The 137,479-nt window shown below is 52.1% G+C and overlaps 7 protein-coding genes across 14 annotated transcripts in view; 5 read left to right on the top strand and 2 right to left on the bottom strand.

The window, feature by feature from the left end:
- The first annotated feature begins 5,148 nt into the window (after positions 1-5,148).
- LOC113983048 (solute carrier family 2, facilitated glucose transporter member 1) lies at positions 5,149-19,858 on the top strand. Of its 2 annotated transcripts, XM_027711805.2 has the most exons (11): positions 5,149-5,183; positions 10,148-10,240; positions 14,108-14,268; positions 14,811-15,051; positions 15,520-15,682; positions 15,763-15,950; positions 16,158-16,262; positions 16,354-16,455; positions 16,664-16,867; positions 17,916-18,107; positions 19,013-19,858. In XM_027711805.2, the coding sequence occupies exons 1-11, from the start codon at positions 5,166-5,168 to the stop codon at positions 19,013-19,015; spliced, it is 1,470 nt and encodes a 489-aa protein (XP_027567606.1). In that variant the 5' UTR covers positions 5,149-5,165; the 3' UTR covers positions 19,016-19,858. The 2 variants fall into 2 exon arrangements, with proteins under 2 accessions (XP_027567606.1, XP_027567605.1); XM_027711804.2 differs by having other exon boundaries at positions 17,916-19,858.
- Positions 19,859-22,713: 2,855 nt separating this feature from the next.
- ZMYND12 (zinc finger MYND-type containing 12) lies at positions 22,714-39,349 on the bottom strand. 2 transcript variants are annotated; one of them, XM_027711802.2, is made up of 8 exons: positions 39,244-39,349; positions 37,250-37,382; positions 31,157-31,328; positions 29,599-29,768; positions 26,924-27,046; positions 25,974-26,103; positions 24,312-24,451; positions 22,714-23,000 (listed from the first exon to the last, which is right to left on the bottom strand). In XM_027711802.2, the coding sequence occupies exons 1-8, from the start codon at positions 39,324-39,326 to the stop codon at positions 22,881-22,883; spliced, it is 1,071 nt and encodes a 356-aa protein (XP_027567603.1). In that variant the 5' UTR covers positions 39,327-39,349; the 3' UTR covers positions 22,714-22,880. The 2 variants fall into 2 exon arrangements, with proteins under 2 accessions (XP_027567603.1, XP_039242298.1); XM_039386364.1 differs by lacking the exon at positions 22,714-23,000 and adding an exon at positions 23,313-23,471.
- A 963-nt stretch (positions 39,350-40,312) lies between these two features.
- Positions 40,313-44,721, top strand: PPCS (phosphopantothenoylcysteine synthetase). Of its 2 annotated transcripts, none has more exons than XM_027711803.2 (3): positions 40,313-40,856; positions 42,412-42,515; positions 44,101-44,721. In XM_027711803.2, exons 1-3 carry the CDS (start codon positions 40,343-40,345, stop codon positions 44,422-44,424), a joined length of 942 nt encoding a protein of 313 aa, XP_027567604.1. In that variant the 5' UTR covers positions 40,313-40,342; the 3' UTR covers positions 44,425-44,721. The 2 variants fall into 2 exon arrangements, with proteins under 2 accessions (XP_027567604.1, XP_039242299.1); XM_039386365.1 differs by having other exon boundaries at positions 40,378-40,417.
- Positions 44,722-47,669: 2,948 nt separating this feature from the next.
- Positions 47,670-88,693, top strand: CCDC30 (coiled-coil domain containing 30). 4 transcript variants are annotated; one of them, XM_027711797.2, is made up of 24 exons: positions 47,670-47,696; positions 48,142-48,309; positions 49,523-49,643; positions 55,225-55,382; positions 58,750-58,894; positions 63,833-63,948; positions 66,129-66,221; positions 66,912-67,018; positions 67,762-67,954; positions 72,451-72,549; positions 73,189-73,329; positions 74,708-74,842; positions 75,591-75,739; positions 77,172-77,412; positions 78,737-78,910; positions 79,521-79,730; positions 80,286-80,443; positions 81,804-81,951; positions 83,310-83,431; positions 84,459-84,600; positions 85,436-85,572; positions 86,869-86,965; positions 87,678-87,745; positions 87,902-88,693. In XM_027711797.2, exons 1-24 carry the CDS (start codon positions 47,676-47,678, stop codon positions 88,113-88,115), a joined length of 3,357 nt encoding a protein of 1,118 aa, XP_027567598.2. In that variant the 5' UTR covers positions 47,670-47,675; the 3' UTR covers positions 88,116-88,693. The 4 variants fall into 4 exon arrangements, with proteins under 4 accessions (XP_027567598.2, XP_027567601.2, XP_027567599.2 ...); XM_027711800.2 differs by having other exon boundaries at positions 87,659-87,745; positions 87,902-87,989; XM_027711799.2 differs by lacking the exon at positions 47,670-47,696 and adding an exon at positions 47,767-47,854.
- Positions 88,694-91,150: 2,457 nt separating this feature from the next.
- On the top strand, positions 91,151-98,828 carry LOC113983043 (coiled-coil domain-containing protein 81-like). Its single transcript, XM_027711794.2, has 11 exons — positions 91,151-91,323; positions 92,552-92,613; positions 93,062-93,218; positions 93,450-93,706; positions 94,418-94,503; positions 95,100-95,194; positions 95,435-95,537; positions 96,424-96,520; positions 97,193-97,371; positions 98,271-98,389; positions 98,716-98,828. Exons 1-11 carry the CDS (start codon positions 91,212-91,214, stop codon positions 98,721-98,723), a joined length of 1,275 nt encoding a protein of 424 aa, XP_027567595.2. The 5' UTR covers positions 91,151-91,211; the 3' UTR covers positions 98,724-98,828.
- A 2,364-nt stretch (positions 98,829-101,192) lies between these two features.
- On the top strand, positions 101,193-106,541 carry LOC113983050 (guanylin-like). The gene is made up of 3 exons (XM_027711810.2): positions 101,193-101,352; positions 104,645-104,834; positions 105,667-106,541. The coding sequence occupies exons 1-3, from the start codon at positions 101,278-101,280 to the stop codon at positions 105,729-105,731; spliced, it is 330 nt and encodes a 109-aa protein (XP_027567611.1). The 5' UTR covers positions 101,193-101,277; the 3' UTR covers positions 105,732-106,541.
- A 25,010-nt stretch (positions 106,542-131,551) lies between these two features.
- The window catches only part of LACTBL1 (lactamase beta like 1), a 21,568-nt gene continuing 15,640 nt past the window's right edge, over positions 131,552-137,479 (bottom strand). For both annotated transcript variants that reach the window (XM_027711808.2, XM_027711806.2), the window contains 2 exons: positions 136,252-136,357; positions 131,552-133,617 (listed from right to left, as the gene is read on the bottom strand). In XM_027711808.2, the coding sequence (XP_027567609.1) occupies positions 132,639-133,617; positions 136,252-136,357 (1,085 nt within the window). In that variant the 3' untranslated portion in view covers positions 131,552-132,638. The remainder of the gene's footprint in view (positions 133,618-136,251; positions 136,358-137,479) is intronic.

Genomic DNA, 137,479 nt, shown 5'->3' with positions numbered 1-137,479 from the left:
ACCAGGAAAAACACCCTGGATTGACCCAATTCATGGAATCACTGGGAGTGTGTCTGGGCAGCTCTTGGGGGCTGGAGTTGTAGGATGTGGAATTACACACTCCTGCAATATTTTTCCATGATTTTTTAGGAACTGGGAGGAACTGGGGTAGTAGAACTCTGGAAATCCCATTTTTTTTTTTTTTTAGGATTTTTGGTTGGACTTTGAAAGGGGAAAACCTCAACTTCTGGCCCAGGGAATTATTTTAAAGTTCCTTGAGGCTCAAACACATCACGGGACACTGAGAATGTTAAAACAAATTCCCTCCTGGAGTGGATTAATTCCATCCCAAGGATGCTCAGCACTGGAATTCAACTCCTTAGGTTTTCCCTAAATTTACAGGGATCATCCGGGATTTTCGGTTCATGAGTCCCAGTAAAGCCAAATTCCCTCCCTTGTTCCGTCCGGCAATGCCGATTTTATCATCCCTGGAAGCATTAAACAGCCCTGGAAAGGTGATTCCAGCCTGGCCTTCGCCTGAAAAAAATGGGAGCTGTGCCCAGATGGCCCTCCCCAAATCCTGGGAGCCGGATGTCCCCGTCCCTGGTGTTCCCGGGGTTCCTGGGGGTGGGACCTGGGCTGGCACGGGAGGGGCCGGGAGATAAGGAGCTCGTCAGCGCGGGGTGATGTGACAAAGGGCTCGTCCTGACAGCGACAGTCACGGGGTGGCTGATGTGGGGCAGTGATCAGGGAGCCCGGATTTCCTTGTCTGCCGGGAATGACGTCGGGAGAGATCCTGACGGCCACGTGCTGGGGGTGGGGTGTGTGTCCCAGGAGTCCGGGATGGAATCTGTGCAGGGAAGAGGGTGAGGATGGAGAGGCTGAGCCCATCCCTGGGTCCTGTGTCCTGGACACACTTGGATCCCTGAGCCCATCCCTGTGCCCTCAGTCCTCAGCACAAGGAATTCCATGGAGAAGCCGAGCCCATCCCTGTGGTCTCTGTCCTCTGAGCCCATTCCCATGGCCCTGGGTCTCCATCACAACCCAAATCCCATGGAGTGAGTGAGCCCAGCCCTGAATCCTTTGTCCTCCCCCAACTCTCAGATCCTCAAGCCCATCCCTGTGCCCTGTGTCCTGGACACAACCTGAATCCCTGAGCCCATCCCTGTGCCCTGTGTCCTGGACACACTTGGATCCCTGAGCTCATCCCTGTACCTTCAGTCCTCAGCACGACCTGAATCCCACAGAAGAGCTGAGCCCATCCCTGTGTTCTCTGTCTTGGACACAGCTCATATCCCTGAGCCCATCCCTGTGGTCCCTTGTCCTCCAGCACCACTCAGCTCCCTGAGCCCATTCCCATGGCCTCAGGTCTCCACCACAACTCAGATCCCATGGAGAGGCTGAGCCCATCCCTGTGCCCTGTGTCCTGGACACAACCTGAATCCCTGAGCCCATCCCTGTGCCCTGTGTCCTGGACACAACCTGAATCTCTGAGCCCATCCCTGTGATCCTTTGTCCTTCCCCACCACTCAAACCCTGTGTCCTGTCCCTGAGCTCATCCCTGTTTCCCTGGGCCCACGCCTGTGTCCTCTGTCTTGGACACAATTCCCATTCCTGAGCCCATTCCCATGGTCCTTGTCCTCTCTCACCCCTTGACTTCCCGAGCCCATTCCCACGGCCTCTGGTTGTGCCACAACTTGAATCCCACAAGAGTTCGAGTCCATCCCTGTGGTCCCTGTCCTCCCCCACCACTCATATCCCTGAGCCCTTTCCTGTGTCCTGGACACAACTCATATCCCTGAGCCCATTCCCGTGGCCCTGGGTCTCCACCACAACTCAAATCCCATGGAAATGCTGAGCCCATCCTTGTGGTCCTTTGTCCTCCCCCACCACTCGAATCCCTGAGCCCATTCCTGTTTCCCTGGGCTCATCCCTGTTTCCCTGAGCCCATTCCTGTTTCCCCGAGCCCATTCCTGTTTCCCTGGGCTCATCCCTGTTTCCCTGGGCTCATCCCTGTTTCCCTGAGCCCATTCCTGTTTCCCTGAGCCCATTCCTGTTTCCCTGGGCTCATCCCTGTTTCCCTGAGCCCATTCCTGTTTCCCCAAGCCCATTCCTGTTTCCCTGGGCTCATCCCTGTTTCCCTGAGCCCATTCCTGTTTCCCTGGGCTCATCCCTGTTTCCCTGAGCCCATTCCTGTTTCCCTGGGCTCATCCCTGTTTCCCTGAGCCCATTCCTGTTTCCCTGAGCCCATTCCTGTTTCCCTGAGCCCATTCCTGTTTCCCTGAGCCCATTCCTGTTTCCCTGAGCCCATTCCTGTTTCCCTGGGCTCATCCCTGTTTCCCCGAGCCCATCCCCGTGGCCTCCGCCCTCCCCCCTTCCCCCCCGTGTTATTTTAACCCTTTTCCCTGGAGCAAATCCCCCTAAATCCCCTCGAGCCCCTCGGCCCCGCCGGGATTATCCCACTCCGGCCGTTTTCCTCCATCAGCATTCCCGCGGCGCCGGGAGGGTCCCGCCGGGAATGCCAAGTCGGCAAAACCCAACCCGGCTCCCTCGGGATGGGCAAAAACCAGGGGGAAAAGGAGCTGGGATTGATCCCAGGGATATTTAATGGAATTTACAGGTGAGGAATTGCCTGGAATGGCCAAATTATGGGCAAACTCCGGCAGCTTTAGGAAAGAAAATTAATTTTTTAATTTTTTTTTTTATTATTGGCCCAATTTTTGCTTTTGTTTTTTAGTGCTTTCGAGTTTTGCCCTTTTTTTGTGCATTTTTTTGCCTTTTTTTGCATTTTCTTAATTTTTTGTGCATTTTTGCTTTCCCCCCCCAATTCTTCTACATTTTCGTGCAAAATTTTTGCTCCTTTTCCCTTCTCGCATTTTTCAAAATAATTTTTTGAGTAATATTTTGCATTTTTTTTCTTTCTTTCCCCCTTTTAAAACTCCCGTACATTTTTGTGCTTTATTCTTCCATTTTTTCCCTTTTTTATTTCCCCCCTTTTCTCCTCAATTTTTTTGCAGCTTTTATTCAAGTTTTTTTTTTTTTTTTAAATTTTCTCTCCCGTTTTTTACATTTTTTTGGTGCAATTTCCTTCCGTTTTTGTGTATTTTTTTTGTGCTTTTTCCCCAATATTTGTGCTTTTTTTGGGTGCCTTTTGTGCACACACACATGAAAGGGTGAACAAACCCTTGCACACACATGTAGAGTCCCTTGCACACTCCCACTGGTGCAAATGCCAGCACGTGTGCTTGCACACTCACACGTGTACACACACATGTACAGGCATGTGCCCCTTGCACACTCACATGTGCACACCCAGAGTCACACGTGTGTGAGCACGGGCACGGCTGGGCTGGCACGATCACATGTGCAGACACACACATATGTGCACACATGCACACACACACATGTGCACACACACACAGCACACACACACATGTGCACACACACACATGTGCAGACACACATGTGCAGACACACACAGCACACACACACATGTGCACACACACACATGTGCAGACACACACACATGTGCACACACACACAGCACACACACACATGTGCACACACACACATGTGCAGACACACACACATGTGCACACACACACAGCACACACACACATGTGCACACACACACACGTGCAGGCACACACGTGCAGGCACATACATGTGCACACATACACGTGCAGACACACGTGCACACAGACACACACACGTGCAGACACACACATGCGCACACACACACGTGCAGACACACACGTCTCCCTGATGTGCTCACACGTGCGCGCGCACACACACACACACACACACACATGCGCACACGTGTGTCCACACAGGCACACACACACACACACACACACACATGCGCACACGTGTGTCCACACAGGCACACACACACACACACACACATGCGCACACGTGTGTCCACACAGGCACACACACACGTGCGCACCCCCCCACCCCTGTGGTCACACACATGTGCACACGCACAGTCCCCCCCCCCCGCATATCCACCTGCCCCCTTGCACACTCACATGTGCACACACAGACACACGTGCACACACAGACACACATGTGCACACACACACACGTGCACACACACACACACACGTGCACACACACACACGTGCACACACAGACACACACTGCACACACACACACACGTGCACACACAGACACACACGTGCACACAGACACACACGTGCACACACACACATGTGCACACACACACACGTGCACACACAGACACACACTGCACACACACACACACACGTGCACACACACTCGCAGGCACTCTCATTCATGCTTATGTGCACTCATGCTCATTCACACGCTCACACACTCATTCACACAGACACACTCACTCATTCTCACACTCATTCACACTCACACGTTCACACTCACACTCATTCTCGCACTCATTCGCACTCCCACACTCATTCATTCACACACTCTCACACTCACCACTCCCACACTCATCCACTCTCACACTCCCCACTCTGACACTCCCCCCTCTCACACTCACCCCTCTCACACTCCCCACTCCCACACTCCCCACTCTCACACTCCCCACTCCCACACTCACCCCTCTCACTCACTCCTCTCACACTCCCCACTCCCACACTCCCCACTCTCACACTCCCCCCTCTCACACTCACACTCACCCACTCACACTCACCCACTCTCACACTCCCCCCTCTCACACTCACCCCTCTCACACTCACCCCTCTCACTCTCCCACGCCCCCCACTCGTGTAAACACTCCCCCCCCACCCCGCACGTGCACACCCGCACGTGCCCCCTCTCCCACCTCTCCACCTCCTCCCCCCCGGCGCCCCCTCCCCCCCTTCCCCCGGCGCTCCCCCTCCCCCCGCCCACGTGCGGCCCCGCACGCGCCGCCGCCCCCCGCGCGCCCCCTTCCCACGCCCCCCATTCACCTCCCGCTCCGAGCCCCGCCCACGCCCCCCGTAACCCCGCCCCTCGCCCCGCCCCCCTCCCAACACCGCCCAATGGGCGCCGCCGCGGCCCCGGCCCCGCCCCCCCGGGCTCTTAAGCCGCTCCAATGCCCGGGCGGCGGCCGCGCCTCCCCCCGCTCCGCTCCGCGCCCCGCGCCCCGCACGGCCCCGGCCCCGGCCCCGGCCCCGCCGCAGCGCCCGCCCGCCCGCCCCGGCCCCGGCCCCGGCCCCGCCATGGACACCGGCAGCAAGGTGAGCCCCGCGCCGCTCCCCCCGCCCCGCCGCCCGCGTTACACAACGCGCCGCCCGCCCGCCGCCCCCGCGCGGCCCCGCCGCCCCCCGCACCGCGGGCACCGCGGGCACCGCTCGGGCTTTGTGCGGCACCCCCCGAAAACGCTGCGGACCCCCCTCCGGAGAAACGGCCTCGGGCTCGCGGCGCCCTCGGCGGACACTTTTGGGATCCCCTTCCGCCCCCCCCCCCCCCGCTCGGTTCGGGATGCGGAACTGAGAAGGAGCGACCCAAAAAGGGCCCTTTTGGCCCCATTCCCGGCGCGGGGAAGGGACGCAAAGGCTGGGAAGGGCCGAGGTGGTTTGGGGGCGTCGAGATTGGGGGATCCCCCGGATACCCCCGAACTCCCGCAGTGTTGGGGTCCGGCCGTGGCACATCCCGCCGGCAGCTCCTGACCCAGTTCCCATGAATTTATCCCAAAATTGGATTTATGAAATGATCCGAACTCCCCCGGCCGCTCGGCGGCTGCCGGGACCCCCCATCAGCCCTTCCCCCCAAATTAATTAATTCATAATTAATTTGGGGGGGGGGGGGGTAAAGCCCGAAACGATCCCGGTGATTAATTCCAGCAGCTCATTGACATCAACTTGCCTCATCCCAACCCCCAAAACATTCCCGTCCCCCAAAATATTCCCATCTGGGAATGGTTGGGATAAATCTAACTATTTTTTGGGGGGGGCAGAGGGTGCGTAAGGAAACTAAAAATTGGCTCCGTGGCGGCACAAAGTGTAATTAAACCCCCAAATCGCGATCTGATCCTAATTAAAAATGCGACGGGAACGATCCCTCTTCTTTTTTTCTTCTTCTTTTTTTTTTTTTTTTTCCTGCTGGAAAACAACTCCGTGATTTCCCCCCCGCCTCCCATATTTGGAGCGTTAAACCCACCATTTTTTAAAAGAACTTAATGGATATTTTAACATCTCTTTTAATTTTTAATGATTTCATTCCGGGCCGGCTCTCTCCCAGCGCCTGTTTTTCGGGAGGAGTGGTGGGATTGGGGTGGGAGCCGGAACGTGCCGGCCGGCAGCGCTCTGATGGGGGCAGGAATTAAACACAAATTTGGTCTCAGATCCAAGAAATCCGACGCACTTAACTCCCGACTTCCCAAATGGAGCCGGAGCCGCGTTCCCGCTGCTTTTCCAGTTCCGTAACCTCCCCGCTCGGCTGGATTTGGGTTAGAAATTATTAATTTGGGCAAAGGTAATTAATTGCTGGGATGATTTACCGAGCGCTGATGGGCGACGCTTCCAGCCAGACGGTGTTTTGCATGGAAAAAAAAAAAAAAAGGGATTTTTCATGGAAGCAGCCGGCGCTTGGGATGCTGGAGGGGGCTGGAAAGTGGGGAACAAACCCCCCCTTCCGCCTTTATATTTAATAATGGATATTATTAATCAAGGATGGGCTTTTTCTTTTTTTTTTTTTTTTTTTTTTTTTTTTTTTGGCACATTCCGGGCGGTTTTGTTCCCGCTCATGCATTGCAAAAACAAAACATCTCCCGAGCTTGTCGCAGTTGCAAAACTCGCCGGGATCGTGTGGCCGTCCCTGGATGACCTTTAAGCAGGGAACTAAATAAATAAAAAATAAGATTCCGCCGCTCCGCCGCCGCTTCCCATCCCCCCCGGGGCTCTCCAGCATCCCAAATTCCCCCTAAATCGCCCCCAAATTCCCCCTAAATCGCCCCCAAATTCCCCCTAAATCGCCCACAAATTGCCCCTAAATCCCCCCGGGGCCTCTGCCCTCCCCCCAAATTCTCCCTCCCGTGAGTTTGCAGTGGGTTTTTCCGGGTTTTTTGGGGGGGTAGGAGTTTTTCCCGAGCTGGGAGGCCGCTCCAGCTGTGTTATCCCTGTGCCCTCATTCCCAGCTGTGTTATCCCTGTGCCCTCGTTCCCAGCAGTGTGGGAATGGGGGTGTGAGGGGCTGTTTCCCATCCCTGGATTCCCCCCTCCATCCCAGAATGACACCTTGCAGGAGCAGCCTCTGGGATGCTCCTTAAATCCTCGTGGAATGTTTTCATGGGGTCTTTGTAAGGTGGATTTTCCCGAAATTCCCTCGTAGGAACCCTTTTTTTTTAATGTTATTTTGATTTTTTATGTAATTATTAATTTTTATGGTTCCACAAGGCAGCAGCATCCCAAAACCCTCCATGGCTGAGTGAAAAAACATTGGAATTCCCTCCTGGGACACTTTTTTTCAATATTATTTTAAGGGAGTTAATAGTTTCCTTGTTCCATAAGGCAGCAGCATCCCAAAATCTTCCATGCTGGAGTAAAAAAACACTGAGATGTCTTCCTGGGACCTTTTTTTTCCATAATATGACTAATTTGCTTTTAAAGGAATTAATTCCCTCGATCCCTGAGACAACTGGCATCCCAAAAACCCCCCGAAATCCTTCTGCACTGGAGTAAAAAAAGGTGAAATTCCCTTCTGGGACACCTTTAATATTATTATAAAGGAATTATGAATTGTTCCACGAGGCAGCAGCATCCCCCAAAATCCTCCATTCTGGAGTAAAAAAAACCCCAACACTGGAATTCCCTCCTGAGCCATTTCAGAATATCATTATATTAACATTTTAACATTATTATTATTATTTTGCTTTTAAAGAGATTATTCATTCCCTTGATCCGTGAGGTGAGTTGTATCCTAAAAGTCCTTCCAGGCCAGAGGATAAAATAAATGGGTTAAAAATAGAGTTGTAAAGCCCAAGGCAGCAGATTTGGGGGGCCCCCTGTGACCCCCCCCTGGAGCCTCCTCGGAGCTTCCGCCCTGGAGCCTGGGGAGGAAGCAGGAAGCAGCAAAAGGGAAAACAAACCAGACAAATTTCATCAAATTCCAGCTTTCCTATAAAACAGAGGAGATATCAGGGATAAACCCGGGAGTTTTGGGTCTACCCAGCCCTAAACAAGTTGATTTTATGGAAATAAGAGGAGAAATTTGTCCCAAAATTCCCCCTAAAGCCTCTTTTTTTTTTCTGCAAGGACTTAAAACCTCCTGCCCTCGGCCCCACGTGGGGTTTGGCAGGAGCTGCCCGGGCAAAGCTGCCCTTAAAAATCGACTTTTCCATTTATTTAATTATTTTTTCTCCCCCCCCAAACTTGCCTTTAATGGCAAAGTTCAAACCGAAAGGCTCCGGGATAGGAGCGTGTTTGGAATGGGAAGGGAGCGGGAGGAGCTGACTCACCGTGACCCTACTCAGGAAGAGCCTCCAAAAAAGCAATTTTCCTGCCAGTTTTACCCTTTCACCTCTTCCAACTGCTGGAATTTCAGCCCAACACAGGGTTTTTGGGCTGAGATTTTACCCAAAAATCCAATTTTTTTTTGGGGGGGGGGCCATATAAAAATCCTCTTTTTTCCTGAGTTAAAACGGAATAATTGGTTTAATTTGGGTTTTGGTTTTTTTTGTTTTTGAGTAGTGGCTGCCGTGGGAGCTCCGAGGGGTTGTTACCTCTCACCTTCCTGGAGCAAAGTTCATCCCAGCCGTGCATCCCCATCCCTGGAGCTCCGTGACTCCCCCGGGGGCTCACCTACCTGTGCTCACCTCTCCAGAGCCTTCCTTTAGCCGGGAAAAGGCCAAAATCAGCCCCCCAGAAAGCTCGGGGTGATCCCTAAAAAGCAAAGGAGGATCACCCAAACGCCCCTCACCACAAAAATTCCCCCCAAATCCCCCATTTTTAACAAGGTTTATCCGAGCACAAGGTCGGCGTTCCCGGTGTTGCCCATCCTGGGTTTTCGGGGGATGGATGAGCTCGGAATTGGAATTTTGGGTTTTTTGGGGGGCTTTTTCCCGTGTTTTTTTTTTTTTTTTTTTTTTTTTTTTTGGGAATGCCACCAACTTCCCAGCCCGTTTCTGGCCTCCCAAACGCAGCGTTTTCTGCTCGGGGGTGGATTTATTCCAGAGCACTGACCAAATCCAAGTGCCAAAACCTCCCTGATTAGTTGTGTTGGGGCCAAGCCTAATTAATGAGCTTCATTAACGGGCCTGGCTCCATTCCCTCTGCTTTTTCCCTGGGAACTTTCCCGTGGAGGGCGGCGGTGGCCGGAGCGGCGAGGTCAGGGAGCAGCGTTAATTCCATTATTTACTTAAAAAAAAAAAAAAAGGGGAGGAAAACGGGTCTTAAATATTAAAAAATGTCCTTTTTCTTGGGGGGTTAGAGTCGCCCCTCCTGGTTCAGGTGGGACCTGAGGCATGAATCCCTTGGGAATATTAATCCAAGAGGCCGCAGGAGCATCCTCGGGGCGATGCGTTGGTCCCCCGAGGAAAACCTCCCTCCCCCCTCCCCGACCCCTCAAATTAAGGGGCTTATAAATTTCACGTGGCTCATCCCAAAGCTGATTAAGTGGGAATGTCGGATCCTGGTTCTAGCGCTGGGAAAATCTCCTGCCCGGGATAATTGGGCCGTTAACAAAGGTGGCCCAAGTGCTGCCCTGCCCTGACCCCACTCCCCAACAAGGCTCCGATTGTTGCTGGGGCAGGAGCAAGAGGAGGCTCGGGAAGGCTTTGCCAACTAACCGGGATTTCGCTCGGCGTCTCCTAATTAGGATCCCGTGGAAAAACCTTCGTTAGCAGCACCCGGAGCATCCCCAGAGTGGGAGAATGTGGAGGCCCCAAAAAGCAGCCGGAGCTGGAGCGGTGCCAAGGGTCACGTGGGGGCTCCGAGGGGACCCTGCGAGCCCAGATAACGCCTCCCGCCCGCTCCGGAGCTGAAATTCCCGGAAGCCCCAAAACTGGGTCCTTTCCAACCTCCCCAAAATGATATTTTTTGAAATTATTCTATTCCCCCTCCCCCCCCAAGCGCCTTGAAAAAAAGTGAGTTTTGTCTTTTCTCCGGGATATTTTGTGCTCGTCGCCTTCCCGGCTTCCCTGGGAACGCTCTGGTGGGGGGGGGGAAGGATCCCGGATTTACCCCCTGTTCCCTGTTTTCCCGCAGATGACGGCCCGCCTGATGCTGGCCGTGGGAGGAGCAGTGCTGGGCTCCCTCCAGTTCGGCTACAACACCGGCGTCATCAACGCCCCGCAGAAGGTGAGCGCTCCCAGATTTTCTCCAGCGGGAAATTCCAACCCTTCCATCTCAAAATTCCACCCCCCCCCCCCCGCCATGTCCGAGAACAAACCGGGATCTGCTGCCAGCCCGGCTAAAATAGTACATCTCGCTAGGCAGCTTATGGCTCTGATGGGATTTGTGAGGGAGCTGCTCTGCTCCGGCCTTTCCCGCCAGAATCGGTTTCCTCCCTGCCCGGCGTTTTTGTTGGGAAGAATCCCCGGAGCGCCGCAGGATGCGCTCCGGGTGCAGCCGGTGGAACTTTTCACCTCGGCCCTCAGCGAAGGTCTGGGAGTTAATTAGGGTTTGGGTGCCTGCTCTGATGGGATCCCGGAGTTCTGCGTCCCAGGAGGAGTGAGGGTTGGCTGGGAAGCGCTGGGAGGGTGTTGGCTCCTCCCCTGATGTGGCCCCCCCAGCCACTGGTAGATCCACGGAACACATGGGCTTTTCCCAGATTTAGTGGCTCTCTGAGGTGTTAAAGGCTTGGGAAAGTTAGCTCGGAATTCCCGTGTGGCGCTCGTGGCGTTCCCTGGCGTGGCCCCTGTGCTGGGATGAGCTGGGGAGGGACAACCCGGTGGGAGCGGAGCTGTCCCCAGGCAACACCATCCCAAAGCACTGAGCCCCCGGAGGCAGAGTTTGATCCCATCCCAGGAATGTGGCCTCAAACGCTGAAAAAACTCCCGGTGGGAGAGAAGACCCTGTGGAAAAACTGCCCAGACCCCACCGGTGGGGGAAGAGGAAAAAAGCTGGGAATTTATTCAAGGTGTTGCGTTACATCATATGGGATCCTGGGATTCCACGTGGCTGTGGAGCCCATCCAGCACCCACAGCTTGGAGGCATCAGCCTGCGGAGATATCCCGATCCCTGCTCTCCTTCCTCCGGATCCATCCGACCTTGTAACGTCCCTCCTGGGATGGTGTCGACCACCCTCCTCCAGAGTCGGGCAGCGGGAGCGGAGCTGGAGCCCTCAGAGCTGGGAAATCCCTGGAATTGTGTTGAGCAGCTGCTCCCTGGCATGTGCCCTGGTTTTCCCGAGCTCTGGCCCCACGGGAAGCGGGAATGCTGTGTGCTCACCGCCCTGCTCGGAGCCACATCCCAGGAGAAGCGTCGTCTCCCTGGGCTGAAGGATTTCTCTCCGTCCTTTCCCAGCCTGCAGCTCCGGGGGACATGGGCAGGGATCATGGAAAGTGGGAGCTTCCCTTGGGACCGAGCTCTGGAGCCTGCAGCCCCCAGCCAAGCCAGACCCCCCCCCGATGGGGGTTGCTTCAGTTTTCCTCCTGATTTTTGGGATGAATCCCTTGGTTTTGGGCCAGGATTCAACCTGTGTTAGGGAAGGATTCGGGATGCTCTGTGTGGGGGCACAAGGAGAGGCAGGATGAGGGTTTTCCTGGAAGCAGGATGTGCTGGATGTGGGGCCATCCCACATTAAGGATCCCCATGAAGGATAGGGATGCAGTGGGATACAGGATTGGGATGGAAACACATCAGGATGCAGGATTGGGATGCATTGGATAAACTGGGGCACAGGATTGGGGTTGGGATGCAGGATGGGGATGCATTGGGGATAAATTGGGATACAGGTTTGGGGTTGGGATGCAGGTTAGGGATGCATTGAAGTGCAGGATTGGGATGCATTGGGATAAACTGGGACAGAAGATTGGGGATGGGATGTAGGATGGGGATGCATTAGGATAAATTGGGACACAGGATTGAGGTTGGGATGCAGGATGGGGATGCATGGGGAGGTGTAGGATTGGAATGGGAATGCATCAGGATGCATAGAGAGGCATTGGGGCACGGGATTGGGATGCACTGGGATGAACTGGGGTGCAGGACTGGGGTTGGGATGTAGGATGGGGTTGCACTGGGATCAGCTGGGGTGAAGGATTGGTGTTGGGATGCATCAGGGCTGGCATGGGAATGAACAGGGATGCAGCCTTGGGATGCTCTGGGATACGTTGGGGCACAGGACTGCGATTCCCAGGATTGGGATTCCTTGAGGAGCAGGCTGGGGATGCATCCAGTGCTCCGCAGAGAGGAGGGAGAAGCGAAAAACCCTCCCAGTTTTGGGGAAGCCAAATTATTTTTTTTACCCTTCTCCCTTTAAACTCATTTTTCTTCTGCTCTCCCCCAGAAAAGTCGAGCTCTTCCGTGCATCTCATTTTTCAGGAGGAAGAGACAGGAGGGGGTGTCCAGGTGTTATTTTCAGAGACCCCCCCGGCCCCCACCAAGAGCCTGAGCCAGCCCAGGCTTCTCCAATAATCCTCTCAATTACTTATTTTGGGAATGTTGGGAAAAGGGAAAGAAGCATCCAAACCTCCAGCTGAAGCTGGAGGGAAAGAAATCTCGTAATCACGGGAATTCTCCTGCTTTGGGTGCTTTGGAAAAGGAACAGCTTCAAAAAATAGTGATATTATTGTAATTTTTAGCCCACCTGATGTCCAGCAGAGCAGGGAATCTCCGCTCCTTCCAGCTGGGCTTGGTGGGGTGTGTTATGGAGCCCTTTGATGAGGTGATTTGGGATCTGGGTGACCCTTAAATCCTGGAATTCCCGAAGGATTTGGGTTGGAAGGGCCCTTGAAAGGGTCATTTAGGCCAAGCCTTCACCACGGGCAGGAATTTATGGAAGCTGTTAGTGGTGGGGCAGCTTTAAAAAGAGATTAAAAAAGGTACAAAGTATATATGAAAATATGCAAAGTAGGTTTAAAAGATACAAAGTGTATATATATATGAAATAACCAAGCATATATAAAAATAGCAAAGTATATCTAAAATAGCAATATATATATATAAAATATACAGAGTATATACGAAGTAGCAAAGTATATATAAAATATACAAACCGTGTATAAAATAACAGTATAAAAATAACAAAGCATCTAAAATAACAAAGTGTGTATGAAATTTACAAAAAACGCATGATATATACAAAAATATATTATATATAAAAGATGCAAAACAGATATAAAATGTACAACAGATGCGAAATATACAATAGATATGAAATAGCCAAAATAGATATAAAATAGCCAAAATAGATATAAAATAGCCAAAATAGATATAAAATAGCCAAAATAGATATAAAATAGCCAAAATAGATATAAAATAGCCAAAATAGATATAAAATAGCCAAAATAGATATAAAATAGCTAAAATAGATATAAAATAGCCAAAATAGATATAAAATAGCTAAAATAAATATAAAATAGCTAAAATGTATGAAGTAGACAAAACGTGTATAAAATACACAAGATATATATAAAATACACAAGATATATATAAAATACACAAGATATATATAAAATACACAAGATATATATAAAATCTATATAAAAAGATGTAAGAAATACAAGCAGGGTATTCTGTGAAGGTGGTATTTCAAACCAAACGTGTTTGGTCTCAGCGTTGCAGTGCTCCAGAATCACGGCATGTTATGGGATTACTGTGGGGGGAAAAAAAACCCCCTGGAACCCCAATTCCAGGAGTGTCCAAGGGGCTGGGAACTTCTCAGGACCTGCTGCTGTGTTCCTGCCCTTCCTCCTGCTCTCCCAGTGCCGGCTCATCCTCCTGGTGCCCCGGGGAGCGGCGTGACCTGCCCGTGCCCGGCGAGGCGGCAGCGGGGTTTTGGCAGCGCCGAGCGTGTCCCTCCCCGGGCAGGGCGAGCCCAGAACCCGTCCGGCTGCATTTCCCCCACGCATCCCAGCAGGTCCCTCCCTGGGGCTGGAGCCGGGCCCCGGCGGCTCCCGCTGACGCATCGTCTTGTGAGCTGAGGTGGCCGAGCCCTCGTGGCTCTGCCGGCGGCACGGGTGGGTTTAACCCGGGCCTTGGTTTCTCCCGGCGTTTTCCAGGTGATTGAGGATTTCTACAACCGCACGTGGCTGTACCGATACGAGGAGCCCATCAGCCCCGCCACCCTCACCACGCTCTGGTCCCTCTCCGTCGCCATCTTCTCCGTCGGGGGCATGATCGGCTCCTTCTCCGTGGGGCTCTTCGTCAATCGCTTTGGGAGGTGAGCACAGAGCCTGGAGGGGCCCTGGAGGGTCCGTGGTAGGTCCATGGTGGGTCCGTGGTGGGTCCCTGGAGGATCCGTGGTGGGTCCATGGTGGGTCCGTGTTGAGTCCCTGGGGAAACTGTGGTGGATCCACGGTGGATTCATGGTGGGTCCGTGGTAGGTCCACAGTGGGTCTGTGGTAGGTCCATGGTGGGTCCGTGGTAGGTCCATGGTGGGTCTGTGGTGGATCTCTGGTGGGTCCATGGTGGGTCCGTGTTGGGTCCCTGGGGAAACTGTGGTGGATCCACGGCGGATTCATGGTGGGTCTGTGGTAGGTCCCTGGGGGATCCGTGGTGGATCCATGGTGGATTCATGGTGGGTCTGTGGTAGGTCCCTGGGGGATCCGTGGTGGATCCATGGTGGACCTCAACGAGGGGGTTGTGCAGCCTCACCCCGTGCTGGCATCCCACTAGGGTGGGTTTGGGCACCTCCCTCCTGCCCAGGGCTGATGTTGGGGTTCTCCCGGTGTTCCTCACGGTCCTTTTCCCATCCCTTCCCAGACGCAACTCCATGCTGATGTCCAACATCCTGGCCTTCGTGTCGGCCGTGCTCATGGGCTTCTCCAAGATGGCTTTCTCCTTCGAGATGCTCATCCTCGGCCGCTTCATCATTGGCCTCTACTCCGGCCTCACCACCGGTTTTGTGCCCATGTACGTGGGTGAGGTGTCCCCCACTGCGCTCCGGGGGGCCCTGGGGACCTTCCACCAGCTGGGCATTGTCCTGGGCATCCTCATTGCTCAGGTGAGTGATGGAGAACTTTTTTAAGGGGGGTGTTTCCCCTGTTTTTAGCACTGGTGCTCGAAAGGTCTGCAGGGACGAGGTACTGTAGGTCTGCGTGGCCCTCCAGGTGGGGCTGGGGTGGGATGGTTGGAGCTGGAACTCAGCAGGAGCAGGGTTGGGATGGTTGGAGCTCAGCAGGAGCAGGGTTGGGATGGTTGGAGCTCAGCAGGAGCAGGGTTGGGATGGTTGGAGCTGGAGCTCAGCAGGAGCAGAGCGGGGTGGTTGGAGCTCAACAGGAGCAGGGATGCTGTGGGGTCTGAAGGTTTGGGATGGGCAGCACCAGGATATGACGTCTGTTGGCTGCCTGGAAGCAGCACAGCAGCTGTGTCCCCACAGTGGGTGTCCCAGCACCCACGGGCAGCAGGGTTGGGTCTAGCCGGGACTTTTCCAGCTGGGAAAGGGTGGCTGAACCCCTCCCATCGTCCTCAGGTGTTCGGTTTGGACCTGATCATGGGAAATGACTCGCTGTGGCCTCTGCTGCTGGGCTTCATCTTCGTGCCTGCCCTGCTGCAGTGCATCATCCTGCCCTTCGCCCCCGAGAGCCCCCGGTTCCTCCTCATCAACCGCAACGAGGAGAACAAGGCCAAGAGTGGTGAGTGACCCCTCCCCGAGCCTGTTCCCCAGCACTGGAGGGGCCTCGGCTGCTCCTCACCCCACCCGTCCCCCCCTTAGTCCTCAAGAAGCTGCGGGGCACGACGGACGTGAGCAGTGACCTGCAGGAGATGAAGGAGGAGAGCCGGCAGATGATGAGGGAGAAGAAGGTGACCATCATGGAGCTGTTCCGCTCGCCCATGTACCGCCAGCCCATCCTCATTGCCATCGTCCTGCAGCTCTCCCAGCAGCTCTCGGGCATCAATGCGGTGAGTCTCGGGGTCGCAGGCTCGGGATCGCAGCATATTCCAAGTTGGAAGGGACCCACAAGGATCATGGAGTCCAGCTCTTAAGTGAATGGCCACACGGGCGTCAAACCCACAACCTGAGCTCACTCAGGGTCAGGTCGTTTCACCCACAACCTGGGTTGTGTTGACTCCAAGACCTGACTCGAGGTGCTTCCCTGCCCTTTTTAGGTTTTCTACTACTCCACCAGCATCTTTGAGAAGTCAGGGGTGGAGCAGCCCGTCTACGCCACCATCGGCTCCGGCGTGGTGAACACGGCCTTCACGGTGGTCTCGGTGAGTGTTGGCCCCCTGAGGTCTTACTGGAGGGAGTGGGGGCCTTTCCTGCAGGCTGGGGAGGTGCTGATGATGTGTCTCCATCCCCCAGCTGTTCGTGGTGGAGCGGGCCGGGCGCAGGACCCTGCACCTCATCGGCCTGGCGGGCATGGCGGGGTGTGCCGTGCTCATGACCATCGCCCTCACGCTGCTGGTGAGCGCTGGGTGCTGAGGGGACGGGTGGGCTGGGAGGGAGAGGAAGGATTTATCTTCCTTAGGGTGATGGCTGAGGTCCCAGAATTCCCATCTCCTGCTGGGAGAAGCCTGGTGGCTCCTCTGCCAGCACCGGATTGCTGCTGTCTCGCACTTCAGGTGCTTCGTGCCCCTTCTCCACACTGACCTTCTCCCTCTCCCTTGCCCAGGACCAAATGCCCTGGATGTCCTACCTCAGCATCGTGGCCATCTTCGGGTTCGTGGCCTTCTTTGAGATCGGTCCTGGCCCCATCCCGTGGTTCATCGTGGCCGAGCTGTTCAGCCAAGGCCCCCGTCCCGCGGCCTTCGCAGTGGCCGGGCTGTCCAACTGGACCTCCAACTTCATCGTGGGGATGGGCTTCCAGTACATCGCGGTAATCACGGAGGGACCACGGGGGGAATGGGGGACACGGCAATCCAGGGGTCTGGAGGGACTCAGGTGTCCCCAGGGGGTCCCAGGAATTTGGGGGAGTCGCAGTCCTGCACACCCAGACTGGGTTGGGTCTGGATGGACCCAGATCCTGGTTCTGGATCAGGGATGGAGGTGGTGTCTGGCTGGATCCTGATCGTGGGTCCTGGTGGTGGATCCCTGTGCCAGACTCAAGTGCAGGATCCCACTGCTGGATCCTGCTGCCAAATCCAAGTGCTGGGTCCGGCTGCTGGATCCCAGTGCCAGATTTCGATGTTGGATCCTGGTGTCAGATCCCGGTGCTGGATCCCGGTGTTGGATCTCAGAGCCATGTCCTTGAGCCCTAAAACCTGGGCTGAGGTGGTTTGGTTGGGGAGATCCCTTGGGGAGAGAGATGGGGCTGGGACCTGGGGAAGGAGCAGGGATTGGACTCCATGATCCTGATGGATCATCCCAACTTGAGATGTTCCATGAAAGGAGGACCTGGGTGGTCAGGGTGGTCACCAGCTGGTCCTTCAGCTGTGGTCCAGAGTGGGGAATGGAGCTGGGGAAGGGTCTGGAACACTAGGAATGTTTGAGGGAGCTGGGGAGGCTCAGCCTGGAGAAAAGGAGGCTCAGGGGGGACCTTCTCTCTCTCTGCAACTCCCTGACAGGAGGGGGGAGCTGGAGGGGGTCAGGCTCTGCTTCCAGGGAACAAGGGACAGGAGGAGAGGGAACGGCCTCAAGCTGTGCCAGGGGAGGGTCAGGTTGGATGAGAAAATTCCTTCATGGAAAGGGTGGTCAGGCACTGGCACGGCTGCCCAGGGCAGTGGTGGAGTCCCCATCCCTGGAGGTGTTCAGTGGACGTGTGGATGTGGCACTTGGGGACACAGTTTGGTGACGGCCCTGGCATTGCTGGGTTGATGGTTGGACTCAATGATCTCGGAGGGCTTTTCCAACCTAAAGGAATTCCACGATCCCGTGATCTCCACCTGCCCGCTCACCCTTTTTCCCCCCCCCCCCTTCCTCCCCAGCAACTCTGTGGCTCCTACGTCTTCATCATCTTCACGGTGCTGCTCGTGCTCTTCTTCATCTTCACCTACTTCAAGGTGCCGGAGACGAAGGGCCGGACCTTCGACGAGATCGCCTCGGGCTTCCGGCAGGGCGGGGGCGGCCAGAGCGACAAGACCCCGGACGAGTTCCACAGCCTGGGCGCCGACTCGCAGGTGTAACCGCTGGGGTGGCCGCGGGTGGCACCTCGGGTGGCACCGCTGGCACCTCCGCCCTCACCCGGGGGGGCTTTTTTTTTTAAACACTTTGTACAGAACAGACCCCAGGCAGGAGGGATTGTGTGTGTGTGTGTGTGGGGGGGGGTCCCCACCCTGGTGTGCAAACGCCCCTTCCCAGCCTCCCCTGCTGGTTTTACTGGGGACAGACTGAGCTATTTTATTATTATTTTTTTGTTGTTGTTGTTGTTTTTCCTGGCTAGGAACGGATTTTATTTTTATTTTTATTCCGTAGCTGGTCTCACGTCCAGGATTTCAAAGCCCCCATGGGGGTTTTCCAAACCCACCCACCTCGGCCTCCACCAGCAGGAGGAAGGCGATTCCCTCTTTTTTTTTATTTTTAATTAACGACGCGATTTTAGGTTATTTAACGACGACGAAAAAAAAAAATCACGTAGAGAGGAAGTTTTTAAAGCCGGAAACTTTTATTTTTCAACATTCTAACCGTAGAGAGGAAAAAAAAAAAAAACACAAAACCCCCACGCCTAAATCGACTAAAACTAAACCCAAAACGATTATTTTAAAAAAAAAAACAAAAAAACCCACAAAAAACCCAGAACAAAAGGAAAACGAGTTATTTTTATTTTGTCTCAAGTCTCCTTGATTTCAAGCCCCCGCGGTGGGTTCGTGGACGGGGACCTCCCGCCCCGGGGCAGCGCGGAGGACGGAGCCGTCCCGCATGGATCCCTTGGAAAAGGTCAAGCCCAGAGTCACAAAAGGCTCCTCTGCTCCTCCTGAATTCCAGCCGGGATGGGGAGGGGAAATGGGAGAGGAGGGGAGGGGGGGGGAAATGTGTCCTTGTTGAATTTTTTTTGGGGTTAATCTTGGCAATATTTGCCCGACAGTGAAGCACCAGCGGCGACAACATCCCACCATCCCCCCTCCACCACCACCCCCATCCCGGGACTCACCAAATTCCAGCACCGCATGGATTCAGCCGTGTCCTGCTCTGTGTATAGACTGGAAGATATTTATATTATATATATTTTTGTTCAATGGTTGTTAATAGTAGAATTTTAAGTTATAGCGTTTCTGATTTGACAAGCCAAGTACTGTAAATATTCTCGTATATTCACACTGTATAATGTATACAAAAGGTACAGAAAAAGGTTATAGTTTCTATAGCAACTAAGAGGAAAAAAAAAAAAAAGCTTGTACATGGTTAGGATGACTTTTTTTTGTATAGTTCTGCACTGTAGTTGTACCTATTGCACTGAATTTCAGGCTGTAGTATATTAAACAAAAAAACTAAACAAAAACAAAACCACACTGAGAAATACTGTCCTTTTCAAACAAAATTGAAAACACACACAGAAAAAGAAAAAGAGCATTTCCCTGAGTGCAGCTGGTGTGGGAGAGCTCCTGGCACATTCCCGAAGCCACAGAGAAGGTTTTTTGGTGTTTTGTTTGTTTTTCTTTTTTTTTTTTTTAATAGTTTTTTTTTTTTTAATTTATTTGCCTGGTTTGGAAGTGATGACACTTGACCACATCTGGAGAAAAATAAAGGTTGGGGTTGGGGGGGGTAGGGGGAGAAATAAAAGTCTATAAAACCCCACCCCTTGCTCAGCTGGTCCCAACAACGAGCCCTCCATGGAGGAGTGTGGGTTTTTTTTAAACAAATCCCTACAGTGAAGTGCCAAGAGGAAGGTGTGTGGTGTGAACAATAAAGGAGAACGTTTGCAGCGACCCAGCCAGCTGTGTCCTGGGCCTTTATTTCGTGTCCTGGGCCTTTATTTCGTGTTCTGTGCCCTTATTTCATGTGCTGTGCCTTTTTTTTCGTGTCCTGTACCTTTATTTTGTGTCCTGTGCCACTATTGGGCATCCTGTGCCTTGATTTCACATCCTGTGCCTTTATTTTGTGTCCTATGCTTTTATTTCATATCCTGTGCCCTGATTTCATGTCCTGTGCCTTTATTTCATGTTCTGTGCCTTTATATTGTTCTGTGTCCCTGTTTCACGTCCTTTACCTTTATTTTGTGTCCTGTGCCTTTATTTCATGTTCCTGTGCCATTATTTCGTGTGTTGTGCTTTTATTTCGTGTCCTGTGCTTTTATTTCGTGTCCTTGCCCTTTTTTTTCGTGTCCTGTGCCTTCATTTCAGCAGAGCTGGGCTTTCCCCTGCCCTGCCCGGGGATGGCTGGCGGGGGGGAGGTTTGGGCAGTGCGTGTCCCTGCAAATCTTTTCCACCCCGGGAACGACTCACCTGGTTGCAAAATATCAGCTCTGGGTGTAGGACCAGGTTTTGATTGCCTGGGGCAGCCTGGGCTGGGATCAGGGCAGGAGCTGGACGGAGCTTTCCTGCTCTGGAGCCCCCAAAGCTGCTCCGAGCCAGGACTGAGCCCTTGGTCGTTCCACAAGCACCGGGGAGGGAAGGAAGGAAGGAGGGAGGGAGGGAGGGGAGATGTTTCTGCTGCTCCAGGGATTTGGTTTTGCCCCCTGGAGCTGAGAAGGTGCCAAGAGCTGCAAGCCCGAACACTTTCAGGCAAAAAACCCTCTGATCTTGGTCACTTCAGGCTTTTCTTTCCTTCTTGGAGCAGCTCTTTGCCCTGGAGGGCAGCGCTGGGCTCGGCTGGGGGAGGAAATCGCTCTCGTAATGTCTTTTAAAGCTGCCCAGAATGTTTTTGATGTGCCCGGGGCTCCTCTCCTCGCCTGTGCTGTTCCATTCCCGGCTCCAGGAGCTGCTCAGCCCCGCACAACCTTCGTTTTCCTCCCGGTTTTGTGCTGTTGAACCCCCGGAGCTCAGCCTGGCCATGGAGCACCCGGGGGATTACGGCCACAACCGAGCTCCAAATCCCCGGTGACCCAAATCCTCGGTGCCCTGGGGCATTGTGCCAGCAGGCACAGCCCCCCCGGCTCCCCCACCCCGCAGGGAGGGTTGTTCCAGTCCCTTCCAGCATCCCCCACCCCACAGAGGTGGTTGTTCCAGCCCCCCCAGTGTCCCTCATCCCATGGAGGTGGTTTTTCTAACCCTCCTGGTGTCCTCCAGCCCATGGAGGTGGCTGTTCCAGCCCCTCCAGCATCCCCCACCCCACAGGGGTGGTCATTCCAGCCCCTTCCAGCATCTCCCATCCCACAGCGGTGGCTGTTCCTGCCCCTTCCAGCATCTTCCATCCCATGGAGGTGGTTTTTCCGGCTCCCCTGGTGTTCTCCACCCCATGGAGGTGGCCATTCCAGCCCCTCCAACATCCCCCACGTCATGGAGGTGGCCATTCCAGCCCTTTCCAGCATCTCCCACCTCACAGAAGTGGCTGTTCCAGTCCCTTCCAACATCCCCCACCCCACAGAGGTGCCTGTTCCAACCCCCCTGGTGTCCCCTACCCCACACAGGTGGTTGTTCCAGCCCTTTCCAGCATCTCCTACCCCACAGAAATGGTTGTCCCAGCCCCCTTGACACCCCCACCCCACAGAGGTGGCCATTCCAGCCCCTTCCAGCATCTCCCACCCTCCAGACGTGCTCGTTCCAGCCATGGACAGACCCGACGAGGTGGGAACACCCACCAGCATCTCCCACAGGAGCTCTGGGGTGTCTCCCACCCCTTCCCCAGTCCCCCCGACCAGTGTTCTCCCACCCCACGGACTGGGACAGAGCTGAACTCGCAGCTCTCCCTCCCCAGCAGCTCCAAGCCCTCTAATTGCTCAGGCCCCAGCTTGACAGAGCGTTTACAAAGCACACTTGACTCCAGCCCAGCAATTAAACACCCTCGTAAATCCTGCCCAGGAAAATGAGCCTTAATCGGGGCTTAGGGCTCAGCCAGGTTCCCTTCACCCCTTTCCCAGCCCCAGGGATCACATGCTCTGGCTGCTCTGGAGCCTTCCCAGGGCTCCACCAGCCCTTCCACAGCAGGGTCACCCTGAGGGGCCTCTCTGGGGGTTTTTGGAACAGTGACATCAGGGGCTTCCTCCCCCTGAGGTTGGTGGCAGAGTCAAGGGGGTCCCAGCTCTCCACGTCTCCTTTGGGGTGGAATCTCCACTTGGAGCCTTTTCATCCTTTCCCTCAGGGCTGCTCAGAGTCCCCCAGACCCCTGGTGGTCCCTCCTGGATGGAAGTTCTTCCACAAGAAGAACAAACTAGAAGGGGAACAAACCCGTCCCTCAGTGCCCAGAGTTATGAAAGTCCTCAAAGCTCTGCAGAAAGAGGAAACTCTGAGCAGCCTGGTCCAGTGGAAGGTGTCCAGGGTGGAACTGGATGAGCTTTAAGGTCCCTTCCACCCCAAACCAGCCTGGGATTCAAGTAAAACTGGTTTGGAGATGGAAGGGGCTCTGCAGAGACCTGCAGACCCCGTCAACCAGGTTCCCTGGGAGCAGGTGCCCACCCTGTGTCCCTCCCCTATCCCTCCATGGCATCTCCCTCACCAAACTGGAAGGCAAAGCCAGGAAACCAGTAACAAACACACCTGAGCTGCTCTTGGCTCCTGGCCAGCCCAGGTGAGGCCGTGAGAGGCTGTTTGCTCATTCACAGCCCGGCCGACAATGATTTATTCATGGCGTGCTGGGGGGGCCTTTGTTTGTCACCCTGACAGCTCCCAGAGGTGGAGCAGCACACGAAGGTTAACTCAGACCCAAGTGTTTACTTTCCAAAGAGTTTGGGACAGCCAAGGAAAGACAGCTGGGAAGAGGCAGCAGCGGGAAGGAGGGAGGGCTCTTGACGCTCGTGGTGTCCAGGAACCTGGGAAGAGATAACCTGGCCAAACACCTGGATCTGGCAGAGCCAGTTCTTATTTTGTGTGGGAAAAGTTGGCATTAATCAGCTCCAACAGGTGACCAATGGTTTCTAGAGACTCTTGCTGGGGCAGCTCTTTGGCCAGGTCGAAGGCTTTCATCCCCACCTCCCGGGCCTGGAATGGGACAGAAGGAACACACAGGGATTGTCAGGAATCTGCCTTTTCTCACGGGGAAATACCTGCCCAGGTTCAGTGGAGGAGCAGCCTGGAGCAGATCCAGGCTCCCTTTTCGAGGTGACCTGTACAAGCTGCTTTACAGGAGAGCCTAAAGCTGCCAGATCTCATATTTAGGATCCAGTGGTGCAGACAGAAGAGATTATTGACCCCAGCCCCCCATCCCAGACATCACCTCCCACCTAATGCAGCTCATCTGAACATTCCCAAAGCTCTTTCAGGGAAAAAAAAATCAGCTGTATTGACTCAGTCTGAACTAAATCCCTCATTTTCCTCAACAAGGAACTAAATCATTTCCCTTGGTAGCTCTTCTAGGGATTAGACATTCCCACAATTATAAAGCTTTGTCTTCTTTCTAATTTGAATTTGTTTCCTGGTGTCTTCCAAACACTCCCATGGCTGTGGCTTTCTCTGAGACAATGAAGAGAACATTAATATTTCAACACAGTGTTTTGCACCATCTGTATTTTCATTTCCCAAAACACAGGCAGGAGAAACTCAGGGTTTTTGAGCTGAGTCTGAATAGAGGGGCCTGATTTCCAGATGGTTTCTGCTCAGCACTTCCTCAAAATCAGTTCTTGGTAAGGCACAGCCTGGAACCTTTGGAACTTTCAGCCAGAAAAATACTGGGGTGCGAATTCTAAACTGATTTACAGGCTGCAGTAGAGCCAACCTTGAACTCAGAGGAGTCTGGAGTGGGAGGCCCATGTCCTGTGTGACACCTCACCTGATGCCTAAAGGCAGCCTGTGACAGGCAGTGACACTGCCAGGATGGCCCAGGGACAGGATGAACACGGGACATGTGGAGAACTGCAGGACCTGCCGTGGATGGCAGAGAGCAAAACAGCTCCAGAGGGATTGTCAGCCCTGTCAGGATGCAGGTCACAGAATCCCTGAGTGGTTGGCTTGGGAGAGACCTTAAAGATGATCCAGTTCCACCCCTGCCATGGGCAGGGACACCTTCCACCAGCCCAGGTTGCTCCAGGCCCTGTCCAACCTGGCCTGGGACGTTCCCAGGGCTGGGGCAGCCACAGCTTCTCTGGGCAACCCGTGCCAGGGCCTCAGGGAAGAATTTCCCCCCCAGTATCCCACCTAAGCCACTCCTTTGAAGCCACCACGTGCAGGTCTCTGAGGCAGCTCCACGCTCTGTCCCCCTCTCACGGGCTCGGGAGATGTCCCATGGGAACGAGTGTTCCAGGAGATGGAGTGACCCCCAAAAACACTTGGCCAACCCTTCCAGCCACAACTCACCTTTTCCAAATCCAGGTCCAGGTAGTGGAGCACGGCCAGGGCGTGCAGGACTCGGGCTGTTTCCTCGGGGAGCTGCTGCTTCTCCCTGACCCCCAGCAGGGCCTGCAGCACCCGCCTCGCTTCTTCCCCCTGGGCTTCGGCTGCGCGGGAACGGAAACATCCCGTTGGATGGGTGGGTTTGGGCGAGGGAACACATTCCAAACTGCCCAGTTAGCTCTTCCAGACATCAGAGCGTTTCTACTACAAACATCAACGCAGTCTGAGGGTGCTGAGGGCCTGGCACAGCGGTGGCTGCCCCTGGAAGTGTCCAAGGGCAGGTTGGGCTTGGAGCAACCTGGGCTAGTGGAAGGTGTCCCTGCCCATGGCAGGGGGTGGGATGGGATGAGCTTTAAGGTCCCTCCCAACCCAAAGCACTCTGAGACTCTGTGATGCCATGATCCCAGCTCCATGCACATTCCATGCCCAGGAAGAGAACTCTTTTCATCTGCCAGTGATTGTGTCGATCAGCCTTTAGTGAGGATGTGGAGTCACAAAAACTGCAGGAGAGAACAATTTTCCTACTCCTGTCACAACAAAGACAGTCTCCTGTAGCCCTGCCTTGGTGTGGTTCCTTCTTTGGGAACTCCTGATGGAGACAATGCCAGGAAATGGGATTCACAGAAATGTTCCTCCTAGAAGCACAGGATCCCAGACTGGTTTGGGTTGGGAGGAACCTTAAAGCTCCTTCCGTTCCACCAGACCAGGTCGCTCCAAGTCCTCTCCAATCTGGCCTTGGACACTTCCAGGGATAGAAATTCCCTTCCCTGCCAATATCCTAGTTAGCACAGATGGGAGAAAGGAGACAAACCCCACTGTCTGCTCTGGCTTCAGTGGAGCTTGGAGTAGTACCAGGCTCATTAATGCTTTAGGCACATTTATGTCCCTCTGAGAGACCCCCCAGCCTCTTTCCCGTGAATATTCTCCTGATAACACACCCAATTATCAGGACAGGCTCTTCCATGGAGCAGCTCTCTGCTGCTCCAGGAGAGAGCTGTAACCCCACCTAAAGGAGGGGAAGTGTCACCTCCATTATTAAAGGGAGACGAAGGAGCTGCAGAGAAATGAGAATGTTCAAGTCTCGAGTTGCACCAGGGGAGGTTTAGATTGGATATTAGGAAAAAACTTGCCATGGAAAGACATGTAAAGATTTGGAACAGGCTGTCCAGGGAGCTGGTGGAGCCATCACCTCTGGAAGTGTGCAGGAAATGTGTGGATGTGGCACTTGAGGACATGGGTTAGGGGTGAACGTGGCAGTGCTGGGGAAATGGTTGGGCTCGGTGATCTTAAAGGTCTTTTCCAACTCAAATGATTCCATGATTCTATGAAGTGGAATCAAATCCTGAAAGGCAAAATCTTGCTGCAGTCACTGCCAAGGGTGCTGTGAAAGGGAGTGTGTGGACAGAGAGGGCAAAGCTGCTGTGCCTCTGTGGAAAACCCTCATTCCTGAAGGTGCCTCGTGGCACAACCCACTGAACAGCAACACCCGAAACACCCGGAGCTCCCGCTGAAATCGGGCTCTGGGAATGCCACACCAACCCTAACACTGCCAACATGATCTGCAGGGTGCACAGGCTCTTCCAACCCCCACTTTCCAAGTGGTTCTGGGGCAACAGCAGCTCTTACTCATGCCGTCCTCGGCCACCTCCTCGTCGTCAGCCCACGGAGCCGCCTCGGCGTGGGCCCGGAGCCGCCGGAGCCGTCCCTGGTGCTCCTGCAGTGAGCTCAGCAGCCAGGAATGCCACAGCCTGGTCACCTGGCAGGAAGCACAGGAATTATTTCACTTGTGTGGGTACCTGGTATTCCTTGTTCTCCAAACAATGTCTCGGGCACGGCCTCTCCGCGTGCCGGCGGGTCACTGAGCCACGGATGTTCCACGTCGGGATCGCTCCAGCTTCTCCCACACGGCCCCAGCTGGGACCTCAGTTCTCCACCTGAGCACTGCTTTTAACCAAACTTGAACCAATCCAACCAAAATATTCACCAAAAGTAAAGTTTGGGGGTGGATTGTGCAGCTCCCAAAGCTTGGCTTCCACAAAAATCGCTCTAAACAAACGAAAGCTCATTTCCCCTCTCCCCTCCCCCCAGTTATTAAATCAATTAGGTAATTAGATAATTCAGTTAGATAATTATCAATTAGATAATTCAGTTATTAAATCAGTTAGATAATTATTACTTTCCTCTCTTGATCAGTCCATTCTGAGAATCTTTTATCAGTGTGACTTTTCATTGATTCCCAGCGTTAATTTTAGGTGGTTTGTGTCCTGCCCTTCACTGGCTTTGGAACCTCCTTGGAGACCCTCTCTCCTTTAACCTCTGGCACAGGGAATTTGAAGGCAAAGCTGCTTTTTGACAGGTATTTGGCTGCCCAAACTGAAGACATTTTAATTAACAACCCTGAGCACAGGATTAAAGTCTCCTGCTTTTAACTCGTAGAATTATTTAAGTATGAAAAGGGTTTCTGAGACTGAGCTTAAAAAGTTGTTATGGTCACCAGCATATTGATTAAAAGTTGGGAAAACATCGGAAAGAGCCCCCAAAAAACCTGAGGAATGATGGATTTTGGTTCTACCAACCTCAGTGTAGAGTGAGTTTGCCACATCCACTTTATTCCGGCGGAAGAAAATGTTGGCCATGTGGAAATACCCCCCAGAGACCTCAATGGAGTCCACTCCAAAGGCAGAAGTAGCAAGATAAACCTGAAATCAATATTAAACACCAAAAAAAATAAACCCCAGAAGTTTAATGTTCATGCCAAAGCTGAAAAGTTTTTCCTTATGGATTAATGATGTTGCAGGTGCTCAGGTTTTGTTATGTTGTGAGGGGTCGGTTGTACCTGGTTGGGATTGGAAAGTGTGGTGCTAAAAACTGGATTTTGGGGTTTGTGGAGAGGAAGGGGGTACTAAAAAGTTGGATTTTGGGGGGGTTATCCATAGGAGACAGATATAAAAAGCCGTATTTTGGGTTATGTAGAGGAATGAGGTATTAAAAAACTGGATTTTGGGGTTTATCATAGGAGTGAGGTACTAAAAGGGTGTGTTTTGGGGTTGATCCATAGGAATGAGGTGTAAACCTCTGTATTTTGGGGCTATCCATAGGGATGAGATATCAAAAAGCTGCATTTTGGGGTTTATCCATAGGAATGAGGTACTAAAAAGGTGTTTGGGGGTTCTGTAAAGCAATGAGGAATAAAAACTGTATTTGTGGTTCTGTAAAGGATTGAGGTATCAAAAACTGTATTTGGGGGTTGTACAAATGGATGAAGTACTAAAAAGCCATATTTTGAGGCTGAACCATAGGAATGAGGTATAAAAAGCTGTATTTGAGGGTTCTGTAAAGGAATGAGGTACCAAAAATTGTATTTGGGGGTTGTACAAATGAATGAGGTATAAAAGCTGTATTTGGGGTTTATCCACAGGAATCAGGTCCTAAGAAGCTGCATTTGGTGTTTATCCAGAGGAATGAGGTCCTAAAAAGCTGCATTTTGGGGTTATCCATAAGAATCAGGTCCTAAAAGCTGCATTTTGGGGTTATCGACAAGAATCAGGTCCTAAAAGCTGCATTTTGGGGTTTCTCCTAAGGAATCAGGTCCTAAAAGCTGCATTTTGGGGTTTCTCCTAAGGAATCAGGTCCTAAAAAGCTGCATTTTGGGGTTATCCATAAGAATAAGCTGCATTTTGAGGTCAAGCCAAGGGAATGCAACATCCCAAGCCCGCCTTTTCCTGGGCCAGAGGAACCTCTGGAACGTGTTCCCCTCAATCCAGGGCAGGTTTCCCACCTCTCCTCACCCCTGTGCCCGTCCCACCTCTCCCAGGTGCCACCCTGCTGCCTTCCCAGCCCTGCTGGAGCCCCTGGGGCTGGGATTGGGAAGGCACTGGTGCATTCCAGCTATTCTGAGCCGGCGTGTGACTCTCAGCAGATCCTGGACACGCAGCCAAAGGTCCCAGCAGCTCCTGGGCTGCTCCAACCTGGGACAGCCACTTGCTAAGAGCAAAAAACCTCATTACCTGGTGCCTTTTCAGGCAGCACATTGAGGAATCTTCAAAACAAAAAGGGATTTGGGGAATGTCCCGAGCTTCCCTTTGTGGGAATCTTGAATTCCCAAAGGGTTTGTAGCGTAAGAAAAGACTGGGTTGTGTCTGTTAGAATGGAAAGGGTCTGATTCTTGGCCCTCATCCCTGCCACCCACACAAAGCCACTATCAAATTCCCCAGGAGTGGGGAGCCATCACTCGGCACAGGATAAATTTAGTCACCACGGGACAGAAATAGGATGTGGAGAAGTTCATCTGGCTTTGGAGGATCAAATGGCAGGCAAAGCATCCCCAGGAACACAGCTGGCAACCCCCACTTCCAATGTAACAAACTGTTCTTGTGGCTCAAAAGGTTGAATTGGGGAAATTCAACCCTGGAATTGGGTGATTGAACCAGATACTGAAAGAGTTAAATGAGGCATTAATTAAATGTTGGCTGAAGATCTGGGAAAGTATTGAGGGAAATAACAGCCAAAATATAAATTATCTGTGGGATAAGAGGTGACAATATGAGTTTGAGGCAGGAATGTCTGGGCATCTCAGCAAAGCTGATGGAAAAATTTAAAGGGAGAGAAGGAATGTGACAAGGACACGAGGAATGTGACAAGGAATGAGACAAGGAGTGGCTGAGGGAGCTGGGGGGGCTCAGCCTGGAGAAAAGGAGGCTCAGGGGGGACCTTCTCACTCTCTGCAACTCCCTGACAGGAGGGGGGAGCTGGGGGGGGGATCAGGCTCTGCTCCCAGGGAACAAGGGACAGGATGAAACGGCCTCAAGCTGTGCCAGGGGAGGGTCAGATTGGATATGAAGGAAAATTCCTTCACAGAAAGGGTGGTCAGGCACTGGCACAGGCTGTGCAGGGCAGTGGTGGAGTCCCCACCCCTGGAAGTGTTCAAAGAACCCGTGGATGGGGCACTTGGGGACGTGGGTTAGTGGTGGGCCTGGCAGTGCTGGGGGAATGGTTGGACTCGCTGATCTCAGAGGGGTTTTCCAACCTCAGTGATTCCATGGTTCTCTATCACTTCACAGGAAGAGGGATAACTGGTAAAACCCAGCTTTGGCTCCCACATGGACACACCGGTGTCTTAGATCCATCCAGTTCAGGTTTTCGGGATGTGAACCCTCTCAGGATCCCATATTTGCCTGCTGGGGTTTCCACATCAACCCGGGAGGAGGGAAGGAATCAACTCCAAGGTGTTCCTGTATTTTGGGGGACTCACATCAGTGGACAGGTGATACAAAGCCTGGTCAAGGTTTCCTTGAGCGATACAGAACAGCCCCAGCCCACGGTGTAACCTGGACTGGACAGCAGCAGGGCACTCTGGGCTCTGCAGGACGATCCACTCGGCCTCAGAGAGGTACTTGGATGCCTGTCGGAGATTCCCAGTGCCTGGAATGACATGTGGAAAAGAGCAGGGAGATAAGAAGGATAAAGAGCATTTTTTTAATCTGGAAAGCCAGAGGATCCTGCCTGCTGTCCCTTTGGGTAGTTCCATGTGGAGATGGAGTCTGGGGATTCCCCACTTCTCTCCCGTGTGCTCCTGAGCTGCCCATGTGGCCAAAGGCTCATTTACACCCAGGCTGAGGGTCAAGAGCTACAAGAGGAGCCAGAAACCACAGAATCCCAGGATGGTTTGGGTTGGAGGGACCTTAAAACTCATTCCACTCCCTGCCATGGAATAAAATTCCAGAATTCCAGGATGTTTTAGGTTGGGAAGGACCTTAAATCCCACTCAGTCCCACCCCTGCCATGGGCAGGGACACCTTCTACTAGCCCAGATTGCTCCAAGCCCCGTCCAACCTGGCCTTGGACACTTCCAGGGATGGGGCAGCCACAGCTTCTCTGGGCAACCTGTGCCAGGGCCTGCCCACCCTCACAGCCAGGAATTCCTTCCCAATATCCCAGTCTAGATCAACTCTCTTTCAGCTTAAAACCATTCCCCCTTGTCCTGTCCCTCCATCCCTTGTCCCAAATCCCTCTCCAGCTCTCTTGGAGCCACTGGAAAGGGCTCTCAGGTCTCCCTGGAGTTTCCCTTCCCCAGGCTGAACCCTCCCAGCTCTCCCAGGCTCTCCAGAGGGTTTATTGCCCTGAGGATCTCTGGGACACGTTTCCCAAACAGGTTCACTCCATGACTCGCACGCTGTCACACTGCAATTACTCATAGGAATTTTTTTCCCCTGCTCTCACCACAGCATTTAGGACGAGCCCTGAGCCAGCCCCGCTCTGCCAGCAGGGCATTGTGTGTTCCTGGAATGGCAGTGATTTACATGGAGCCCTCAGCCCTTTGCCCATGGAGCAGAGCAGCTCCCATGCCCTAATTTGCTGTGTTTTCCAAAGCACACAATGAGGAAAAGCTCTGCTCAGGCAGAGCAGGATTTGTGAATGGACCGGGGCGTTCCTGGGGTGCAGCGGCCTCAGAAAAAACGCTCCCTGAGATAAAAAGCACAGCCAAGCACCCTCGGGAATGTGATGCTTCAGAGAGTCATCCGAGGTCACAGAAGCAAAGAGCAGACTTTCATTCGGCTTCTCTTGTGGGAATTGGAGGAGAGGGAGCGAAAATTCCAGTTGCTTTCATTGATTCTCTTCCCCAGCCCCACAGAAAGGGGGTGTGAGGAGGGTGTGTGTGTGTTTGGCACTTCTCAAATCTCCCCGCAACGTCCTTGAGGCAGAGCAGGGCACAGAGCCGGCCCTTCCCTGATAAATGGGAAAAGGAAACCAGAAACCTGACCCCCAGGAGGCCTTGCCCTTGCCAGGGGTTGGATCCAGACAATGCTCACCCGTGGAGGCCTCGGCCAGGAGGAGATAAACAGGCACCAGTTGCACGGAGCTCCAGCCGAACACGCGGGCGCTGAAGCGAAGGGCCTGCAGGGCTGCAGGGAGGGCTTCCAGGGCCTTCCCTTCCCAAAGGAACCTCTGGGCAGCACTGACAGCCACCTCCACGATGGACTTCTGCAGGGAAACACAGGGCAGGGCAGAGGGAGAAAAGAGGAGAGAGAAAAATCACAGAATCGCCGGTTTGGGTTGGAGCGACCTGAAAATCCGTCTTGTTCCATCCCCTGCCATGGAATAAAATCATGGAATCCCAGACTGGTTAGGCTTGGAGGGAACTTAAGGCCCATCCTGTTCCACTCCCTGCCATGGAATAAAATCATGGAATCCCAGACTGGTTAGGCTTGGAGGGAACTTAAGGCCCATCTCATTCATCCCCTGCAGAGGAATAAAATCATGGAATCCCAGACTGGTTTGGGCTGAAGGGACCTGAAAGCCCATCTCATTCCACCCCCTGCCATGGAATAAAATCATAGAATCTCAGATTAGTTTGGTTGGAGGGACTTTAAAGCCCATCTCATTCCATCCCCTGCCATGGGCAGGGACACTTTCCACCAGCCCAAGTGGTTACAATTGCACAGCCTTCTTTTCAAATCAAGTTTTCAGACTCTAAGCAGTGATTGTAATGCAGTTTGTGGCTGTAATTAATAGGCAGACATTAAAGCTGTCATATTAGAGCATATTAGAGCATATTAGAGCTTGGCTTCATTCCTGCTCCGAGCAGGAACAGCTTTGGCCATCCCTGTAGGTCATGTGGTGTCTTCCAGGATGAAGAATCCTTTACTGCTCCTGACAAGGGCTCATAAGGCTGAGCAATAAAAGCTGTGAAGCACAGAAAATGATCATCACAAGACCAGAGCAGAGATCAGACAAAGGGGCTCCGCCGGGCCCTGCCGGGAACGCGGCTGACTCAGAGGCAGTGGAGCAGCTCCGGTGGTGCCAGCCGGGCACAGCTCCGGCTGCCAGAGCTGGGGAGCCAGGAGAGAGCTCCTCACACAGAGTGCAGCTTCATCCCACCCTCTCCTGGCCAGCTCTGGGCTGGTGCTTTGGGTGCAGAGGCTGGAAACGGGTCAAAATCCAAAATCCCCCAGCAGAGTTTGCGGGGCAGCAGCGTCTGGGTTGGTTGTCAGAACCTGTAAGTTGTCCTGTATTTATCCATGTCTGGCTCCTCCCTGCCTTCTGCTGCTCCTGCCAGGCCACACCATTTGGTCTTTTCACCCTTTGCAGCATCTGCTGTGAGCCCCAGCTCCACAAACATCTCCATCCAAATGCTGCTCCCTGCCAGGAGCGTGGATGCTGTGCCCTCACAGGGCAAAAGAGCCAGGATCCTTGGAGAACCCCAGAAAGGTTTGGACTGGGAAGGACTTAAAGCCCATCTCGTTCCACCATGGGCAGGGACACCTTCCACTAGACCAGGTTACTCCAAGCCCCATCCAGCCAGTTCCCAACACTTCTCCATCAGCTTTTCCCACCAGTGGTGTTGCAGGGAAGCTGCCTGGGAAGCAGCGGGATGGGAGGGAAGCTGCTGTGAAGCAGTGGGATATCAGAAAAGCTGCCTGGGAACCAGTGGAGTGGCAGGAAAGCTGCCTGGGAAGCAGTAGAGGTGCAGGAAAGCTTCCTGGAAAGCAGTGGAATGGTAGGAAAGCTGCTGGGAAGCAGTGGGATGGCAGGGAAGCTGTCTGGTAAACTGCCTGGGAAGCAGTGGGGTGGCAGGGAAGCTCCCTGGGAAGCAGTGGAGCTGCAGGAAAGCTGCTGGGAAGCAGTGAGAGGCAGGAAGGCTGCTGGGAAGCAGTGGGATGAGAGGGAAGCTGTCTGGGAAGGAGTAGGATGTCAGGAAAGCTGCCTGGGAAGCAGTGGGATGGCAGGGAAGCTGCAGGAGAGCCCTGGTAAGTCAGTGAGGCACCACAGAAAATACCACTTCACCTCTTTATTACCTTCTGCCTCCAGCTGGGGCTAAGCTGGGCAGAGAAACCATTCCCAGAGCTCCTGGAGGCCAGGCTTTGGCATTTTGCTGAGCTCCAAGTGCTCAGAGTGAGGCAGAGAGGGTCATGCCAGAGGTGAAGGAGCAGCTCAGGGACAGGGAAGCTCCAGGACAGCCCAGGAGTGTTTCCTGGAGATCCTGGCTGAGGTAAAGAGACACTGGTTTGGATAAATGAGAGCTTCAAAGAACACAGCCCAGAGCAAGAGTCCCCTGCCAAGAGCTGGAAAACATAACAGCCATCCCTGAGCTACCAGAATATGGAGAGGGAAAAAGAAGGTTTTCCAGGGAAGCCGTGGCTGCCCCATCCCTGGAAGTGTCCAAGGCCAGGTTGGAGCAATCTGGGCCAGTGGAAGGTGTCCCTGCCCATGGCAGGGGGTTGGAATGATGGTCTTTAAGGTCCCTCCCAACCCAAACCAGTCTGGGATTCTATGAAACCCAAACTGTATCCAGGGAGCACGTGGTGCCCAGGGGAAAGCCAGGACATGCTCGGGGCAGCAGCAGGAAAAGCTGGTATTTCTCAGGCTGCTTTTTCCATCTGTGCCAGGCTGGTGCAACCAGCAGGGCCCTGGTACGTGGGCACAGCCCAGATTGGCATCTGGGAGGGGCTGGAGATCGGGATCATTCCTTTTTTTACTCCTTGTCAATGGGATCATCTCTGCTTCCCAAGAGTGAACTATCTGAAACATCTGCAGAGCTGGGGGTTGGACTCTGGCACAGCTTCCAGGAGGTGGAGGAAGGGCAGGAGGCAAGAGGAGCCCTGGAGCCCTGAATATTTTCTACCACAGTTCCAAGCCTGGGGGGGACCATTCCCTTTGGCCCTGAACAACCCCGGGGGAATCACTGGATCATTCCCTTTGACCTGAACAGCCCTGGGGGGATCATTGGATCATTCCCTTTGACCTGAACAGCCCTGGGGGGATCATTGGATCATTCCCTTTGACCTGAACAGCCCTGGGGGGATCACTGGATCATTCCCTTTGACCTGAACAGCCCTGGGGGGATCACTGGATCATTCCCTTTGACCTGAACAGCCCTGGGGGGATCACTGGATCATTCCCTTTGACCTGAACAGCCCTGGGGGGATCACTGGATCATTCCCTTTGACCTGAACAGCCCTAGGGGGATAATTCCCTTTGTCCCTGGCCTGGTTTCCCCCCTTTCCCCCAGCCCTGCTCATTTTGGGCTCTTTTCATGTGAGCTGCAATTAGAGGTTTCTCTGAACTGCCCCCACACAATTTTTGGGGGGGCTTGGGGAGGCCAAGGACCCCAGCTCTGCTCCAGGTGGGAGCAGGGGGTTGGGAATGTGCTCAGGGTTCAGTGCCACATCCATTATCCACTCCCAAACTCCTGGTGTGCCTGGAGAAAGGAGGATTTAGGGAGGAGGGAAGGTCCCATCGGCTCAGGCCGAACCTGCAGCCGCCGTGGCCGGAGCTCTGCCGAGCTGGATCCTCTGGGACCTTTTCCCATGTCCAGGGGCTGTGGGGAGCTGACATCACAACATCACACAGGCAGGTGAGGCTCTTTTCCAAACAGAAACTTGGAATTCTGTCAGTTTGGAGGTGCTGGCTGCAGGCACTCCCAAGGCAACGTTGACAGCAGCAGATTTCTATCAACAAAGCTCTGGAACCCAGACGAGGAATAAGAATGAAACTCCTCACTCCTGGCTCCCTGCTCCTGGAGCCACTGGGCATTGGGATGTGCCCAAGCTTCCCTGTGTTCTGGCTGGGGCTGGAGCTCTGTGTTTTCTAAACAAACACCGTGCAGGAGGGGGAGAAGTGCAGCAGAAATATTAAAAAACCACCAAACCCACGGGCAGGCTCTGGGCACTGGGTTTTTCCTCTGGTTATCATGAGACTGCAGAGCTTTCCCCCTCAGCTCCAAAGGCCTTTTTTCATGGAATCCCAGACAGGTTTGTGTTGGGAGAGACCTTAAACTCATCTCATTCCACTCCCTGCCATGGACAGGAACACCTTCCACTAGCCCAGGTAACTCTAAGCCCCATCCAATCTGGCCTTGGACACTTCCAGGGATCCAGGGGCAGCCACAGCTTCTCTGGGCAACCTGTGCCAGGGCCTCCCCACCCTCCCAGGGAAGAACGTTTTAAAGCATATTGTTGGCTCTGGAAGAGGAATGTGATGCAGCCAGTGAGACAGGGCACTAAATAACCTCCCCCCTTTCCCAGATCCTCTCAGCCAGGCCAGGCCCAGCCTGGCTGCCCCAAACCCTGCTGGGCACAAAGGCACAAAGGCACTTTCTCATTCTCTTCCTCTTCTCACTTCTCCCTCTCTCTGGGAGAGCCACCAGGTCACCGAGGGATTTCCAGTGTCTCCCTCCTTTCTTCAGAAAGAAGGAAGGCAAAGTGTCCCAGCACATCCTGTTCCCAGAACCTATTTTATTTAACCAGGCTGGAGACAAAGGTCAAAGAACAGACATTGTTAAGGGTTGTTAAATGGCCCATTAAAGTCTTTCCTTCGAAGGAGACTCAGTCTGCAGTCCCTGCCTTCCCAGGCTGAGACAGGTGAACCCCAACCTAGAGTAACTCCTTCTCCTCCTCCAGCCCTTCCTGCTGGCTTTCCCTGCCCCTAATTAACCCAGCTGATTACCTTCCAGTTAATCAAGGAGCACTTCCTCCAGCTGGCACTGACGTGGCTCTTGGGATGTGTAGGGGATGATTTGAGCTGATGTAACCACAGGGTTCAATAGAGGGGGAGTTCCTCGGAACAGCTTCAAGCAGTTCTGGGTGGAAAAAATCCTGCCACACCCCCTGTGACACCGATTGTAACCTTCCCTGCAGACCTTATAAAGGATCAACTTCAGCAGAACCTGGAACTGAGGAGGTTTGGCATTTTCTGGGCCACGCTGGCCCGACACACCTTCTGTGGACTTTGCTCCACAGGCTCACGTGGGGTTTTCAGCCAGACAGGAGTTTCCAAACCAGCCTGGGCTGTCACTGCCCAGTTCCTGTAAAACCCAGAGGAATCTGCTGCCCAAAGCCTGTCACGAGCTCTCCCCAAGCAGCACTTTTGCCTTCACAGATTCTCTTCCCCCTCCTAGCCTTTGGAACTGAATTTAGAATTCCTCTTTCTGGAGTCTCCCAAGAAACACAACAGCAATGAGCTGCTCACCAAAGCCCCACACCTGGGCCAGAAACACCTATAATAATAACACAATAATAATAACAACTCGTGGCAAATCCCTGATGTTCTTCTCAATGGCTGGATTGTTCCCAGCTCAGTCTGCTGCCCCTTTACGCCAGGACTAGGAGTTCTGCAATTACAGAGGAAGAATTTATTTCCAGGGGGAGGGTTTTCAGGAGCAGATGCACCTGGGTGGGGTGATTTAGCAACACGGTGGGGCAGCAGCTCCTGCCACCCCACAAACAGAGAGAAAAAGAGCTGCAAACCACCGGGGCTGGGCAGGAGCTGCACATCTGCACCTACCCCGGGGCTGCACGGGAGATAAAAGACTGCACTTAGTGGGAAAGAGCATTCCAGGGCCAAGCTGGGCAGGTAAACAAAGGGAAGGGACTTGATTTCTTTGCCCCCCCCTGCTCTAGGAAAGGGGATTCCCTCCCTTCAGCCTGGAAGAAGCAGGATCCTGGACTAACCAGGGAAATGGACCACCTGGCCAGGGAGGAGAGCCAGGGTTGTGCTGCCTCAGGAAGATCAGGACTTGCAGTGAGGGCTGTGGAAAAGGCTGGAGGCTCCAGAATCACACAGAGGGTGCTTCCACTCCCCTCATTGTTGAGGCTTTGTTTGAAAAAACAACCCCCAAGTTGCAATCAGGCACCAAATCACCCAAGGAGGTGCCTGCTGCCTTTCCTGGGAGCATCCAGAGAGAGGAATTCTAAAGGGGTGAAGGCAAAAGTCCTGCTCTGCTTTAGGCAGCAGATTCCTCTCAGTTTTATAGGAATGGGCAGTGACAGCCCAGGCTGCTTTGGAAGCTCCTGTGTGGCTGAAAACCCCAGGTGAGCCTGTGGAGCCCAGTTTGTGGAGGGAGAGAAGCTGGAATTAACCTCCCTTGGAGCACTTTGAAGTGGTGTTTGCTCTGCTGCACCCACCTGCCTCCTCAGCAGCTGCTCCTTGCCGTGTGTTCTGGCTCTTTCTGAGTGGAAGCAGGGCTGGGGTGGGATGAGCAGGGGGCAGATCTTCTCGTGGATGCTGTTCCAGTCGGCCCCCTGGTGAGAGGCATCGCTGCCAAAGGGGGCACAGCCAGTTTTATCCGTCTTGGAGATGGTGGGAGGGAAGATTATCCCCTGCTGGGCCTTCTGGACTCTCCCCACAGGAATCCCCCTCACCCCAGCCCTTGGGCTGCTCACAGGGCACATGATATTCCCAGATGGAGGCACAGCTCTGTCCTGCCAAGCCCACCCGGTGCTGGGTGTTAAAATCCTTATTTAAATCACTCCCCGAACTCCTGGTACAGTCAAATCCCTGGATTTGTGTCCCTATGGACACAAAACCCCCTCAACCAACCCAACCCAGGTCACTGTGGGAGCAGGGTTCCTGTGGGATTGCTCCAAGGGCCGTGGGGGGATGTTTGGGGCACCCCAGAGCTCCTGGATTTGCTCCCTGTCCGATGCTGGGAGTGAGCAGGAATGTTCCACATGAGCAGGACCACTCCAGCTCCTGCTGCCTCCCTGCTCAGTTCCATCCAGGACCCTCTCCAGGCTCCCTGGTTCCATACCAGTCTGGTCCCCACCTCCTGAGCTCTGTCCCAGATCTCATCCCTGCCATCCTGGCTCCATCCCTGTGTCCCAGGCCTTGTCCTGGGGCTGTCCCTGTGTCCTGAGCCTCATCCCAGGGACAATTCCTGCCTTTTGCCTGTGTCCCAGACACATCCCAGGCTTTGTCCCTGGCTCTCGGTCCTTGTCCTGGGCCTGTTCCTGCCTCCCCAGTTTCATCCTGGGCCTTCTCCCTGTGCCCTGAGCCTTGTCCTGGGCTGTTCCTGCCTCCAGCCCCTCATCCTGGCTCTGTCCTGAGCCTTGCTGTGGGACTATCCCTGTCCTGAGCCTTGCTGTGGGACTATCCCTGTCCTGAGCCTTGCTGTGGGACTATCCCTGTCCTGTGCCCTGTCCCAGGCCTGATCCTGTCTCCTGTGTTTCATCCTGGGCCTTCTCCCAGTGTCCTGAGCCTTATCCCAGGCTTTCTCCTCACATCCTGAGCATTCTTCTGGGCATGTTTCTGCCTCCTGTGTCTCATCCTGGGCCTTCTCTGTGTGCCCTGAGCCCCATCCCGGGGCTGGTCCCTGACTCCTGCCATGTCCCAGGCCTGTTCCTGCTTCCTGGGCCTTCTCCCTGTGTCCTGAGCCTTATCCTGGCCTTTCTCCCCATGTCCTGTGCCTCATCCTGGGACTAGTCCTGGCCTCTTTCCCTGTCCTGTCCTGCCCCCTGGGCCTCATCCTGGCCCTTCTCCCGGTGTCCTGGGCCCCACTCCGAGGCCAATCCCTGCCTCCTGCCCTGTCTGGGCCTGATCCTGCCTCCTGGGCTTTCTCCCTGGGTCCTGGGCCTTCTCCTGGATCTGTTCCTGCTTCCTGTGTTTCATCCTGGGCTTTTTCCCAGTGTCCTGAGCCTTATCCCAGGCTTTCCCCTCATGTCCTGAGCCTTCTCCTGGGCCTTTTCTGTATGACCTGAGCCTTGTCCTTGGGCTGGTCCCTGACTCTTGCTTTGTCCCAGGCCTGTTTCTGCCTCCTGGGCTTTGTCCCCACCTCCAGCACCTCATCCTGGGACTAGTCCTGGCCTCTTGCCCTGTCCTGTCCTTCCCCCTGGCTCCCATCCTGGCCTTTCTCCTGGTGCCCTGGGCCCCATCCTGAGGCCAATCCCTGCCTCCTCATCCTGCCTCCTGGCTGTCCTGAGCCTTCTCCCAGGCTCTCTCCCAGTGTCCTGAGCCTCGTCCCGTGCCCGTTCCTGCCTCCCGTGTCTCATCCTGAGCCTTCTCTGCGCGTCCCGAGCCCCGGCCTGGGGCTGCTCCCGGGCCCGTAGCTGCCTCCTGGCCCTTCTCCCTGTCTCCCTCCCGCGTCCCATCGCTGCCTCCTGCCCCGTCCCTGTGCCCTCACCAGTAGCGGACGAGGCGGCAGCGCGGGCAGAGCCGCGGGGCCGGGCGGCTCCCGCACAGTTCGCAGCGGGGCCGCCCCGCCATGGCCGGGCTGGTGCCTTCCCCCGGCCGGGAGCGTCCCGCGTTGCCATGGCAGCGCTTCCCACGGCCCGCAAAAATTCAGTTTAGAGTCAGTTTTCCCTTCCAGTTCTCTCCACCAGAAGTCTAAAAGCTGCTTTTGTGTTATGCTGTGTACGCATAACCTCCCTCTATGGCGTTAATTCCGTATGTAAGATATGGGGATGTTATTTTTGTATCCTTCAAAAATCCTGAACTTCAAAAATTCCAGTCATTCTAACAACTCTCTACTTGGTTTGACTGTCTACATTTCCCCTTGATTCTTCATACTACACCCGGATTTTCCTCAAATGTAATTATACTCATTTCTTTGTACTTTTCTGACACACTATTCCTCTACATCTTATTAGTGAAGTCTTAATTCTACCTCTGACAAAGGCAGGGATCACCTACATTTTTATGTCAATTAGTGTTCTGTGACCTTTCATCTGAGATTAGTGATTTCAACAAAGAAATAGAGAAACTATTTCAAAGTACTTGTAGAAGTGAATGAAACAGTTTACAGTGTTTTAGTTGGGAAACTAAGACAACTGTTAGCACCTGCGGAAGAGAGTGATAAAAGCGAAAAAGGAGATGAGACAAGACTGGGTTTAGGCCTTGAACCAGGTACAGAAGGAAGGAAACCGTGTCAAGAGTAAAACAAGCAATTCGAGGGGGGAAATGGAGTGGGACAGGTGAGGGAATCCTCGAATCTGTAATTAGGAAGTTGTCTAAATTGATGAAACCTATGCGATTCGGGGTGCGTCCTGGGGAATCCTTCCCGACACACCCGGCGCTGCAATAAACGTGTGTGGTTTTTTTGGCTGTATGTCCTCAAAACGAAGTCTGGAGAGCGTCTTCCCCGGCTTTTCGGGGTGAAGTCCGAGAGCGTCGGCGTTGCCAAGGCAACACTTCCGGGGTGAAGGCTGCCGGCGACGGCGTTGTCAAGGCAACACTTCCGGTGGTGGCAGGAAGGAGAACTATTCACTTCCGGCGGGCGGGTCATGGCGGAACCAGGAAAGGAGAAGGGGGAGAAGGAGGACGCGGAGGACGCGGCGGCGCTGGCGGCCGAGCGCCGGGTGCGGGCGTGGGCGGCGGCGCAGGTGGCGCGCGGGCGGCGCGTGGCGCTGGTGACCTCGGGCGGGACGCAGGTGCCGCTGGAGGCGCGGGCCGTGCGCTTCCTGGAGAACTTCAGCAGCGGGCGGCGCGGGGCAGCCTCGGCCGAGCGGCTCGTGGGGCTCGGCTACGGCGTGTGCTTCCTGCACCGCGCCCGCTCCGTCTTCCCCTGGGCCCGCGCGCTGCCCCCGCACGGCCCCGCGCTGCTGGACGCGCTCCGCCTCACCCCGGGCCCCCCGCCCGGCGTGGCTGCCGCGCCCGCCGCGCTGCCCGCGCTGCTGCCCGCGCTCCGGGACTACCACCGGGCCACCGAAGAGGGAGCGCTGCTCGCCATCGAGTTCACCGAGCTGGCGGAGTATCTGGCGCTGCTGCGCGCCGCGGCCAGGGCGCTGGCACCGCTGGGTACTGGGGGGACGAGGGGGGACACGGGCATGGGGTGGCTTTGGGGTGGGGGGCAGAGGCAGGGCAAGAGACGGCGAGGTCCCCCGTGGGGGTCCCCAGTGTGAAGGGACAGAGGAGGACAGAGGGTGTGAGGAGATGGCATGGCCCCAGGAGGGTCCCTGGTGTGAAGGGGACACGGGGATGAGGGGATGGGGTGGCTTTGGGATGGGGGGCAGGAGCAGGGCGAGAGAGAGTGAGGTCCTGCCGTGGGGGTCCCCAGTGTGAGAGGACGGGGCAGACACCGGGTTTGAGGGGATGGGGAGGAATCAGGTGAAGTCTGGGTGGGAGGGCATAGGGGGAACCCGGGGGACCCGGCAATGAAGGGATGGAGTGGCCCGGGTGAGGGGCAGGAGCAGGGCAAGAGCAGATGAAATCTCCCATGAGGGTCCCCAGTATGAGGGGATGAGGTGGCCCAGGAGGGTCCCTGATGTGAGGGGATGGGGGGACACAGGGGATGAGGAGGAACCAGGTGAAGTCCGGGCAGGAGGGGACATGGGAACCAGGGGGCCCCAGGAATGAGGGGATGAGGTGGCCAAGAAGCAGGGCAAGAGAGGGTGAGGCCCCCCATGAGAGTTCCCAGTGTGAGCAGATGGAGTGGCCCTGGAGAGTCCCTGGTGTGAGGGGACAGGGAGGAGCAGGGGGGACCTGGGAACGAGGGGATGGGATGGTCCAGGTGGGGGGCAGGAGAAGGACAAGAGAAGGCAAGGTCCCACATAGGGGTCCCCAGTGTGAGGGAATAGGGGGGAGCTGGGCAGTACATTGGGTATGAGGGGATGGGTGGAAAACTTGGGGGGATACCAGGTGGGAAGGGATGGGGTGACCCCAGGAGGGTCCCCCCCACGGTGTGAGGAGACAGGAAAGAACTGGGGGGACCTAGGAATGAGGGGACAGGGTGGCCTTCAGGTGGGGGGGTGGAAGGCAAGAGAGAACGAGGCCCCTGTGGGGCTCCCCAGTGTGAGGGATGGAGGAAATGGGGGGACAGCGGGTGTGAGGGGATGAGGTGGCCCCAGGAGGGTCCCTGGTGTGAGGGGACAGGGAAGAACTGGGGTGGCCTTGGCGTGGGGGGTGTAAGGCAAGAGAAGGATGAGGCCCCTTTGGGGGTCCCCAGTGTGAGGAGACAGAGTGGCCTCGGGAGGGGGCCCGGGCCTGAGGGGACATGGGCCCCCATTTTGGGGGACATGGGCATGAGGGGATGTGGTGGCTGTGGGGGCCAGGTGAGGGGGGATGTCCCTGGTGTGAAGGGACAATATGGCCCCCTCAGGGTGGCCCCAGAGCCCAGGTGTGAGGTGACAAGGTGGCCCTGTTGACTGTGGGGCTCTGGCATGAATGGACCCCAGTGGGGGATGGTGTGTGTGAGGGACCCCTGTGAGGGGGCAGCGCTGCCCTGCTCAGGGCGGTGCTGGGGCTGCTCTGAGGGGGGCCCTGCTGGCTCTGGGGTCCCTGGGGTGACAGGGCCAGGCCATGGAGGGGTGACAGGGCCAGGCCATGGAGGGGTGACAGCAGCTCTTTCCCACAGGCTCCAGTGTCATGTTCTACCTGGCAGCCGCCGTGTCCGATTTCTACATTCCGGCCTCTGAGATGCCTGAGCACAAGATCCAGTCCTCGGAGGGGCCCCTGCAGGTGAGGCCCCCCCTCTCTGCCACCCCCTCCTTGCTGCCAGGGTCATGCCTGGCTGTGGATAAAGCCTGGGAAAGCTGCAAAGCACCGGCTCATGTGTGTTCTCAGAGGGAATGGGAGGGCGAGTTTTTCCACAGGGTTGGAAATGCTGGAGTTGCATTGTTTTGTTCTTATCTTGCACCAAGGGGCCCAGATAAAGGGCAGGGCAGGGTCAGCCCTGCTTTGCTTTGATCCAGGTTTATTTTTAGGATGGCATGAAGGGGGTTGAGTGGCAAACTCCAGCCCCAGCAGTGAGTGGTGCCGTGCATTATCCGTGGGTTATCCATGGGTTATCCACAGGGAGGGAGCGGTGTCCAGCACTGCTCTTTCTGGGTGTGAGAGGCAGCAGCTCCAACATATCAGCAGTTGTGCTGTGGAATGTGAAGGGGCACCTGTGAGATGCCTCCTGCTCTTCTGGCTTTGTCCTTTAGAGCTGTCTGTGCTTCCATGGAGACGAGGAGAGGTGGGTCTCAGGGAGCTGAAGTGCTCCAAGAATAGCTCCTGCAGTACTTGAGCTGCTGCCTTCTGGCTGGAGAGAGGCTTTGGACAAGGGCCTGGAGTAACAGGACAAGGGGGAATGGCTTTAACCTAAAAGAGGCTTGATCCAGACTGGGATTTTGGGGAGAAATCTTCCCTGGGAGGGTGGGGAGACCCTGGCACAGGTTGCCCAGAGAAGCTGTGGCTGCCCCATCCCTGGAAGTGTCCAAGGCCAGGTTGGAGCAACCTGGGCTAGTGGAAGGTGTCCCTGCCCATGGCATGGGGTGGAACAAGATGGTCTTTAGGGTCTCTTTCAAACCAAACCATTCCACGACTCTGGATCCATCCTGCCTGCACCGATGATGGTCCAGCACACACGTCTCTTGCCCTCTCAGTGATGGGAGCAGTTGACTCCAGAGCTCTGTGTGTAACAAACACCAAATTAATTGAATTTAATCAGCTTCTGGGCTTATTTCTTTATCATTAGCACCAGAAAGGTGGGACCCAACCTGATTCCCAGTGATGGGAAGCTGGAGAACAGAGTCTCCTACTTTTTTCCCCCCTGTGCTTTGGGACTTTGAAGCCTCATGTGCCTTAAGGAGTTGAGAGAAGCAAAGCTGAAGGTGGAATAAACTGCCTGGATTGTAGAGAGCTGAAAAACTCAGACTTCTGAAGCTGTAACGCTTTTTTTTCTTTTTTTTTTAAATCTTCCCCTGCTTATATTTATATTCCCAGAGTGGGGTTTAGCTCTGGGAATGCAGAGTTCCTGTGGCTCTGCTTCAGAGCTCCCCTGCTTTTTGTGGGCACCACTTTGGTCATGGAACTGAGTTGGGTTGAGTTGAATTGAATTGAGTTGAATTAAGTTGAATTGAATTTACACCCTGCTTATTGGTGGCACCTCACTGGTCCTTCAAGTTCCATTTACAGGGCGTTGCAGTGACATTTGAGCACTGTTTGCTGAGGGCTGATCAAACACTGCCTTGCAGAACTTCCCGCTGCAAGCTGGAATTTCCCTCTCTTACTAAAACTCACCGTGATGTTTCGACTGACGGGTTTTTTTTGTCCTTCACAGATCACAATGAAGATGGTGCCAAAAATGCTGTCCCCCCTGGTCAGAGACTGGGCCCCTGAGGCCTTTGTGATTTCCTTCAAGCTGGAGACGGATCCCCAGATCCTGATCGACAAATCCCGGCAGGCTTTGGAGAAGTACCGGCACCAGGTGGTGGTGGCCAACGTCCTGGAATCCCGCAGGACCTCTGTCATCATCGTCACCAGCGACTCACAGACCCCCCTGTCCCTCTCTGAGGAGGAACTAGCACAAGGCATGGAGATAGAGGAGAAAATTGTGAGTTACCTGCAGGGGCAGCACACGGCCTTCATAGAGAGGAAAGGCTGAGGAGCAGCTGGGAATTGTGCTGGAGAGGAACTGGAATGATTCCCTGGAGTGATTCCCTGTCCAGGTAAATAAACCAAACCTCCAGGACGCTCTGGAGGCCCATCCAAAACTGTGTCACTTCTCCACAGCTTGGCCATGATTTGTCATGGCTTCGGGAAAGAGAAATACATGGAAGTGAAACCCTTCCAAAGGAGCTTTCTCCCGGTGTCCAGAGCAGGAAAGGATTTGGTTTCTGTCCCCTGGCAGGAGGAGAAATGGTGCAGGTGTCTATATAATATAAAGAACTTCTTGAATCTCTCTCTTCCAAGTTTCTTTTGGGATGGCTGGAGGACGGAATGGGGCTTTGCAGCAAAGATGTGCTGGTTTTATGACGGGAGTGGGGAATCAGCTGGTGCTGAGGGTGGATGGTGAAACAAGGGTGGGAAAAGGAGGAGAATGAGGTGACAATGACTTTGGGGAGCAGCTGCTGTGCCAGGAGAGGTCCCAGTTCCTACAGCTCAGCAGTAGGTGCTGTAGAGTGGCCCTAAAGCAGCTGCTTCAAAGGTTTTCCTCCCATCCCAGGTGTTCATAGGCTGCTGGAGGGGATAAAGGCAGGGAAACGTGGCATGGGGCACAGGGGATGGATCTGAGCCTGGGGACAAGGGGTTGGAGAAAAGGAGGGGGCACTGAGGGGGGAGGTGTCCTGGGAAGGAGCTGGGGAGGGGTCTGGAGCAGCAGGAGCAGCTGAGGGAGCTGGGGGGGCTCAGCCTGGAGAAAATGAGGCTCAGGGGGGGACTTTCTTGCTCTCTACAACCCCCTGACAGGAGGGGGAAGCCGGGGGGGTCGGGCTCTGCTCCCAGGGAACAAGGGACAAGATGAGAGGAAACAGCCTCAAATTGTGCCAGGGGAGGTTCACGTTTTCATATTGTGAAAATTCCTTCATGGAAAGGGTGGTCAGTTGTTGGAAGGGGCTGCCCAGGGCAGTGGTGGAGTCCCCATCCCTAGAAGTGTTCAAGGAATGTGTGGTGTGGAACTTGGGGACCTGGTTTGGTGTGAACACAGCAGTGCTGGGTCAATAGTTGGACTCAGTGATCTCAAGAGGCTTTTCCAACCTTGATTCCATGGTTCTGGGTGAGCAGGAGTGGCAGTGATGGACCCTGGGAGGAGCTGCCTCTTGGCTGGAGTTCAGACTGGGACATTCCTGCTTTTCTCTAAACCCTCTTCCATCCCATTCCCAACTTCCAAGCGTTTGTTCCTGTGTGTCTGCAAGAACCAAAATGGTAAAAACCTTCAGTGCAGCTCTGCTGCTGTTCACTGTGTGCCTGCTCACCTGCTTGTCCTTGCAATAAAGTCACTGGGAGCCTGGAAAGGAAGACAACAGCACTTAGGAACACTGGATACCTCTCCAGAGGGGGGACTGCCCTGGTTAAAACCATCGTGGGTTCAAGGAGGCAGCAGAGATGTTGTAATTACACTGTCACGTGAAGGTGAGGTGTGCTCATAAAATGGGGGAAAATAAACCCAGAAGAGCAAGAAAAGAGTGTGGGAATGGGATCAGGAGATTCCATTAGGGATGGGAGAAAGAGTCCAGGTTGTTCAGGAGGGCTGAGATCCAGCTGGAGAAGGAACTCACAACTTCAAGGTGGCCAGGACTGATAGAGAAGGGGGTGAGAGAAGTGGAGAAGCTCCAAGAGCTGCCTGTCTTCCTCTGCCAGTGTGTAATCACTGGGAATGTCAAGTCCTGCTAGTTCAGGGATTTCCCTTGTCTTTGGAGCTGCCAGCAGCAGGGATGGATCAGCAGGGATGAGAATGTCAGAGCTTGTGTAAGTTGAAGGTGCCCTTGCAGGAGTGCTGGGACACAGAGTGGGAAAAGTGCCGCCCACACTGTCTTGGACTGTTCTGGGATTCCTCTGGGAGACGGTTGGGAAGGAGAGCAGTGATCTGAACGGTTTGGAGAGCAGATTGGGGCATCACCTGCCCCAGGCCCTGTGGGGTCTCAGGGGCTGGGAACACCACTGTGGGGGTTGTATCTGCCTCTCCTTGCTAGGCCCAGGTTGGGGAGACTCCTGAGCCACAGCCACCCCAGTCCCATGTCGGGGATGATCCTGTTCCAAGCAGGAGCTGATCCTGTTCCTAAGCCCAGGAATGCTCCAGCCTGGCCATATTTGGGCACCAGCCCTTCCCTTTTGGGGGTGCTGAGTGTGGTACCATGAGTTGGAAGGGGCTCCTGCAGGTCCAGGACCATCTGTCCAGGGCTTTCTGGGGATCCCTGACTGCCCATGGAAGGTCCGCCCTGTGCTCTGCTGTGTCTCTTCTCCATGGCTGGGTCTTCTCCTTCCCTTGTGCTTCACTTTGCAGTTCCACCATCTCAAGGAATCATCTTTGGGTTGGGACAGACCTTAAAGCCCATCTCATTACACCCCCTGCCATGGGCAGGGACACCTTCCACTAGCCCAGGTTGCTCCAAGCCCTGTCCAACCTGGCCTTGGACACTTCCAGGGGTGGGGCAGCCACAGCTTCTCTGGGCAACCTGTGCCAGGGCCTCCCCATCCTCACAGGGAAGGATTTCTCCCCAAAATCCCAGTCTGGATCAAGCCTCTTTTAGGTTAAAGCCATTCCCCCTTGGCCTGTCCCTCTATCCCTTGTCCCAGGTCCCTCTCCAGCTCTCCTGGAGCCCCTTTAGGCACTGGAAGGGGCTCTCAGGTCTCCCTGGAGCCTTCTCTTCTCCAGGTGAACCCCCCCAGCTCTCCCAGCCTGGCTCCAGAGCAGAGGGGCTCCAGCCCTTGGAGCAGCTCCGTGGCCCCCTCTGGACTCTCTCCAGCAGCTCCACGTCCTTCCTGTGCTGGGCCCCCAGGGCTGGAGGCAGCTCTGCAGGGGGGTCTCACCTGAGCACTGGAAGGGGCTCTATGGAAGGGGCTCTAAGGTCTCCCCGGACACCTCTCCATGCTCGGTTCAGCTCCAGCAGTTTCCCATGGAAGAAAACCGGGATAACTTTTTGCCCGGTTTGTTGGGATTTTTGGCGGTCAGTCTGTCCCGCGGGACCCCCGCCAGGGGGCGCCCGTCGCGTGGGGGAGTGGTCAAGGGCGTGGCCTCAGACTGCCCCTGCACGACACTATTGGCTGGAGGCGTGACAGTGGGCGTGGCCTCGCGCCCCCCACAACACTATTGGTTGGGGGCGTGGCCTCATAGCCCGATTCAAGACCTCGCTCTTTGGGGGCGTGTCCTCTGGGGGCGTGTCCTGTTGCCATGGCGACGGGGGTCCGTCCCGCCGCATGGACGCGGCCGCCGCCCCGGTGGGTGCCCGGAGCGGGCCCGGGGGGCCCTGTGGTACCCCCGGGGTTACCATCGGGGGGGCGGTGGTGCCCCTGGACCGACATCGGGGGCTGAGGGGCGGTGGTTGTACCCCTCGGAGGGTTGTTTTATCCCCCGGAGCAGCCCGGGGTTTCGGGGGGTCAGTTGTACCCTGGGTTTGGGATCGGGGTTGAGAGGGGTCGGTGGTACCCCCGGGTTTGGGATCGTGGTCTGAGAGGGGTCGGTGGTACCCCCGCAGGGGGTTCGGGGGGTCGGCTGTACTGCCTGGTTTGGGGCTGAGGGGGATCGTTTGTACCCCCGGGACCGGCCCGGGGATTTGGGGGGTCAGTTGTACCCCCGGCACCCGGGGCTGAGGGGACCAGTTGTACCCCCGTGGGGGGCTCGGGGGGTCAGTCGTCCCCCGTCTCACTGCCCTCTCTCCCCCAGGCCGAGCCCCCGGTGCCGGCGGACGCGGTGCTGCGCTGGCTGCGGGCGGAGGGCGCGGACCCCGCGGCCCCGGCCCAGGAGCTGCTGGGCTTGGCCTGGCGGCTGCTCCGGAGAGCGGAGACACGGCTGGGAGAGCTGGAACGGCGGCGGGAGCAGGACATGAGAGACGTAAGGGACCCTGCTGGAGCTGTCCTGGGATGGGAGCGGGCTGGGGAAGGGGCTGGAGCACCAGGGATGAGGGAGCTGGGGGGGCTCAGCCTGGAGGAAAGAAGGCTCGGGGGGACCTTTCACTCTCTGCAGCTCCCTGACAGGAGGGGGAGCCGGAGGGGGTGCTGGGCTCTGCTCCTGGGGAGAAAGGGGCAGGATGAGAGGAAGTGGCCTCGCGTTGTGCCGAGGGAGGTTCAGGTTGGGTGAGAAAATTCCTTCATGGAATCTCAGGTTGGATGAGAAAATTCCTTCATGGAAAGGGCAGTCAGGCACTGGCACAGGTGCCCAGGGCAGTGATGGAGTCCCCGTCCCTGGAGGTGTTCAGGGGGTGTGTGGTCACCAGCCGTGGCCCATCCCTCTGGTGAGTGCAGAGAGGGGAACGGAGCTGGGGAAGGGGCTGGAGTACAAGAAATGTCTCAGGGAGCTGGGACGGCTCATCCTGGAGCAAAGGAGGTTCAAGGGGAACCTTCTCACTCTCAACTCCCTGACAGGAGGGGGAGCTGGGGGGTGTCCGGCTCTGCTCCCAGGGAACAAGGGACAGGAGGAGAGGAAATGGCCTCCAGCTGTGCCAGGGGAGGGTCAAGTTGGACATCAGGAGGAATTTCTTCATGGAAAGGGTGGTCAGGCATTGGAAGGGACTGCCCAGGTGGAGTCCCCATCCCTGGAGGTGTCTGAGGAAGGACTGGGTGTGGCACTCAGTGCCCAGATAGGGATCAGGCACAGATTGGACTCCATGATTTTGGAGGTCTTTTCCAACCTAAGTGATCCTCTGATCCCCTCTGGGTTTAACCCACCCAGTCCCACATCCCCTCTGTGCAGCAGCATGTCCAGGGGTGTCACAGCCACTCTGCTGCCCTGGGAAACTCAGGGCATCCCCACTACGTCCCCATTCCTCATGTAGGGGCATCAAAAAGCAGGTGGTGAGCCCAGCATCTCCCACAGAGCCGTGGCTCAGAGCCCCCCCCATCCCAGCACCCCCACACCTCACCCCCTCCCAGGCAAGGTTTTCCCATCCCAGCTGTTCCGAAGGTGCAGCGTCCTACCAATACTTGGGCTTATCCTTTAAATCCGAAGGTGGCAGAGCTCTTTGTGGCCCTTGGGGAGGCTCTGGCAGCCACAGGGGTAGGGCTGTTTTCCCTGTTCTGGGTGGAAAGGGCTGTTTTCCCCGTTCCAGGTGGAGAGCTACGTGGGCCACGTGCGTGCCCTGACGGAGGAGCGGGATGCCATCGCCTCGGAGCACGAGAGGGAGAACGAGCAGCTCAGGTTGGAGCTGGCACGGCTGCAGCTGCTCCAGGGTAATGATCCCTCCTCACCACGGCCCGGGGAACGCCCTGGCAGGTGTTAAACTTTCCTGGAGAGCAGAGCAGCCTTTCTGGGGAATTCTCAGGGAGCTCTCAGGGACTTCTCAGGGAGCTCTCAGTGCTTTGCCCTTTGGGAGGTTGATGAAAGTGTTAATGAGCTGCTGGAGTTGATTTGGAGTTGTGATCCCTCCTCCCCACGGGCCCAGGGAACGCCCTGGCAGGTGTTAAACCTTCCTGGAGATCAGAGCAGCCTTTCTGGGGAATTCTCAGGGAGCTCTCAGGGAGTTCTTATGGAGTTTTCAGGGAGTCCTCAGGGATGTCTCAGTGGTTTGCTCTTTGGGAGGTTGCTAAAAGTGTTAATGAGCTGCTAGAGCCGATTTTTAATTGATTTAGAGGTTCTTGCCTGCTTTCACTGCCTTTATTCAGGGAATTTGGCACTTTCTCCCTGTGGCTCCGTTGTTGCCTCTTCCAGAGGCTGTTTGAAGGCCAGAACTGATGGTGCTGTTTGCTTTCCAACACTAATTTATCTGTCATTGACTCCTCACTCCCACCCAGGCAGTGAATTTGCCTTTGGCTTTGGTTTACACAAACTCCCCATTTTTTAAAGCAACTGTGAGGGACAGTGTCATGTACTGGGGATTCACAACTTGTGTGTGTTTATTGTCACAGAATCCCAGGATGGTCTGGGTTGGAAGGGACCTTAAAGCCCATCCAGTTCCACTCCCTGCCGTGGCAGGGACACCTTCCACTACCCCAAGTTGCTTGGAGCCCCTTAGAACTCCACTATTTTAGGTGCAGTAATTTTGTTTAAAGGAATTATTTCATTTATTTTGCTTCAAATAATTTATTTTCAAACTCTGGGGTCACTTCCAGTAACAGCAAATGGTTTTTTTGGGGGGGTTTAAATCTTGATTTTCTTCAGTCTTTTGTTGTGCTTTGAGTGCCTTTGTTACATCAACTCCTTTCATGGGATGTATTGTCCTGGCCCTAAGGTAAAACTGGGGGTGATGGCACAGCTTCTTTGTGATATAGGCTTTGTTTGGGACAGCAAATTCAGGAGTTTTGGGCAAACTGATTGTGGTTTTGAGCATCTTTTGGGTTCTCAAGGAGCACATGTGACAGAAGGACTTTCCAAAGATGGGTTTGCCTAAAATTCTGGTTCCTCTGGGCACCTCGAGTGGTGGTTTGTGGTGAAAATGCTGGTTACAAGGGATCGAAATGATTAATGAGTTTTTGGGAGCATCACTGTGGCAGGAAACTCTGTTCCTGGTTCTTCTCTCACTGCCCACGAGGTGGCAGGAGAAGGACAGGCCTTCCCCAAAGCTGAAGTGCAGTGGTTCCCTCCCGGTCTTGGACTTCTTCCACTTCTGAGGGATTCTTGTGGCTGTTGAGCAATGATTAAGCCTGGACTGGAAGCCGAGATCCGTGTCCATGCATCTTGATTTTAATTGTGGTCGTGTCGTTCCCAGGGGGGTTTTGTGGATTCAATGCCATAGGGTTTTTCTGGAGGGCTTTTGGGATATCACTGGCAGATTGTGGGTTTTAAGGCTTGCCTGTACCTCAGTGCTGGCATTAGTGATGTGTGGAGATAATTTAGGGATGTGGGCAGTGGAGAAGGCCCTGCTCCCCCAGGCTGTCCCCTGCAGGGAGGGGGGGGCAGCCCTGAGGTGTTTCGAGGTGTTTGTGGAGTGTTTTATTGAGTTTTTTTGGGTTTTTGCTTTGCAGGTTTGTTCAGCTGGAGAAGAGGAGGCTGAGGGGAGACTCCTCAGGGTCTGCAGCTCCTCCTGAGGGGCAGCTCCGATCTCTGCTCTTTGTGACCAGGGACAGGACCCAGGGAACGGCTGGAGCTGTGCCAGGGAGGTTTAGGATGGATATTAGGAAAAGGTTCTTCCCCCAGAGGGTGGTTGGCACTGCCCAGGCTCCCCAGGGCAGTGGGCACAGCCCCAAGGCTGCCAGAGCTCCAGGAGGGTTTGGACAACACTCTCAGGGACAGGGTGGGATTGTTGGGGTTGTCGGGGATTTGGACTGGATGATCCCTGGGGGTCCCTTCCAGCTCAGGATATTCTCTGATTCCATGATTCTGGCTCAGCCACTTCACAGAAAAACCCCCCTGGCCATCTCTGGCATGGAGCAGATGGATGTGCTTGTGCTGTGCCACATTCCCAAAGGATTCTCTCGGGCTGCTCTGCTGCTGAGTCCTGTCTGTATCCCTGTGCCCATTCCCCGAGCCTCTGCTTTTCATCAGAGACCACAGAATCATGGAATTGTTAAGGTTGGAAAAGCCCTCTGAGATCAAGTCCAACCATTCCCCCAGCACTGCCAAGGTCAGCCCTGAACTGTGTCCCCAAGTGCCACATCCACAGGTTTTCTGAACACTTCCAGGAATGGGGACTCCACCACTGCCCTGCACAGCCTGTGCCAGTGCCTGACCACCCTTTCTGTGAAGGATTTTTCCCAGATATCCAACCTGACCCTCCCCTGGCACAGCTTGAGGCCGTTTCCTCCTGTCCCTTGTTCCCTGGGAGCAGAGCCTGCCCCCCCCCAGCTCCCCCCTCCTGTCAGGGAGTTGCAGAGCCAGATGGTCCCCCCTGAGCCTCCTTTTCTTCAGGCTGAGCCCCCCCAGTTCCCTCAGCTGCTCCTCCTCGCACTTGTGCTCTGGTATTGCTCCCCCTCTTGTTTTTGGGGACAGCTGGGTGTCTGCAGTAGGGACACATGATCCTGCAGATCAGGATGGACAAGGGTCTTGTGGAAAGGCAGACCCAGGTCTGCTGGGACTGTTAAAAATGTGGGTGAGGCAAGAGGAGAGGGTGGTGGTTGGGAGCTTTTGGGAGAATTGGAAGGAGAACCTGAAAGGGCAGTTGGGAACAGTGACTGGTTCAAGATTGTGGTACAAAGGAGGGGCCTGAGCTGGGAATGGTGTGAGGGGCAGGATCTGTCCTGCTCTGCCTTGTCCTCACAGCTGGAGCTGGGAGGTGAGAAGGGAGGGGCAAAGACTCAGGTAAAGGCTGGAGACCTTGATCTGGGATCACTTGGAGCAACTTGATCTGTTGTTTCATAGAATGGAATCACAGACTGGGTTGGGTTTGAGGGACTTTAAAGCCCTCCAGTCCCACCCCTGCCATGGGCAGGGACACCTTCCACCAGCCCAGGTTGCTCCAAGCCCTGTCCAACCTGGCCTTGGACACTTCCAGGGATGGGGCAACCACAGCTTCTTGGGGCAACCTGTGCCAGGGCCAAACCACCTTCACTCCTTCCCAATATCCCATCTAAATTTCCCCTCTTTTAATTTAAAACCATTCCCCCTTGTCCTGTCCCTCCACCCCTCGTCCCAAGTCCCTCTCCAGCTCTCCTGGAGCCCCTTCAGGCTCTGAGGATCATTAATGCCCATCACTGACCCCGAGTAGTTTCTGATGACACAAATCCCTGCTCACAGATTTACTCTGTGCCTGGCACAGGTTCCTGCTGGAGCAGCCAGGACTGGTTTCTGCTGGGCCATGGAGCTGAGCTTCACCTCATGTGGATCTTCTGCCCAGAGTGACATTTTTCCTCCCCTCCAGGTGGTTCCTGATCTGACAGCTCTCGTTGGACACTCCGGGGTGTTGGTGGGGGGCAGGTCAATGGCACATGTGCTGTGGTGCCAAAAGCCTTCCTGAAAAACAACTGGAATGGGCAGTGAAGCACCCCACTGGGGGGAGCTGCCTCCATTTGTTTCAAAAGTGGAATAAAAAGAATAAATAGTCGTGGTCTGAGCTTGTTTGTTGTAGCAGCTGGAACAGCTGGACTGGTGAAACACACCCAGCAGGGCCAGGGCAGGTCTGTGCTGAGGTGAGGACACCACTGAGCTGCTGCTTCTGAGAGTCTTCCTGGGGCAGGAAAATACAAATATAAAACTTGCTTCCAAACAAGCAAGGACAGGAGGTGGCAGTGGGAACCCAGCAGTGCTCTGGTGGAACAGTGCCTGGGGGAGCTGTTGGCTCTTCCCAGACCTGCTGGGTCGGGGTTTGTGAGAAATCAGTGGGTTTGACAAGCAGGTGACCTGTGCTGGGCATGGCAGACCATTCTCATCCTCACAAATCCTTTTTTCCCCTCCTCAGCCTGTGGAAAATGTCTGGGATCTGAGGCTGTACCAGTAGACGTTACTTGGCAGGGTATGAGGGAAGCACTGGCAGGGGAAGGTGTCAGTTCTATGGGGGGTCCCATTCCCAGCCATAAATCAGAGCAGTTCCCCCTTCATTGTAGCTGGGATTTGGGAGCAAACTGCAAGGCAGGTTGGGGGCCGTTTCCTGGGATCCATGGGCTCTTCCTGGTGCACATGCTCGGAGCAAGTCCAGTTATTTTGATGCTGCCCAAAGCCCTGTTTGCTGGTGGGCCCTGTTTGACCCCCTATTGACTGAGCTGTGCTCTGGGACCCCAGGGGACCGCAGGGTGTTTTCCATCCACAGGGCTGGAACAGCGGAGTGGAAACATGGCATTGATTGATTGGAGCCTCGGGATGTGGTTAAATCAGTGCAGGGAAGGGAGGGCCAGGCTTGTCCAGAGCTCTGTGTGTTCTGGGGGAGAGGAATATTTGCTCTGCTGGACAGCAGTTGTCCAACCTCCAGCTTCCTGAGTGAAAAAGTGGGAATATCCCTCCTTCTTCCTTACAACTCCCTGAACTCCCATCCTGCAGCACTCAGAAACCTTTATAACCTTGTTTGGGGCAGAAATTTGGATTTGTTTTAATATGAATTACACAGGGAGGGTTGGAAAAGCCCTTCCCTGGCTCCACAAGCTGCTGGATCTGGTGCAGGAGTTACTACCCTGACCACTCCAGAGACCAAAGTTTCCTCATTTTCTCTTGGCAGGTAAATTCCAGCCACAAAAACGAGGGAATCTTTTTAGCACCTGTTTGTTCCACAAACACAGCAGTGCCTGGCCATAAACTGACTTCTGCAAGTGCTGTTGTCACAAATCTGCCATTGAATCTGGAAGTTTTTCCCAGTGCAGGGTGTTCCTGGCTATAATTTTGGGATAAATGGTGAAGGATTGATTCTTAAAGATATTTAGATCTGCCTCTCTCTTTGGGAAAATAGTGATGCTCTCTAGGAGTGATCCAGTGTTTTGTGTCTCTTGATGAAGAAAATGTCTGCTTCTCTCCAAGAGGTCTTGGGTATCTGAAGGTTGGACTTGATGATCTTTGAGGTCTTTTCCTTACTGATTCCATGGTTCCCTCGTGTTTAACCTGTTTAGTTTCCACCACTCGGGGTTAATGGTGTGAGGATAAACCAGGCTGGGAGGAGAAGATGGTTGTAGAAACTCCTCCCTGGAAAACCAGGCAGGAGAGCTCCAAGTAGGTCCTATGACTTGGCAGGCAGGGAAGGGGATGAATGAGCAGAAACCTTGGGAGAGAGGGAGTAGGGCTGAGATAACAGGTAAGAACAGGGAGTGGGAAGCAGGAGAGACTTGAGGAGCTGTGGGGCTCCAGGAGAAACAGGAGCTGCTGCGCTGGGGAATTAGAGGATCTGGGAAGCAGATCTGCAGGAAATCACGCCCTGATTGCTCCTCTGCTCACCCCAAGCCTTGCCTTGCCTTGCAGAAGCCCAGCTGAAGGAGGTGGAGGAGCTGCTGCAGCAGGAAGGGCTGTCCCAGATCGCTCACAGCGCTGCCAGCGAGCAGGTCGCCTATTTGCTGGTGGAGAGGACAGCACTGCTGGGGAAACTGGGGCTGCTCCACAGCACCACAGAGGGCATCCAGGTACCTCCTGCTCAGCTGCTCGGGCTGGGAAGGGAATGTCTTTGGGATATTTCTACAATTACAACGATTTCTCCTGTCTCTGAGTCCCCAGTGGAGTCTCAGTGGTGAAGTACCTGAAGGAGCTACGGGAAAGGTGGAGAGAGACTATTTACAGGAGCAGACAGTGCCAGGACCAGGAGAATGGCTTCAAACTGCCAGAGAGTAGCTTTAGATGGGATATTGGGAAGATATCCTTCCCTGGGAGGGTGGGGAGGCCCTGGCACAGGTTGCCCAGAGAAGCTGTGGCTGCCCCATCCCTGGAAGTGTCCAAGGCCAGGTTGGACGGGGCTTGGAGCAACCTGGGCTAGTGGGAGGTGTCCCTGACCAGGGCAAGGGGTGACACTGGATGGGCTTTAAGGTCCCTTCCAACCCAAACCAGTCTGGAATTCTTTGATTCTAGATTTCTTAGTTTCCACCCTTGGACATTGGCATTTGATTTGCTCCCACGTCTGCACAGCTCTCAGGGACGGGGTGGGATCGTTGGGGTGTCTGTGCAGGGCCAGGAGTTGGACTGGATGATACTTGGGGGTCCTTTCTATGATTTTAAGGCCACCAATTCCCACCTACTCCTGACTGTGGCTATTTCATGGAGAATTCTGGAATTCTGTGAACTGCTGTTTGTCTCCTGAGTGACCAAGAAATGAGGAAGGAGCTGGAGCTGGGGGAAAGCAGGGAGAGGGGGCAAGACCTCAGAGAGGGGTCAGGGCTTGGCCTTCTGCTTTTGTGCCTTCCAGTTTCTTCCTGTGGACAGGAATGGAATCCCACAACAGTTTGGGTTTGGAGGAGAGAGGGACACCCTCCACTGGACCTCACCTTGAACACTTTTAGGGAATTTTTATAAGCCTAATGCCCCTTGTTTTCCACCAAACACAAATTCTCCCCAGTTCTGGCACCGGGCACCATTTCTGTGGTTTTAAACCAGGTGAAGGACGCTTTGGGAGATCTGTTTTCCCGGAAAACAGTCTCCCTGAGACTGATTATTCCCGCCAGATGATGTCATTGCTGTCCATCCCTGTGAACCAGAAACTGTGGATTAAGCACCCCATTGTTCAGGGGAGCATCACTCTTGTTTCACAGAGTCATTAGAGTCCCAACAGTGTTACAGGTTAATGGGTTAATTGCTCCTCTTACCCTGTTTGCGGGAATGTGTGGCCTTGCTTGTTCCCAGCTGACCTGTCCCACTCTTGGGATGAAGGACCATCCCTGTCCTGTCTGGTACAGGGATGAATTCAGCTTTTAGCCAGACTGACCAAGCAGAACTGATTGTTTTGATGTGTCACCACTAAGGCAGCAAGAGGGGTCCAAACCTGCAGTTTGTGTGGTCGGCTCTGACAGATCCACGGGGAAATATTCTGGGGTCATGGTGTGTGGGAGCTCAGGAACATCTCCAGGAGTGCAAAATATGGGTGACACCAACCTGCTGAGCCTCAGGAACCCTCAGTGCTGGTTCATGGGGGGAGCAGGAGTGGGTTTGTAAATGGCTCAAAAGACAGGGATGGGTTTGGGGGTTCTCATGGATGGAAAGCTGGACAGGAGCCCACAGTGTCTGTTTGCACCCCAAAGGCCAATTAAATTTGGACTCTATCCCCCTGCCCCCCTCAAGTGAGACCCCCCTGCAGAGCTGCCTCCAGCCCTGGGGGCCCAGCACAGGAAGGACGTGGAGCTGCTGGAGAGAATCCAGAGGGGGCCACGGAGCTGCTCCCAGGGCTGGAGCCCCTCTGCTCTGGAGCCAGGCTGGGAGAGCTGGGGGTGGTCAAATGGAGAAGGGAAACTCCAGGGAGACCTGAGAGCCCCTTCCAGGGCTGAAAGGGGCTCCAGGAGAGCTGGAGAGGGACTGGGGACAAAGGGTGGAGGGACAGGCCAAGGGGCAATTGCTTCCCACTGCCAGAGGGCAGGGTTGGATGGGATATTAAGAAGGAATTCTTGGCTATGAGGGTGGGGAGGCCCTGGCACAGGTTGCCCAGAGAAGCTGTGGCTGCCCCATCCCTGGAAGTGTCCAAGGCCAGGTTGGACAGGGCTTGGAGCAACCTGGGCTAGTGGGAGGTGTCCCTGACCAGGGCAAGGGGTGACACTGGATGGGGTTTAAGGTCCCTTCCATCCCAAACCATTCCATGATCCTAAGCCTCCCAGTGTTACTCTGATAAAGGGAGTCAATCACACTCTGTGCCAACACTCTCTGGGTGAAGCTGTGCCCTCTGGCTCTGAAAGGCAGATCCAGGATATCAGAGGTTTTAAAAAAAAGCAGTGAACCCACAGAGCTCCCAGTACCCACTGGGACAACTGGGGTATTTTCCCAAGGATTTGGAATAACTCTGATTGAAACATTCCCTTCAAATATAAGGCACGATGGCAACACCCCTCTAGTCAAGACGTGTTGAAGGTGAAAATCCCCCTCAGTGGTGCCAAGGGGCACATGGCAGGGCCAAGAGACACATGGCCATGCTCTGCCTGGTGCTGCTGTGCATTAAAATCTCCTGTGCAAGGCTGGCTCTGGTCACACTCACCAGGCATTGGGAGCTGGACTGCCCCAGCTGCTTCCTAAGGGACAGTGAGAAAGGAAATACATTTTCTTGCTGGTGGCACAGCTCATAGTTGAGATTTCATAGACTCAAAAGGTTGGAAAAGCCCTCTGAAATCATCAGGTCCAGCCATTAACCCAGCACTGCCACATTCTCCACTGAACTGTGTCCCCAAGTGCCACACCCACATATTTTCTGAGCACTTCCAGGGGTGGTGGCCACCACTGCCCTGGGTGCCTGTGCCAGTGCCTGACCACCCTTTCTGTGAAGGAATTTTCCCTAATATCCAATCTAAACCTGCCCTGGCACAACTTCAGGCCGTTTCCTCTCCTCCTATCCCTCGTTCCCTGGGAGAGCCCGACCCCCCCACGGTTCCCCCCTCCTGTCAGGGAGTTGCAGAGCCAGAAGGTCCCCCCTGAGCCTCCTTTTCTCCAGCTGAGCCCCCCCCAGCTCATCCTCATCAGACTTGTGGTCCCCCCCCTATGTCAGGTCTCTTCTTGAGCACACTGGGAGGGGTTTAATTGATTTTAGAATGAAAACCCACAGCCTGAACAGTTCCAGAGCCTCATCCTCAGGCTGTGCAGCCCCAGCAGCCTATGCAGGAGTGAATCCCCTCTGCTGGGAGCCAGGGAACACTCAGAGCTTTGGGTCAGGGCTGCCTTGTGGGCATCACCTGCCTTTGGTGTGTCCCAGAAGTGGCACTGGAGATGAGGGGACCGGTGTCAGAGAGGGTGACAAACAGCTTTGCCTCAGTCCCATCTCCACAGGGTTTTCTCATTTCCAGGGGAACATTAACCCTTGTGCTTCAGTTCTGCAGGAAAGAGTTGGAGAGGGAACCTGCAGGAGCTGTGGGAGATCTGGATGATGCTCCCCAGAGGCTGATGGGGGCCCAGGAAGAGCTCCAGGGGATGACAGAGGAGTTGGATGCACCGAGCAAGGAGCAGAGTGCAGCAGGTAAAGCCACTCCTAATTCCTGGTTGTTCTCAGCCCAGCCCACTCAGGGTAAGGTCACCTCCCCTCCTCTGGGGAGGGGGGGGCAGCCTCTCCTGTGTCCTCCCTGCTTGGAATGTGGGAAAATCAGGTGTTAGCCTGCTCCTTAGGAGATGGGAATGCAATAATTAACAGTTACAAATCCATTCATTCTGAGACTGGGGCTCTGTGATCCGTGAGAACCAGATCTGGACTGAATTCCTCTCCCTGGCTCCTCCACAGGGAGAAATTCCTGCCCTAGGAGGGGATGGAGAGGGAATGAGGACTTGGTACAGGAACAGAGTAGCTGAAATACCGTGTGCACAGGTTTTGTTGGAGCCCTCATCCCGGGCTTCTCCACATGCACTTTGGGAATGTTGCCTCTGGGAGCCCTTGGCAAGAGCAGCAGTGATGAAGTGACTACTTAGATTGTGTCCCTTCACCTCATTTCTGAAATAACTGTTGCTGACTAGCCCTTATTTATTTTTAGTATTTTTCTATAAATACTGAAATATTTATATATACTGAAATACTGTGGAAGGGAACAGTTTTCTGGAGGGAGATGTGGTAAAGCTGCTCTCAGAGTGGTCCAGGTGCTTTGCTGGACGCAGGGGTATGGCTGCTTTTTTTGGGGGGGGGTTCCTTGTTCCTTGCATTGTCCCTGTCATGTGAAAGGTGGGAGTTCAGATTTTTGCTCATTTTCTTTTTGTTTGGGTGGAGTTGGAGTGGCTCTAGTCATAAAGACTTTTTTATTTCTGATGGGTGTACCCGATGGGAGGGGGTTTGGCACCTGAGGAGGGGCTTGGATGTGGTTGTGGCTTCGGCAGCAGAACATCCTGATTGTCCCTTGTCAGCCACAGTCTCAGTCCTGCAATGTTCTCCCATTCTGCTGGGATTAGGATGGAGGAGGCCACATGGTCTCCACCTGGTCCCACACTCCCTTCTGTTCCTCTGAGCAGATGTTTATGGACCTCTGTCCATCCAGGGAGTTGCAGGTGCTTTTTCCCTTAAATTCTGAATCCTCTCTGGGTTTGACTTTATCCATCATCTCACGGTCCCTGAACCTGTGGTGCAGAATTCCAGTGGAGAGCAGCAAACTGGGGTGAGCTGCCACATCCCAGCCCCACGTGAGACCAAGTCACTCCAGGAGACCCCAGGTTCAGGTTCAGGGGAGAGTGGCAGGTCCTGGTGCTGTGTGTGAGGACCTGGACCTCCCCCCAGGAGCTTCCAGGACCTGGCAGCTCCTCCCCAGCCTCCAACCCCATCCCACCCAGCCCTTTAATGCCAGGCAGGGCTGTGCTGGGTGTGTGGATTGATCCACATGTCCCCAGGGATGGGGTGAGCCTGCAGTGGCAGCTCCAGCACCCGGAGCACGGAGCAGCTCCAGCCTGGGACCCTCAGGGATCGTTCCTTGCACATTCCCGGAGCTTTGTGATCTCCTGGAGTGTCAGATGGATACCAGGCCTTGCCAACTGTGAGTAAGGGTTTGATGCTTTATGTCTGTGGGCTTTTGTTGGGCTGGGTGTGCAAAACGAGTGTGACATCTCAGGGGTGTCCCCAGTGCTGGATCTCTGCTTCTCCTCCTGACAAATTCAGAGCCGATCGCTCTGTAAATAAATTTATTTGCTAAGAAAAACCCTCAAAGAAATCACTGATCTTTGCTAAAAGACCTTTACTAAAACAAGGTATTTTGCTTCAGGGGTAACTTGTTTGTGTTAGAGGGAGTGGATGGGGTTGTTTGGGGCCAATTTGAGCCCAGTTAGTGGAGTTTTGGGAGTGAGGGGTTTGGAATGTGTTTAATAAAGAGTATAAAGGATGTTGCAGGGTTTGGGGCTCAGAAGCAGAACTGGGCTGCCTTTATTGTCCTTGTAGGATCAGCCCTGAAAGCAGCTGGAGAGGAAGGAATGGGAAAAGAGGGACAATTTAGGATGTTTGTAAGTGGAGAACAGCTAGAATTTTATCAGCAAGGCTCGTCAGTAAAATACTCAGGTGTCTTTTCAGTAAAATATTCACTTTGGTGAAAATTGAGGGTTGGAACGAGGAGATTTTCAAGATCTTCTTCCAACCCAACCAATTCTGTGATTCTGTGAAGAGGTTCTTTGCCTTTTATTTTCTTTATTTTATATATTTTATTTTATATTATATTTTATATATTTTATTTTATTTTATATTTTATTTTATTTTATTTTCTTTATTTTATATATTTTATTTTATATATTTTATTTTATATTATTTTATTTTATATTATTTTATTTTATTTTATTTTATTTTATTTTATTTTATTTTACTTTATTTTAAATTGCACAGCTGAAATTCCATTATCAGAATCCTGGTTTGAATCAGGGGATTGGGATTGTGGGTTATGTTTTTATTTTTCTCAAATTGGGACCAAACAAGGAGAGATATTTTGATTTTTACCTGAATAAAAATCAACGTGGAGCTGAAATTTCCCATGACCGCCCCTTAAGCTGTAAAGGGAAAAACTCTTCCTTCCCTTTTTTGGGAAGAAAACTGTCTCCTCTCTGGTTTTTGGGACACAATTCCGTCCATGTGCTCCTCATCCCAACACCTTTCCCTGTTTTTTGCACTGGGAATACTGGGAGTGTGCATTACTGGGTGTTGTGATTGCACTAGTTTATTGATTCAGCCTTGAAGGGCTGCTGTGCAGCCACAGTTTTCCTGTCCCGGCCATTCCATAAATATTAATGCCTGGAAAACATGGATACAGTAACTGGTTGTGTTCCCGCTTGGACAATGAGGCATTTTGTGGTGAAAATAAGGAATTTTTGGGTTGTTTGGGTTTTCCAAAACTTTCCTTGCTGTTTGTGAATCCCGTGCTGAGGATGGGAGGGGAGGGATTCTCCGTGATCCAGAGGCAAACTGCAATCCCTGGGATAACTGTGGATTGGAGGGGACACAGCACTGCTGCTGAACCTGGGTCTCCCAGAAACTGGAGATCCGCTGTGGGAGGGAGAGGATGGTGTTCCGTGGGGATGTGTTCCATGGGAATGGTGTTCTGTGGGGATGTGTTCCATGGGGTGTGTTCCATGGGGTGTGTTCCATGGGGATGGTGTTCCATGGGGATGTGTTCCATGGGGTGTGTTCCATGAGAATGGTGTTCCATGGGGATGTGTTCCGTGGGGATGTGTTCCATGGGATGTGTTCCATGGGGATGTGTTCCATGGGGTGTGTTCCATGGGGTGTGTTCCATGGGATGTGTTCCATGGGATGTGTTCCATGGGGATGGGTTCCATGGGGATGTGTTCCACAAGGGTGTGTTCCATGAGAATGGTGTTCTGTGGGGATGTGTTCCATGGGGATGTGTTCCATGGGGATGGGTTTCATGGGAATGGGTTCCATGGGAATGGGTTCCATGGGAATGTGTTCCAGGAGAATGGTGTTCCATGAGAATGGTGTTCCATGGGAATGGTGTTCCATGGGGATGGGTTCCATGAGAATGGTGTTCCATGAGGTTGTATTCCATGGGGGTGATGTTCCTTGAGAATGGTGTTCCATGAGGATGGTGTTCCATGGAGATGTGTTCCATGGGGATGAGTTCCATGTGTTCCACAAGGATGATGTTCCATGAGGATGGTGTTCCATGAGAGTGGTGTTCCGTGGTGATAGTGTTCCACAGGGATGTGTTCCATGAGATTGTGTTCCATGGGGATGTGTTCCATGGGGATGTGTTCCACAAGGGTGTGTTCCACAAGGATGTGCCCCATGGGGATGGTGTTCCATGAAGATGGTGCTCCGTGGGGATGTGTCCCATGTGAATATGTTCCATGGGGAGGTGTCCCATGTGTTCCACAAGGATGCTGTTCCATGAGGATGTTCCCGCCTGGAGTGTCTGTGCTCCTGCCCATGGACACCTGTGTGTGGGGGCTGCCTGGGAGCCCTGAGGGAGCTGGGGCAGGTCCAGAGCAGTGACTGGGTGACATTAGACTGTCATCTCTCCCCAGGGGGTTTCACAGGGGCCCATCTTGGGCCCTGTGCTCTTCAGCATGTTCATCCATGACTTGGACACAGCACTGGAAGGGACACTGAGCAAGTTTGCAGGTGATCCCAAAACTGGGAGGAGCTGTTGAGTCCCTGGAGGGCAGAGAGGCCCTGCAGAGAGACCTGGACAGATCCGAGGGCTGGGAATCACCACCCATGGGAAGTTCAACAAAGGGAAGTGCTGGATTCTGCCCCTGGGATGGGGCAACCTTGGATGGATGGACAGACTGGGGATGAGAGGCTGGAGAGCAGTGCCGGGAAAGGGCCCTGGGGGTCCTGGTGGGTGGCCAGTTGGCCCTGAGTCAGCAGTGCCCTGGCAGCCAGGAGGGACATCCCTGTCCTGGGGGCATCAGGGAGGGGATTGTCCCGCTCTGCTCTGCCCTGGGGCGGCCTCACCTCAACATTGGGGCAGTTTGGGGGGACACAATGTCAGGGAGATATTGAGCCATTGGAGAGTGTCCAAAGGAGGCAACAGAGATGGGAAGGGCCTTGATTTGAAGCCATGTGAGGACACTGAGGGCACTTGGTGTGTTCAGCTGGAGAAGAGGGGACTGAGGGGAGACCTCGGTGCAGTTCCAATTCCTGGGCAGGGGCAGAGGAGGGGCAGGGACTGAGCTCTGCTCTGGGGGGACCAGGGACAGCAGCCAGGGAATGGCTGGAGTTGTGTCAGGGCACGGTCAGGTTGGAGATTAGAAAGAGGTTCTTCCCCCAGAGGGTGGTTGGCACTGACCAGGCTCCCCAGGGCAGTGGGCACAGCCCCAAGGCTGCCAGAGCTCCAGGAGGGTTTGGACAGCGCTCTCAGGGACAGGGTGGGATTGTTGGGGTGTCTGTGCAGGGCCAGGAGTTGGACTGGATGATCCTTGTGGGTTCCTTCCACCTCAGCTGGGATTCAGTGACCAGTTTGTCCTGTCCTGTGCTTTCCAGGCAGCACTGAACTCCAGGAGGCCATGGAGCACAACAGCCGGCTGGATAAGGAGATCCTGGCACTGCGGGCGCGGGTCCAGACGCTGGATCTGGAGAGGAAAGCATTCCTGGAGCTGGTGAGCACACAGCCACCCCCCTCCTGCTCTGCCATGGCCCTGAGGGGCCTCAGTGGGGCCAACAGCCCTGGCTGGCTCCTGGAAGCCATTCCTGCTGTCTGACAGCCATGGGCTGGTTCTGGAAGCCATCTCTGCTCCCTGACAGTCCTGGCTGGCTCTTGGAAGCCATCCCTGTTCCCTGACAGTCCTGGCTGGCTCCTGGAAGCCCTCCCTGCTCCCTGCCCTGCCCTGCCTCCCTCCTTCCCCTCTCTGTTCTATCCCCAGTCTTTCCAGGACTGCTGTTTGGCTGTTTTGTGGTTCTCAGAATAATAAAATCTGGGAAATGGGCAGAATAAATTCCCAGGAATGCAGCTCTGGAGCCTGCTCCCTGCAGGAAGAGTTGGATGCTCTGCTGGACGTGAAGGGGCTGGATGGGCTCAGACTGATGGGGGCTTTGGGACACATTTTGGAGCAGGATCAGCTCCAAGCTCCCTTAGCCCACATTTGCCCCAAGTCAGGTGGATAAACAGAGGAAGCAACACATCCACCTTCTCCCTGGGACTGGGTTAGAGTCCAGTTTAGCTAAGCTTAGCCTAAAACCCACCAGCAGCTGCTTTTAAATCTGTTTTAAATTGATGCTGATTTTTGGTCCCTCTCAGCCTCTTTTAATGCAGCTGCAGTGATTGATTTGCTATTTTTGTAGGGGCTTTCCTAAGGGAATGACTTCCTGTGACATTACTACTGATGTAACACATCCAGAATCCTCTAAATGCCATCTAGAATTAAGGAACAATTAAGGGACTATCAGCAAAATAGTTCCTCACTGGGAGTGCCAACAGGGAAGGAATAAACCCAGCCTGTTTCCTGTTAAAATGTGTCATTTGGCACAAAATCTGTGCCTGTTCTTATCTCCTAATCCCTCCATATCAGCCCTTCAGCAACCTGGAATTGTTTTGGCCATCCCAGCACTGAGCTCTGTGGTTTTCTTGCAGTTCTCTCACATAAAATGGGTATTTTTAAATGAACACAAATACCTCTGAGGAGATCTCACCTGAATGATATTTATCAGATAATGTATTGAATTAATTTATTGACATAAAAAAAAATGCTGGTTCTTCCACATCTTTCACCTCAGACCTTGTAGTTACCAGACAGTTCGTTTCTAGGGCTGCCTAAAAATGTGATAATATAATAATAAAATTAATTTAGTTCAAATTCCTCAGTTTATTTTTTAATTCCAAATAATATTGCCTTTGCTTGAGGACGTTGCTCCTTTCAGTCACTATGGGTACATATGTGTGTATAGGATATCATAAAATAGAAATACAAGGTTTAAATATAGTTTAATATTTATTATATTTATATATCATATAAAGATATGATATAATTATATATAACAACACAGAATATATTAATATATATTATTAAGAAATTATTAAGGACAAATATTAATAAATATTGTACTGAATATCCTCTAATGTTTATTATTTAATATATTTTTATATCTATATATATCTATTTTGATATTAAAATATATTTCAATATCTATAAAAAAGAAATGTATAGAGACAAAAAAATACAGATACATGTGAGATACCGTGTTCTCTGTGCAGAAAAAAATGCAGCCAGACTGAGATCAGTTCTAACTACAGGTTAAGCTAAAAGCAAGAACTTAAAAAACCCACAATTTTTAATTTGTAGATGCTTAAAATGCACTTTATTGCCAACAGTTCGGTGTCCTGAAATGTCTTTTCCTGCCTGTGGGTCGTGGAGTCAGTGCCTGTGGTGGGAGCAGCTGCTGCCAAGAACAGAATTCCACTGATCCCACGGCAGAAGGGCTGGAAGGTGTCCTGGGAATCAGCAGCTGGGATCTCAGTGCTCAGTACAGGGGGTGTTCCGTGGGTGGGTGCTCAGTGAGTGACAGAAATGAAGGATAATCACCCTTTAATGCTTCATGAGATTCCCCCTTTTCCTGCCCTTCCTCTCCCAGTCCTCTGAGTCCTCCCAGCTGGAGCAGCCATGGGATCCCAACCACTCCCTCAAGAGGAGGAATGATAATAAATTGACGATAAAGGTGAAAATAACTTAAAAATTCATTAATATTGATAAACGTGCAGTTCCTCTACAGCGAATTTGGGGGGGGAATCATTTGGGAGAGATGAACATTCATGGAAAATCCAAGAGAGTGGTTTGTCCTGCAGGTGGAGCAGCTCAAGGAGGAGATCTGTGAATACCAGAGGAGTGAGAGGCCGGGGCAGTCCCTGCCCGAGGAGCCCGGAGCAGCCTCACTGCAGGTATTTCCAAGGGCATTTTGTTGGCCATTCCAGAAAAACAGGATCCCTCTGCATTCCAGGCCCTGGGATGGGAGGGTTTGCTCCTGTGGTGAGCTCAGGTTGTGGAGCTGATGGAGCTCATGGCTGTATTTTATTTATGAGGGACTCAAGTAGCCTTGGAGTCACTCTGAGCTCACGCAGGAAACACGTGGAGCTGCTGGAGAAAGTCCAGGGGAAAACATGGAGCTACTCCCAGGGCTGGAGCCCCTCTGCTCTGGAGCCAGGCTGGGAGAGCTGGGGGGGTTCACCTGGAGAACAGAAGCTCCAGGGAGAGCTGAGAGCCCCTGGCAGGGCCTAAAGGGGCTCCAGGAGAGCTGGAGAGGGACCTGGGACAAGGGGTGGAGGGACAGGACACAGGGAATGGCTTCACATTGGAAAAGGGGAGATTTGGGTGGGATATCAGGAAGGGATTCTTGGCTGTGAGGGTGGGGAGGCCCTGGCACAGGTTGCCCAGAGAAGCTGTGGCTGCCCCTGGATCCCTGGAAGTGTCCAAGACCAGGTTGGACGGGGCTTGGAGCAACCTGGGCTGGTGGAAGGTGTCCCATGGCAGGGGGATGGAACTGGATGGGGTTTAAGGTCCCTCCAAGCCAAACCACTCTGGGGTTTCCTGATTTCAGTCTTAATTTTCTGCTAACTTTGGATTTCCTCCAGGGCACTCGGGATGAAGGGAGGGCTGAAGATGAGCATGGGGCAGGAAGAGCCTGGTCCTCCTTGGATCAGGAGGATAGAGATCAGGGGGCTGAAACTCTCCATAAAAGGTGAGAGGTGCAGGAATCCTTCCCCTCTTTTACTTTCAGGGGTTCCTGGGGCTGTGGATGCTGCTGCTCTGTCTTGGAGGGGGATTGAATTGTTGCATCCTTTGGAATATTCTTTGGGACTTTGTTCCTCTGCCCCCAGGTGGGAGATTTTGGTGCAGTCCTGAAGATTCTGGAGCCCCCTGGTTGTTTTCTGGCACTTCCTCCACTTTGTTGCTTTCCTAAAAGAACAGAGTTGGGCCTCTGGGGCTCTGTGCACACAGAACTGTTGTTTCCAGACCTGCTTTGGTGCTGGGAAGTTTTCCCTGGATTTGGTTGCTCTTCAGGGCTGCACTGGAACACTTGGCTTTCAACCTTCAGCGTGTAAACTGGGATTTTTAAGGGAAGTCAAAGCTTTGCTCTCCCCTGAGCTGCTCAGGGAGCTGCTGCACCTCTTCCCGTAGGTTCAGGGAGGAAAGGGGGTTGATCCCATCCCTGTGACTCTTTTCCCAAGCCTGTTCCCACCTCAAGCAGCTGAATTTATTGGCATCCTCATGCCTGACCCTTTTTCTCCCAGACCTTCCTTGTGTAGAGCCCATCACCCTTAATTCCCACCTAATTAAGAACAGGCACAGGCCATGCTGAATGTGAGACTGGGGATCAGCAGGACAGGAATGTTCCATGGTGAGGAGCAGCCTGGCTTTTCCTCTCTGGTGGGAAGGTTGGGATGCAGTTCTGGCCTTGCTGACGTTGGTTTTGGTGTGTAGGTGCAGGGAGGCAATGGAAAACATGGAGGGCAGGAATTCCCAGCTCCTGCACAAGCTGCAGAAACTGGAGCAGGAACATGAGGATTTGGTGGAGCGCAATGAGGAGCTGGAATCAATCCTGGGAGAGACTCAGATCCAGACCAAGCAGGAGAAGGAGCAGTTTGAGAGCGAGGTGGAGGGACTGCAGCAGAAGGTGAGTGAGGAATGGGGCAGATTTCTCCCTGACTGATTAAATAAAATGATGTTTGACCTGGACCTGTACCCTCTGGGTTTAGTTTGACAAGAAAAACCTGCCAGTTCAGAAAAGAGGGGAAAAGGAGGAAAAAATCTCAGCAGGGAGTAAATTACACTTGTTTGGAAGTGCAGATTTCCCAGTGTTACAGGAGCATTGTCTTCTCCAGCTCCTGTCCCCCCTCGCAGAATCTCAGACTTGCTTGGGTTGGAAGAGACCTTAAAGATGATCCAATTCCACTCCTGCCATGATCAGGGACACCTTCCACTAGCCCAAGTTGTTCTAAGCCCTGTCCAATCTGGCCTTGGACACTTCTGAGGATCCAGGGGCAGCCACAGCTTCTCTGGGCAACCTGTGCCAGGGCCTCCCCACTCACACAGCCAAGAATTCCTTCCCAATACCCCATCTATCCCTGCCTTCTGCTGGTTGGGACACTGTTAATAGGACAAGTCCACTCAGGTCATCCTTTTACTTTAGGAGGTGGATAGAAATCCTTTACTATTTGCATGGGATGCTCTGGGAACCTTTGGGAAACCCCAGATGTGAAGCAGCACCTGGAATATCTGCTTTGCCAGATCCATGGGGCCTCCTGGCAACCCCTGCAGGGCCACCTCCATCCTCTGGGCAAGGATTGAAGCTTCTCAGGCTGCTGCTGCTTTTCTCAGGGTGGTTTAAACCTCAGTTTTAGGGAGGCATTCTCCATCCCTCTGGAGCAGCTCTGGGAGGAGCACATTACACACTGTCCTTACACAGCCCTTACACATTGTCCCCATGGCACCCTGGATTTCGGGGATGAGATTTTAGGCCCCCCTAGGTTTCCAGTCAGGAGTGACATGTCCTTGCACTTGTACACAGTGCAGGAGGTGGTGCAGGGGTGCAGGTGTATCCCACCTGGATGCTGGAGCAGCTGTGCATCCCCAGGATGGATTGTTCAAAGGAAGGGACCAGGAATTCACTGTCAGCAGCCTCTGGCTGGGAGGGAAAAGCCTCTAAACCAAGCTGAGGACACGTTCCAGTATCTTAATGAGGATGCCAATGACACCATGTTTATCTCCTCTCTCCAAGGAGCCAAGGGCTTGCCCTGGAATGGGATGGAAAAGGGTCTGTCCACCATGGTTGTGCTTTGGTTTAACTCAGGGCTTGTTCAGCTCACACCAAACTATTCCCCACTGGAGCAGAACAAACACAACCCTCTGCAAATCAAACTGAAGAGTTTGGACAAATCCCCCCTTTGGTCAGTGGATTGTTAAACAGATCCCAGGGAATGTCATGGCATCGAGTAACCAAGGAGATGTGAAGTATTTGGGCTGGATTGGAGGCTTGCAGGGCATGGAGGAGAGCTGGGATGGAAGAGGAGATGAGTTAACCCCTGGTTGGATCCCTCTGCTCAGACAGAGGGGGCTGAGCTGCACCTGCATCCCCAGGGGGGCTTTGGGAGCCTTGGAGGGGAGCAGGGAAGGGCTGGAGCCCAGGGAAGGCAGCACTGCTGGGGGTTTGCCAGCCCTGCTCCATGTGGGAAGGACTTGGGAGATTTCCCTGGGTTGGCACAGCTCCAAAAGCCTGGGCTGGCCAGGCTGTGACTCAGGCCCAGGACACAGGGGGAGGATTGTTCTGCTGCTGGCACAAAGGAAGGGCTCAAACAGTGGTGGCTTGGAGGGACAATGAGCAAAATGATGGAACTGCCTTGTGGGCATCAACTTCTGAGCAAAGGCTGGCTGGGGGTGAGGAGGGGAGGCTTATTAGGCCTTTGAGATCTCTTTCATAACACCAAGGCCTTGCTTGAACCCCAAACTCTCACGTAGTCATGCAAGAGGAGGGGATTTATTGCTCTTTAGCTCTTCTGTGAGAGGTCTGAGTGTCTCACCCCACTTTTAATACCTCTGAACACCTCGAGTGGGTCACTTCTTTGTCTTAAAATCCCAGTATTGCAGCAGCTTTGTTGGGTCTGAGAGGTCATTCCCTGCTGGGAGCTCCAGCAGGGCCAGAATGTGCTGGAGCCTGTCAGGGAGAGCAAAGCTCCTGGGCTTTGATGTCCTGCTTTGGAAATGGGAAATGGGCTGGGGTTGGCAGGGATTTGGAACTTCTTCAGCTTTGGGTTGGAATACTGGGAAGCAATTCCTCCCTGTGAGGATGGGGAGGCCCTGGCACAGGTTGCCCAGAGAAGCTGTGCCTGCCCCTGGATCCCTGGAAGTGTCCAAGGCCAGATTGGAGCAACCTGGGATAGTGGGAGGTGTCCCTGCCCATGGAAGTGGATGGTCTTTGGGGTCCCTCCAACCCAACCCATTCTGGAATCCTGTGGTTCTGTGAAGCTGGATTTCACCTGCAGCTGGATTTCACCTCCCTCCAGTGTCCCGGCTCATCCAGGGCCAGCCTGGCTTGGGCAGGTGGACAGCCCAGCTGGGGAGTTTAGAAATAAGAAAACCAGCCCAAACTTCATTTCAGTCATAGGGAGGTGAAAAGGAAGCTGCTGAGGGCCCTGCTGGCAGTGGAGCAGAGGGATTTGGGAAGAGGGTCTGCAGGAGCCATGCCAGGGAAGAGAAGCTGGGCTGCTCCTTTGGGATGTCCTTAATTGTGCTGCTCTTTTGAGCTGCTCCTTAGTTGACCTGCTCCTTTGAGATGTTCCTTGGTTGGGCTGCTCCTTTGGGATGTTCCTTCTTTGGGCTGCTCCTTTGGGATGTTCCCTGGTTGGGCTGCTCCTTTGGGATGTTCCCTAGCTGGGCTGCTCCTTTGGGATGTTCCCAAGCTCCTTGAGCCCTTTAGAACTGCAGGACCCATAATCCATCCCAAAGGATCCCCCCAAGGGTAGATGTGCAGAGTGAGCACTTGTCCCCACAAACTCTTGCCTTCCAGGAGGAGCTTAGGGGTCCCAAATCCCGAGTCCTTGGAGCCTTGAGGGAGGGATTGACAACCTTTGAGCAGTGGAGGGACCAGGACAAGTCTGGTCTGAATATCTGCTTGGATAAATCAGCTGTAGACACCAGATCAGTGATTATGGGGTCAGAACCACCTTTTGGGGGTGGGTGGAGGGGGAAGGGATGGGTGGAACCACGTGGAAGTGGTGTTGTATCCCTCATGGCAGCACCTGGAACCCACATGGAGAAGCCCTGGAGCAGCTGCCAGTCACAAAGAGCTCAGGAAAACTTCACCACCCCACAGCTCCTGCAGCCAGCTCAGGTTGGCAGTGAGGACACTGCCCTATAACACCCCCAGCTCCTATGGGGACAGTGAGGACACTGCCCTATAACACCCCACAGCTCCTATGGGACAGTGAGGACACTGCCCTATAACACCCCCAGCTCCTATGGGGACAGTGAGGACACTGCCCTATAACACCCCCAGCTCCTATGGGGACAGTGAGGACACTGCCCTATAACACCCCCAGCTCCTGGAGGGACAGTGAGGACACTGCCCTATAACACCCCCAGCTCCTGGAGGGACAGTGAGGACACTGCCCTATAACACCCCACAGCTCCTGCAGCCCCTGACCCAGCTCAGAGTGGGACAGTGAGGACACCTCCCCTCACCCTGTCCTAGAACCCCAGAGTGGCTGGTGGGTCAGAGACCCCCCTGGAGCAGATAAAACCAAAGACCAGAGCAGATAAACCCAAAGGTGTGTGTTTGCCACATGGCCCTGCTTCTGGACATGTAAGAGCTGGTCTTCCACAGGATCCCAGCTCTATAAGCTGCCCCTCCCTCTTCCCCCTCCTCTCTTTCTCCCTCTGCTTCTCCTTTTCTCCTTTCTTAATGCTTGATGTGGCTTGGAGCTGGAGGGATTAAATCTTGACTTAAGTGTTGTGGATCGATTGGATCTTGACTTAAGTGTTGTGGATTAATATGTGCTGAGTTGGTATTGTAGTAGAACATTTTTCTAGCTTTTTAAACCTTTGCCAAGTGCCCTTATTTTCTCCCCTAAATTAATAAAGGTACCACTTGGGAACAAGCCCGTGGCTTATTCTCTTAATGCCATCTCAAGGTATTAAAGAACCCTATATATTAAATATATATATGTATATAATAATATACGTAAATATATATTAAATAAAACTCCTGGCTGAGCCTGTGAGCCCACAGCTCCAGAGCTGGAGTGTCACAGGGCACTGCCACAGCCCTGGGAAGGAGGGTGACCTCCTTCCAAGGTGTCCCGAGGTCTCCATGTCAGGAGAGCACCACAACCTGTGAGCACTTTGAATTTGCACCAGGAGCCTGGGTTGTTTCTCTCCTTTTGTGGAGCAATTCCTTCTCTTTCTGACTTGGCCTTGGGTGGCTCCTTCCCCCTTGGAAGCAGCAGGATGAGAGCTGAGAGCTGAGAGCTGATGCCTGTGCACAGCCTCTCCTGCTCCTTCCTTCCAAAGGTGGGGCTTATCCTGGAAGGGCAGCACAAGGAGCAGTTTAGCAGGAATTCTGCATTTAATTGTGAGTCCTGGCTTGGTTTTAACTCGTGGTTTGTCCATGTTCAGATCACCAGTTTAGAAACAGAGTTGCTTGAGGTGCAGAAGAACAGAAGTGAGATGGCCAGGAAGGAGCAGGAGGCGTCTGGAGCGCAGGAGATGCAGGAGGTGAGAACTTTCCCTTGGGAAATCATCTGTTTTGTTTAGGGATGTCTTAGGGAACGTCTGAAATGAGCATCTCAAGCGACTCTCTCCTGGGGATGCTCCTTATCAGCATCTCCTGGGAATTCGGAGTCCCTGAGCTCCTGGAGACAGAGGGATGTTTTTGGAAGAAAGGAGCCAACGTGCCCAAGTGATCTTCATGAAAAGTCATCTCCTTAGGAGCTGGTCTGGCCTTCAGCTCTGCAAGCTGAGGAGTTTGTTGTGAGGGTGAAGGTGTTACCTGTGTGACGGTTCTCAGTTCTTGTTTAGGGTTCAGTGAAAGCAAGGGGCCTGTAGGTACATTTAAAGCTGCTTCCCAGCAGGTCCATTTGTTCCCAACAACTGGATCTTCCCGATGTTTCAGCTAGACAGAGCTGCTTACAGGTGGGAGAGGACCTTCCCAAGGTATCTTGGTCAGTAGAGGCTCCAGGCCTTTGGAGAGGTCTTGCCAGCCCTGGGAATGAGATGCAGGAATCCCCCTGAAAATTTTTGAGAGCCTTTTTTCTCCTTTCTGTGTTTCCTAGAAGACACATTTCCTGCAATTTGTTTTTCTTTGGGTAGAATAAAGGATGCTGGAGAAGAGACTCCTAATGTTTCTTATTCTAGATGTTGGAAAGCTGTCAGGAAACCATAGACAAGTTGGGAAATCATCTGGGAGAGCAGAGGGAGAGGAGGAGGCAACTTATATCTGAGCTTGAGCTGCTGAGAGAGGATCTGAAGGCTGAGAAGGGGGTCCTGGGCAGCCAGGTATGTGGGACTCCCTGAACAAGCCAGTTCCCTTTGGATGCTCCATAAAATCCAGCAGTTCCCCCCCAGGCACCTGATTTGACTTGATGCTTTTCTCCAGTTTGAAACCTTTGGCAGAGGGTTTTCAATCCATCTGTTTTCATGGTACTGTCTCCAACTCCATCATTTGTTTTTCTCTTCAGTGGATCTAATCCCAAACCAGTAATTCCAACTTTGCAGCCAAACCCTAAATTCTCTGGGGGGCAGAGTGGGAATTTTCAGACTCAGGTGTTTATTGCAGGAGTCAGAACAGCCCAGAGCCACAGGAGGTGACATGAACATCCTGCTGGGATCCCTCCTGGGATGTTCCCCAGGGACCTCAGCACATTTTGCTTGAGCCAGTTTAATTGCTAAATCCACTCCTGGGGGATTCTCCCTGCTGGGAATGTTGCTGGAGCTCTTGGCTTCCAGCTGGGCCACAGAGGAGAGAGAGTTTGTGGTGCCAGCAAAACTGCCCAAGGGCTGGACAAGGGCTGGAAATTAGGCTAAAAATCCAGAAGAGCTGCAGATCCACAGCCTGGATCAGGCAGACCTGAGGGAAACTGGAAAAGGGGGGGTTCCATCTGGGATAAATCCCACATTTTAGCTCTGAGAGGCCTTAAATCAGCTCTGAGTCCAGTCACCTCCTTGAATGCAAGTAAAAAAACCATGGAATTCCTGAGCTGTTGGCTCAACTCCAGAGACACAGGAGGTGCTGGAGGAACAGTGGCATCTACAGGCCAGGGCTTTGTCCTGCTGCAACAACTCCACACTGCAAGCTGGGGTGGAAATCAGGCCTGCAAAGCTCTGGATACAAACCAGTGCTGGTGGGAGAGTGGGGGAGGAAAGGGCTGGAAAGGAACTGTGTGATGTGGGGGATGCTGGGGGAAATGGGAAGAGTCCTTTTTTAACCCTTGCATCCCAATAGTTCAACCCACTCATGGACCATTGGATCAAAATCATCCGTCCCTGGAAATCTGATTGGAATTCAACCACCAGCTGCTGGTGGCTTTGCCAAAGGAGGGACTGTTTTTCCACCCAAGGGATCATGGGGTGAGATGATCCCATGATCCCCTGTGTTAGACTGGAACAGCCTTTAGCACAGAGACCCTTTTGGGTGGCATTTCTGGCTTCCCACATGGGCTCGTTCCCTTTGGATGGAGCAGCTGGATTGGGATGAATTGGGATGAATTGTTTCCCAACAGTGCTGGAAATGAGCTTGGCATGAAATCATTGGGTTCCCTCAGCTGGAATTATCTTGTTTTCACGAGGTTTTTGGGCATTTGAGAGGAGAAAACTTTTCCTGAGCTTGTCCTTCGGGGTGTGTTTCATCCACTGACTCCTGCTGTTTCCTCTCCAGGGGTCTCCTGACTCCCAGTTGGAGCTTCCAAGCCACAGTAACACCTCCCCTGGTCTCCAAAGAACATCAGCCAGCAGGGACCTCGTGGATGTGTCCCATGAGAAGCACAAGGACAGTGCTTTGTTAGACCCAGAGGTGAGGCATGGAAAGAAATCCTGGTTGTCCCAGGGCCTGGAGCAGACAGGAGCTGCTGGGGCTCAGATCTGAGTGGATTCATCCTGGGGGAGATAAGACCACTTGAAATCGAACTTCCAGTGCTCAGGAAGAGCTACTGGTGAAAAACCTGTAGGAATCAATGTTTTTGCTGGTGTTTAGTGGGGAGAACAGTGTCTGAAGGGTTTGGGTTCACCACTGGAGATATTAGTCCAGGCAGGTTCAGGTTCTGATCCAGCCTGAGAATTCCTGTATCCTGACACATTCCTGCTTTCCTGCCCCTTCTATTTTCTTGTTGTCTTCTCTTCCAGTCTCAGGTTTGGGGGCAGTTTTGTCTGGTGTTCCAGTGTGGGGTGATGTTGGGGGTGGAGAGCAGCCACCCCTGGAGAGGATTTTGGGTAGTCTGGACAGGGGATCTCTCTGGGATCCAGCTGAATCCACACCTTTCCCAAGAGCTGCTGGTTTTGTCAAGAGATTTGGCACATGCTGTAAAACCCTGGGAGCTGCAGATGGGCCACAGTGGGATGAAATCAAATAAAGAACCATGACTTGGTGGTGGTTCACACACAGCTACTGCCCCTGCAGGAGGAAGGACTCCAAGAACTGGGATAATTTAACCACAGAATCACAAGCTGAGTCTTGCTGGAGCCCCCAGATTGCCTTGCACTGGCTCAAAAGATTTCCATCAGAGCAAAGGAAATCCAAGTCCTGGTGTTTTCTGACCTTACAGGCCTCTGAAATCCTACAAGATGAACAGAGTCACAGAGAGGAGCAGACACAGGAAGATGGAGATGCAAAGACCTATGAGGAACAGATGGCTAAAGTTGTGTTTTTGGAAGAACAGATCAAAAGCCTGAGGGAGGAACAAGAGCTGCTCTGGTAAACCTTCCCAAGGCCTGTGGTATTTTCTGCTCCTTGTCTTTGCTGACTTAATTTCTGAGTCTTTTCTGACTCCCTGTCCTGGAGAGAACAGGCCCAGCAGCTTCGTGTCCTTATGGGATCAGTGTCTGATTTTGGGGAACTCCCTCAATGACATCAGGATCAGCCAGGAGCAAACCTTTCTTCTGCAGCTATTACAGGTTCTGAGCAGACTAAACGAGAGCTGTCCTTAGGGAAGAGGATTTATCCCTTGGAGTCAGGTGGTGTTTGGAGTAAGAGGGTCCAAATACTTGGACTTAGTCCAAATATTTGGACGAAGGGGGTCCCAAAAAAGCTCCAATCATGGGTTTGGGCTCCTCAGGGCCAACGGCTGCCAGCAGTGGTGGTCCTCGTGCTGCTGTGGATTTTGGGAGTCCCTGGAATTCAGGTGTCCTTGGAGAGTGGGTGTCACCAGGTATTGATCTGACTCCCCTTTTTGAGTAGTAAGGAAAAGCTTGGATTAGATCCAGGGTGGTTACAGTCAGTGAGATCAGTGAATCCAACCATTCCCCAGCACTGCCAGGGCCACCACTAACCCAGGTCCCCAAGGGCCACATCCACACAGTCACTGAACACTCCCAGGGATGGTGATTCCAGCACTGATTCCAGCCTGTGCCAGTGCCTGAACATGTAGGCCATGGAATCATGGAATGGTTTGGGTTGGAAGGGACATTAAAGCTCATCTCATTCCACCCCCATCCATGAGCAGGGACACCTTCCATTATCCCAAGTTGCTCCAAGCCCCATCCAACCTGACCTTGGACACTTCCAAGGATGGGAAATCCATAAATTCTCTGGGAAACCCACTTCAGTCTCACACTACCCTCACAGGGAAGAATCTATCCGTAATATCCCATCTAAACCGGCACAGGGAATCCTGGAATGGTTTGGGATGGAAGGGACCTTTAAGATCACCCAGACCTTGGGCAGAGACATTTCCACTATCCCAGGCTGCTCCAAGACCTGTCCAACTTGGCCTTGGACACTTCCAGGGATGGGGCAGCCCCCACTTCGAGTTTGGATGGAGATAATGGAGACAGTTTGGATGAAGGTGAGTCAGACAGGGACTGGCAGACCTGAGCCCCTCCTTTCAGTGCTTCCCTGTGTCTTTGGAGCACGGAGCAGCTCCCACCCCATGCAGGGTTCCCTTGGCCAGTCTGTGACCTCCTCCCAGGGAGGGCTGAGCCTCTGGACACACGTGGTTTTGTGGGACAGTGTCCCAAGGAGACTGACCTTTGCCCAGAACTGCTGCACACAGGAGTAAATCCCCTTGGGAGCCTCCCGAGGTACTTGAGCCTTCGCTGGACTCTCACATCCCAAGTTTTTCCCTTTTACGGGTGTTTTCCCTGGGATATGTGTAGTCATCTCTCTCCTTTACTATTTCCCCTTCAAGCTCTGAATTACTAGAGAGCAACAAGAAGAAGGAAGAGCTGGAAAAGCAGCTCAAAGAGAGCAATGAAGAGAAAAGGATGTTGCTGGAAGAGATTTCCCAGCTCAAGCACAACATCCGGAGCGCCCGGGAACAGGGAGACACCGGAGAGACCTGGAGGATGAGCCCAGGCTTGGAGCAAAGGGAGAGCAGGTTCCTGCCATGGCAGAGCTCAGCAGGCAGTTTAGATGGGAGCCTTAAACAGGTATGGGCAGCTTTGCCATCTGCACCCTGATTTTGGTCACTAATTGGGTGGGAAAACCTAATTAAAGTGGGCTGGAAGACAGTCCAACCCTTGGAAATTAGGGATGGCTTCGTTTCCTTGTGTGGTGCTTTGCATGTGGTGGGAACTTGGATAAAGTCAGTGCCCATGGCAGAAATAAGGGATTTAAATGGTATTTGTTCCCCTTTCTTACCTTGTGAGCTGGAAGAGAAGGGCAGGAGCAGGAATCTCTGCCAGGAGGGGTGGGAATGGTGGGGGAACCCAGAGTGGGGAGGCTGAGGAGGAAAAGGATTCTGTGCGAGGGTTTGGATGGGAAGAGAGGACTGAGTGACCTGTGGGCAGGAGTGGGAGTGGGAAGGAGAGGACTGGAGTTGTGCCGGATCCAAGAAGCAGCAAATCCCTACAGGTGGAGCAGAGCAGGACACAAGGGAATGCTGGAAAGGATCCTGATAGAAGTAGATGAGGGGGAAAAAAACCCACAAAACTTTGTGGATCTCGAGGACAACTGCCACTGCCAGACCCCACAGTGCTGGACCAAGACCTTTCCCAGCTTGGGGTGTTATCTGGGGATGTATTTAAGAAGAGAAGCTTGGCCTTCAGTGGATTCCCTCTAGTGCCAAGAGCAGAGGGAGAGGATGCACAGCGGGAATTCAGATCCAGATGTGGCTGGAAGCGATGCTGGGAAGAAGGGCTTTGGTACAACCCAAGCAGAGCTTTTGGTCTGTGTGCCAGGCCCTTGCAGGAAGGTGGGTGGTCCAAGGAGCTCCAAAAGCCACCCCAGACCGTCGGTGACACCTCAGGGTGTCGGGGCTGTCACGGTGTGTTCCTGCACCACTGCCAGGAGTCCCCGTGTTCCTGTTCCCTCTTGGAGCTGGGCTGGATGTGCTGCTCCTGCTTGGTTGCCTCAGTTGGATTCTGACACAAGAGTTCAGAGTGACCTGGTGGCTTTCTTTGGTTGGAAAGGGTCATTTTATCAGGTGTTTGTTCCCTCATCCGGGTTTTCACATGTTCTCCCTCGACCTCAGGAGTCATGTTGACTTCTCTGAGGGGATGGACAGAACAGTGGAATCACTGAGCTTGGCAAAGCCCTCTGAGATCATAACCCAGCACTGCCATGTTCACCACAAACCACATCCCCAAGTGCCACATCCACACGGCTTCTAAACCCTTCCAAGGGCACTGTGTGGGGGCAGAGGAATGCCAGGCTTTGCCCATCTTCCTGCTTAAATACCTTCCTTACTAACAGCCTTTATCCTTCCCTGGAGCTGGTGTCCCTGTGACCCGTGGTGCTGTGCTGTTCCCTCAGGGTCTGCCTGAGGAGAAGTTCCAGCAGCAGGAGGAGAAGCTGCAGCAGCTGCGCCAGGACCTGCGGCGGGTGCAGAACTTGTGCAGCTCCGCCGAGAGGGAGCTGAGGTACGAGAGGGAGAAGAACGCAGAGCTCCAGAAGCAGAACCTGCTGCTCCAGCAGGAGTGCACCAAGGTAGGAACAGCTCTCAGCTCCATGGGAATTGTGGCCCCTCTGCTGTGGAAACAGGCTGGGAGAGCTGGGGGGGTTAACCCAGAGAAGGCTCCAGGGAGAGCTGAGAGCCCCTTGCAGTGTCTAAAGGGGCTCCAGCAGAGCTGGAGAGGGACTGGGGACAAGGGATGGAGGACAAGGGGAATGGCTTCCCACTGCCAGGGAAGATGGGATATTGGGAAGGAATTCCTCCCTGTGAGGGTGGGGAGGCCCTGGCACAGGTTGCCCAGAGAAGCTGTGGCTGCCCCATCCCTGGAAGTGTCCAAGGCCAGGTTGGACAGGGCTTGGAGCAGCCTGGGCTGGTGGAAGGTGTCCCTGCCCGTGGCAGGGGGTGGAAATGGATCATCTTTAAGATCTAGTGGAAGGTGTCCCTGCCCATGGAATGAGGCTGAGCTTTAAGGTCCCTTCCAACCGAAACCCCTCTGGAATTCCATGAGAAATTTCCCTGCCTCCAAATAAAACCTGCTGCACTTCCTCCCTGATCCCTCGTTTGCTCCCAGTCCCCTTTCCTACCCAAGCCATTCCAGCTGATCTTTGCTGAAGTACAAACTCCATTTCTTCTTTGCAAACTCAGGTCAAAGCTGAGCTGAAACAGGCCCGGGCCAAACTCTCAGACTCCACAGAAACCTGCTCATCCCTGTCAGCACAGTGGGAGAGGAGCCAGCAGAAGGTCAGGGAGCTGGAGCAGAAGCTCTCCAAGTGCTCCCAGGCTGACAAGCTCCACAGCAGCCTGAGGGACAGGCTGGCCCAGGAAAAATCCAGGGCAGGAGAAGCCCAGAAAAAGGTGAATGTGAGCTGGGGAACAGGAGGGGTGTGTTTGGCAGGAGCAGCTCAGGAATTGGTTCCCCAAAGTCCATTTTGGGATCACTCAGATAAATATTGTAGAAAGAAAGTTGGTTGTTAGTGAGAAGGGAACAGAAGCCGAGTGTGATGGCTCAGTATCTCTGAAATGCTGGGACTGGGACTGGCAGGCACAGGGAGCCTCAATCCTGTTCTTGCCAAGCAGATTTCCTGCTGTTTGCTGGCTGGGAATTTCCAAACCCTTGTGTTTCCCATGGCACTGATTCTGCTGTGCTCCTGCAGGAATCTCTGGAGTCAGTTTTGAAGTTTACAGGATCAAATTGGATCCCAAAAGAATTGTTGCCAATTCATGACACACCCTCTGATCCAAGATCCAAAATCTCCTTGGCCATTCCAGAAGTTTTGCTTTCCATGGACTTTGACTCAAAACAAGGAAAGCTTTCATTCCCGAGTCCCAGACATGGAGGGATCAAAGCGACCTGGTGCACACACTGGTTTATACATTCAGAAATTTAGTCCATGTCCGTTTTCCTCCAAGATTTCCAAGCTCCAGCAGAAGCTGAAGGATTCCCATCACCAGCTCCTGCTGGCAGAGGCCCGTGTTTCTGACAAGAAGCTGCTGGAGGAGGAGCTGAAGGAGGCCCGGGAGAACGAAGCTCGAGTGCAGCGGGAGCTCCACGAGGGGCAGCTGAAGAGGTACTTGAGCTGTCCATGGGAACTGCAGCTCCTGGGGGGATAAGGGAATCCCAAACCGCTGGCTCGACCTCCCCTTTGGATCTGCCACATCCCTGGCAGAGCTCCAGGGATTCCCTCTTGGAGATTTAAAAAGCTGTTGGAGACTTCAGCTGCCTCGGAAGGTCCTTGGCCTCTCCTGCCAGCGCAGCGATGCCAACAGCCCCTTCCTGTGGAGCTGGGATGATGATCCCAGTGCATTATCCACTCTTTTTCATGTCATTGGGACGTGGCATCACAACCCAGAAGGGGAGAGTAACCCAGATTCTGGTTAATAAATCCCTTGGGGTGGATTAGAGCGAAAGGACACTGAATAATCAGTGTTTTTAAACAAAATATATATGTAGGGTTTATTTTAGAACAATTTTGTTTCAAAGGTAAACAGGTGTATTGCTGTTATTTTCTATAGTAATACAGCAATATTAAAGCATCTATAGCAACCTTAAAGCATAAAAATAACACTTAAGGAAATGCATAAGGCAAGGAAGAGAAAGGAAGGATAAAGGTGGAAAGCTGTTTATAGTCACTGCCTGCTGGATCCAGAGATGAAACTTGGGAGTTGCAGCTTCCATGTCTGTTGGTCTGTTGGTCTGTTGGTTGGGAAACCCCCCCCAAAAGTCAAAGATTTCATGAGTAATTATACCCTTCCAGCTCAGGTGGGAACGCCTTGTACTTCCTCAGGGAGTTTTCCCATGGATCCTGGGGAGTTTTCCCATGGATCCTGGGGAGTTTTCCCATGGATCCTGGGGAGTTTTCCCATGGATCCTGGGAAGTTTTCCCATGGATCCTGGGGAGTTTTACCATGGATCACGTCAGTGGACACGTCACAAATTTTCGATGCTCCCCGGAGGGGTTTTCACAGCAGAGTAATCATGTGAGGGAGGACGTTGGCGTGATAAGAATGATTATTATCCCACCTTGCAGGATTTACCTCTTCTTAGCCTCTTCCCAAATCCAGTTTGTAGCTCCAGGTGTGCATCTGCACCCGGGATAGCTGGACATTGGCACCCACTTAACTGCTCTGAAGGTCCTTCCCCAGTAGGATATTCAGGGAGGGGTGGGCTTTGCTGGGTGAGCAGCTGCTTCTCTTCAGTTTGCAGAAGTCCTTTGGTGATCTTAAAATGTGTGAGCCATTAACTATTTCAGTGGGATTTTGGTGGGGACACCAGGATGTGCTGATCCCTTTCTCCCCATGTACTGATTCCTCTCTCCCTCCCTGTGACCCAGGGCAGGGGGAGGTTTTTAGGGGACACCCAGCCTTGGGGGCACATGGTGGTGACACCTCCACCTCAGGGTCTCGCTGTCACACTCCCAATGTTCTCAGGAAGCTCCTGGAGCAGCAGGTGGAGGAGCTGCGGCAGCAGCTCCGGCATTCCCGGGAGACGGAGGCGTCGCTGGCCAAGATGCACGTGGAGCTGCAGGCCAAGACTCTGCATGCCCTGGAGGATGAGAGGAAACTCGACCCTGGAGAGGTGAGGGGCTGTGGGGGGGGTTCCTTGTCATCCCAGGGGTAACAGGAACATTCCAGGGGGTAAATGTACCCCTGGGAGCTGCTGGAACAGGGGCTGAGCCCTTGCAGATCCCACTGATTTAACAGGAAAAGGTTCAGTAAACACATGGAGCTGGGATTAATGGAGGGGCTTCAGCTCCTTTTGTGTTCAGGTTCCTCACAAGGGGCAGCTGTCTCTGCTCTGGTGAGCAGGGACAGGACCCAGGGAACAGCTGGAGCTGTGCCAGGGCAGGGTCAGGTTGGATCTCAGGACAAGGTCCTTCCCCCAGAGGCTGGTTGGGCACTGCCCAGGCTCCCCAGGGCAGTGGGCACAGCCCCAAGGCTGCCAGAGCTCCAGGAGGGTTTGGACAACACTCTCAGGGACAGGGTGGGATTGTTGGAGTTGTCCAGGATCTGGACTGGATGATCCCTGGGGGTCCCTTCCAGCTCAGGACATTCCATGATTTCATCTCATGTAGGTTTCCTGGGATGAAGCTCTGAGGGCACAGGAAGACTTTATGGTTTCTTCCTTCCCTTTTCCTTGCAGAGCGTGGAGTTTTTTCCGGGAAATTTGGGCAGAGTCCATTGTCTGGGAGGATTCATTGCCTCCCTCTGCTCTGAAATTCCCAGGGCCCCTCATTAGGGGGAGGAGGCCTGGAGGGCAGAATGGATGGATGGATGGGTGGATGGATGGATGTGTGAGTGGATGGATGGGTGAATGGATGGGTGGATGGATGGATGGATGGATGGATGGATGGATGGATGGATGGGTGCATGGATGGGTGAATGGATGGATGGATGGGTGGATGGATGGATGGATGGATGGATGGGTGGATGGATGGATGGATGGATGGGTGGGTGGATAAATGGATGTGAGAGTGGATGGATGGATGGATGGATGGGTGGGTGGATGGATGGGTGGGTGGATGGACGGGTGAATGGATGGATGGATGGATGGATGGATGGGTGGATGGATGGATGGATGGATGGGTGGGTGGATAAATGGATGTGAGAGTGGATGAATGGATGGATGGATGGATGGGTGGGTGGCTGGATGGGTGGATGGGTGGGTGGATGGGTGGGTGGGTGGATAAATGGATGTGAGAGTGGATGGATGGATGGGTGGATGGATGGATGGATGGATGGATGGATGGGTGCATGGATGGATGGATGGATGGATGGATGGGTGGATGGATGGATGGATGGATGGATGGATGGATATTATCTGTAGTGGGAACCACTGGGATTGAGGAGAGAGAAGCTTTTCAGACCAGGCTGCAGAGGGGAAGGGAGCAGAGGGGCTCCTGCAGCCACACACAATAAAGCAGAGCTGTTTTGCAGCACCTGCAGTGCCAGAAGGAGAACCAGAAGCTCTCGGAGCAGCTGTCCCTGCTGAAGGAGGAGAACAAGGCCCTGTATGAGGAGGGTGTTCGGCTCCTGAACCAGAAGGATCTCTATGTGAGGTGATGGCACAAAATCCTCCCCAGGAATTGCTCTTCCTGTGCCTGGCAGTGGATTTGGCCGTTGTGTGGCCTTTCCTGTCTTCTGTTCAGGGATTTGGCACCGGGAGATCCCCCTGAATCCATCCCCCCAGTGTGCTGTGATGTCACACACCACGTGTCTGATGTCGTGGAATTCCGGATGGGTTTGGGTGGAAAGAGACCTTAAAGATCATCTCATTCCACCCCCTGCCATGGGCAGGGACACCTTCCACTAGCCCAGGTTGCTCCAAGCCCCGTCCAACCTAGCCTTGGACACTTCCAGGGATGGGGCAGCCACAGCTTCTCTGGGCAACCTGGGCCAGGGCCTCCCCACTCTCATAGCCAAGAACTCCTTCCAATATCCCATCTCTCCCTGCCCTCTGGCAGTGAGAGGCCATTCCCTGTGTCCTGTCCCTCCATCCCTTGTCCCCAGTCCCTCTCCAGCTCTCCTGGAGCCCCTTTAGGCCCTGGAAGGGGCTCTCAGGTCTCCCTGGAGCCTTCTCTTCTCTGGGTTAAGACCCCAGCTCTCCCAGCCTTTCCTTGGCAGCTGAAGGCAGCAGAGGGGGCCCTGGGAGGGCTGTGGGTGCTGCTGGTCAGGGTCTGGTATCAGCAGAGACCCTCCTTGGAGCTGCTCCTGTCTCCCCACACCCCTTCTGTTCTAATGTTAAAGCCCAGTAGCTTTTTGAGCATGAATTTTGAACCAACATGGCCAATTATCCCTTATATGGTAGAAAATTCTTTTGTTTTTTGACATTATTTTGGAAATGCTTTGGGTCCTTTTCCCTTAATCAATTTCCATTTGACTGACAATTAAAAATGTAACATTTCCAACAGAAAAAAAAACCCCAAAGTGATCAGTGAAAGAGTCCAGAAAGTCCATTCTGTGCAGGCAGAAGGAGCTGGGGGAGGGCTGACCGTCCCAGTTCAGGCTTTGGGGAGCCTGAAGGAACTCAGGACATCTCCTGCCGTGGAGCATTTCCCAGCCTGAGGGTTGTCTCTGCTTCCTCAGGAAGTACAATGAGCTGCAGCTCCGGCACAAGGACAGGATCCGCAGGGCCAAGGAGACGTTCATCCACGAGGTGAAGCAGAGGGACAGCAGGATCAAACAGCTGGAAAACGAGCTCAGCGAGTCCAAGCTCCAAGTGGAGAAGGTGAGAGAAGACACCGAGGGCTTCTCCGAGGGCAGGCTGCAGGAGCATCCCCTCCTTCCAAAATAATCATGGAATGGCTTGGGTTGGAAGAGACATTAAAGACCATCCAGTCTCACAGGCAGGGACACCTTCCACCGGCCCAGGTTGCTCCAAGCCCCGTCCAACCTGGCCTTGGACACTTCCAGGGATCCAGAGGCAGCCACAGCTTCTCTGGGCAACCTGTGCCAGGGCCTCCCCACCCTCCCAGGGAAGAATTCCTTCCTGGTATCCCACCTAACCCTGCCCTCTGGCACTGGGAAGCCATTCCCTGTGTCCTGTCACTCCAGACCAAAGTCCCTCCTTGCAGGAAGGGACCAGCTCCTCCTGGAAGAGTCCAGGAGCTCCATCCCCAAGATGGAGGAACAAAAAGCCCACAGGAAATTCCTGGCTCAGGTTTGCCCTCAGGGGAAGCGAAATCCTCCAATCCCCCCCCCAGACACTACCTGAGCTCCATTTTCCTTTGCCTCTGCTGGGAAGTGACCCCAAAGCCTCTTTTTGGGGTATTTTACATTAGACAGGGAATGGAATTCCAGAGTCCTTATGATTGGAGAACATCTTTAAGATAATGATCTTCATCAAGTCCAGCCATCAACCCTCCACCACGTGTTCACTCCTAACCCATGTCCCCAAGAGCCACATCCCCATGATCCCTGAACTCTTCCAGGAATGGGGACTCCAAGGCTCCAGGAGTTGACCTCCCTGCCGGTGACCCCGTTGGGAGGGTTCTGAGGTTTGCAGGGGGCAGAGAGGCCCCAGGTGTAAGCGCTGGTTGTTCTCTCCTTGTTCCCCCCCTCAGGGGAAGGTGCTGATCACCCAGATCACTGCTGAGAACGAGAAGCTGCTCCAGGAGAGGCGGCGGCTCCTGCAGAAGATTTCGGAGCAGGAGGAGCCCCTCTGGAGCCTCCGCTCGGTGATTGCCCCCTTGGCCAGCAGGTAGGACCCTCCTGAGGTCCATGCCCCCCTCTGAGGGCCTCCCTCTGCCCCGCTTTTGGGCCTGTTTCTCTTAAGAATTCCAGAGGAACTGGATTGTGCCCCAGCCCTTAGTGCCATGGCTATTAAATTTGCTATTAGATTTTTGTCTTTAATTTTGTTGCATTTTATTAAATTAAATTTTAGCCTTTATTACAGTTTTATTTTTATATAATGATATTTTATTATATAATAATATTTTTATAAATAAATATATAATCAACTTATTATTTAAGAATAAATTATTATAAATATTCAACAATAATTTATTTAATAATAATTTATTTGATAATTTATACTATAATTTATTTAATATCAATATTTAATAAAATAAAATATTATTTAATAATATATTATTATAAATATATAAATAAATTATTCAAAATAATATCACTAATGATATTTTATTATATAATAATATGTTTTTATAAATAAATATACAACCAGCTTATTATTTAATGATAAATTATTATAAATATCTAATAATAATTTATTTGATAACTTATATTATAATTTATTTAATACCAATATTTAATAAAATAAAATATTATTTAATAATATATTATTATAAATATATAAATAAATTATTCAAAATAATAACACTAATGATATTTTATTATATAATAAGATGTTTTTATAAAGAAATACATAAATAACTTATTATTTAACAATAAATTATTATAAATATTAAATAATAATTTATTCAACAATAATTTATTCGATAATTTATATTATAATTTTTAACAATAATATTTAATTAAATAAAATATTATTAATAAGATATTATTATAAATATATAAATAAATTATTTTAAATAATAACACAAACGATATTTTTTATATAATAATATGTTTTTATAAATAAGTACATGATTAACTTATTATTTAACAATAAATTATTATAAATATTTAATAATTATTTATTTAATAATAATATATTTAATATTTTATATAATAATTTATTTAATAATATTTAATTAAATAAAAATATTATTTAGTAAGATATTATTATAAATATATAAATAAATTATTTTAAATAATAACAATTAATAAAATAATAATAAAATAATATTATTTAATAATTTCTTATTAAAGCCATATCAGCTGTAATTAGGGCTGTAATTAGCCCATTTTCCCATCAAAATCCTCAACCTTTAGCTGGAGACTGTGGAGGAGGGTCTGGAGTTCGAAAAGAGAAATTCCCCTTTGAAAACAGAGCGTGGCCAGAAGGAAAATAACTTGTGCCTTTCTCCACACCCAGAGGGAAGCTCCTGGAGGAGGAGAACAAGCTGCAGCTCTCCGGCCACGCGCCTCCCTCCCAGCGCATTGCCAGGAGCAGCCCTGCTCCCCCCGCAGAGGTGAGACCCCCAAGGGCTCCTGCTGACCCCTGAGGGGCTGGGGAAGAGCTGGATCCAGCAGGATGGGATGGAAAGGGCCCCGGACGTGGGAGAGGTTGCACCGACTTTGGGGGAAGCTGGAGGTTCCAGGCACTCCCTGCTCCCCTCGTCCCTGAGCTGCTGCGCCCCGGGAGCCCTTTCCACGGGGACAGGAATCTCACTTGGCACCTTTGGAGCTGTTCAAAGGCCTCAGTTGTAGAGTTGGCTCCAAAATTAGGAGGATCAACCCTGAGTAGAGGGGTTGGGAATGTTCCTTCTGTCACCCAAAACCCTCAGGCCGAGTTGAGCGATGATCCCAACTCAGCTGAGCTGGAGGAAGAGCTTTGGGGGGAGGAAGGGGGAAAAAAGGGAGAAATCAAAGACTTTTCAAACAAACCAGGTGGATTTGGAGGTTTGTTGGCATGTTCTAATGTGGAGGGAACCCAGTTGGGGTGGAAATGAGGGGGAAAGGGCTGTTTGGGGCTCCCCTGGGCTGGGTGGGGTTTGGTTTGGGGTTTTTTTTTGGTTTAAGTTCAGACCCAAAGGTGAAATCCCTGACTGGCACCTCTGTGGGTCTGGAGCTGATGGGGAGAACTCTCAGTGGAGCTGGGGAGGGCTTGGAAAACCAGGATATGTTGGAATTCAGGATCTGACCTGCACCTCCTCCTTTCAAAGTCTCTCTTCCTTCTTCCAGGACTCGAAGACCCTTCACGTCTCCGAACGCCAACTCCAGAGTAAGGTGGTGCCACCTCCCCGTGCCAGGTACCTTGGGGGGAGCAGGAGGAGCCAGGAGAAGGTTGTGGGGTGGATGAGGGAATGTGAGATCCTTGGAGGAGGTTCTGGGGGTGGGCGAGGGGTGTGAGATCCTTTGAAGAAGGTTGTGGGGTGGATGACTTAACAGTGGAAATTCCTTTCTAGCTTCCCACCCCGGGATCTCCCAGACCCCTTTGGTGCCATGAAGGCCCCTCGGGACATGAAGCCTGAGGGAGAGGCCGAAAGCCAGGACTCCTCCCTGGGCCTGTCCCCCTCCCAGCCCTCAGAGCTGGGCTACCTGAACGTGGCCTCCCCGGGGGACACCACGGCGTCCCCGCTGCAGGAGGAGAGCAGGAGCGTCGGCTCTGAGACCTTCTGAGCTGGGAATTCTGTGCAGAGTCACCTGGATGCAGGACTGGGACCCCTGAGCTGGGAATTCTGTGCAGAGTCACCTGGATGCAGGACTGGGACCCCTGAGCTGGGAATTCTGTGCAGAGTCACCCTGGGGCTCCTGGGAATGTTGTGCAGTGTCACCTGGATGCAGGACTGGGGCTCCTGGTGCCGTGGGATGACAGAGACTGCAAAGAGAAGAATTGCCAAATGGACTGACCTAGGGATTTCTGGGATATTTTCCAACTAAGTTAATCCAGTGTTGTTTTTTTTTCCATGTACCCCCTGTAAATGTGTTTGTGTCATCCCAGAGGCACTGGAGGTTGGAATGTGTAGATAAACTCATAAGCAGGGAAGAGGGGTGGGGTGAAGTGTGTCTTCCCTCAACCCTAATTCCTTGTTCAGACCAAATCTATAAATTTTATAAAGAAAAGAAATTAATGTTCATTGGTTCTTAATTACATCATTCTCTTTCATTAACCAGTATTTTACTTCTATTGGTTATTGATTTCTCAATTTCTGTGTTAATTAAATCCACTTTTTTAGTATCTTTTTTCCTAGAAGGGACTTTCCAGCATGTGAACTGAATTCTTTGTTAATTCTTTTCCCTATCTTCTGTTTTCTACAAAAGGCCCTTGGTTAGGTGAGATATTGGGAAAAATTCCTCCCTGTGAGGATGGGGAGGGACTGGGATGGAATTCCCAGAGAAGCTGTGGCTGCCCCATCCCTGGGAGTGTCCAAGGCCAGGTTGGAGCAACCTGGGATAGCAAAGGTGTCCCTGCTGTGGGTGGAACAAGCTGAGCCTTAATGTCCCTTCCAACCCAAACCATTCCAGGAATCCATGATTCTCTGCTCAGCTGTTGCCAGCCAGCAACCCCAGGCCCTTTTCCACGAGTGTGGAAGAATTACTGGGGGAAAATGACCGAGACTGAAGTTCCCTGTGCATCCCATGAGGGGTTGTAATCCTAAGGAAGCTTCCAGGCTGGAATGCTGTAGGGATCTCTTCCACAACAGTCCCCCAGACAACACAGCCTGGAACCTGGGAGCTCGATGTGCTTGTTCCAAGGGAACCAGAGCAGCGTGGAATGGTGTGGAGACACCCCAGCCAGGCTCTGCTGGAATCACCACAGGCTTGGGAACGTGGAGCTGCTAAACCAGGGAGCAACTGCCAGCCCAGACATTCCTGCTCCAGCCAAAGTGGCAGCTCCTCAGAGTGAAGAACTGGCCTTGGCCCGTTGCTCCAGCCTGTCCTGATCCCTGTGGAGCCTTCCCAACATCCTAGGTCAACATTCCCCCCAGCCTGGGCTCTGCTGTCATTTTTTGCAGTAGTTTAAAAAAAACCACTATTTTTTCTCTTGTAAGAAAACTTTATTGCAAGGGCACAGCACAAAGACACAGAGGAGATTCTCCCCCTACTGCCAAATCCTCCAAAAGCATCACAATAAATAAATAAAACCCTCTGACTTTGTCTTTGTAGTGTCAGTGAGTCAGGAATCAATTCAATTTTGGCTAGGAGGTGTCTGTGTGACTGACAAAATCCACTGACCCTGATGCAAAACCTGTTCACCTGTTTATACATTGTTAGAAAACAAAGAAATTCATGTTCCTTGGTTCTAAATTACCTAATTCTATTTAATTAATTATAATAATTATAATTAATTATTATATATTAATTATAACAATTATAAGTACTTTCATTAATTATAATAATTGTCCCCTATTGGTTATTGATTTCTTGATGTTTTTGTTAATTAGTCCATATTTTTTTAGTCTTTTTAGGACCTTTTTCCTCTGGTGGGGACTTTCCCTCACAAATACTGAGACTTTCCTAGTCTCTTCTTTATCTTCTTATTTCTCCAAAGTGTCCTTGTGGTCCAGAAGTTCTGCATCCCAGATTTCCAATTTCAACAATCCATCTTTCTCTCCCTGGCTTTGTTCATTGAAGCACATGAGCAAAGTTAGGTTATCAAAACTTAAGTTGCAGTAATTTTCCCAAACTCCTCCTATAAAAGTAGCTCATGAAAACTTTGCTGAAGAGAAATTTAATCTGATGTGCCAGAGTAATTTAAGAATAACCAACTATTCATAACCGGTACACATTGGTTATGGTTAATTAAAACAATTAAAAATTAACAAAACCCATTAAAATTAAAGAATTAAAATAAACAAATTAATAATTACATAAATAATTAAATAATTAAAATTATTTAAAAGTTCTGTTGTTTCCAACACCCCCACCCCCAGGGCTCCCCCAATCTGCTGCAGCCCCCCAAAATGCCTGCACTGACTTCCAGTGCCTGGGAGGGGGGAGGTCTGAAAAGGGGCCACCCTTGCACCCCAAAAATCATGGAGGGGCACAACAAATGTTTTGGAGGGGCTGCAGTTTTGGGGACCCTGCCCCAGTATGGGGTCACCCCCCCCAGGGTGTTTTGGGAGGCCTCTTTGGGGGTTTTTTGGCTTGAGGGGCAGGAGATTTTGGAGTCCCCCCACGTCCCCTAAACTGCCTGTAAATAAATACTGAGTCCAACATCCTTCTTATCACTTTGGGGGCTCCCTGGTGGGATTGCTGGGGTGTCTGTGCAGGGAGAAGAGTTGGACTGGAGGATCCTCGTGGATCCCTTCAGCTCAGGACATTTTATGATTCCACAATTCCAGACATTCCCTGGTACTGCCACTTAGGACCAAGGACTCCTGAAGCTTAAATTACCTCAGTTTGGGGCAAGGGTTTTCCCCACTTAATTTTTTTCACCCCCCAAGTTTTTCAGACTCCTTTGTCTGGGAGGAAAGTTGCCATGTCTGGGGCTTCTCAGGTGAGGGCCAGCAGTGCTGGGTGGTGACTCTTTGGAAAGGGATATTTGTGGGGGCAGCCCCTCAAAAGGACAAGTGCAGCCTCCTTCCCCTTGTAGGGTGAAGCCTGGCAGGGGCCAGGTGTGTATGTGGCCCTACAGCCACACACTGAGGTCACAGTGGGACATTCTGCCTCCCTTGACAACACCCCAGTGCCCACTTCCCTAGAACCAGGACTAGGACCAACCGTGGGGAGCTGCTCCCAGGATCTGGTGTCCCGGTTTGGGACCATGGTGAGATGGAGAGGAGGAGGAGAGTAGCTCGAGCCCGAGGAGCTGCAGCCAAGACAGAGCCCTTTCCTGGCTCCCTCCTTGCCCTGTCCCCAGACCTCGTGTATTTCTCCAAGGATGGTGAGGCCTTGAGGTCCCCTGAGGCCCAAGAGCCATGGGATAATCCCCGCTTTTCACGGGATCACAGAATATGCTGAGCTGGAAGGGACCCACAAGGATCATCCAGTCCAACTCCTGGCCCTGCCCAGACCCATCCCCATCCCCAAGAGTCCCACCCTGTGCCCCAGAGGATCATCCAAACCCTCCTGGAGCTCTGGCAGCCTTGGGGCTGTGCCCACTGCCCTGGGGAGCCTGGGCAGTGCCAACCACCCTCTGGGGGAAGAACCTCTTTCTAGTCTCCAACCTGACCCTGCCCTGACACAGCTCCAGCCATTCCCTGGCTGCTGTCCCTGGTCCCCCCAGAGCAGAGCTCAGTCCCTGCCCCTCCTCTGCCCCTGCCCAGGAAACTGGAACTGCAGTGAGGTCTCCCCTCAGTCCCCTCTTCTCCAGCTGAACACACCAAGTGCCCCCAGTGTCCTCACATGGCTTCAAATCAAGGCCCTTTCTATCTCCCTGTCCCTCCTTTGGACACTCTCCAATGGCTCAATATCTCCCTGACATTGTGTCCCCCCAAACTGCCCCAATGTTGAGGTGAGGCCGCCCCAGGGCAGAGCAGAGCGGGACAATCCCCTCCCTGATGCCCCCAGGACAGGGTTGGCCCTCCTGGCTGCCAGGGCACTGCTGACTCAGGGCCAACTGGCCACCCACCAGCACCCCCAGGGCCCTTTCCTGGCACTGCTCTCCAGCATCTGGCTCCCCAGTTGCCCAAATGTGCCATTCCTGACTGTCTTCTCCTGGTATTCCCATCTGGTGTTTCCACAGTCACTCAAACAGTCCCACTTGTGCCAATTTCAGTGTTTGAATTGCAGAATTCTTCACTGCAAGGTCAGAAAAGGTGACTCATTACCAGGGCCCTTCTGTGGACCTCGATTTTACTGCAAAATTAACAAAAAATATGTTTTTTAGAAAATCGGCAAATATGAGGAAAGAACAGATATGGGTTTTGGGGAATCAGAAAATATGTTGAATTAGAAAGAAAATTGCATTGCTTTTGTATATCCTTCATTAGACCATTCTTGATTTTAGAGGCTACACTGATTGAGAGGCTACTCCAGTCACCAGTAATAAATGTGTTGGTGGCTTTCCCCAGGAAGAGTCCCTGTGGAGAAGGGGATGGAGGTTAGGAAGGCGAGGGGAAATGATGATCTTCATAACCTCAACGTGGCCCTTCCTTCTCTTTTTCCAACAGTAATCACTAAAATTTGGGACTGTGTGTCCGAGTGCTGCCGCCAAGACCTGCTGCTGAAGAAGGTGGGGTTGGTTTCCTCATCCTCCCTCAGGTCATGGGGGTTTCTTGACTCTTCCCTGTCCTGCCTGGCCCTTGCTCATCCAGCTTAAGTGTCCCAGGCAGCTGGAGAGAGCAGACAAGCAGCACTTTAGCAGGAGAATGTTGGATTTCTTTTTTTTGGAGTCTTCTCCAGCACAGCTGGAAGGGAGGAACACCCAGTGGGAGAACCCTGGCAGTGCTCTGACAATTCTCAGCTCTTGGCACTCCTTGGGCCTTCCCAGGATCTGCGTGTCCTGCACACTGCAGGGAGCGAGGAACCCTCTGTGGTGCAGGGCTCTCCTGAGTGCTCCATCTCAGGCCTTGCATCTGGAAAGGCCACAGATCCCCCTCAGTGGAGTCCACACAAGCCTTTTCCCCTGCCTGCTCTCTGAAAAGTGCCTGGCCTTGCTTATCACCTGCCTTTGATTCCAGAGGGTCGGGCTGATGGGCCTGGGGACCATCCACATCATGAAAAAACCCATCTGGCAGGGAAAACTGGAAGGTTTCTTGGTTGACAGTCCCGAGTTCGACCTGGACAAGCCATTCCTGGTGGGGAACAAGCTCCCTCATGGGAACAGTCTGGCGCCTGGTAAGATGAGCCCTGGACGCTGCTGGGGCCCTGCCAGCAGCACCCTAAATCCGAGGGGTGCTGGTACTGCTGGGCAGCTCTCTTGGAAGTGTTCCTGGCAGTCACTGCACAGGCCCACGGAGGCACGAGATGTGCTGCTGGATCCTCGTCCATGTGGTGGGAGGGTTGGTGGCTCTGGAGTGGCCGGTGACCCCGGGAGGGTGATGTTGCCGTGGGCTGGTTTCTCCCCAGAGCTCTCCAAAGCCGACGAACTGGTCTGTGCCGAGGTTGCCCTGCGCCTGCACGTGCCCAAGGCCACCGTGGTGATGTGCATCAAGGCCACCACGAGGGTCTTTGAGTGGGCCTTGTCCAGCAGGCAGAACTTCGACTTCGTGTTCAAGGACATCGGTGTCCTGGTGTGCCGAGGGGGGCACGTGGCCATGAGGTTCTTCGAGGACCTGGCCCGGGAGGTGGCTCAGTCCGAGAACCTGGCAGACAGTTTGCTCCAGGTGGGTCTGCTGCACCTTCCAACTCTTGGGCAGCTTCCCATGGTCCTGCTGACTGGGCCTGCCCTCCTGCCCCCGGAGGGTCCTGCCTGGAGGATGAGCTGTGCTGGGCTTGGAGACACCTTTTGGTGTCCCAAAAGACCAAGGTGGTGAGGAGGCTGCTGGATGTGGGTGGATGTGGACACGATGCAGGGGCAGAGGAGGAGGGTGGGGGAGAGGCAGCTGGGGTTGGGCTGGGGAGACAGAGAGGGAGCTGGGGTTGGGATGGCAGAGGGGCTATTGGGATTGGGGGTGGCAGAGAGGGAGCTGGGGATGGGGTGGGGTAAAGGCAGCTGGGGTTGGGGTGACAGAAAGGCAGTTCAGTTGTGATGGTGGAGAGGGAGCCGGAATTGGGATGATGGAGAGGTAATTGGGGTTGGGATGGAGGAGAGGCAGCTGAGATTGGGGTGACAGAGAGGCAGCTGGGGTTGGGTTTGAGGAGAGGTACTTGGGGTTGAGGAGACAGAGAGACAGTTGGGATTGGGGTGAGAGAGAGGCAGCAGGGATTGGGGTTGAGGAGACACATTTGGGGTTGGGGTGGTGGAGAGGGAGACAAAGAGGCAGTTGGGGTTGGGGTGACAGAGGCAGCTGTGGTCGGGTTTGAGGCGAGGTTTCTGCCTGTTGAGCGGGGTAAATTCCCCATGGACCCCTGCCATGTCTCTGTCCCTGTTGCAGTCACCAAACCTGAGGCAATCATTCATAGCCCACACGGAAAAGGACATTTCCGAGCTGCCTCCTGGAGGTGTCTTGGTGTTGCCACAGTGAGTCATTTTGTTCCTGTTCCAGGGCTGTGTTCCCTCCTGGCTGGGCAGTGTCCCAGCCCCTCCCTGCTGAGCTGCCCTGGGTGCTACTGCTGCTGGTCTCCTCCTGAGGTTGGGTGGGAAGAACTCTGCCCAGGGAATGCTTTTGTGCAAAGCCCAGGGCCATTCTGGCTTCTTTGGGAAGTGCCTCCAGGTGGATTCCCTGGGAAGAAAGCCCGTTTTGCCTTCTCACCCGTGTGGGAAGTGCCCTGGAGATGCAGTTGGGGGCCATGGTGCAGAACTCCACCATCTCCTTTCCTTTCCTTGGAGTGGGACTGAGAACCAAGAGGCCGCAGAGCCCGGGATATTCTCAGGTCCCAGAGCCCGGGATGCTCCCAGTCAATGTGTGTTTGCTTTCCAAGGGAAGCACCTCTGACAAGGGGTATCCCAGACTTGCCTGAGAGGAGCCCTATGGATGGAGGCTCCAGGGAAATGTTTTGCCACTCCTCCTACTGTGTCTCATCCGGAAAAGTGGATGGCTGGGAACAGCTCCTTCCCAGGGGCTGCCATGGACTCTGCTACATCCATTCCAACTGATGTCTCCACATTCTTTCCAGCTTTGTGCAGGTGGATGGGAAGTCAAAGCCACATCCTGTGAATGCTTCCCTGCAGAGCACTGGAACAACGAGTGCTGAGCTCCAGCCGACTCCGGGTACATCCCCTCCCAGAACTGACCTCCATGCTCAAGGGAATCCCCTCTCCAGCCTAAAAGCTGTCCCAGCAGGTCACCCTTTTTCTACATGGGGCCCCAAGGCAGCAGTGGGGCAGCTCCAGGGAGTAGCACGGCCCTCAGGGAAGGGGAGTGGGTTGGGACAGGAGGGCTGGCACATCCTTCATGTCCAAAGTGTTCCAGAGGTGCAGCTGAGAGGAGCTTCCTCTTTGCCTTCCCCAGGGACTGTTCCTGGCCAGCGCCTTCTTTCTCGCCCACGTGTTTCTCCGAGTCGGATACGGGATGTGGAAAAGAGAAAAGCTGATGCTGGAGGGCAGAGAGGGAGGTGAGTCCTGGAGAGTGGCTCTAGGGAATGCCAAGTGCCACGTGCTCCTGGGCGGATGTGAGGAGCTGCCACCTTTGGCCACTGTGCCTGGACTCAGCCAGGGCAGATCCCAGCATGGGCACAAGGACTTGGCTCTTCACAGAATCAGAGAATCACAGAATCAGCTGGGTTGGAAGGGACCTCCGAGATCATCAAGTCCAACCCTTGATCCACTACCACTGTGGTTCCCAGCCCATGGCACTGATGCCACATCCAGTCTCTTTTTAAAAATCTCCAGGGACGGAGAATCCACCCCTTCCCTGGGCAACCCATTCCAATGGCTGAGCACCCTCTCTGGAAAGAAATTCTTCCTAATATCCAACCTAAACCTCCCCTGGCACAACTTGAGACCGAGCCCTCTTGTCTTGCTGAGAGTTGCCTGGGAAAAGAGACCAACCCCCCCTGGCTCCCCCCTCCTGTCAGGGAGTTGCAGAGAGTGAGGAGGTCTCCCCTGAGCCTCCTCTTCTCCAGGCTGAGCCCCCCCAGCTCCCTCAGCCTCTCCTCACAGCACTTGTGCTCCAGTCCCTTCCCCAGCCTTGTTGCCCTTCTCTGGCCCTGCTCCAGCCCCTCTATGTCCTTCCTGAGCTGAGGGCCCAGAACTGGACACAGCACTCCAGGGGTGGCCTCACCAGCGCTGAGTCCAGGGGAAGAATCACTTCCTTGGACCTGTTGGCCACCCTGTTCCTGAGCCAGGCCAGGATCCATTGGCCTTCTTGGCCACCTGGGCACACTATGGCTCATGTTCAGCTTCTTCCCATGGGGTGGGAGGAATGCACAGGGATCTTGGGAGGGCACAACCCTGGGGGGATGTTGTTCCTCAGACAAAGTGCTCCTGTGGTGTTTGCAGTTTGCTACCTCCCATTATTGGGAGCTCTGGGCAGAAGGGCAGAGCTGTGGAGCAGATGGAAGCACCTGGAGCTGGTGTCCTTGCTCCCAGAAGGCAGGTGAGCTGTGTCCCAGTACGTGGTCCTGGTGTGGGATCACATCCTGTGTCCCAGTACAGGGTATGGATGAGGGATCATGTCCTGTGTCCTGGTGTGTGACACAGGTGTGGGATCACATCCTGTGTCCCAGTACAGGGTATGGATGAGGGATCATGTCCTGTGTCCTGGTGTGTGACACAGGTGTGGGATCCTGTCCTGTGTCCCAGTACAGGGTATGGATGAGGGATCATGTCCTGTGTCCTGATGTGTGACACAGGTGTGGGATCCTGTCCTGTGTCCCAGTACAGGGTATGGATGAGGGATCATGTCCTGTGTCCTGATGTGTGACACAGGTGTGGGATCACGTCCTGTGTCCCTGTGGGAAGGCTGCATCCACCCTGAGGATAGGGAGGCTTGGAGGATCCCTTTGGATGTGTTCATTCCAGAATGCCTTTTGGCTCCTCCCCTCGGCCTTGGGAATGACTCCAGTGGTCTGTGCTGCCCTTGCCAGGGCTTTTTCCCTGAACTGGGTCTTTAGAGTATTGAGGTTTCCATAGGAAGCAGAAGGTCCCTGTCAAGGGTTTTTGGGGGAGAGAGGAGGAAACCAAAATGTCCCTTGGGTCACAGGCTGTGGGATGGGGTTTGGACTGTTGCCAAAATGTCTGAGCTGCCTCCCTTTTCTCCACACAACAGTTCCCACCCGTGGCAGAGCAGGGGAGGCAGGAGAAGGAAGCTGCCTCCCCCCCCGGGCAGTTTGAGAGGGTGAGGAAGAAGAGGGCGGCCGCTGTGGCAGGAGTGGCAGCTGCCTTGTCCCCACAGGGAGAGGAGACCATGAAAACCCCTTCCCCTCTTGGCAGGAGGCCAAAGCCAAAGTAAGAGTTTGGAAAAGCCAGAGAGGATTGAGGAGGTGGGAGGGAAAAGTGGAGCCCTGAGCTGGATATGGCCCCTTGGATTTCCCCAGAGTATCCCAGGATAACCCATGATGTCCAGGGTCTCATGGGCCTGGAGCTTGTCCTGTGTTGAACGGGGTGCTGGGGCCAAAGGCAGTGTGGGCACAGAGGCAGGAGGGGGTAGGGACAGGGACAGGGAGAGGGACAAGGGGACAGGGGGACAGTGACAGGGAAATGGTCAGGGACAGGGGCAGGGACAGGGATGGGGACAGGGGCAGGAGTGGGAAGGGACAGGGGCAGGGACAGGGGCAGGAGAGGGAAGGGACAGGGGCAGAGACAGGGGCAGAGACAGGGACAGGAGCAGGACAGGGACAGAGACAGGGGCAGGACAGGGGCAGGGGCTGGGACAGCAGCAGGGACAGGGGCAGAGGCAGGACAGGGATGGGGGCTAGGACAGGAGCAGGGGCAGGAGAGGGCAGAGACAGGGAAAAGGGTTGGGACAGGGACAGGAGTGGGCAGAGACAGGGAGAGGGGGTGGGACAGGGACAGGGGCAGGAGCAGGGACAGGGACAGGGACAAGAATGGGCAGAGACAGGGACAGGGGCAGGAGAGGGCAGGGGCTGGGACAGGGACAGGAATGGGCAGGGACAGGGGCAGGGACAGGGAGAGGGGCAGTGGCAGGGGCAGGACAGGGACAGGGACAGGAATGGGCAGGGACAGGGGCAGGAGAAGGCAGGGACAGGGTCAGGGGCTGGGACAGGAGCAGGGGAAGGGACAGAGGCAGGGGCAGGGGTAGGAGCAGAGGTGTAGAAGTGGGCAGGGGCTGTGCTAGGCAGGGTCTCAGCCAGGGAGCAAGAGGGACTCCGTCCATGTCCTTGCAGGACACCACGAGCAAAGCAGGTCCTGGCAAACCTGGAGTCGTTCCGGGTGTCCCGGGAGCAGTGTATGAAGGCCCTGCAGATCAACAAGCTGAGGAAATGGTCCCAAGACAGCTCCTCTGGTGGGTATTCCCAGGCACGGGAGGTATTTTCCCCCAGGAAGGATGTCCTGTTCTGCTGGATGGGTGAAAAGAGAGCAGGGGGTTCTGGGGCTGTGCCCCTGAGCCAGACCTGCCCTTCAGCCCCAGGGCTGTGGCCACAGGCACAGCCAGGCCAGGTGGGGACACAGACGGGTTCCTCTGGGCTTTGGTCTGGCCAGGTCTTGGCACCTTGGCAGGGCAAGGCTCTCTTGTACACCTCAGAACCCTCCAGGACCACGCCTGGTGAGCAGAAGGTCTCTGCCCTCCCCTCTGCAGCTCCAGCTGAACAGTTTATGATTCCCCCTTAGCTTGGTGAAGCAGGAGCAGCTCCATGACCCCAGAGAAGAGCAGAAGCGGGACGTGGGCTCAGGGCAGCCACAGTGCACCAGGAAAAATGGAATAAAGGAATCCCTCACCTGGGTGTGTGAGTTGCTTCTGTGCACCAGGGAACAACAGGGTTTGGTGACCCAGGTGTGACTGCTGGACACGGATTGACATGGAAGGGGCCACAGTGAGGCTCTTGGTCCCACTGCCCTGCTCCATCCCAGAGGACGTGGAACAGGATTGTGTCCAAAGTGTTCTGTAATATCTCCAGAGAGGAGACTCCACACTCTCTCTGGACAATCCATTCAGTGCTCAGCCACTGCACAGCAAAGAATTTCTTCCTCAGCTGGAACCTCCTGGGCATCAGTTCCCACCCGTCCCTCCTGTCCCATTGCCAGGCCTGGTCCATCCTTTGACCAGCAAAGCCTGGTCCATCCTTTGACCAACCTCTTGGGTTAGGATTAGGTTTAACACTGTGATTAGGGGTTAGGGTGTTAGGGCTGGTGTTCAGGTTAGGGATTATTTTTGGTCATTAGGGTTAGGTTTAGTGTATTACAGTCAGGATTAGGATTATTTTAGGGTTAGGTTTAGTAGTTAGTGTTAGCTTTAGGTTCAGAGATAGGTATTAGGTTTAGGTTTAGTGGTAGTATTAGAGTTATGGTGGGTTAACCCAATTAGGGTTGGGTTTAGCATTAGGGCCAGAGTTAGGATTATATTTTTCATTAGGGTTAAGGGTCAGGTTTAGTTCTTAGGGTCAGAGTTAGGAACTAGGTTTAGGGTTAGAAATTAGGTTTAAGGTTAATGGTGGGGTTAGTGTTAGGTTTGGGGTTAGGGTTGGGTTTGGAGTGAGGTTCAGGGTTATGGTTAGGGTTAAATTTGGGGTGAGCCTTCGAGTTAGGTGTATGTTTGGTGTGAGGTTCAGGTTTAGGATGTCTCTTGAGATATCTCTGTAAACTTTCTCCTCTCTAATTCCCTTCTCTCCAATCTCTGGGATGCTCCCAGTCACTGTTTGGTTTCCCTGGAAAGCACCTCTGCCTCTTTGCCTTCTCTGCAAGGCTGGACTTGATCTGAAGGCTGTGCTTGATGACCCTGGAGGTCTTTTCCATCCTCAACAAGTCTCTGCTCTCCTCAGTTCCTGTTAATCTGTTCTTTAGTCTCCACCAACTTGTACTTGGTCTTAAAAAGGGTCAGGATAAACCAGGTTGTGGAGAAGGAAATGGTTTTAGAGACTCCCCCTGGAATCTGTTAAGAGGATCTTTTCTGTGCCATCTGCAGTTCCACTCCTGGCCCACACTGATGAAATTCAGGGCAGAGGTTGAGTTATTGAGGATTTGTCACTGATGGCTCCTGTCCATGGCAGCACAGAAAGCAGAGAAATCAGAAAAAAGAGGAAACCTGCTCCTATTGTTAAAAAGGCCTTCCAGGAGTCTGAATTTTATGACTGAGGCAGGAACTGGGCTGGTGGAGAGAAGCAAGGCCAGCCAGTCCCCAGGCAATACTGTCAGCTCTGGGGTTACTTCAGCACAGTTTTTGGGTTATACTGAACCAGAGGTTTCCCATTCCCTCCTCCAAGGCCACACCCAGGATCTCCAGGCTGCTTTAGTTCCAAGCAGAATGGTGGTTTCACTGTAACTTCACCAACAAAGTTACATCAACAACCGGAGCCTTTGTGGCACCAAACACTGCTGAGATCCGAGGAAGTTCTCAGTGGGTGACTGTTGCCCCCTCCTGTTCTGCCGGGACCAGGAGTGTTGGTTTCCTGCTCTCCCTGTTAATCCAAAACCACAAAATGCCAGAAATCATTTACAGACCAAAGGACCTGGGCTTGATGTCAGACCTGAGCTGAGTGAGGTGAGTTGTTGCCTCTCCGTCCATGTGACATTGTCATGTTTGTGGATAAGAATGAAACTCGTGGAGAAGTGGATTTGATTCCTGGCAGCTTTTTCCTTATTCATGCCTTTTAACACTTGGATTTTAATAAGGTGCTGCAGGAAGCAGCACTAAAGGGTGGTCAGGCCCTGGCACAGCTGCCCAGGGCACTGGGGGGTGTCACCATCCCTGGAAGTGTTCAGAACACCTGTGGAGGTGGCACTTGTGCACATTATTTAGGTGATGAAAAGACCCATTTTGTCAGGTGCTGGGTTGATGGACTTTGTGATCTCAGAGGTCTTTCCCAACATTAATGCCATGATTCCATATTTGCACCTTCTTAGTACCTGGAATCTGCAGAAGAGGGTAATGACTGGGTCAGTTTTTTTGTCTCTCCTTCAAAACCTTTTTGTCCCTCATAAATCCCAGGATCTGCTTGGGTGTGACTGACTTGGTCTGCCAAGGAGCAGATAACTGAGAGTCCTCTGGGGGTTTATGATATGTCCATAAAAAGCTTGGATTAATGAATTACCAAGCCAATACTTGGTGAAGTCTTTATAAACTCTGAGTGCTGGGCAGAGAGAAGGTCTGAGAGACAGAAAAAAAGGCAGAGAAAGACCAAATCTAGAGAAAATAAATTATATCTAGGTTAGCAGAGGCTCAGCTTTGCAGGTACCATGAGAGGCCTCCTTCCCTCTGCCATCCTGGCAGTCATTGTGCTGCTGCACAGCTCCTGGGCAGTCTATGTGCAGGTGAGTTTTCTCTCTTTAATTTTTGGGTATTAAGGTCTTCAACAAGGTGCTGATATTATTCAAACTTGTGGCTTCAACAGGAATCTTGAGCTCAAGTAAAGAGACCTGGACTTTTGGTATTCTCTGCCTTGGTATCCAACTGCCTCTCCCTGTGCTCCAGGTTTGCTTTCTGTAAAATTCTCTGGGTGCCACTAAAATGCTGTTTATTTGCCTTCTACTGGCATATCCCTGCTCTGAAATCTCTCAGGGACTGAGGTGTTTTGTGTCCAGGGTTTTCCTTGGCACATAATCCCAAGGTGCAAGAACTGGGGATGCCTCCAATTTTAATCCAAAGCCACAAAATTTCAGGGAATTGATGCAAACCTCTAACTTTGGAGAATGATGTAAACGAGGTGTGACACAAGAGAAATTGTCTTGTCTCACCTGGGTCTGGGCAGGAGGGTCTTTATGAGAACAATCTGTGTGTTTATGGGATGGACCTACAAGTTTCACCCGTAAGAAAAGGTGAAAAAAGTGCTTTCCTCGATCCAGTGGAATGTCAAGAGGCAGAGAAGGAATTAGATGAGGCTCTATTAAATTTTCCAAAGTACACAGCACCTGATATTCCGTGTACACTGACTGACATTCCATGTAAACACACTGACATTCTGTGTGCACAGACTGACATTCCATGTCACATGGAAGCAGTTAGGAAGGTCCTGCAGTGCTCTGGTCTGTCCTTGGGAGAGCTTTGGATCATCCTGAGAAACAGTTTGGGAGATTTCAGTTTGCCTTGCCAACAACTCCCTCAGAGTTCCAAGAGAATTAATGTTCCTTAAACAATTATTGACTCTGTGTGTGCAGCAGCTTTCCAGGGATAAGGTGTCTCTGTGCCTTGGACTATCCTCTCTTTGTCCTTTGGATGACAGAGATATCCAAAGGTTTCAGTTATTCCTTTCCTCCAAATCATTCTTCAACAAATTAGTCTTTTAGGGAGCAGATATCTTCCTACTTCATGGAAAACCCCCCTCAGTTTTCCACTTGGAGGCATTAAAAACACACCCTAGATGAGAAGAGCTGTTTCTAGGTTAGGTGAAAGTGTAGGAAGTGGGTTTTGAGCTAACCATTAAATCTGTGTTTTCCCCAGTACACCAGCACTGTGCTCTGGGTGCTTTGCCCTCCTTTCACCTGCACCACTCGAGATCCCTCAGGTCTCACTTGTTCCTCACTGCACAGAGTTGGCTTCCACCCTTCTTCCCTGAAGTTCTTCCCCAAAACCTCCCTTCCCTCTCCTTTAGTAGCCCAGAAATAGTTCATTTAAAGAAATGTTTTGCAAAGAGCTTCATTTGATGTCCCAGCTTGGTTTTGAAGTCTGAGTCTCACTGTCCTGGTGCTTCCCAACCCAAATCTGGAGGGAATAGGATGAAAATTGGAGGAATATGAGTTACCTCACCTTGGAGGGGTTCACCTGCTCAGATTTAGCTCTGTAATACATTGTTCTTATCTGAGCTGGTGTGGGTTTTTTTCCTATTTTTCTTGTTCCTTTGTTCTCTTTTGTGCCCATGACCTGCACATTTGTTCCTAATTCCTGGGTTCTCTGAAATTGTCCCTGTTGAAATCCACCTTTTTTTAGTTCTCTGTTTTATGTTTCTGATGTCTGTGAGCAACAGCTGAATTTGGAACTCCTTTTATACAGGAAAATTTGATTTATCATAGGCAACCAGAGCTGGTTTAGGTTGGAGATGAGATCCTCATGTCCAACCATTAACCCAGCCAGGTGGCCAGAGCCACCACTAATCCATGTCCCAAATGCCACATCCACTTGTTTGTTGATCACTTCCAGAGGTGGTGACTCCACCACTGCCCTGGAACCAGTGCTTGACCATCCTTTATAGAATCATAAAATCACTAAGGCTGAAAAAGCCCTCTAAGATCATCGAGTCCAACTGATAAATTGACCAGAGTAAAAAAATAAACTGATTGCAAGAGCAAAGAGTTTGAATTTGTTGAGAAATTTAATATCCAAAATTTACGTGGTTGGGTTTTTTTTTAAATCTTTAACACCAAAAGTCTCTGATTCTGTAAAAAAACCCACATCAAATCTATCAGAGCCAACTACTCCCCACTTACCACCACTTTTCACCCCTTTTCGCCACTCGATTCATGAGATTATAAAACAAAAGACAAAATTTAGTCTTGTGCTCCATCAGAATCACTTTTTTTTTCTGTGAATGAGTTGCTTTATCCCAGAATCTCAGAATAGTTTGGGTTCAAAGGGGTGTTAAAACTCACCTTGTTCCACTCCCTGCCATGGGCAGTGACACCTTCTACCTCCCCTTTGGGATATGTTGACCATTAAAGCAGGTTAAAAGAGAAGATAAAGATCCCAAGATCTTCTAATCTGCAGACAGGCACAAACTTTGTGGACTTGGTTTAGCAGCTGCAACACATGGCAGCTTAAATTTATGACATCAAAAGGGGGAATTCACTGGGAACCGAGGGAATGACCATTAACAGTGATTTAAAATAATGGAGTAATGTTTCCCAGAATCCTGTCCTGGCCTCCTGAAGATTTTGCAGGGAGCTTTGAGAAGTGTCGTGTTTTATGCTTCCGATAAGTTGAGTTCCACGAACTGTGTGTAAGATGAGTTTTAAATTGGCACAGGGTGGGATTGTTGGGGTGTCCTGTGCTGGGCCAGGAGCTGGGCTTGATGGTCCTTGAAGGTCCCTTCCAACTCAGAAACTTCTGTGGTTCTAAATTGATGGAAACTTGCCGCTTCCCCAAGGCCCTGGCACAGGTTGCCCAGAGGAGCTGTGGCTGCCCCAGCCCTGGAAGTGTCCAAGGCCAGGTTGGACAGGGCTTGGAGCAACCTGGTTTATTAGAAGGTGTCCCCGCCCATGGCAGGGGGTGAAAGGAGATGGGCTTTAAGTCCCTTTCAACCCAAACCATTTCTGTGATATTGCCCAGTCATCTGTTTTCCAAGCTGAGGATTCTCAGCCTGGCTCTTTTGACCCCAAGTGTTTTGGGTATCACTCATGGGGGTGAGCAAGGCCCCAGCTGTGCCTCTGTCCACTGTGACACCCAGCAAGGGCCTGACCAGCAGCTGGGTCTCACAGCTGCTCTGCAATATCTGTGTCTTCAAGATCCCATGATTTTGCCTTGAGTCAGCACAGGTTTTATCCAGCCTTCCTTTCAGCACTGCCTTTTCCCTCTGTTACATTTTTTGGGAGAGCTGGAGGTTGAAAGGGAAAGGATTTACCTGAGGACTGACTCTCCTTGTGTCTTTTTTTTCTTCTGGTCCTTTCTACACAGGATGGAGACTTGAAATTCCCCCTGGAATCTGTGAAGAAGCTGAAGGAGCTTATGGATGAAAATAGGCCTGTCAGCCCTCGCATGGTGGTGCCCGTGGCCAGTAACACTCTGTGCCAGGAGAAATCTCTCCCTGAGGAATTCCAAGCTGTGTGCAAGAGGGAAGATGCCCCCAAGATTTTCCAGAGGCTGAGTATGTCTCTCATATTGCAGAGTTGCCATTCTAATACCACTTTTCCGCCTTAGACATTAAAGTGGCCAGAGGCAAAGACGTGGAAGGACTGTCCTGTTGCTCCTGAAGGAGCTGAGAGGGTTTGTTCTGCCTTTATGATACTTTTTCTCCCACAAGGGTTGGGCTGCACGAGGTGTGAGGCCCCTAAAGAAGATTCCTGCTGTGCTGTGCCCTGTGCACACCATGAAAAAGTTCCTCCAAGTAGAATCATGGAATCACTGAATAGTCTGGGTTGGAAGGGGCATAAACCCCATCCAGTTCCACCCCCTGCCACGGGCAGGGACTCCTTCCACCAGACCATATCTCTTGAAGCCCTGTCCAGCCTGGCCTTGGACACTTCCAGGATGGGGAAGCCACAGCTTCTCTGGGTAACCTGTACCAGGGCCTCCCCAACCTCACAGGGAACAATATTCTTCCCTAAAATTTAATCTAAATTGACCCTTTTTCAGCTTAAAGCCGTTCCTGCTGGCCAAAGCTCCCCTGCCATGCTTTGCTGCTGCACTGGTTGCTTTTTCATGTTATTATATTCCATTTATATCCTGTCCAATGCCATGGACACTTCAGAAAGAAATGTTGCCACGTGCTGCTCTCCTCTGGCCTCCTCCACATGTCCATCTTTGCCTCCCGATGAACTCGTGTTCGAGTTCATTCCTTAAGCCAGATTTTAGCAGGAGCAGCAGCACTTTCAAGGCATATTAAAGCAATAGAACAGTGATGGGGAGGGCTCTCCAAGTCCTTTGACACTCGGCTCTGCTCCCTTGGCCCCTGATTTACCCCCCTCTCCCTGTGCCAGGCCTGGCTGCCGAGGATGACCTGTGTGAGATCTGTGCCAACGCCGCCTGTGCCGGGTGCTTCTGAGTGAAGACCCATCCCGAAGAAGAGGTGTCCAGCTGGCGAGTTTGTGCATTCCTTTGGCGAGATCACATCCTTTCACCAATCAATGTCTCTCCTACCACAGCCAAAGTGGAGCTGCTGGCTCGTGCAGACCCGTGGTGGTGGCGTCAGGTACCACCAGCAGGGCAGTTCTGCCAACAAGGAGACTGAGACCTCACCCGAGAGCCTCCAGTGCTGCTGGAGTGGGGTCACACCTGAATGAAAATGCCCTGGGTTTCATTTCCCGCTATTTTGCCGGGATTTGAACGCTCCCAGTTGGAAATCAGCAGCCTCCTGCAGCCTTTTTAGTAGCTAATATTTAATATCTAATATTTAATGTCTAATAAGTAATATCTGATCACTAATATCTGCCTGTGATTTGGCCTCCCCTGCACACGGCACTGGGTTATCCCCTTTCCCAGCCCTTTCCCAGTGTCTTGGATCACTCTCCCTGTTGCAGGTGACACCTCTCTGTTTGCAACAGAACTGCAGCAAATAACTTGGGATAAATTCCTGCTGTTTAGCAACCTTTTCACAGCCAGAAATCGGTCTGTTACTTGTACTAATTGCTGTGTATTTAGGGATGTAGAGGAGCACAGGGACACTTCCCACGTGGTTGGATATCCATGTTCTTTCAGCTCCCTTTAGGAGAAAGGAATTCCAACCTACAGTGCTGGAATCACTCAGAAAGGAAAGCACTGCCTCATGGTTGTACTTATTGGTGGCAAGACAGTGAAGGAAGGATCTGCCCATGTTTATAACCTGTATATGAAATAAAACCAGCAATAATTTGCACTTCTTTTTTTTTTTTGCTTTATGTTTTTGCTGGGTTTTGGGGTTAGTTTTATGTTGGGACAGTCTTGCCTACTTGCTTTCTCCCTTTATAAGGTGTGCCATGTCCGGGTATTCACTGCAATAAAACATATCTTATTAATGTGTCCTGAACTTAAACTAACTTGTGGTCACAGAATCCCAGGATCATTGAGGCTGGAAAAGCCCTCCAAGGTCGTGAAGTCCAACCTGTGCCTGATCCCTACCTGGGCACTGAGTGCCATGTCCAGTCATTCCTCAGACACCTCCAGGGATGGGGACTCCAAACCTCCCTGGGCAGCCCCTTCCAAAGCCTGACCACCCTTTCCATGGAGAAATTCCTCCTGATGTCCAACCTGAGCCTCCCCTGGCACAGCTGGATGCCGTTCCCTCTCCTCCTGTCCCTTGTTCCCTGGGAGCAGAGCCCGACACCCCCCCAGCTCCCCCCTCCTGCCAGGGAGAGGCAGAGCCAGAAGGTCCCCCCTGAGTCTCCTTTTCTCCAGGCTGAGCCCCCCCAGCTCCCTCAAACATTCCTGGTGCTTCAGCCCCTTCCCAGCTCCGTTCCCCTCTCTGCACTCACCAGAGGGATGGGCCACAGCTGGTGACCACACACCCCCTGAACACCTCCAGGGACGGGGACTCTGCCAGTGTCCTTGGCAGTTGTGCCAGTGCCTGACCACCCTTTCCATGGAGGAATCTTTTTATCCAACCTGGGGTTCCATGAAGGAAATTTGCTCATCCAACCTGAGCCTCCCCTGGCACAGCTTGAGGCCATTTCCTCTCCTCCTGTCCCTTGTTCCCTGGGAGCAGAGCCCAACTCCCCCTGGCTCCCCCCTCCTGTCAGGGGGTTGCAGAGCCAGAAGGTCCCCCCTGAGCCTCCTTTTCTCCAGGCTGAACCCCCCCAGCTCCCTCATACTAATATAAGATTTTATCTGAGATTTTAAATTATCCCCTTTTACTTTTAACTGTTGAATTATTGCCTCCATTTTTTCCATATGGGGCCCTCAACTCAACGACCAAGTTCCAACAAGACTCTCAGTGCTCCAAAGCTGCACATTGAGCCCAGGGAGTGGGTGCCTAAATCCAGAAATGCTGTTTAAAAAGCAACATTAGTTGTACAAATTCCCGTTTCATTGGACAGAAAAACTGTGACTGTGGAGAAGAGGATTCCTTACATCCAGGACAAAACCCATCCAACAGCAAATTCCAAAGAGGCAGTCTCAAAATAAGGCTCTTCCTGATGCCTTGAAACTGGGAGCTTGGAGCAACCTGGGCTAGTTGAAGGTTTCCCTGCTCATGGCAGTGGGGTGGAACTGGATGATCTTCAAGGTCCCTTCAACCCAAACCATCCTGGGATTCTCTGATATGATTCCATAAATTTCCTATTAATATTTAATCCCTAATGAGAGCACAGACGTCACCCATGTGGTTATCTCTGTACCAGGTGAGATCTGCAGACAATCAGCTCTTATCTCCGGGCTCCTGTCAGAAAATTCTGTCTCCCATTTCTTGCTGCTGCACATAAGGACTGTGTAAAGCAGGTGATGAGAGGCCAAAGGGGCAGGGTAAGGCAGGAAACAACATGGGAGTGCTGTGAGCAGATCCTGCAGAGGATCCATAAGATATTTCCACGCTCAATCTGATGGTTCAGGAACTGATTCTTTTCCCACTCACGCTGTATCTTGACCCTGACTAGACCACGTGGATTTATTTGTGAGGTTTGTTTGTGTCAGTTTTTGTCTCTTCTACAGCATTTTTTGTTGAAGGGGTTTGTGGCCTGGGTGCTGCAGGATGTGGTGAGTACCTGTCCTTGGACAAGGCAAGAAGTTCTGAGGGCTAATTCACATTATTTCTCTCTGGCTCAAACTGTTATCTGTCAGAACAGCTTTGAGAGATAGAGTGTATTTAATTTTTGTCTAAATATTCATCTAAATCTCAATTAAAGAATTTTTAAAGCTTTTTCCATGATATCTTCACACAGAGAACTGTCTGTTGGCATGAAACAGAGGTGGCTGTGGCTGCAAAGTAACTTCCTGGGTCACTGGGGCCCTTCCCACAGTGCTGAACTCTAAATTCAGTGAGTTTCCTTGTCTGCCAGTGCTACCTGGAAAGTGCCAGCAGAGTTTATTCAGTGTTGGGATGAAAGTGAACCAGGAGGGCACATGATTTTGCTGGAAATCACATTTTATTGAGCACACCACTGAATCAATAACCAGTGAATAAGAGCAGGGCGTTCAAGGAGCTCCTCTCAGGAGAGAAACAGTTCAGAGCAGCAGCAGAAAGGCCTGGTCTTCTGCAGGCTGGGCTTTTTGAGGAGAGCAACACAACAGGAGCATTGGTGCAATCACATCTGAACCACTGCAGCCAATCCTGGGAATTCCTTGCCCTTTATTCCCGGGCACACACATCAGGTGCCTTTAGTATTCATTCCCATGGCTCAGCGAGGGTCAGTGAGATGCCACCATGTCCAGGAGTGTTCTGGAGGGCACAGGACACCAGCAGAGTCCACACTTCCCTGAGCAGCTCCATCAGAGTCACCTGAAGCCAAATCCAAGGGAATATTGGGCAGTTTTTCCGCTTCGAAATTTTCCCGTCTCAGTAAATCTTTTTGTCTCTCCCAAGTTCAGCTGCAGATGGAGGGGCTGGACATTGGCACATCCTTGGGAGTCAGGTCTGTCCCTGGGAGAGGGGTGAGGGAAGATGCCACTGGAACAAACTCCATATACACTCAATGTTTTTGGAGATTGCCCCAATAAAAGGAAGTTTTCTCAGAAGCTGCCATGGCCTTGGTTCTGAGTGTTCACCCAGTGACCACATGGGCAAGTCTGTAATCAGGTTTTAACCAAACAACAGGATTTCATGCACTGACCTGAGGGAGTTTCAGGCTGATTTTGGAGTTTAGGACTTGCCCAAACCTGTTATTGTCCACATTTGTGCTCCTTGTTAAAGCACTGACATTGTTTTAATAGTGAAAAAATGCAGGGAACACCAGTGCATCATTTTCTGTGGTGCCATTTTTAATTATTTGGGAAAATTTGCTCCAATTTATAGGGAACTTCTGGGAGCATAACAGTGCCCCCTTTAAGCAACATGAATTTCTCTCTGCACTTTGCTCACGTGCAAAACCCCCTTATCTTCATCATCCTTTACATGAGGATGATGAAGAAGCTGCAGGATGGAGATTGGACAGGTGGGAAGGGAAAAAAAACATCTTCCTGTTCTCCTGCTCCTGGAAGTGCCCCCATTCTTGGTCACAGCAGTGAGGGTGGAGGAAATGGAAAGGAGATTTAGGGTCAAGTTCCAAAGAAAGAACGTGGGACGAGGATTTCAAAGGCTTTTAGTGGCTGTGGTGCTCTTTGGCAATAAAAGAGAAAGGACCTTTTTCAAGGCCATGCAGTGACAAGATGAGGGGGAGTGGCCTTAAGCTGGAGGGTTGATTTTAGGAAGAAATTCTTGCATAGAACCACTAAAAAGAGGTAGAAGCAGAAGGCTGGAGCTGCTTTTCCAGGGCTGTCTCCAGGTGATTTTTGGGTATCTCCAAGGATTGAGACTCCACAACCTCTCTGAGCAGCCCATTTCAGTGCTCAGTCCCTCTTCTTTTTGTCTTTTTGTTCAATATCAGTGAATTTCTGACTTGGAAACAGAAGAACAGTTTTAATAATTTAAAAAAAGAGTTGTTTTTTTTTTTTAGGAAATTTCAGTGCTGAATGCTTTTCCTGGTGAAAAAGCAGAGTGAATGCAGGCAAAGCTGATGGGGTTGGTCTCATCCCACCCCTTGCAAATTCAAGGATCCCCAAGGATTGCTCAGCAAACACTGAGCACACAAAGGTGGGATTGTCCTTGGGGTAATATTTTAACTACAAGAGTCAGAGAATGTACCAACAGTGACGTGACTTGGTTTATGAGCAATAAAAAGGTCTATAAAAGCCATGGTACAGCCAAAGACTATTTGCATTAAATATTTTACCATGTCCTGATAAAAAAATCACAGGGTTTACATAAACATGCTCTTAGATCTTTCCAGGAGCTTATCTTGGTTTTTTTTTTCTCAGTAATCTGAAAGACAAATCCAGTGTTGTTCTCCTCTGCCTGGGATATTTGCACTGTCAGACACTGGAGTCAGAAGGCCTTTTTTTGGTGTTTTCAGCCCAGCCATGCTGAGATACTTTTTGATCACATCAATATGTTTTCTGTTTCTTGTACCAGTGAATAAGGGGATACCCTGAATCCCAGTATTCCTCTCAGCATTCCTCTGTTGTAGACAGTAAATACAGCCCAGCTTGATGTCTCCCCACACCTGAGTGCCCCCATTTATTTGGGATTCAGTTGATTTACCTCAGGCAACTGATTTTCCTTGATGTCCAACCCCTCTCCTGGCGATACCAGGGGGGGAAAAGATGGAGAATCCAGAGCGGGGTGACCAGAATGGTGATGGGCCTGTGGCAGAGGGGAGAGAGATGAACTTCTTTAATCTGCTAAAGAGGAGAGGAAAAGGGTGAGGGGGACAACTGTGCAGAACAGTTAATTATGGAAGGACAGCTACTCACAGACACCTTCAAGAAGCACAAGTGATACTTCTGTGTTGCTTCCAAGGACCTGTATCTCAGTTTGCTCATGAGCTACATTGGCACTTCATAGCTCTGGAAGACTTTTTTTGGGTGTTTTTTGAAGCTCGTTCCAAGTGTGGGGCAGATTTGGGGATGGGAAGGAAGTATTTGTGATTATCCTGAACCTGCTGTCTGATCATTTCACTGAATTGCCTTTGTATCATTAACCTCTTTGTGCTGCAAAGCTGTTCCCTGCCTTTGATCACCTTTGTTGACTCAAACTTCAGAGGCCTTGTGGTGGTTCTGGATGGAGTCGGAAGGGACAGATGTGGTTGGGTGAGAACACAAAGCCACAGCAGAAGAGCCCTGACTCACAGAAACAACAAAAAGGGTGCCAATTCCAGCAATAAAACTGTTTGAACAGGTTGTTTTTGGGAAGGGTGGGAGGTCTGAACCCCGACAAGTCAAGGGCAGAGAAAACTCAGCACTGTGTTTTACTCAGAACAAACAGTATTCCTGCCATTCCTCCTGAGGGATGAGTTCACTCACAGAGCAGCACGTGGGAGGATTCTTTCCCCCTCACATTCCAGGAGGAACACATTGTACCAAGGAACTGTCCCACAGGTAACTGTGGACATCTATGGCAGGTTGGAGATGTGACCAAAGCTGGTTTGTAATTGCCACTCAAAAAGAGTCTCAGAGGGGTCACGGAGATGCTCCCAGGGCTGGAGCTCCTCTGTTCTGGATCATGCTGGGAGAGCTGGGGGGGTTCACCTGGAGAAGGGAAACTCCAGGGAGACCTGAGAGCCCCTTCCGGGGCCTAAAGGGGCTCCAGGAGAGCTGGAGAGGGACTGGGGACAAGGGATGGGGGAACAGGACACAGGGAATGGCTTACCACTGCCAGAGGGCAGGGTTAGGTGGGATATTGGGAAGGAAATGTTGGCTGGGAGGGTGGGGAGGCCCTGGCACAGGTTGCCCAGAGAAGCTGTGGCTGCCCCTGGATCCCTGGAAGTGTCCAAGGCCAGGTTGGATGGGGCTTGGAGAAACTTGGGCTAGTGGAAGGTGTCCCTGCCCATGGCAGGGGGTGGGAATGAGATGGGCTTTAGGTCCCTCACAACCCAAACCATTCTGGGATTCTATGAACATCAATCACCTTCCTCCTCCATGAGGCCCCACACCGAGCTCTGTTACACTGATTTCTTACAAAGTCATATTTGGCAGAGTCAAGATATAAGAGAGGTGATGCTTTTTCCTCAAAAATTCACCAATAATTCTGAGTTGGCCTTTTTAGGGAGCATCTGAACAGAAAAGTAGGAACCACCTGGGGAAATTTGGGAGAAGATGTCGGGAGCTACAGACTGTCACTGTGGACAAGGGAGTCTCTCTTTCCTTAAGGGCTTGTATCTATCTGCAACAGGAGCTACTGGGAGTTTCATCACAATATTATCTGGAAGTCAAGGTCATAATTATAAACTCCTCCAGCAAACGTCACAGTGGGTCTGGTCTCACGTGGCTCTTGCAGTTACAGATTCACAGGCAAGTCTCAATAAAGGATAAAATTCCTCAACAAGGTAAGGCAACGTCTAAAACGTTCCTCGAGCGAAAGCAGCTCTGTTATGACTAAAAAAAAAGAAAAAGGGATGGGCTGATTTGGGTTGGGAGGGATCTCAAAGCTCATCTTGCCACCAGGGGCAGGGGCACCTTTCACTAGCCCAGGTTGCTCCAAGTCTGGTCCTACCTGGCCTTGGACACTTTGGGGGGCAGTCACAGCTTCTCTGGGCAATAAGGCAATTCTCAGGTGCCTTCTCAGTGGAAGGTTGGGAAACTCTCACTGTCCTGCCAGAGCCAGGATACCATTCTCTGGCTCCTCCCAGGACACCCTAGGGCAGTGTCATGGCCCCAGGGCTGCCAGAGCTCAAGGAGTGTTTGGACAACACTTTCAGGGAGAGGGTGGAATTGTTGGGGTCTCTGTGCAGGGCCAGGATTCTGCACCTCTCTTTGAGGGGTAACACCAGAAACAGCCAAACCAGTCCAATCAGTCAGGGACTGGTGGATCTCTGAGAGGGACTGGTGGATCTCTGAGAGGGACTGGTGGATCTCTGAGAGGGACTGGTGGATCTCTGAGAGGGACAGGTGGATCTCTGAGAGGGACTGGTGGATCTCTGAGAGGGACTGGTGGATCTCTGAGAGGGACAGGTGGATCTCTGAGAGGGACAGGTGGATCTCTGAGAGGGACTGGTGGTCGTTGCGGGTACAGGATGTCAGGAGACAGCTGGGTTTGAGGGAAGACTGGGCAAATGAGTGCAAACAGAACAGGAGCCCTTCCTCCCAGGGTTTATGGCAGGAATACTGTTTGTTCCGCGTAAAACAAAGGCAACTGCAGATCCTGATTCCTGAGTCTGCAGCACTGTGAGGTCAAACCAACACAGGGCCTTGTACAAAGCACTTCTTTGTGGTGCAGATTTCTGGGGGTATGGGGGTGTCCAGTCAGGTGGTGTCCAGTTATTGGAGCCTTTCTAGAGCCTTCTCTCTGACCAATCTTTCATCTCCTTAATAAAAACGAGAAATCCATTCTGGTGACACTCTGGCAGCGAGGGCTGAGGAATATTAACATTTATTGCCTGATAAAGCTCTGCACAGAACTCTGACCTCACCTCTCAAACATGGCCAAGTTGTTCCACAAGGTGATCCAGAAGCTCTGCCAGCTGCCTGTGCTGTGGCACATGATCAGCACCCCGTGGAGACCATCCCTTCCTGTGGGGGTTGTCTGGGAGTGCCAGTCTGGAAGGGATGTCCCACACCTGGATCACAGGTGTCTCTCCAGGATGTGAGTCAGAGGAGCACCGGAAAAGCACCAGCAAGAAAATGAGCCTTGGGAGTCAGAAAGTCCATGGGCTGAGTAACAGGATCACCCGAGGCAGAGAAGGGGAAGGGATTTGTACAGAGAGGTTAAAGATAAGCATGTGGGACACAGAGGATGAGGCAGGGAATGGTTTGGGTTCCATCTTGTTCCACCCCCTGCCATGGGCTCAGGCCCACTGGTCTGGCTCCAGAGATAACCTCTGAAGTGCTCATCTCTGGGGCTGGATCTTGGTCACCAGGAATTTAGGGCTGGGTTTGTTGCATCAGGAATTAGAGGGAGAACTAGAGGATGCAAATGACCCCAGGACCCACCTGCCCAGAGCTACAGGATATGTGTCCATGTGAAACCAGAGGAGGCCACAGGGCTTTTGATCCACAGATCTATTGCTCCAGATTCACGGTGAGCTTCAGATCTATCGATCCCATCAGATTTATAGCGAGACACGAATCTATGGATCCAAACAGGCTTACAGATCTGCCAGTTCAGATTTTGTGAGGTAAAGATCTATTGATCCAGATTTATGGTGATCTACAGGCCTATTTATTGGTAGATCTGTGGGGTCTATTGATCCACACAGATTTATGTGGAACTACGGATTTACATTCTCCTTCCAAACCAGGAGTGATTCTTTCCGAGTCATTCCTGGGAGTTGCTTTTCTGACTCGTTCTTAAGGTCGTGCAAACCAGGGAAATTCCACAACTTCCTCAGAAATGTCTGAAGCTTCACTGTGTCTGTTATTTAAACCTTTTCTCTTTGAATCAACCCTTTGCTGTAGTTCACAGAGTCCCAGAATCATGGAATGGTTTATGTTGGAAGGATCTTAAAGCCCATCCAGTTCCACCTCCTGCCATGGGCAGGGACACCTTCCACCAGCCCAGGCTGCTCCAAGCCCCGTCCAACCCGGCCTTGGACACTTCCAGGGCTGGGGCAGCCACAGCTTCTCTGGGCAACCTGTGCCAGGGCCTCATGACCCTCATAGGGAATGATTCCTTCCCAATATCCCATCTAACCCCGCTCTCTGGCAGTGGGAAGCCATTCCCTGTGTCCTGTCCCTCCAGACCCTTGCCCAGAGTCCCTCTCGAGCTCTCTTGGAGCCCCTTCAGGCCCAAAACTTCTCTTCCCCAGGCTAAACGTTGGGAAAAACCAACAGCCCACAATTCCCAGTTCTGCACATGGAGATCAGACCAACCTTGTTCTCTTTTATCAATTCTCTATGTATCCAATCCAAATCCAATATTTTCCTCCTCACCCTAATCTTATCTATTTCCTGCTTATTTTTTCTGTCCTCTCTTACTGGTCTGCCCCCCAGGAACACTCTGGTCCTCTCTGGAGTCACACCAGCTGTCCTACATCTTCCCTGAAGTGCAGCTCTCTCAGTGGATGCAAAGGGATAAGATGAAGGAAGGAGCACTGGACAGCAGGAACCACGGTTTGCAGACTCCCCTCCCCTCCCCTCCTTTCCCCTCCCTCCCCTCCCCTCCTCTCTGTGCCCGACCCCCACCTTGTCCCCCAGCCCAGAGCACTCAGTGCCACGTCCAGTCCTCCCCTGGACACCTCCAGGGCTGGGGACTCCCCCACCTCCCTGGGCAGCCCCTTCCAATGCCTGACCACCCTTTCCATGGAGAAATTCCTCCTGATGTCCAACCTGAGCCTCCCCTGGCACAGCTGGAGGCCGTTCCCTCTCCTCCTGTCCCTTGTTCCCTGGGAGCAGAGCCCGACTCCCACCTGATGTTCCCTGCCTGGAAAACAGGGAAGGGGTCAATCGAATGGACACAAAGCCAAGGATATCCTGGGAATGCTGAGGCATCTCTGGGAACACCCTGGCTTAGCAGGGCCTGCCTTTAATTTGTTGGATTGGGCATCTTTTCATCACCTTTCCTTGCCTGAAGCTGAGGGTGGGAAGGGAGGCACCTCTCTTGCACATCTGTCCTAAACCTCTGTCCCTGCAGGAAGGTCTCTTTGGGCACCACAGAACTAAGGAAGGTCCAGGAAAAGAGGTGCCAATTGATCTTTGCATAGAATCCCAGAATGGTTTGGGGTGAAAGATCAGCAGGTGTGGTTTGCACACTCATGGAGTGGCCAGAAAGGCAGAGGAAAGGAAAGATGAATGCCTGGAAGTGTCCAAGGCTTGGAGCAACCTGGGCTAGTGGGAAGTGTCCCTGCCCATGGCAGGGGGTGGGATGGGATGAACTTTGAGTCCCTCCAACCCAACCCACTCTGTGATACTCTGAAGTGATTCCATGAGTTGCATCACAAGTGTGAAATTCCACCTCGGCAACAAACGCCTTGAGCAGGAACTGGAGGAACTGTCCAGGAACAAACATTTCCACTTGGGGGCTCCTGATGGCTTTGCAAAACCTTCCTTTGGCATCAGAGCAGCCTGGGGGCTGCCAGGCTGGGAACTGGGAGGGGAGAACCCAAAGAGCCAGGGAGATCTCAGCACAGATTGCAAGAAACGTAAGAAATTCACTCATTTTTTGAGAAATTCACCCATTTCCCCAAAAATATCCTGCCAACCACTATGCCAGTGATGGGCACACTGTTGTGGGCATAAAGAGGAAAACATATCACTTCCAGTATTCCCAACATCTTGTCCTTGCCTTGCTGAATGGCTCATACATTTGCACTGGGCTGGAGGCACAGACGAGCATTAATTTTGGTTGGAAAGCCTTAACAATTAATAACTCAGCACATTTTTTTGAGCCCAAGAACCACAAGGAAATTATTTAAGTGTTAGAACCCCCTTGAACAGAGACTGAGGAGCACTTGAGCTTTGCCTGTTTCACTGGTTTTGTTTGTTTGTTTGTTTGGTTTTTTTTTTTTTTTTTTGTTTGTTTTTTTTTTTAAATTTTTATATTTTTTTAAAGAAAAGGGCAGAACCGAACATTCAAATTCCCTTCTGTAACTTCGAGTTTAGAATTTAAAATCCAACTGGAGGGTGTTTGCTCCTCTCCTCCACGAGATGGCAGAAGAGCCTCGATGATGCCAAGGACCCCTTTGCTGGGTGACTGATGTTTCAGCACCGGGAAAAAAATCCGGGGGCTGTTGAGCCACGATCCAAGCGGTCCAAACCTTCCAGATTTACAGCCCAGGCTTTTCCTGCTCGCTGTCAATTCGTGCTCTCAAGTTCTGCACGGAGTGATGTGTTTTTGTGTCACACAAACAAAGGGAAAAGTCAGTTCTGACCTGACAGGCGGGAGCAGAGGAGGGTGGAAAGGGCTGCCAGGGGGATCTTGGGCCTGGAGTGACAGGATGACAGTGCCAGGATGGAGGGGAGGACTCAGACTGAGGGACTGAATTCCTCGAAATGAGGTCACAATAATCAGGTTTTACAATCCGTGGGTGGGAGATGGTGGAAAGTGCAAAGTGATGAGGAGGTACCTTGAGGGCACCAGGCTGGTTGGGATTGGAGGGACCTTGAAGACTACCCAGTGCCACCCCCTGCCATGGGCAGGGACACCTTCCACCAGCCCAGGTTGCTCCAAGCCCTGTCCAACCTGGCCTTGGACACTCCCAGGGCTGGGGCAGCCACAGCTTCTCTGGGCACCCTGTGCCAGGGCCTCCCCACCCTCCCAGGGAGGAATTCCTTCCAATAACTAATCCAACCCTGCTCTCCTCCATCCACCAAGGAACTGTGGCAGTGCCTCCTGTAGGGTGTGTCCAGCCCCTGGAGGTGTCAGTGCAGGGATTCCAGGGAAAACAACCTGCCTGTCAGTCCTGGAATTCCAGAGAAAACCTACTTCAGTCTTGGGATACCAGGGAAACAACCTGCCTGCCAGTGCAGGGATCCCAGGAAAACAACCTCCTGCCAGTGCAGGGATCTGGGGAAAACAACCTCCTGCCAGTGCAGGGATCCCAGGAAAACCACCTCCTGCCAGTGCAGGGATCCAGGGAAACAACCAGTGTAGGGATCCCAGGAAAACAATCTCCTGCCAGTGAAGGGATCCAGGGAAACAACCAGTGTAGGGATCCCAGGGAAACAACCTGCCTGCCAGTGGAGGGATCTGGGGAAAAAAATCTCCTTCCAGTGCAGGGATCCCAGGAAAACAACCTTCTTCCAGTGAGGGGATCCAGGGAAACAACCAGTGCAGGGATCCCAGGAAAACCACCTCCTGCCAGCGCAGGGATAGAGGGGAAACAACCCTTCTGCCAGCCCAGGGATCTGGGATCCAAGCTGCCTGCCACTCCAGGTATCCAGAGAAAACAACCTATCTGCTGGTGCAGGAATCCCAGGAAAACAACCTCCTTCCAGTGTAGGGATCTGGGAACCAGCTGCTCTTTAAGAGATCAAAATCCTTGGAATTTTATACTTCACATCTCTAGTACCAGGAGAGTTACTTTCAGAAATGTTCACACTTGATTTGATTGAGTTAATTTATATTTTGGGATTCAAAATATAAATGCACCTTCAGGATGTACCATGTGCTCCACTGGTTTTGATTATTCATTGATTATTCATTGAATATTGAAGGAATCATTATTTTTATCAGGCAAATCTCAGATAAAAGAAAGATTGGGACAAAGTGCAAAGGTTGATCAGCAGGAGTGGGAACATGTTCTTGTTTTATACATGAGATGTGCAATTCCAGGTCATGGATGAGGGGTTGTGGACAGATCAGCAGGAAGACTAGGATGTGAAAACTCCTGCACCGGCCAGGGGAGCAGAAAGCAAAACGAAATCCGATGTCTGGCAACTGCAAATTGGGTAAGGAAAAATAATTTCAGCTCCCCAGTAAATAGCAGTGAGGAGCTCCAGGCTTTCTGCCTACCACTTTTGTACGTAGAAAAGTGAAAGCAGAATTATTTGTCCTCCCTGTCCCACAAACGTGGAAAATCATTTTTTTAAATCTCTATTTAATTTTCAGTACCTAAATTAAATGGTGTTGACAACACCACAATTTTGTTGTTGCTCTCTGTCTTTGGGAAAATGAAATTTTTAACTCCACTGTGGATTTTTCATTATTTCACATCAAGATCTTGCAAAACATGGGCTCTTAAGGGATTTAAGGTCTGCTTTTCAGCAGACATTTTCCAGAAGCATCCTGGCACCTGCTGGAAGGAAAATAAAGGAACAGAAAGCTTTTTGCAGTTTGTAGTCACTTTGCATCAAGGAAGGGGATATAAGGAAAACATTTCCAAGCCTGTCCTGCAAGAACAGTGAAAAAATGACCCATCAAACTCAAAAAGCACCCGAGTCTTCCCATGATCTGGATTATGGGATAGATTTTCCTCATGGATCCCACTCATCTTCTTCAGTAGTCATGTGCTGTCAATAAAGACCTTGCACTCCACATTTCCAGCCTAAACAGAATCATGGAATTATTGTGGTTGGAAAAGCTCTGTAAGATCTGGCACTGCCAGGGCCACCCCTAAACTGTGTCCCCAGGTGCCACATCCACACGTTTTTTGAACACCTCCAGGAATGGGGACTCCGTGAAGGAATTTTCCCCAATATCCAACCTAAACCTCCCATGGCACAGCTTGATGCTGTTTTCACTCAGCCTGTCCCTTGTTCCCCGGGAGCAGAGCCCAACCCTCCCCTGGCTCCACTCTCCTGTCAGGGAGAGGCAGAGAGTGAGAAGGTCCCTCCTGAACCTCCTTTTCTCCAGGCTGAGCCCCCCCAGCTCCCTCAGACATTCCTCGTGTTCCCCACCCTTCCCCAACTCCCTCAGCCACTCCAGGTGCTCCAGACCCTTCCCCAGCTCCGTTCCCTTCCCTGCACACACTCCAGCCCCTCCATGTCCTTCTTGTCCTGAGGGTCCCAGAACTGCCCCAGGGTTGGAGGTGCAGCCCCACCCAGGCTCTTTGGTGCAACGCTCCCAAACCTCGGCTGCTCCTCTCTCTGTGTTCACAGCCAGACTCAGAGCTGGGACAGCACAGACATGGACCTGCTGCCCCTCTCCCGGTCTCTGTGTGCTCCATGAGCCTCCAGCCAGGTTGGACAGTTGGGCTGATTCCAAGGGGATGAGGTTCCACCAGGCCAAGGGCCGGGTCCTGCACTTTGGCCACAACAACCCCCGGCAGCTCCAGGCTGGGCCAGAGGGGCTGGAGAGCAGCCAGGCAGGAAGGGAGCTGGGAGTGGGGATGGACAGGGAGCTGAACATGAACCAGAGTGTGCCCAGGGGGACAAGAAGGCCAATGGATCCTGGCCTGGCTCAGGAACAGGGTGGCCAGCAGGTCCAGGGCAGTGATTCTGCCCCTGGACTCAGCGCTGGTGAGGCCACCCCTGGAGTGCTGTGTCCAGTTCTGGGCCCTCAGCTCAGGAAGGACATGGAGGGGCTGGAGCAGGTCCAGAGGAGAGCAACGAGGCTGGGGAAGGGACTGGAGCACAAGTGCTGTGAGGAGAGGCTGAGGGAGCTGGGGGGGCTCAGCCTGGAGAAGAGGAGGCTCAGGGGAGACCTCCTCACTCTCTGCAACTCCCTGACAGGAGGGGGGAGCCGGGGGGGGTTGGTCTCTTTTCCCAGGCAACCATCAGCAAGACAAGAGGGCTGGGTCTTAAACTGTGCCAGGGGAGGTTTAGGTTGGATATTAGAAAGAATTTCTTTCCAGAGAGGGTGCTCAGCCATTGGAATGGGCTGCCCAGGGAATTTTCCGTCCCTGGAGATTTTTAAAAAGAGACTGGATGTGGCATCAGTGCCATGGGCTGGGAACCACGACAGGGTTGGATCAAGGGTTGGACTTGATGATCTCAGAGGTCCCTTCCAACCCAGTTGACTCTATGATTCTCTGATTCTCTGATTCCATGATTCTATGAGTCTATGAGTCTATGAGTCTATGATTCTATGATTCTATGATTCCATGATTCTCTGATTCTATGATTCTCTGATTCTATGATTCCATGATTCTCTGATTCTATGATTCCATGATTCTATGATTCTATGATTCCATGATTCTATGATTCTATGATTCCATGATTCTATGATTCTCTGATTCTATGAGTCTATGATTCTCTGAGTCTGTGATTCTATGATTCTATGATTCCATGATTCTATGATTCTCTGATTCTATGAGTCTGTGATTCTATGAGTCTATGATTCTATGATTCTATGATTCATGGAGTGTGTGAGATGCTGAGATTCTGCATTGCTGTTGAGCAGAGACCTTGACTACAGATCTCCTCTGGCTGCAGCAGAAGATCCCCTTCTGGGGAGTCCTGAAAGCAACAACAATCCTCTGCTTGCTGGCAAAGCCCAGGACACCAATCACATCCACTCGTCTTCGCTGTTGGTGGCAGGTGGGGAGCTGAGGAATTTTGGGTCACCTCTTTATAAAAGTGATTGAAAATGGAATATTGGATGCAACTGGCAGAGCCTGGTACTTCAAACTTCACCCCACGTGTGAACATCTGTGGGTCATTTCACATGATGGGAGGAACAAGAAGGGCAAAGAAGATGGGGAAGGGCCTTGATTTGAAGCCGTGTGAGGACTCTGAGGGCACTTGGTGTGTTCAGCTGGAGAAGAGGGGACTGAGGGGAGACCTCAGTGCAGTTCCACCTTCCTGGGGAGGGGCAGAGGAGGGGCAGGGACTGAGCTCTGCTCTGGGGGGATCAAGGACAGCACCCAGGGAATGGCTGGACCTGTGTCAGGGCAGGGTCAGGTTGGATCTCAGGAGAAGGTGGTTGGCACTGCCCAGGCTCCCCAGGGCAGTGGGCACAGCCCCAAGGCTGCCAGAGCTCCAGGAGGGTTTGGATGATCCTCTGGGACACAGAGTGGGACTCTTGGGGATGGGTCTGTGCAGGGCTGAGGGTTGGACTGGATGATCCTTGTGGGTCCCTTCCAACAGCATATTCTGTGATCCAGGCTGGGAATGACAAACCCAGGACCTGCACAGAATCCCACCTGCTCATCACCAAGCTTGTGGATTTATTTTCTGTTAAACTTCCAAACTGATGTTTCACCTGTGCTTCTCTTCTACAGAGATAATGAATATCCTCACATTCCCTCCCCAGGTCCCTGAATGACCCCCTGAAAGACCAAGACTTTACACACACAGAAATTTTCAAAAAGCCAACAGATATTGGAGATTTAACTGTTTTCATTCTTTTTGTTTCAGCTAAGGTGGAAAATCGAAGGGAAATTGGGAAGAGCATCCCAGGGAGCCTTTGTTCGTGCCTGTGGTGGGGTTTGCAGAAAATTGTTCTAAATAGCAGTGTTATTATTTACATCTCTATGGGGGCATCATTTAAATGTGGAGCTGTTAAAGAGGAGAAGGAAGTGAGGGAATGTGCATCCTTTTTTTGTGGAGAAGGGTGACTGGGGATGGAGATGGGAAAGGGAAAGCAGCCATCAAGGGCTCCAGGCTTCCACAGCTTCTCCCAGGGCTGGGAGACCTTCTGGAAGGGGAATCTTAAATAATTAAAATCTGAAATCTGCTCACCTGGAGATGAGCAAAGTGCTCTCTTGGGGGGGATTGTGTTTGTACAGCACATTACAGGGCCTGTCACTTGATATCCGGGTGCAAATGGAATTTTCCAACAAAAAGATTGCCTTAAATATATATTTAAGCAGAGTTCAGACTGAAAGGACAGACCAGTTGGGGAGGGCTAAAAACCTCCACAGGGATGTTGTTGTGTGTGTGATAAATTCAAGAAATTCCAAGGGAATGCTACACATCCAAATAATCCACCCATAGTTAGGGAGGAAAAGACTTCAAGCTCTTCAGATTGCCCTAAATTGCACCAAAAGTGATGAGAAGTATTTTTGTGGCTCTGCTGCCAACTTGTGCTATCTTTAAAAACAAACCCACATGTTCTGCAATATTTTGTGCCCAAAAAAGTAACTGAGCTGTGAAAAAAAGCCTGATCTGGCTCTGCGGATTCCGTGCTTCCCACTTAGCCATGTTTGAATGTCTTTGAAGTGTAACCTTAACTGGATAATTTGAGTTTATTGTGCTTGTTTTGAGAAAATTATCTCATCACAGAGCAATCACAACATCCTTGTGAGGCTGATTGGAGGGAGACACGCTGGGAGAGGAGTCGGGAATTGTTCTCTGTCAAACCAGGGTGTTGCACCAAGTGAGATTCCACGGGAATCTCTGTGAGCCAGCACTATCCAAGATTTCCCTGGACACCTTGGATGGAGCAGATTTTGCTTACATTTGCAGATAAAACCAGGCTGTGAGGGGTGAGCTGTGCATGGAGATGTTTCAGAGGAAGAGGGGCTTGTTCTGGCATCCTGGAGGGGCAGAATCAACACGGGCAGGGACCTGCAGCAGGAGCTCAGCAGAACTACCGGGCAGATATCTGGGGATTATTATGGATTAAAAATGGGATGTGAGCTGTGAGAGTGAAAAAAAAAAAATGGAAAGGGACACCTTCCACTAGCCTGGTTTGCTCCTTTGATCCAGCCTGGCCTTGGACACTGCCAGGGATGGGGCAGCCCCAGCTTCTCTGGGCACTCTGTGCCAGGGCCTCCCCACCCTCCCAGGGAGGAATTTCTTCCCAGTATCCCATCTAATCCTGCCCTCTGGCAGATCCACAAAGCTGATACAGCTCAGTAGAATTCCCAGGAATTAACTGCAGGAATATTTGGAGAATGTACCCAAACAAAACCAAGAATCAGGATGAATTTCCAGACCTTCCTTCACAGCAGAAAAAAAAAAGCACCTTGTGCTCTGAGAACCACTTTTTCTGCCCTCAAAATTATAACTAATGTTGTTGATATTTCCCACAAACATGTGGTGACAGGAGGAAGATTCCTGGATTCCCATTTCCCTGTCCTTTGCTGGATCCTGTGGCACAGGAGGAGCTCAGGGCTTTTCCTGGGGTTATAAAATCCCCAACCTGCAGCAGTGCTGGGATTAAAGGGGCCAGTTCTCCCAACAGAGCTCCCTGCAGTGATTTCTGTCACCTTCTGTCACCCTGCAGGGAAGCTGCTGCTGCTCTGCCAACTCCCAGAGAAATCTGGGCCCTTGGATATTCTGCTGTGGATACAATCCTCAGAGAAAGAGGGGCTTGTGATAACATCCCCCTCCCACAAATCCTGATCCCGGGAGTTGAAATTCCTTGAGATGGTGTGTGAAGGTGAATAAGTCATGAAGTTCCCTCCACAAACCCTGTCACAGGTCACAGCAACTCCCAAAACTAATAGAAAAAAGAGGACTTTGGTGTTTTCAAGCTGCAGTTTGCATGATCCAGGTGCAACTGAATGTGGGTTTTGGAGATATTTCTCCTGGAACCTGACTGGCAGCAATGGCTAGATCAACCCCTGCTAAAAATGTTGTGAAGTTTAAGGAATTTTAAAACAACCTTTGATAATAAAAATTTAGATAAAAAGTTTTAGTTTAAATTTATTTCCATTTTAATTTATTATTTGTTATTTGTATTTATTTATTTATTATATATCATTATATATTATTATTTTATTTTATTAATTATTAAATATATATATATGTATAAAAAATGACGCAGAAGTGCCTCATTTTCTCAGTGAACTTTCCCTTTGTTGTTGAGGTGAGAGGCTCCCACAACCATCAGTCAATGCTTTCCACGCTTTCTTTGTTTCTAACACAGGTCAGGGGAACACCTCATCCTGCTGGTTCCCTGAGGAGACAAGGAGAAGGAAAACCACAGCAGAAGAAGTTTCTGCTCCCCTGCAGAGGGTCCATATCCCACGTGTGCTCCAGGGGATGGATACAGGGATGTGGAACACTACAGAGGGTCCATATCCCATGGCAGAAGGGCCCATGTCCCATGTGTGCTCCAGGGGATGGACACGGGGTGTGGGACACTGCAGAGGGCTCATATCCCATAGCAGAGGGTCCATATCCCATAGCAGAGGGTCCATATCCCATGTGTGCTCCAGGGTATGAATACAGGGATGTGGGACACTGCAGAGAGCCCATATCCCACTGCAGAGGGCCCATATCCCATAGGAGAGTGCCCATATCCCATGGCAGAGAGCCCATATCCCATGGCAGAGGGTCCATATCCCATGGCAGAGGGTCCATATCCCATAGCAGAGGGCCCATATCCCATAGCAGAGGGTCCATATCCCATAGGAGAGGGCCCATATCCCATAGCAGAGGGTCCATATCCCATAGCAGAGAGCCCATATCCCATAGCAGAGGGTCCATATCCCATAGCAGAGGGTCCATATCCCATAGCAGAGGGTCCATATCCCATAGCAGAGGGTCCATATCCCATAGCAGAGGGTCCATATCCCATGTGTGCTCCAGGGTATGAATACAGGGATGTGGGACACTGCAGAGAGCCCATATCCCACTGCAGAGGGCCCATATCCCATAGGAGAGTGCCCATATCCCATGGCAGAGAGCCCATATCCCATGGCAGAGCAGAGGGTCAATCCCATTGGCAGAGGTCCATATCCCATTAGCAGAGGGTCCATATCCCACAGCAGAGGGCCCATATCCCATAGCAGAGGGTCCATATCCCATAGCAGAGGGTCCATATCCCATAGCAGAGGGCCCATATCCCATAGCAGAGGGTCCATATCCCATAGCAGAGAGCCCATATCCCACTGCAGAGGGTCCATATCCCATAGCAGAGGGTCCATATCCCATGGCAGAGGGTCCATATCCCACTGCAGAGGGTCCATATCCCATAGCAGAGGGCCCATATCCCATAGGAGAGGGTCCATATCCCATAGCAGAGGGTCCATATCCCATAGCAGAGGGTCCATATCCCACAGCAGAGGGTCCATATCCCATAGCAGAGGGTCCATATCCCACAGCAGAGGGTCCATATCCCATAGCAGAGGGCCCATATCCCACAGCAGAGGGTCCATATCCCACTGCAGAGGGTCCATATCCCATAGCAGAGGGTCCATATCCCACTGCAGAGGGTCCATATCCCATAGCAGAGGGTCCATATCCCATAGCAGAGGGCCCATATCCCATGTGTGCTCCAGGGTATGAATACAGGGATGTGGGACACTGCAGAGAGCCCATATCCCACAGCAGAGGGCCCATATCCCATAGGAGAGTGCCCATATCCCATGGCAGAGAGCCCATATCCCATGGCAGAGGGTCCATATCCCATGGCAGAGGGTCCACATCCCATAGCAGAGGGCCCATATCCCATAGCAGAGGGTCCATATCCCTGGCAGCGGGTTCCATATTCCCCTAGCAGCGGGTCCATATCCCATTAGCAGAGGGTTCCATTATCCCATCGCAGAGGGTCCCTATCCCACTGCAGAGGGGTCCATATCCATAAGCAGAGGGTCCAATCCCATAGCAGAGGTCCAATCCCCACTGCAGAGTAGTCCATATCCCATACCGACGGGTACATATCCCTAGCCAGAGGGTCCATCTCCATGGCAGAGGTCCTATTCCCATAGCAGGAGGGCCATATCCCTGTGTGCTCCAGGGTATGAATACAGGGATGTGGGACACTGCAGAGAGCCCATATCCCACTGCAGAGGGCCCATATCCCATAGGAGAGTGCCCATATCCCATGGCAGAGAGCCCATATCCCATGGCAGAGGGTCCATATCCCATGGCAGAGGGTCCACATCCCATAGCAGAGGGCCCATATCCCATAGCAGAGGGTCCATATCCCATGGCAGAGGGTCCATATCCCATAGCAGAGGGTCCATATCCCATAGCAGAGGGTCCATATCCCATAGCAGAGGGTCCATATCCCACTGCAGAGGGTCCATATCCCATAGCAGAGGGTCCATATCCCATGGCAGAGGGCCCATATCCCATAGCAGAGGGTCCATATCCCACTGCAGAGGGTCCATATCCCATAGCAGAGGGTCCATATCCCATAGCAGAGGGTCCATATCCCACTGCAGAGGGTCCATATCCCATAGCAGAGGGTCCATATCCCACAGCAGAGGGTCCATATCCCATGCCACGTGTGTTCCAGTGGGCCATAGGCAGGACTGAATCCCATTTCCTTGCCAGTTTAGGCATCAAGACAGCAGGGATTGAGCCTGGAGATAACTCTGCTTTTTCCTAATCTGCAGCCTAAGGATTATTTTCCATAGGTGAGTTTTTTAAGGATTTCTGGAATGGTGACTGTGAGAGCAGGAGTGAAATCCCAAGTGGGCAATTGTGGGAATTCCAGCCATTACCTGTTGTTTCCTTATCTCTGTGGTGAATGGTGTAAAAAGCAGCAAAGAGATGTTTTCATCAGCTTCATCCAAACCACCCCAAACACCTGAATAGGCAGTCTCTTTGTCTTCAAGAGACTGTATTTGCATTTACTTGCATGAATTTACAGTTTTTTTATAGGCATTTACATCTACAAGCAAAATACTTAAAAAATGTATTTACTGCGGTATCTGACAGTGCAGGAAACAAAAAAAAAGTTGTTGTTCTCAGCTTCCAAATACAAAAGAAGGATCAGTGATTCATCAGAAAATGCTTCCTAGTTGTTCAAGAAAAAAAAAGTGCAGCCTAAATAAAAGAAGAAAACTACATCTTTATACAGTGCAATTGAAATTTCCCATTTTAGGAGGTTTGGCTTCATTGCCTCAGTACCTGCTCTTTTCTGATATTAAGAACTCTGTATCATTCTGATACGAAAAACTCAGCACAGATGGCACAAGATTTTTTGCTGTAATATATCAATAGGAAAGACAGCCCTGCAAACCATTTCTGGGGTGTGGGTTTTTTTTTTTTTTTTTCCATGTGCAGAACATAAAAATTAAGCCTTGGTAGAGAGATAATCAAAGGACTCCTCGGGATAAATTTGGCTCCTGTCATTTGTTTGAGGTTCCACCATCCAAATGGTGTCTCTGAGGACCAGAGCTGTGGCTGCCCCATCCCTGGAAGTGTCCAAGGCCAGGTTGGACAGGGCTTGGAGCAACCTGGGATGGTAGAAGGTGTCCCTGCCCATGGACACCTCCAGATGAAAAAGTGAATTTGTTAAGGTTTGTCAGGTTAAAAAAAAAACAAACAAAACCTTGGGGTCTGGGAATAAAAGGGCTTGGGAACGTCTTCCTGTATAACAGGAAAAAAATAGAACCATATCCTAGAATCCCAGACTGGTTTGGGTTGGAAGGGACCTTAAAGCTCACCTTGTTCCACTCCCTGCCATGGGCAGGGACACCTTCCCCTATCCCAGTTGTTCCAACCTGGCCCTGGACACTTCCAGGGGTGGGGCAGCCACAGCTTCTCTGGGCAAATAGTGAAGAGGTTGTAAAATTGCCTTAGATACAATCAAAACACATTGTTTATTATTGAACTCTTTTGTATAAAATTAATCTCATAAAACTGATGCTTCTACCAAGAGCCCAGGGCGGTTCCTTTCCTGTGGAATTCCTGGGGCATTTCACCACATCCTGTGAACTCCCAAGAGAAAAGGCTTGGCCAGCAGGTACCTGACAAGGCCCAAACCTCTCTGTTTGGGGAGAAACAGTTTTTACTGGTAAAGTCAGGACAAAGCTCTTCCTTCTGCTGCTCCTGTGACCTTCATTCCCAGAGCAAAGACACGGGAACGGTGAGATCTCCCAGCACTGCCTAGAACATGGAGCTGGATCTGCAGCCAAGAAAGCTGGAAGGGCTCCAACCACTCACACCAGATATGTCTGGCTATTTTTTCTTTGATGGAAAGAGGCTGAACTTGACTTGCAGCAGGGGAAACACATGGGCAGTGTTTGTTCTGATTCCAGGGAGGTTTTTGGGAGAGTGTCTTGGACACTGCCAGAAGCGGGGATTGACCAGTAATTTTTCATACCAGTGTGAGATGGACAGCATTAGTCAGATGTGCTCCATGACTCTCCTTTCCACAGAAAAAAATACTTACATACTGTGAATAAATCCTCCAAAGCCAAAAATCCAGATGTGTGGAAGAGCTGAGCAGAGGATCAGAGTCCTTTTCTACCTGTCCCACATCTACACTTGTCATGTAGGTTCATGTCCCAGTGTTTTAGAAATGGTCCTACTGTTTCTTTCTGTTCCAAGCTGGTCTGATCCAACCTGGCCACAGGGATGAAAGGAATTTCTGTGGAGGATGTCCTGCTTAAAGCAGGGAAGTGTTCCCTACACTAGATCACAATGGCTGAGCCTTTGCCAGTCCAAATATTGGACAAAAACCCCCAAAGGGTGGAAATACCTGTCTTTAATGACCTGTCCAAGGGCTGCAGAGACATCTGGGGAGGGGTTTTTTCCTAAAAGCCACCTCGAACCTCCCAATGTGCAATTTGTGGCTATTACCCCTTGTTGGACTGTCTGGTACCACTTAGCTCTTTTCTGTCCTCTTTATAATTGTCCTCCAAGTAGATGTAGCTGCTGGTAAGTTGATCCTTCAGCCCCCTCTTCATCTGCTAAACCCAGCTCAGATCCCACCACCTCTAGTTATAGTCACAGAATCACAGCACAGAATATTCTGAGTTGGAAGGGACCCACAAGGATCATCCAGTCCAACCCTCAGCCCTGCACAGGCCCATCCCCAAGAGTCACCCCCTGTGCCCCAGAGGATCAGCCAAACCCTCCTGGAGCTCTGGCAGCCTTGGGGCTGTGCCCACTGCCCTGGGGAGCCTGGGCAGTGCCCAACCACCCTCTGGGGGAAGAACCTTCTCCTGAGATCCAACCTGACCCTGCCCTGACACACTCCAGCCATTCCCTGGGTGCTGTCCCTGGTCCCCCCAGAGCAGAGCTCAGTCCCTGCCCCTCCTCTGCCCCTGCCCAGGCAGTTGGAACTGCACTGAGGTCTCCCCTCAGTCTCCTCTTCTCCAGCTGAACACACCAAGTGCCCTCAGTGTCCTCCCACGGCTTCAAATCAAGGCCCTTTCTATCTCCCTGTCCCTCCTTTGGACACTCTCCAATGGCTCAATATCTCCCTGACACTGTGTCCCCCCAAACAGCCCCAATGTTGAGGTGAGGCCGCCCCAGGGCAGAGCAGAGCGGGACAATCCCCTCCCTGGTGCCCCAGGACAGGGTTGTCCCTCCTGGCTGCCAGGGCACTGCTGACTCAGGGCCAACTGGCCACCCACCAGGACCCCCAGGACCTCCCAAAATGTACATGTCTGAAGGTGACTCATTAGAACAGGGGAGATTTGTCAGTGTCTGCATTTCTGATGGAAAAGTAAAACCTCTCCGTCAGGTGGAGGGGGGAGTCCAGTGTGGTGTTTCCTCCTGGCCAGTGAGTGACATGGGATTTAAATCCTAATTTTTCTCGGAAGCTTTTGAGGGTAAACAATCAATTATTTTGTTTCAAAGCAGGAAGAACAGCCCCAAGCTGGCCCTCAGCCCTCACTCAAAAAGACCAGAGTTAGACCACTCAAATATTTTGCAATCGCAAAATCACGTCCTGGAGCCCAGAAAGCTCAGTTGTGTCAGGTGTGTCATGGCAGTGGAGGCACCTCCACAGGAAATCCACCACAGTACAACACCCCCAGGGCAGGACCAGGCAGGACAAGAGGCATTTGCAAACTTTTTATTGCTGTTGCTACAGCCCAGGTTAAACACTTGAACATATAAGGTTGTACAAGGTACAGAGTCCGGAGGAAGCCAACACAGCAGCGGCCCTGTAAGGCAAGGTTTCCATGATTCCGTGGGCTGATCAGGGAAGTGGAATTGTCTGAGAAAAGGCAGGGAACTGAGTTTGTGAATCAAGGATTTCTGGGCTTTCAGTGATGGCCTCTCCACTGCAAACTGAAGCTGAGGAGCAGCACACAGAGTGAGAACACCGAGACAACCAGAGAGAGGGGAGGCAGGTGTATCATCCTCTCTGAGACATGTCCACCTCCAAGACTCTGTGTGGACAAACAGCAGGAGGATGTTGCCCTGCAAGAGGATCCACACCAGTTATGGTGTGGGAGGACACACACTTTGGAGGGTGTCTGATTTTGCACAACCTTTTGGGTAGGGCACCTTTTGCACTCCCTCTGCATTTCCATGCTCCTCAGCTACTCTGTAGTTGGATATTCCCTTTCAGGTGGTCAGAGCTGTCTTGCCCTGACCCTCTGCTTTGCTTTCTGTTAAGGGCTGCAACCACAGTATCCCTTAAATGTGGAGGGGCACTGAGGAGCCAGGACTCCACATTTGGTGGGACTTGTCCTGTCTTGCACTTGTGCCTGACACTGTTCCCGCCACAGGGACGTGCTGTTGGCCACTAACAACATGGAATCATTGATTCACCAGGGTTGGAAAAGACCTCCAAGATCACTGAGTCCAACCACCAACCCAGCACTGTCATGTTCACTGCTAAAACATGGCCCCAAGTGCCACACCCACACATTCATTGAACAGCTCCAGGGATGGGGACTCCACCACTGCCCTGGGCAGCCTGTTCCAATGCCTGACCACCCTTTCCATGAAGAAATGTTGTGGTTTTCCAGCTTAAACTGCTGTTTCCTCTCCTCCTGTCCCTTGTTCCCTGGGAGCAGAGCCTGACTCCCCCCGGCTCCCCCCTCCTGTCAGGGAGTTGCAGAGCCAAAGGTCCCCCCTGAGCCTCCTTTTCTCCAGGGCTGAGCCCCCCCAGCTCCCTCAGCTGCTCCTGCTGCTCCAGACCCTTCCCAAGCTCCGTTCCCTTCTCTGGACACGCTCCAGCCCCTCAATGTCCTCTCTTGTGAGAGACCCAGAACTGAACTGTGAGGTGCCTCAGCAGTGCCCAGCACAGGGACAGGCACTGCCCTGGCCCTGCTGCCACACAATGGCTGGTACAGCCCATTGGCCTTCTTGCCCACCTGGGCACACCTGGGCTCATGTTCAGCCACCGTCAACCAGCACCTCCAAGTCCTTTTCTGCCCAGGCAGGTTTCCAGACCCTTTTCCCCAAGCCTGGAGCATTGCCTGGGGTTGTTGTGACCTGGATCCCCTGTTTCACCTGTGGGTGAAATGCACCTGTGGCTTTGCAGTTGCGGGTGCTCCTGTCCTCAGTGCAGGGCTGCCCAGGATGACGTCCTTTCCCTCAGCATCCTCACTCACACCTGGGGACATTTGCAGACAGACACCCTGCCCAAAACACCCAGAAAGATTCCCACACACTCCTGTGGTTAAACATCACCCACCCTTTCCTGTACACTGAGACAGTCACAGGCCTGAGTCCAGCTGGAATGTCCCAGCTTATGTTCATGTGGCCCTGCCCACAAGAGTGAGCTTCTATTTCTCTGCTGAAGTGCTACAACATCCTTGGTGTGACCACCACTTCTGGAGAAATCCATGGAGCCAAGACCACATTGTTCTCTGCTCTTTTCACAGTTTCCTCCTTGTGACCTGGAGAAAAAAAGGATCCCAGGGGTCCCAAGCAGGGCCTGGGATCAGGTGTGGGGCCATTTTTTAGCACATCAGGCTTTTGGCAAACCCAGGTAAGGGATCTTGCTCGTGGTAGATGGGCTCCTGAAAAGCTGTGGAAAAACCCCTGGACTGAAGAAGAGAGATTTTCTGAGAGACACAGGGCATTTCCAGCCTTTGATGATACCAGTTGATAACTACAATGGTCATCAAACAGACAACGAAAGTGTGGACACTTCAGTGCTCAGCTTTGTTTTTATGGCATCCAAACACAATCCCCTCAGCACATTCCCACCTCTTTTTTATGTTCTGCAGGCATCTCCAGCTGGCCTGTTGTGCATTTTGGGGGGTTGCCAGCCATTAAAGCCATGTCAGAAGCGGGAAGTCATTTTAGGAGTATTTGTTTGGCAAAAGAGCCATTTGCCACCACCTTTCCCTTTTAAGTGGCTTCCGTGGAGCCGACCAGAGTCTGGTAAGACACAGATTTGAAGCCACCTCCCAGAAGAGGTGAGGGGAGCAGGGGGTGCTTAGCTGTAGAACACGGGCTTGCGGAGCACACGCACCACATTGTAGGTGTTCAACCCCGGGGCGTCGAAGCCAGGAGACAAACCCTTGCGGTCAAAGGGGTAAAAGTTAAAGAGCTGCCCGTTTTGGGTCTCCAGGGAGATGGAGGCAGAGCCCAGGCGCAGGACACACGGGAACTCCTTGTCAAAAACAACTTGGAATACACGATCCTCCAGGTGGTGGAGCTTGATTGTCCGATACTTCTCGGGGATTAGCTCTTCTACGTGAGGCCCAAACTGCTGCATGATCAGCACCCCACCAATGCCAACTTTGATCTCATAGAAAGTCAGGTTGGAGTAGGTGTAGTAGCCAACATAAGGGATGGGGTTTGGAGGGGGGACCACGCTCTTCTCTGCCTCCCGGAAAGCCGTCTCCATGGCCGGAATGAGATACTCATAAGTCTGAGTCACAACATCCCCACCCTGAGGCCTGGGCCCTGACATGAGCACGATGAAGCTCAGGTGGAGCTTGGGGATAAGAGAGAAGGTGGCTGAGTAGCCATCAAGGTCCCCATCCTTCCTGATGACATCGTAGCCCAGCTGCTCGTTGATCTCCCAGGGCGTGCCGGTCTTGTTGGCAAAGTAGTCGCTGGAGCACTTGAGCAGCGGGGTCAGCATGGTCTTCACCGTGTCAGGCTCCAGGAGCCGGCGGTGGTAGGTGCCCAAGAAGACCATGGCCAGCTTGGCCAGGTCGGCAGCCGTGGAGTACATCTGCCCAGAGGGTCTGTACCAGCCCAGGTCGTAGAGCGGGGCGGGCTGGCGGCTGCCGTAGAAGCCCACGGCCATCTGGGAGCGGATGGGCGGCGTGAGGTCGAACCCCGTGTCCTCCATGCCCAGGCGGTCCAGGATGTGCTCCGAGATCCAGCGCTGGTACTGCCCGTCGGCCCCGTGCTCGGCCAGCACGTGGGCCAGCAGGGAGAAGGCCAGGTTGCTGTAGTGGCACCTGGGAAGGAGGAGGAATATCTCGGGATCAGCTTTACCCAGTGGGGGTGGGACAAAACGGGGGCTGCGTCTGTTTGTTTAGGGGGTACTGACATTTTAGGGAATGATGTGCTAAAGAGAGAGGAGAGATGAAGGAGACCTCATCACTCTCTGCAACTCCCTGACAGGAGGGGGGAGCCGGGGGGGGTTGGTCTCTTTTCCCAGGCAACCATCAGCAAGACAAGAGGGCTGCGTCTCAAGTTGTGCCAGGGGAGGTTTAGGTTGGATATTAGAAAGAATTTCTTTCCAGAGAGGGTGCTCAGCCATTGGAATGGGCTGCCCAGGGAAGTGGGGGATTCTCCGTCCCTGGAGATTTTTAAGAAGAGACTGGATGTGGCATCAGTGCCATGGGCTGGGAACCACAGCAGAAGTGGATCAGGGGTTGCACTTGATGATCTCAGAGGTCCCTTCCAACCCAGCTGATTCTATGATTCTATGAGAGACAGGGATACAGTGTGGATGTGGATATGATAAAAAATAGTGGCTATGTGTCATTTAGGGAAGATTCACATTTTATGGAATGACATGGTAAAAAAAGATGAAGGAGAGACAGGGATACAACGTGGATATGGGTATGAAAAAACAATGGCTATGACTCTCATTTAGGGGAAAAAGCACATTTTATGAAATCACATGCTCAAAAGAGAGATGAAGGAGAGACAGAGAAAAGCTCTGTGTTGTTTCCTTGTTGTTAAATCAAGAAAGAGAAATATTTTACAGCAACATCAGCAGAGTTTTATAACTCTGATGGACAGAAAGACCTGGGGATGGAACAGGAACACTCCTGTATATTTGCATACCTTCACTTATTGTTTATAACAGTTCACAAAGAACACATCCATTCTTTTCAAGAGCAAATGGAGAGTTCCAGGTGTTTGCTTAGAGGTCTCAAAATCCCAGGTAAGCCTCTTTGGGGATTGACTCTAGTGTAATCACTTAAACACCTAAGCGACCTTAAGATGGTAAAAGCACTTAAAGAGCACTTAAAAGCCCACAAAGCAGCAGCCAGCACTGTGGAGGCATTAAAGAAGTGCTTCAGTCTTTAATATCCATCAAGTGATTTAAGTCTTTACGCTTGAATGGAGTTTAATGGCATGAAGACATGAATGAGCAAGTTTTTTTAAACACATTTTCAAAATTAATTGTATTTTCAGCTTGGTTGTTTGGTTGTTTTTTTTTCAACTGTGTTTTTTTTCAACTGTTGTTTTTTTTCATCTGACTGAGGCCTATTTAGGTCATAAATTTGGTACCACTTCAACCTTTTCCAGCCCATCTGGCTGAATAAAAGCATGATGAGCATGCATATTTATTACCCTAAGAATAAACACATTCTGGATCTAAAATTTTATGTCTGAAATGGAGCTGAACTTCAACACAGAAAAATATATTAAAATGTCTGTGTCAATAAATGGGAACTTCCCTTGGGAAGTATGTCCAGGAACAGGGACAAAATTAAAACTATCAACATTAAGTTGATATTTATTAAGTTATTAAGATGTTATGAGACTATGAGGGGATGTCCCTGTGTATCTTCATGGGGAGCACAATATAAAGATATCAATAAAGATAATACCAATAAAGATATAAAAATATCAACGAAAATTATGGTATTTAAGTCTTAAAATCCTTTAAGGGATATCTGTTGTAGCCTCCTACAGGATATGGGAGAGAATTAACAGCAGTGAAGGAACCTCTGAGCTTTCCTCCTCCATGGCCATGGTAGATCCTCAGCCATCCTGGGCAAATTATTTCAGGATTTCACTTTGCAGACTTGGAAAAAATGTTGCCAAGTTAGTTGTAATCCCTTCTCTCACCTGATGTTCACTGGATGCTGTTTAAGGAAGTGTGGAAGTGTCCAAGGTTGGATGGAGCTTGAAGCAATCTGGTCTAGTGGAAGAGGGGTGGAACAAGATGATCTTTAAGGTCCCTTCCAACCCAAACCATTCTGGGATTCTGTGATTTCATGATATTTTTGAGTGTTTGCAACTCAGGTAATGGACTTTTAACAGGCCACAGAAATTACAAAAAGCATTCACAGACCGTATAGATAATTTGGAGACATACAAGTGACTACAGACACGATTTTAACTGAAATCTGTGATGTTTTAAACTGTTTAAATTAACATTTCCACCACAGAAAACCTGCATTTAAGGCTTATTGGGCCCAACTATGGCAGTTTAACTTGCCTCATCTAGACTTAAAAAATGAAAAACAGATTTACAGAATATTCTGAGTTGGAAGGGACCCACAAAGGTCATCAGCCTCAGACAGGTGTGTGGGGAGGTGGCTGAAGCTGCCTTTGGGAAGGTTTATCCATTGGCCATGGAGGCTGCAGGTGGGGCTAAGAGTGAAGAACACACTCCTAAAAGCTCCTAAAATTAATCCATCTGATCTGCCAAAGAGAGGAGAGATGAGGATAGAATGTGGATATGGATATGGATATGACAAAATAGTGGCTATGTCTCTCATTTAGGGGAAAATTCACATTTTGTGGAATGACATGGTAGAGAGAGGGGAGGGATGAAGGAGAGACAGGGATACAGTGTGAATATGGATGTGGATGTGGCTGAAAGCCCATAAATTAATCCATCTGACCTGGTTCCTGGGTCAGCCACCAGCACATCATCCTTCAGGAGAGCCAGGGCGTCCTGCGTGGTGCCCTTCCACAGCAGGCTGGTGGATCTCAGCCTCCTGGGCAGACCTGTGCCAGGGAAAAGAGATTCATTCCAGAGGAAGCATGGAAATGCTGAGTCTGGTGAGGAGGGAACAGAAGCCGAGGCAGTCGCAGGGTGGAAGCAACAAGGAGGGACTCGTGTGCTTTGGGGACACAAGGACCTGTTCCCACCACACTGCAGGACCCCCCAGCCTGGGTGATGTGAGTCCTACCCAGCACTAACTCGGGGTGCTACAGCTCAGTGAAAAGACCTCCATGAATGATCCATAACCTCCTGTACCCCCAGGGGTGTTTTGGCTTGTTGGGTCTTGGGGAAATCCCTGCCCATATTCCCACGGGACTCTATTCCCGTGACCACGAAGGTGTGTGACAGCCCCTTTTACCAGAATTTCATTCTTCTCATCTCACTCTTGAGGGCTTGATCTTCTCTGGATGGCTCCAAGCTTGGCCTAAAGTATTTTTGTCTTCCCCTCGGCCCATCTTTACCAACATTTATTCAAGGGTTCTGAATGTAGGAAAAACCAAAATTCTTTTCACTGAATGTAGAAAATACTAAGGTTTTTTTTAACTTTTAGTTCCACACTGAGCATGGATTCCCTAAAATCTTTTGGCCAGTAGTTTTTAAATTGCCCCAGCTCCTCTGAACAGATTCTGTGGCTCTCCCTGTCCAGAACTTGGATTACACCTAGAGTGGAGTCCTTGTGGCTGTTTCCAGCTCACTTTGATGCAGAAGTGAGAAGGAAATTGGGAAGTGTTTGTGACAGAAAAAAAACTTGTAATAGTCTGCTCAGTGATCATGAGCTTAATCATAGAACTATGGAATTGTTAATGTTGGAAAATCCCTCTAAGACGGAGTCCAACCATCAGCCCAGCACCAATCACCACCATGTCCACCACTAAACCACGTCCTCAGTGCCCCATCCAAACATTGTTTGAACACTTCCAGGGATGGGGACTCCCCCACTGCCCTGGGCACCCTCTTCCAATGTTTTTTCAAACCTTCCTGTGAAAATCCTTTTCCTAAAATCCACTCTAAACCTTCCTTGGTGCAACGTGAGGGCTTTTCCTCTCCTCCTGGATCCTGGTAAAGCTGAAGGAGGCCCCACTCTTTTGGAGCAGCAACTCTTGCTTCTCTCGGTTGGCCTGACC

Source organism: Pipra filicauda, unplaced genomic scaffold (genome assembly GCF_003945595.2).
Source record: "Pipra filicauda isolate LSUMZ 115617 unplaced genomic scaffold, ASM394559v2 scaffold47_size6085603_pilon, whole genome shotgun sequence".
Lineage (NCBI taxonomy): Eukaryota > Metazoa > Chordata > Aves > Passeriformes > Pipridae > Pipra > Pipra filicauda.
The sequence above is the reverse complement of the archived record's forward strand: the minus strand, read 5'-3'. Positions and strand labels throughout refer to the sequence as shown.

What these genes read in the sequence shown, in the direction of transcription:
- LOC113983048 (XM_027711804.2), top strand. An exon ending in TGGGCATCCTCATTGCTCAG is followed by an intron (nt 15,052 to 15,519) that starts GTGAGTGATGGA and finishes CATCGTCCTCAG; the next exon opens with GTGTTCGGTTTGGACCTGAT. An exon ending in CCATCGCCCTCACGCTGCTG is followed by an intron (nt 16,456 to 16,663) that starts GTGAGCGCTGGG and finishes TCCCTTGCCCAG; the next exon opens with GACCAAATGCCCTGGATGTC.
- ZMYND12 (XM_027711802.2), bottom strand. Translation starts at nt 39,326, where the DNA reads ATGGCGGGGCGGCCCCGCTGCGAACTGTGCGGGAGCCGCCCGGCCCCG. An exon ending in TGTATCACCTGTCCACTGAT is followed by an intron (nt 27,047 to 29,598) that starts GTGAGTCCCCCA and finishes TATTGATTTCAG; the next exon opens with GTTTATCTTGCTACTTCTGC. An exon ending in CAAACTCACTCTACACTGAG is followed by an intron (nt 26,104 to 26,923) that starts GTTGGTAGAACC and finishes GCTTCCTGCCAG; the next exon opens with GTGACCAGGCTGTGGCATTC.
- PPCS (XM_027711803.2), top strand. Translation starts at nt 40,343, where the DNA reads ATGGCGGAACCAGGAAAGGAGAAGGGGGAGAAGGAGGACGCGGAGGAC. An exon ending in CAGGGCGCTGGCACCGCTGG is followed by an intron (nt 40,857 to 42,411) that starts GTACTGGGGGGA and finishes TCTTTCCCACAG; the next exon opens with GCTCCAGTGTCATGTTCTAC. An exon ending in CCTCGGAGGGGCCCCTGCAG is followed by an intron (nt 42,516 to 44,100) that starts GTGAGGCCCCCC and finishes TGTCCTTCACAG; the next exon opens with ATCACAATGAAGATGGTGCC.
- CCDC30 (XM_027711797.2), top strand. Translation starts at nt 47,676, where the DNA reads ATGGACGCGGCCGCCGCCCCG. An exon ending in TCCAGCAGGAGTGCACCAAG is followed by an intron (nt 78,911 to 79,520) that starts GTAGGAACAGCT and finishes TTGCAAACTCAG; the next exon opens with GTCAAAGCTGAGCTGAAACA. An exon ending in CACGAGGGGCAGCTGAAGAG is followed by an intron (nt 80,444 to 81,803) that starts GTACTTGAGCTG and finishes CAATGTTCTCAG; the next exon opens with GAAGCTCCTGGAGCAGCAGG.
- LOC113983043 (XM_027711794.2), top strand. Translation starts at nt 91,212, where the DNA reads ATGGAGAGGAGGAGGAGAGTAGCTCGAGCCCGAGGAGCTGCAGCCAAG. An exon ending in CGTGTATTTCTCCAAGGATG is followed by an intron (nt 91,324 to 92,551) that starts GTGAGGCCTTGA and finishes TTTTTCCAACAG; the next exon opens with TAATCACTAAAATTTGGGAC. An exon ending in TCCTTGCTCCCAGAAGGCAG is followed by an intron (nt 96,521 to 97,192) that starts GTGAGCTGTGTC and finishes TCCACACAACAG; the next exon opens with TTCCCACCCGTGGCAGAGCA.
- LOC113983050 (XM_027711810.2), top strand. Translation starts at nt 101,278, where the DNA reads ATGAGAGGCCTCCTTCCCTCTGCCATCCTGGCAGTCATTGTGCTGCTG. An exon ending in CCTGGGCAGTCTATGTGCAG is followed by an intron (nt 101,353 to 104,644) that starts GTGAGTTTTCTC and finishes CTTTCTACACAG; the next exon opens with GATGGAGACTTGAAATTCCC. An exon ending in CAAGATTTTCCAGAGGCTGA is followed by an intron (nt 104,835 to 105,666) that starts GTATGTCTCTCA and finishes TCCCTGTGCCAG; the next exon opens with GCCTGGCTGCCGAGGATGAC.